Source organism: Pagrus major, chromosome 10, assembly GCF_040436345.1.
Source record: "Pagrus major chromosome 10, Pma_NU_1.0".
NCBI classification, from domain to species: Eukaryota; Metazoa; Chordata; class Actinopteri; order Spariformes; family Sparidae; genus Pagrus; species Pagrus major.
Window position 1 is genome coordinate 9,630,955 of NC_133224.1, and position 144,179 is coordinate 9,775,133.

The window sequence follows — 144,179 nt, forward strand, 5'->3', positions numbered from 1 at the left end:
TTTTGAGAGCCAATAAACGACACAAATACATGTCTTTTTAAAAAAAAATGTCAAGATTGATTAATGCCGTTAATGTTTTAAAAACAAAAATTGATTTAAAAGACGGAAAACACCTGTTAAAAATGCCTATTATATTTGATGCATGCAAGAATATGTATAATACAGATGTTTTATATAACCTTCAACATATTCCTCTTGCTACCACTGAGGTCTGGATGTAGTCTGAGGGCTCATCCACTGCCATCCCATTATGTTTGCTCTGTGCCAGCATAACCCCCCCCCCCCCCCCCCCCATCATGCTTTCATAACTCTGTGGGAGTTGATTAATGAAGCAGATTTCCAGCTATCAAGCTGGGTGCAAACTGTTCAATTATGCATCTTGGAATCTCCTTATATCATGTTTTAGTAGCTTCGCGAGCTCTGTGGGACCGATGTGTGTGGGAGGCCGAGCCAGAGACGAGCCGCGGTGGCACGGGCTATATTCGTCTGAGTGATGACCTTTGCCACGGCGACAAATTAAAGCGGAGTGATTGGTGCGGCACTGTCAATTTGCTCTTTCATGAGGGTCTTTGCCGGGGTTGTCACAGCGAGCGTGGCAGGACTCAATCCACATTCCGAGGTAATCAAAATGCACAACCGGGGCCGCCGAGGAGGCAGCAGGCTCACGCTGTAAACAGTAAAGAAGCCGTTTACAACCTGACGCAGACATCTGTCCTCATCAGGCACAGCTGCTCTGAGACTGCCTTATGATTGTTTGGTTGCTTTTGCAGACACTCGTGCCACTTTCATATTTTATAGTGGAGCCCACAATTTGTTATACAGCAGTCTCTTTAGCGGATATAATTCTTGGTGGATAAAAAGCCTCTGTTGATGTACTGGCAGGATTTGGCAAACAAAACATTCACATCTGAGCAGGTGAAAGTTAAGATTATTATACTTTTTTGTCAGCGCTGAGATTTCAGAGTCTTTTTCGACACGGCTCAAAAAATGTGCTCAATTCAAACTTCAAACAAAACGGCCTGTTACTGTTTAGTCAGTCGAACTATTTTGCTTCATATAGTTCGAATGGTTCGAGATTCAACGAAATGCGTCTTCTTACCAAATGGTGTTAAATCTGAGTTGCGGTTGGAAAGTGTTGGAAACGCTGGCTGGTCCACTGCTAAAACGTCTCGACAGATACAGAGTAGCTTACCATTTAATTGTTGCAGGTATTCGTGATCCTCAGAGGATTCATTCTCATATTTTTGTTGATCCTCAAGGCAACGTTTAGAACCATCACTTGAAAATGACATCTTTGAATCTGTTGTTGGATTATTATTTTATACAGACCATCTCTGTTGCACTCTTTATTATTTATGTATCTGCAGTATCCATTTTGTTATAATTGTAGGCACATAAACGTGCTCGTAGCCATACTGAACAATTAAGAAAATATTGCCCTTTGACAGGAATTGACTCTTGTGATTTGTTGTTTAAACAACAATTAGAAGTTTCTAACCCTTAATGACAATTAATTAACATTACTTTACAAAGGGTAAAAGGGGAAGTCTACAATGAGAACGATCTATTTGGTAGTAAACACTCAATGAATAAAATGGCTAATTGTTGAATTAAGGAAGAAGGAATAATGATAATAATTTCCCACTCATGCAGCGTCTGCATGTCTGAACAATAACAGCATTTTAAACATACAACAGCATAATTAAAACTTATGTAAAATATGCAGCTACATTGCACAACTAGCTAAAATGAATGTAATCTGATACAATACCAATACATTATTTCCTATCTTCATGAAGGTTATAATTTTAATGTATGGTTCAAAATGTTGATTGAACTTAATAGATGTTTTGCAGGATGTAGTTTGCGGTGCTGTTTCATTGCACTGCAACTACAGTGTTGCAGTCGAGACCACCTAAACCGAGACCAAGTTATGACCAATACCAGACTGTATCAACACCACAGCAAGACCAAGACATTGAGGGGTTGAGAAAGAGTCGAGACCAAGACCAGCGCGAGTCCAATCCTGCATGACACACAATAAAATGTACACAATAAAATATGCCATCAACTAACACAGTACAATTGTTTGTGCAAGCATTAGATTTTCTTGGTGACTCGTCACATAGAAACCATCATTAAGTACAGAAGGCGTCAAAAAATTCTATAATACAGTGCAGTCATGGTCTTGACTGGTCTTGAAATAAAATCCAGAGTCCTCTCTTGAGATCGAGACAAGACCAATAAGAACGCCGCGGTCGAGTCCAAGTCGAGACAGATCGTGACTACTACACCACTACGGTTGGGGTTAGGGTTGGGTAAGGGCAACGTCTTAGGCCTTAGTTGACACTGGTTGACCCTTCTCAACGTATTTGCAGACGACTAAACATGTTGCAAATTGCAAAAGAAGAGAACCTGAAAAAGAAAACTCAAGCCCCATAAAGGCCTGCTGCTGCAGCATCGCTTCTTCCGTTCTTCTTCCGCAACTCGTTCACCAAGGGCTTACAATGCCAGTGCCATTTGCAACTTTTAATCGGACATACTCTCAAGAGAGTGGTGTGAAAATGGTCATGTTAGGGTTACTGCTTTTTGGCAGTTCTGAGTTTCCCTTTTTGAGATTTATTTCTTCTTCCTCAGGCACTAGTTGGCCATCAGCTAAAGTCTTTGTGATGTGTCCAAGTGCAACTTTCTGGCCAAGACACCGGCCATGTAAGGCGATGCAACAGTTGGCCTTCATCACTGCTAGTTCTTTGATGTCAGCTCGATCTTTCTGGGCTCTAACACTCAGTCCATCCTCGCAATATAAGTGACGTGGACAAAATAGTAGGGTGCCCACTTAATAAACTGGCAACTGACAGCAGATTACATGAAAAGTTAAAAAAAAGAGATAAGAAATAGATCTTTTTGAAGTGCACCACCCCCACTTTTCTCTCTGGGCGTCTGTGTTTGTGGTTGGTGATGATTCCCGTGCGAGCAATGTAACAGGTGGGTGGATGGACAAAACAAAAGATCAAATCAATAGTTTCAGCCGCCGCTTAATTGCACAGTGGGAGCCAAAGGTTTTTTTATTACGGGCTCTGGTCAAACTTTTAATATACCTTGAGCCTCTGGAGTATGGTGTTCCTTTGTCTAAGAAACAAAGGCTGTTCCTCCAGTTTTTATACACTCTGTCTTCCAGTCAACCTTAGCAACTTGCAGTTTTCAGGAGAATAGTTTACAAACAGCAGAGAATGTAATGAAGTCACAGTAGCTGAATTAAGCCGCTTATGAGATTAGAGTATTCAACCCACCTTCTCTGGTGTGGAAATTATTAGAAAACAAAAGGTTTACCAAGCGGAGAGATTTAAACTGAACTGGAGATTTTCCTCCTCACTTCAAACGTAATGCCATTGAAATGTGTGTGCTGCAAATTAGTAATGCAGCCTCACTTTTAATCAAATGTGGGACTCGGGGAAAAGGAATGCACCTCCGAAATAACTTGACGCCGAGTCTTCCCCCTGTAAGCCTGACATTTTGGTGTTATGGTTATATGCGATTTTGAGCCTTGGATAATTTCACAATAACAATATATAATGAGAATATCATTGTAAGGTGCTGAGGATGCTCAGTGAGGCAATTTCCAATTTCTAAGTGAGGCACAACAATGTAATGTGTTCCAAATATGACACCAGTGATCCAAGATCTATGATCAAAGATTACACCCGGTGAATGCACCACCATAACTCTCACACAGCTATCATGATGAGGGATTTGAAGCGTGACCCATCAATTCTATTAATCAGGCGTCTACTGACATATTAATATACTCCCATTAACTAAACAAACCAGTCAAAGGCAAAGCTTTGGAGATGCACCTGTACATCTGTTTGTGTAAACAGCTTGTTCCCTCCGACAGACACATGTATTCAGATTGTTACATGTCTGAAGAGTTCAATGTAAATAATGCATGAGTGTAAAGCATGAGCGGTGGCACGTGTGGTGAACCACGCAGCGTCTCAACAAAAACCCTTGTCCTGGGATTTTTGCCCTGCAGAACATTCAGAGTGTAACAAGAATGGTGCCAAAAATAAAACTCATCCCAGCAGTTTCAGTCGTGACGACAACACCTCTAAGAGTCTGCAGCTGTGCTGGCATTGGGATTGTCATTAAATGTGGTAGAAATGTCAACCTCCTGCTGATGCTAGATCGGAGCTAAAAAAAAAGGTTAAAGGTTGTAGGGCGTTCGTTGTACGGTTTAGGCAGCAAAACTACTTGGTTTAGGAAAGATTGCAGTTTGGGTTAACTACTATTTCCCTTTTCTAGCTATTCACACATTAGAAAAACCAATAGACGCTCTATTAAGAACCAATTGAATCACTTAAAGTGAAATTCTGCTCTTGCCAGCTTGGTGTGTGGCCTCTAGCCTGACAGCTAGCTAATTAGCCTCTGAAAAACAACAGTTTGAAACTGCTATACAAAAAGGAGTACAATACAAAATTACCCTTGGGACACAAACAGTCAAAATATAATGAAAAATATCAACATATCAACTAGGCCCACATTTTAGCCACCAATTAATGATAAACGTCGGCGCTCAGCTAGTATAAAGCTAGCGATTAGTGACTTATGTTTGTTGCAGGTTCTAGAAGAGTTTAACAGTTTTAAAGTAAGTAAACTAACTAACTTTACTTTGAATTCACAGATGCATGTTCTTTGAGGACTGAGGGAAAGCTAAAACAGCAGGGAAAAAAGAAACGGCTAGCTTCAGTAATTTCTGGCGCCGAGCAAAACTGCAAAAAGTCAGAAAGGACAAAAAAGGTGGAAACAGTCTTTCACTCAAACGGGCAGCACAGTGATCAGCAGTGTACGCTACAGTACACAGTATTAATATGTATGGGCATTTTGTGCAAAGGCAAAGTAAAAATACTACTTTCCCCTTTAGCTTTTCAAGCTGAAACAAGCTCACTTGTAGCTGCTCTTATCTAGCCCACACACTCTCTACCAAGAGAAAGATCTTTTGAAGTTTAAAAAAAAGGACAAAAAGCCATTGTTCCACATCAACTTGCTTTACATAACTTCAGTTTGGTGTTTGATTTGGATTTGTTTCATGCCAGCCGCTTGCTGGGTAATGTTAGATTCAGAGGTCCTCACTGTCCAGCCTCTTTCCCCTTCAGCAAACAGATGTGTGGGCAAGGCACAAACAAGCTCCCGAAGCTTTGCTGGGTCCATAAATAACCTGTTTGTCTTAATCCATCAAGTTTGTGGATGTAGAAACCACTACCTCTGTAGCATGTGGGGGCTGGGTATTAGCTGGATGTCTGCAGTATCATGATGTATAAGCTTGTTCTTTGAACAGGGGTCTGGTCCACTACAGGGCTATTATGCCAGGCTAGTGCCACCAATCCATCACGCTTAAGCACTGTACAGCCTATTTCACTTGGCAGCAAGCCACCGTCACCCTCTGTTCAGATATTTCCATACTCAAATCTATGGATGTGACTTATTCATGAGGTCGAGGTGATCGGAGAAATGGTCAGAAGCTTACAGGGATACATGGGATTTTTCGACAGTGGGAGACGCTCTTCTCATATTCATTCATGCATTCATATCGGCCTACATGGATATCTACTGTGGTTGTAGAAATACTCAGATCTTTAGCAAAGGAAGAGTACCAGAAGAGCAATGTGAAAACTCGAGTCCTGCACTGAAAATCATCCTTAAGATACATCAGCAAAAAGTTTTTAAAGCTTTTAAATAAACTGTACTGCAAATAATGGCTCCTGTGACTGATATATTATCATATCATTGTTAACACTGAGGCATTAATATGTTAAAGGTGCAATATGTAAGAATCATAGCTGAAAACCTTCAAAAATTATCATCATCAATTATCAAATAACAGTTTTGACATTGTGACGTCTATGTATTGTGTTACGGAGGTATCTACAGAAGTTAGCATGCTAACCAAGTAGCCCCGTCCAGTCCCGGTCCAAAGCTCCCTTGCTAGCGGTGTAAACACCAACATCCCCCTGGTGCTCTCTGCTCACAGTCTGGACCGCTAGCTGCACTGCTAACTGAGCTAAATAGCTAATGGCTGCTACAGTTAGCGGTGATATGCTGCCCTCTATTTGTTTTGAGAATGAATGCGATTAGTGGCCAACTCTTACATATTAATCCTTTTACTGTTGTATCTGGTTGAGCTGGAGCTAGTTTTAACTCAACACATCCTCATACCTAAGCGAAGGAATAGTTCAACGAATCCCAAAAGGACTTAACATAACATTGCATTTATAGTTATGTCAAATCTTATTCTGAAAAGTAAACTGTATCCGTACTGGCAAATAAATGTGGAGGACTCACCCCCTCACTGGGGGGTGAGAGGCTTGCAGGTGCCCCTTTAATTTTTTTTGCCCCCACCCCTCAAACATCCAAAGTCCGCCACTGCTCTGCCATGCAGTGGAGTTGAATTATATAGTATCATGAAATTAAAATAATCAAGTAAAGAACCTCAATATTGTACCTGAGTACAGAGGAATGATGTTGTGGTGTTCATATCCTATTAAAAGCACTACAAACTAGACACATTTTTCAACTAATTGTGTCACCACAAAGGGCACATCTGGCTCCACACAGCACCACTTTTGCTCGAAGGTGTGTTTTGTGGCCCACTTTCGGTTACACAGAATAGACAAAAACAGGCGACATGCTGCCCTCGCCCCCCAGAAAGTCCCCTCAGCAGTCATTTTACACTCGGAGCAGGAGTGTTATTTTTCCACTTTCTAATTATATCCTTTTATCAGGCCACCCTGTGATTGGTTTTGGGTGATAAGCAGGGAGTCAGAATGAAAAAAACAAGCAATCGTAATGTTGAGAATTAGAGGGAGAAAACTGCTTTTTTCTTATCTCACCGGGGAGTAAAATGGGAAGCAGAAGTCGATTTTGAAATGTTACGTGAGCGTTACTGCGAGGTGACAAGGTGTGGCACGGCAATCAGCGACTCACTTTGTCTTCCAGGAACTTGTATTTTTTTATTAATCTTTGCAAATATTTTTTCAGTGCAAAGATTTCTTTTTTTTCCTTCTTCCCGTGGAACTTAGTTGAAACAGAGGTCGTCTACTTTTAAAAAAAACTAAGCTCTGAAGTTTGCTCACTTTTCACGGCAATCGCCTCGCTGATTATCCCGCTGAAAGATCAAGACGAGCAGGATCCAGAGGGGTGTCTTTGTGTTAGCACTCCCACGGGAGCACGTTTATGTATTACAGCTCTTTTAGTTGAAATTTGGTGGGACTAGGTGGGAGGATGTGAGCACAGGTGCATTATTCAAGAGAATCTCTTTCACTCAGACATCACTGGAGGTCACATTAGCATTGCTAATAAGCGAGGGTTTAAAGGGTCCTATGTCTTAATGATTCAAAGGAAAAAAGTTTTAAAAAACAGGTAGAAAGGAGACATTTTCTTTCTCTATTTCTACCCAGGATAAGAGACGTTTACACACATTATTTCCTGCATAATATATGTGGCAACACTTTAAATAAAATATGAGAAGAAAGCAGGAAAAATCTAATTAAAATGCATATTGTATGCAGTGTAATCTTCATAAACAGCATGGTATTGTGGGGAGAGAGTGATAGAGGAAGAATAAGAAAGCGATGGCTCTCTCAGAGACCTGCTGAAACTCTGGAGCCCTTACAGTCTATTTGTTTTTGAATCTTCTCAAAAAGAAACTCCAGATGCTCAGTCTGAGAACAGAATGGAACTAAAAACAGCAGACGCTTGTTTTTTTTTTTTTCCCCCCCTTGCTCTGAAATAGTTGCAAATGGCTTTTCGGTGCCAAGTCACATTGTTAGAATGTTGATGGATGCCAACTGCTTTGGAAATTGGCGAGGAAATGGCTAAGACAAACATCTGAAGCAGTGTCTGTAACTGGGCTGTTTGTATATCAGAGATGCACCATCTAAGTGTAATGAGAACGAAATAGATATTAAAATCTAATCCCTCAACGTGTGTTCGCGCACGTTTGTTGTTGCACTGCTGCTATCCACTTTGTACTGTTTTACCTTGTTATCCAGACTCAGAAACTAGCAGAGTGTGGAGAGAGACACACACTGCCTGCAGGTTTCCTGTATAAAAATCCAATAAATTCTCTTTTTCAGACATTATATACAGTGTGGTCTCACAGGGTGTTCTTCTGTATTCTCATATAACCCTATTAAAAATAATATCTCCCAAATCCAACAATAGCAGCTGATACAGAAACGAGCAGTGTTCTATTAATCAGCTTTGGTTCCTGTTTTGTATTGTAATGAATTCTTCACAGTCAGGAGAGGTTAGCAGCCTTTTTTGACCTGGGCCACACTTCCTCCTATTTTCCACTCTGACGCGCTTTAGTGTCTTCTGTCTTGCTGCAGCTTTCCAAAACATTATATTGGAGTCAACAGACACTTTCTGACATGTTTCTTCTTCAACCGTGGCACTCAAATTAAGTTTCAGTTTTGGCACCCCTGGTAAAGACAAACACCAATTGTACTGTATTGTTAAGATGCAAAATGGTACTCGGATCTAAGGTTCCTTTAATGGTCTGACTTCCTCAGATTATGAAGATAGTTGATAATTAGGGATTCTACATATTTAAAGAGCATTACTACCTCAGTTTCTGTCCAGTGTGAAACCAGAAACAACGGTGAGTTTTTTAAACTCATGAACGTACGTGTACATAACGTAACTGTAACTTAATAATCTATAGCCTAAACCTAAACAAACAGCAAGCGTACGATGAGGGCCCGGTACAGTCATATTGTCATATTTTTTGGTTTTGTGGTAATTTTCCTTTAATAAATAACATTTCCCTCTTTCTGGCTTGCATCATCGGGTAAAGTGCCTTCAGAATGATCATACTTATTATTCATATTCCACAAAAATATGACAGATTCCTGCCCTGAAGCTTACATCTCAATTATTGTTACAGAAATTGTGTGCTTGTACACAGACGTTGAAGACTTTGTCGAAGAAACATAACAGTGACAGAAAACATGCAATTATATTTAAAAATGATGGAAGACGAGGCTTCATTAGGGCAATTAAAAGAATACCACAGGCCTAAATTAGCTAAAATGAAATGCATGACATGTGTATTTACTCCACTGTGAAAGCTGACATTGACTCTTGTAATCCTTGTTTGTCTATACCGTTTAATGCCATTTCATCATTATTTTATATTTTATCAATTATTAGTTTTGATACACTTCCTATCATCACTTTGTATGCTTACCCTGTACAATATTTTTGCTGTATTCAGATGACAAAACCTCAAGTATGTGATTTTCCTCAGAATCTGCATCAACATGATGTAAAACAGAAACCAGTCTGATCCTCATTTCTCCTTCTGCAATTATTATAATCTTCAAAATCTTTCTACGATGCTGTTTCTTAACCCTGTATGTTTGGGTGACTCATCTACATGATCGTTGTTCACAAGGAGAATTACACCTTTTTTTTTTATATAAAGGTTGCGAAAACAGATTACATTCTGATCTGCAAACAGCTGGACCTGCCCATTATCCAACCGCCCTGGCACATTACTTTTATGTGAAATGTGAATGTGAAAATTGACACCCCCCTTCACCTCCATAAAATGGTTATTTCACTCAGTGTGCATTATGCACAATATGTAACAAAATAGCTGTAGAAGACGTAATAGGCTGCTTTCAAACCATCAGGGCTATGCCACTTTTAACAGAAAGGACGGAGCGTTTTTTTTTTTTTTGTATTTTCATGAGCTGTTGCTTGGCTTTTAACTGGTTATGAAAAAGTCTAAATTTATACTGATGCCCCTATATGACCTACAAAAGCAAACAAGACCATCAGCGAGGAAACTGGCTATTTCTATTCAGTTATTCTAAACGCCTGTCACCAGGTCAGATTCCCTGTAAAATCAAAACATTACAGCAGGAATGTTGTTGACTTTAGCTTTCTCACCAGCTACTACTGATGAAGCACCTAATCGGTATGCTTTAGGCTTACATGTAGGCTCACCAATGTGTGTGAAAGGCACTAAAACAAGCTTACTTTGCTTGACCATCTCAATGTAACAGTTATTGATCTTACATAGCAACAAATAGATTCAAGATTCAAGATTCAATACTTTTTGCCATATCAACATTACTGAATGGAATCAATTGTTGAACACAGACAAGGTCACCACTCACTCATTTAATACATAAAACACATTGAACAGATAAGATAAAATCAGATGAATAAAATGAACGAAGCAAAAAATATTAATAGTAAAGCAAAGACATTTGCTACCTGCTCAATAAGTAAAACCTACAGAGTAACCTCCACAGGTAAGTTAAGAGTGTTTGGGAGGCAAAGGAGCCTCAGGATATCTGCTTTTCTGAGATCTGATTGGTAGATACATGACCTCATTGCCATGCATCCTGCGAACAGCTGTGTTTAAAAAGAAGCATAGTTTTAAAGGTCTGTGTGCTAGCCTGATCGAGATCTTCATTAGAGGAGGCGGGTGGTGTCCGTACCACTTTTGTCCACAGAGGACGCCAGAATAAAAAAAAAAAATCGTAGTTGCTTTAACAGTTCAATATGTAAGAATTGGCCACCTTGAATTTATACTGCCAACAAATAGGAGCAGCACATCACCAGAGTAACTGCTGCTAACTGTATTTCTTTTTATACATCCATGACTGTAGCTACTGTCAGCTTGCTAGCTCAGTTAGCCATGCAGCTACCAGGGGAGTGTTGATGTTTATACCCAACACAGGCAAGTAAATAAAGCGGTCAAGTAAATATAGTGGAGTAAAAAGTACAATATTTTGGACTGAGTTGTTGTAGAATATAAAGTAAATTAGCATAAAATGTAAATATTCCTGTGAAATATGAGTACCTCATGTAAATGTTTGGTACTTTTTGGATCTTCCCCACACAAGTGACTAATATCCTTATCCAGAATGTGCAAGTAGTAAAATATGGCAAAATCTGTCTCTTTTTTATCCACTTTTGTAAATAAATTGAAATATGCGATTACATTTGGAGAGAATGATTTACACCATACTACTACTTTTTCAGGGCGTAATCACTCAAATTAAAGAAAAAATAAAAGTTACCTCAAAGCCCCATGAGTCAAACATGCTTCATCAGTTTGTGACTCTCGGTGAGATCTACTGTAAATACAGGATACTACTGTATATTATGTATTTGCCAACAGGATTATCTGCCAAATGATCTTTAAATATTGTACAACTTGTGTGAATACTCATGTTCAGTTCCTGCTCCAGTAAGACATGAAAGCTACCGTTCAACCCAATGTATCATCACATCAAACAGAACATGAGTCCCTAAAGAAAAAGATGCCTGCCTTGCACTCACCACTGGGCTATTGTAAACTATATATGCAGCTCTCTCCTGACATAATGGTAGGCGTTAGTGAAGCAGCAATGGAAATACTCGAAAGAACCAGTCTGTTCAACAGATAATTGTCGGAGAAATGCACAGTGAATGTTTGGATTTACTCTGAAAATAACTGACGGAAAATGAGGGTTATTGCAGCCCCATGTGAGGAAAAAAAAAACTAGTATGAATGCCCAAGGACAGGTTATGGTGTCCCTGCTATCTGGTAGATTGATAGCTGTAAAATCCTGGATCTGTTTACTGTGCAATCATCGTGGGACCTCGTTTACACAAACAAATCTGAAAACAGCATCTGAGAATATACTAATGGCTCATGCTTGCAGGGCCCACACAGGTCAAATCGATGGGATGCTTTGGCTTTGAACACTCTTCTAATGTATTGCCAAGGGTTTTCCCATGTCACCCAATTTACAAGTTGGGAGATTTGTATACGCCGATAAGCCAGAGCTCAAACTTTGGATTTTTCTTTCTCTTTCCTCATCCAACAATATCCCTTAGTGAACATTAAAAGCAAATAATAAAGCATTGAAATGTATGTTTACATTGGGAGCAAGTGCCAGCTGATTTGTCTTGGATGTATTGTTGACATATTGACATACATGTACATGTATTTACTGTAAAAAAAAATGCTGCATACCCTGAGAAATCAAACAGATTTGATAAATGTGTCTGGAGGCTTAAACTGTATTTGCATGTATTTGGCACCAACACAGCTTCCCTTTTTCATGTTGAATTCCACACTGATTATCAAGGGCATAAAAAATAGGTCAGTCATACAGTAATAGGACTGCTCACCTACTACTTTGCTGATAATGCGCTACTGGAAAACATGACGAAGTGCCCCCTAGGGTGCCTTTCCAGTGGAGAAAACATGATGAAGTGCCCCCTAGGGTGCATTACCAGTGGAGAAAACGTGATGAAGTACCCCCTAGGATGCCTTTCCAGTGGAGAAAACGTGATTAAGTACCCCCTAGGGTGCCTTTCCAGTGGAGAAAACATGATGAAGTCCCTCCTAGGGTGCCTTTCCAGTGGAGAAAACATGATGAAGTGCCCCCTAGGGTGCCTTTCCAGTGGAGAAAACATAATAAAGTGCCCTCTCCGCCCAATAAATATGTCATGTCTTTCTGTGGCTGGTGCCCCACCGCATACAGCTGGTGCCTTTATCTTTTTTGCCCCTGCCCCTCAGACATCCCGAGTCTGCCACTCTAGGAGAGGTAATTAGAATTATAGAAACTGCATGGTGGAAATGCATTGAACCGCAGTCACATTTGCTTCCAATACCTTCAGTAGTATTCACGTGACCATCGTAAAAACACGTGTTTTCACCGCAGTCAGTAATCTCTGTGATTTCTCAGACATCTGCATGAACCTTATCTAAGCCTGACTAAACAAACATCACTCGCTGAGCTGTCATTTGTCTTTGCTTTTGAATTTCAGACTGTGAAAAACATTGGGTGTTTTTCTTTTAAGCTATTTGTCAACATCCCTTAATGAAGAAGTCTGAGGTGAAGCGTAGGCCACACAGTTGCAGGAACCTGTGTCATTTTTTACACCTACAGCGGTTTAAATTATTGATACCAAGGTTTTTCCGGTGGTTATTTTAAAATATATGACTTCATTAAAAATATATCCAAGCTGCTTTAGGTGATGTTCGACCACGAGGGAGCAGGAAGCGTCCCAAACAAACTCACAGAAGCACGTCTTTATATATCATTTATCAAGTTTATGGCTCACTTGTGGACATACACATACAGATTCAGCAATAGCCAAGCAACACAACAGAGGCATTACACTGGACCTTATTTTTTTAACCTGCTGTACTGTCAACCCAATAATTGCTTGGTGTATCCCTTGTTTGGCGTGTCAACTCCTGAGAAAAATACCTGGACCTCTGGCTTGCTAAATATTTGATAATGTTCACAAGCTACATATTTTATTTAATGTTGGGCAGGTAGCACACAGTTAGCCTCATTTGTTATTGTATCAGTTATATTTGGGCTCTGTGAGTGCCATTATAAACCCACTATATGTCTGGAATTAACCGAAAGCTGCATAAAGCTGTGGACGAGACTGTTGATTCACAGTGGGATCAGCAGTACAATTATGGGTTTCATTATAGGGAGTCATTCTGAAAAGGGCTCTTGGGCTCCTTTCAAACTTGGATTATCTGACCATGTTACGATTAAAGCAGTAAGTGGTAGGCCAAAATCAAACTTCATCAAAAAACCCATCGCAATCAACAGAATGACTGGTCTGGTAGCAACAACAGCTGCCGTGACTGAACAAAGACGAGAGCACCATCTACAGCAGTCCAACTTCATCAGCAGTAATTCTCAGGGAAAGAAATGAAACTGATAAACCCCTCAGAGGAAGGTGTGTTAAAAAGTAGAGCACTGCTTTTCAGAGATAAAAGATGGTTCAAGATTAGAAGTGAAGGAAGACTCAGGTGCTGCTCGTTTTTCCTCAACTCGAAACCAACAATCCGCAAATGAAACTCATGAAATCGTTTGGGTGTGCCTTTCAAAACCATTACAAAACAGTTTTGTGATGTGATGACAATATGGGTAAGGTTGATCACATTTGGGTTAAAACAACTACTTTATAACATTGACTGGAAGAACCAGAAAGGAGAAACAAAGGGCCTCAACCATCAACTTTGACCGTCTCCCCATGGACTTTATTGCTTCATCAAAACGCCAGTAGACTTCTTCCTTTGTTCCAGTCAAAATTACTCAACTGCTAGAAGGCTCAAATATTAGGAGGACAGTATTTAATGTATGTGGCACCTTCTTTCAGTGTTTCTGTTTCTGGCTAAACATATGGTAATTATTTTCCAGCTGATTCAGTTAATGTGCTTGCCTCCCTATTCAGCTTTCCTTAGTCATTTCTTTTGGTTACTAGCTAAAAGGTGCAACATATAAGAATTTTAGTTTCAATGAACTAAAATTACGAACAGAAACAGTCTATGTATCGTGTTGCAGAGATATCTATTGACGTTAGCATGCTAACTAGCTTGCGACTTAGTACCTCAAGAGGTGATAGTCCAATAGTAAACAAAACTAACACTCCCCTGGTGCTCAGAGCACCTATTTCGGGCAGGGACAGCTTATAGGAGCGCCAGCTGCACGGCCAGCTGAGCTAACTAGCTAGTGGCAGCTACAGTTAGCAGCAGTTAGCGGTTACTCTGGTGACATGCTGCCCCCTATTTGTTTGGAGTGTGAATTCGACACGTGGCCAGTTCTTAGGCATCGCACCTTTAATATATGTCTTTCAACTGAATGTACTATACCAATTTAAAAAATCTGTGTAGATACACATTTTTTTCTCAGAATTCTGACTTCTTTTTTTTTTCAAATCTTTTTTTAATACATTTTTTTCTTTAATTCTGAAATTAAAGTCAGAATTGGGTTTAAAGTCTGGCATTCAATTTAAAATTAAGTATATAAATGTTGCTCCAGGTGACACGCTGTGTGGCCTGAAATATAACAACGCAATCAGCGAAACTGGATACAACCTCAACTATCTCTCCCTCTATCTCTCACCTTACGCTTCACGTCCAACCCATCTTTTCACCTGCAGCTCTCGAGAAAACGTGTGGCCTGAAGTATGTGTGAGGTCGCATATTCTCACTGCATTCCTCATTTATTAATATCAGGTTACGTGTGGGGGGAAAGGCGTATGCACATGGTTTATACATCTGGCCCGAGGCTTGCTTGTTTGTATGAATGCTGTCAATTCGGTGAAAAACATACTTTACATACACAAACTTAACACTGTTATATAGCATTTAATTATAATAAAAAGCATGACTGTGGCACATTACCAGTCAGATAATTAATATAGTTAAACTGTAACGCTTGTTGGAGTGCTTCGCTCTTGAAAGTCAATTAATTTGAAGATACTCCTTATGTGAAAACACAGGCTTCAAATGTTATGTACATGTCTCACATAGAGAAATGTATCAATAGTAAGTAAGTGGTTTTGACTGTCGCTGCCATCAGTCGGGCCCACCCCCAGACCTCCCTGCAAGAGGAAAATTTGCTCAGTGATGAAATATTCATAGAAATGCTAAGGATTCAACTTGTGAAGTAATTTTCTATACTTCATTTCAAGTGTGTCTTGAATTTCTAGATGCTTTGAAGTGAGTGCTTTTTCTATTTGTATGTGTTGAGAGAGTGACAGAGCGCACGCATGCACACATGGCACTTGAGGGTCTCTCAGCAGCCCCCGTTCGCTCCTCTGTGTCACTCATTTCCCTTTGCTCGGCGAGTTTTCTCTTCCCTCGCGGGCCCTCGAGGATCCGAAAACCCTGTGGTTTATGTACACTTCATATCTCAGCTGCAATCGTCTGAGGGGGACCTGGACTGTTATCCCAGCAGAGAACAACACATCATTTTCTCCTGTCAAGCCTTCTGTTAGGCCTCATCACAGAGAGCAAGCACTCAGGATCCATGATATTATTAGTCTCCCAGGGAAGGTGGTTCATTCAATTCTCCCTCACAACATCGCACTGTAGCAAGGTCCTTCAGCAGAAGAAAGTGAGAAATAGGAGCTAGTGCTGAGGTACGGTTTGTGTTAAACTGGCCTCCGTGTTGAGGGGTGTATCTTGGAAAGAAGATGATCCAATATCAGGCAAAATGTAAGGAATGTTTTCCCCCGATGCCCACTCTTCGTAAAGAATCTCATACCTGCCGATTTCTCAGGGATACTTATACTTTGAGGCCCTCGAGGCGTCCACACAATGCTGTGACACTGTCAGGGAAGATTCTCCGGCTTGATACAAATATTTGCACCTCAATGGAAGCAAGAAATGTTCACAAACAACTTCAATGAAAAGCGACTGGATTTTTTCATACACCGGGTCCAATCTGAGGCATCTGGAACATTCAGGGGGGGAAAAAAAAAAAAAGGTGCTTCTGCTGTATTTTCAACAGGCCTGCACAGTTCAATCCCACTCTCACTTTCAAAGCCCAAGGCTTAATCCCCTCACCGGTGAAGGCGTTTGTTTGAGGATCGCCCTCACCGCTGGCGCCTGCCTCTCCGTCCTTGCTATGCCCTCCAAAGGCGTACTGGCAGATCTTCACTCAGGATTCCTCTTAAAAAAAAAGCCGCCTCTCCCAAGCCTACATCACCCCTCACCTCATCGTCTAATTTATTCCTCTGGAACACTTGGAATGCAGTTTTCTTTTGTTGACGGCGACTGCTAAATGTTGAATATGCCCAGAATTGCACTGTGGTAACTAAGGCCTAAATGTCAGCAGTCAGCACAAAGAATTATACCAAATTAGTTTCCCCACTTTACTGGTAATACAGCTTACAGTATTTCCAAAGATGCAGAACCGTGCTCATTATACTGCTGCTTCATATTTTGAGGGCCAGTAAATAGGTTTGCTTTGACGAACTTGTGGCCTTTACAATAAACTCCAAGCTATTATTAAAGGCCACTGTCCAATAAGGAGTGATGGTACACTTCTAAACAGCAAGAGGTTATTTATTAAGGAGTAAATTATGTTGACCTTTTAGATTTTTAACGTACCACAAAGGAGACGAGGAGAATGCCAAAAAAAATATACATTTATCATTTCTCTTCCATTCAACCCCAATGGAGTGATAGTGTGAGAAGTCAATCACAGTCCGTTAAAGGTTCAAAACTAAAGTAAATTCACAGCCTATGAAAGGGTTCAAAAGATGTCTTTTAAAAGCGTGAAAATGCCAAGCTGTTTATATCTTGTTCATCTCTTTTTTATTTCCTGTCCTGCTAATATCTAGAATAATAAGTGGTGTGGTCTTGTTAGAATGATTCAGTTCTGTTTCCTTGATCACAAGGCCCCCTTTTTTGTTTCATGGGCATCATCAGTGACCTCATTACCAGAGCTTGGACAAGTGTGGGCAGTTATAAATCTCATCTGAGCTGTCTGCCAATCCCAACTGGCGGATATGATTGTTATCCTCTGAGAAATTTCCCTGATGCCTAACGAGGCATTTAAGCTGCTGCGGTCGTCTCGGAAAAAGAAAGTAGGGCTCAGAGAGAGGAATAATGTCCTCATTCAAATTTGACACACTTGAAGTAAAATGCTGACCATTTTGAAGTCATCAAAGTGGGAAGTGGGTGAGGGGAGACATAGTCTTACAAATGATTTTCAGTCCTATTCAGCAGTTTCGGACCAAACGGGTATTAGACAGGAGACTTTTCTATTAGATTTAAGCCTAGCTTCTCACCAGCCTGCCGAGAGAAATCCTCCCAATGGTCTGTGGAATCAAGGAAAATAATCTCAATCCTTGCATCATTTTTCATCACTCTGTACTGCTAAGAGCAGGCATCCCATAATATATTTATATAAAGCCATGCATATGAAATAAGAAACAATCCGAATGTAAATTAAACTATCAGCGTGTAGATCTCTCCTCATGACTTATTATGATTCAAAAGACACACATTTCAAACTGCGAACGCAGCTATTTCGTAATGCATTCGCTTTTTTCTGTATTTAGTTGACCACTTTCTCAAGGTTTTTAAAAAATAAGGCAAAGTAAACATTTTTTGTGTCGACAGCCCAGATAATATGAGTTTCTAATTCTTGAAAATCTGGGCTGACTCACACACACCATAGGGGATAGAGCAGGAGGGGAAGGAGGAGAGCTGCCAGTGATTGATCGCTGAGCTGTCGAGCGGAGCTGCGGAAGGGGGATTGGAAAAGCTCGGATTTGCGAATATGCCAATAACTCATTTCCAAAGAAATAAACATCAGTTGCATTTACAGCAAATCAGAGATGCAACGGAAAGGAAAACATGCTCATTTTTATCTACAAATGCCTGACAAGCCCTACATTACGCAGGGCAATCAAGTCATTAAATCAGTATTTCCGGCCTGTCAAAGGCAGCAGTGCTTAAGTGCATCACGGCTATAAAATGTAGGTGGCAATTTGATTGTTCTTTCATTGTTGTTTGGTTAAAATATGACAATTATGCAAATGTGATTCAGGTGAGGCATACATGAATCCCTTATAGCATGTTATACATTAAAAATTAATAGCAGGTTGCACTTATAAGAGTGAGAGACCTGACAGATTCAGAATTATGACAACAAGGGAGGCCTCTGGGGTTGTAATATTTATTCATACTGGAACAGGAAGCACTCTTCTGCTGGAGGTACGCATTATTTTTTATATACCTGAGGGCTTTCTGCAAGAACATGTGAATACCTGGACTACTCCCCCCCCGGGACAGATAGCTGCACTCCGTCTGTATTCAAACAGATAAGCCCAACATGGTACTGGTAAGTACACTGACAAAAAATTTAAGAGATGGTAATTCAAAAGTCATGAAATCCTGTTTTTTGGGCTATAGATTAGCTACAGTTGGCATTTCATAATTTTAGTGAAATATCTGACTACTTATGGCAAAGTTTTTTGTTTGACATCTTGGGAAATATGTTTATTTCCTAGCTTACCAAGAAAAAGCTACACCACTCTCGTGTCTGTATGGTAACTAGCAGCACCCAGCTAGCATAGCTCAAACACTGGGAAAACAGGAGGAAATAGCTAGCCTAGCTCTGTCCAAAGGTAACAAAATTGTGTTATATTTTGGGAAATGTGTTTATTTGCTAGGTTTCCAAGAAAAAGCGTACGGTAAATATGAAGCTACAGCCAGTACCCAGTTAGCATGGCTTAAAATTTTAAAACTGGGGGAAAGAGCTAGTCTAGCTTTATCCAAAGATACAAATGCTAATCGTTTGAGGAATAGTTTGGGAAATATTCTTATTTACTAGCTTGCCAAAAGTAAGAAGAGAAGATTGATAGCCTTCCACTCGTGTGTGCGTCAATGAAGCTATAGATAGCAGCTGGTTAGCTTAGCTCAAATACTGTAAACAAGGAGGAAGCCAACATGGCAACAGCAACAGCACTCGAAGCTCAAAGAGTGGTTTCATGTTGGAACTATTTTCTTTCTACCAATCTACACCCGCTAGTAGTGGTTCAATAGTAGTAATACTACTCACAACAAGGTCTGTGGGTTATTTTGAGTAACAAGTTCATAATTTCTGGAAAGAGACAATGCTTTTGATTTTTTTTTTAATGTATTCCTCTTTCTTGGCGCTTTGATCAACTTTGCCATCTAGTTCCATTATATTCAAGAGAAGGCAGATATAGCCGAGAGATCTCTAAGACTCTAACAGTCTAGATGGATATATACTGTATTATTAGAGGTAAGAGGAAAAAAATATTTTTTTGATAAACAGACCGAGTGAAGTATCCCTTTAACTTGCCCCAATACTCAGAAAAACATTAACTGTAACAGTATGAGATACAAGCTTCAGAAGTCGGTCCCTGGATTTTCTTATTCCTTATTTTATGTATCAGCGTAGCTCCCTCGTTTTCTTTCTGGTGATCCCACTGACTTTTGGGTTGTTTATCTTGCAGCAATCTGAGAATCAGACCTAATGCTCAGTGAAGCAGCTCAGTGTCGGCCCAGTATCAGAGGCAACCGTGTGGCTCTGAGAAACCTTTTCTCACACAACAACAGTTTTGTTTACACTCGGGTGGAGCCTTGACACTGTACTGTAAAATATGATTATGCAATCATACAGGTGGCGAGGGATGTTTTGGCGTCTGCTAACCTCGACAGCTGCATCAAACTCTTTTGGACAGTAAATATGAAAAGTTTTAATTGGCGTGTGAATGAACTGAATTACTTTTTTTATATGTTGGAATTCCTGGAAGGATTAGGTTTATCTTTTAAAGTACATGAGAATGTCTTTGAGGCTGTTTTTTGACAACCCCAGGTCAGAGCCATTGTAACTTTTTTAGGTGCCTATGTCTAGTATGTCAGTTAATTTGTGGTCATTTGAAGACACATCTCTTTATTTATGTAAAAACACCATGTGAACACAGTTAAAACTAAAATGATGATGATGTTTTAGACGACGTAGGGCCCCTGTGAAATGCCTAATGCAGGAGTTTTTAAACGTGTGTCATAAACGTCTACATACTGTGCTGCAGAGGTATCAGAGCTGTTGTAAATCGCCTCCATACCCCCTGTCTTCAAACTGACCTCCCTCGGTCTTGGTAGCTGTGTTCAGTCAGTGAGTAAAGACACACATTCTTCAAAAACAATCAAACCTAAGGACCTTAAGGTCATAAATGTGCAAAAATGCCCATTTTTGTACTGAGCTATTTGTATTTAAGCCAATATCAGCCAATATTTACTATCACAGGGATTGTATGTGACAGAGGTATTACAAAGCTGAAACCTGGCAACAAGAAAGAGACAAACAAATTCTGTTTATCGCTTTGCAAGAGGTCATATTACAGCAAGCAAATAACACTGATAATATTTATTACTGCGTGCCATATTTACAATAACTGTAGATGAAACATCTGCTGTGGCACAGAGACGTGTTTGCCTCTCACAGTCAACGACTCCCATAGAGCAGGAAGTCTGCTCCTGGCACAGATGGAGTACACTATAGTGGAAAACAGAGATATATGTATTACAGTATGATAATTCTCTTTCACAGTATCTTATATTGAGAGAGACACAGGCTGAATAACAAAATAATACTGACACATGGGTCAGTTTGCATTCTGAGTTTCTTCAACTGGAGTGAATTATATGAAAGTGGAAATAGATTGCGTTTGACTTGAAAGAGGAAACTTCTGAGCCTTAATTCCTCAGAGGAAATAAATATCAGTATTTTGATCCGTTTCATTTCTCTTTTAAGGCCCTTTCCATTTCCCTCTGGAGGAAGAACAAAACTTGTCAAATTTGATTTGTTGATGTGTTCCTTCATTTTCATCCTCTAAATCTTCACAGCTTATATATCTCCGAGCCTTCAGACTGGGTTATCTGAATTGACAACATGGTGCGAGGGTTTCCAAATATAAAGACCATTCATAGTCTTTAAATGCACGCAACAAGGCAACTTGTTGAGCGTTGGCATTTGTGTCTTTGCCGGATGATTACTCAAGCAATTTCCTGGCTTTGATAATGCCTGGAGTTCAGCAGAGCACATACAGAGAGCGTTGGGTAATGGAAATGTCAGGATCTCCAAGCAACACGGGGCACATATACAGTATTATTTGATTCAGACCGGTTTGCTCAGACGGCTTTGTTACTGTATCTCCTTCACTCCCACACAACGTCGCTGCATAAACCCGATAGTCCTCTGAGTCAGACTCGGTGTAAACAACAAGAGAGCTTCGTGTCCAGCCAGAGCCTAGCAGGAGAATGGATATCAACCCGGCGACATGTGATTTGCATAGACAGCAAACAGGGATTAGGGTATGATCTGTAGCGTCTGAGGAAAAAAGGCAAAAAAAATGTGTTGCTGTAATTCATGAGCACCTCAAGCCCTCAGATTTGTTTTCATGTGATTCCAACCAGCAAATCCCGATCAGACAGTTATCCTGATAGGAGAGAAAAACATCCCGGCTTCACATTTGAATATCTGCGCTCCCAACTTTTATCAATGACAGACAGACAACGGCACGTCAGGCGAGCATCATTTGGTATTATGTTCTCCTCCGCTCCATATATCTGTGAAGGCTCTGTGGAAAAACAAACAACAGGTCTCTCGATTTGTCTCTCTCTTTTTTGGACTGCTTTTTTATTTATTTTTTTTTAATTTGCTGCCCTCCTGACAGGCCTGCATGGAAGTCATTTTTTTGAGGAGAGAGATGTAGTGTCTATCTGCTGCCTGAGTGTGTTTTTAAAGGCACAGGCGATGGCTGACATTATACCTGCTCCTGCTGCGCTAGCTGAAGGGGAATCCCCAGTGGCGCCTTGTCGAGCAGCCGTGTCAATTGTTTGTTTGCATACTGAATAGCTCCGGGCGCAATGTTTTTCTAGCTGGGAGAATAAGCGGCTGATCACTACCTGTGGACTGTCAGGAAATCTGTATGCCAACCGAGTACGACTCACCAGGATCAGCAATCATGTAACTGTCATTAGAGGTAAAGGAATGCATCTGCTGGAAATTAGGTGGCAGAGAAAGACTGAAATCCACTGGTGGATGCAAGGGAGGCTATTGCCCGATCAGTGGTCAAAGTGTGGTAAATTTGCCCTTTAGGGTGCCCTTCCAGTGTAGAAAACCTGATAAATGATCCTTTAATGTGACCTTCCAGTGAAGACACCATGATAAAAATGCCCAGAGGGTGATCTTCCAGTGGAGAAAATGTGATGAAGTGCCCTCTAGGGTGCCCTTCCAGTGGAGAAAACATGATAAATACCCCTCTAGGGTGCCCTTCCAGTGGAGAAAACATGATAAATTGCCCTCTAGGGTGCCCTTCCAGTGGAGAAAACATGATGAATTGCAATCTAGGGTGCCCTTCCAGTGGAGAAAACATGATAAATTGCCCCCCAGGGTGCCCTTCCAGTGTAGAAAATGTGATAAATTCCCCTCTAGGATGCCCTTCCAGTGGAGAAAACATGGTCTTCACTCTCAAAAACGTCGACTTTCTGCACGCAGGTGCCCTTTTCATTTTTTTCCCCCCTGCCCCTCAATCATCCTGCGTCCGCCACTGCTGTAATCAAAGGGGATTGAAACATTTGGAGGTGAATTAGAGTACAGAATGGACACATCATCTCACAAAGAGTTTTTTTTGTAAGCTCTTGTTCCACAATCCACCGGAGAAAAGTTGTTGCCTCGCTTACTTTGCAATATCACCGTCCTTGATCTCGACTGAAAAAGGTGGTTTGGAAGATGAAAAGGGACTCGTCATAGAGCTTTTACTTTATTGTTGCCACAGATAAGGTCAAAGATTGTGAAACCTCAACATGAAAGAAATTCCTGTCCTTTAATATGATAATAAACTATTTTCAATTAGTGTTTACCCTCAAGCTCAAAAGCTCAAATTTTATAAAAAAAAAAAAAGTGGGGGGCGTGTGTGTGAGTTGCAAAGTGGATATTAGCTTGGAAAGTTAGCGGCGAGGACTAGGTGGTAAATACGAGTCACCAAAATCAATCGCGCTTTTCTCTTTCTGGTTGGAAATGAAAGGGCTTTTGAAAATCAGAGATAGCAGCGGACAAACGCAATAACACACTTTTCCGCTTTAGCCTCTTCTTGTGCTTTAGAGGAGTCTGAATTGAGCTCTTTGTGAATTTAATCAAAACTTTGATATGACCCTTTTCTATTTCATGCAGAGCCAAGGAAGAAAGATATTAATATCTGTCCAGCTGCTTCACATTGATGTTGTTCTGTCTTCTCGGTTCATACCACGCAATAAAACACATAGTAACGGTGCCTCTAACACTGCCTCCATTTTCTTCGGGTTACAAATAGTGATCCCTATTTTCCTATTTGCATTTGAAGTAAATTGAATCTCATGGGTTTGCCTGACTGCATCTAGGCCACTCGTAGTGACTTTGAGGAACAGCAGAGTGCATTTGATTGATTCCCTCATGACAAGAAATATTATTCTGCCATGACATTGGTTGCAAAACTAGGCCTCAGCATGTTAACTAAATATACTTACAAATAAACAAGCTGTATACCGGCGCTTTTTGAGTATCTCATAAAATTCTGTTGCATTAAAGCGCATGCTAAGACCCAGATAAAAATATAAGCTGCCATAAATTGTGCCACGTGTGTATGATACATGACAACCTGTCTTTCCCTTTGTAGCAGCATATTGTAAATATACCCCGTGCATGCTGTAAGTAGTAAACCAATTTGCATCTCTTGCACAGCTCTTGCATTATTTTCGCACTGCTCCAGGGAGAGCGGTGTATGTTGGTCCACTGGGCTGCCAGCTACCTTTTCCCTCGGGATAAATCCAAGTGCATCTCGTCTCAAAACGCTACTTAGATAGGCCCTGTGGGACGTGAGCCTCCGAGGGGCCCTGTCTACAGGAGGAAACACCCGCTTCTCTTCGTGCTTGGCTGCATTTGAGTCAAAAAAGAAAAATGACAACCTGGATCCAGTGTTGTTCATACTGGATATCTTTTTTATAAACAAATTCAAAACATTTTCAAGTATAATGTGAGTTAACCAGTGTTTGGCACACAAGCACACAACCCTTAACATCAATATTTTCTTTTTTCTGATGGTGTAAAGTTTTTTGTGAAAGCAGCTTCCAGGGAGTGCAGATTTTGGCCAATGTTTATAATGTTTGAGTAAGTGTTAAAAGTAAATGCTTCCCTACTTTTGCCAAGAGTAAGGGAACAAGACTGATACCATCATGTTTGTATGTTCAGGTGTTAGCATGTTTGCTTAGATTGTAAACAGGAAAAAAGCTAAATCTGCCTGCTAGCACCCTTAAAGCTCACTAATTAACACGGCATATGTCTATAATATGTTTTTGTTTGTTTATAGAAACTGTTCAAATGGCTATTGCCATTTTACGAGGTAAGGGTTAGCCACCTTAACTATAACCCCCATTTGAAAGTGTGTAATTGGCCACACTATGTGTTGCATCTTGCCAGACTTCAAGCTGTGGGCTTTTGGCTGAACCAGTCAGCATCCTATAAGGAACTACTGGAAGCTACGGGGCGTGGTTTAAGTGTGACGACCAACGAGAGAACTGGTTGTTTGAAAACAACAATGGTGGATCCTCAAAAGTTTAGCATAGCTGCTTTAGCATCACTCATACCAGAACTGGAGAGTTTAAAGAGAGCAAAGAACGACACCGAAGACTTTTCCCAATGGAAAACATGTTTTGCTCTTCGCTCGACCGGTATGAGTTTGGTGGTAGCGCTCTCCTTCTGTTCATCTGATTAGTTGAAGTTAACCCATGATAGACGGTGATAGACAGATGGTCCATCCGAACACTTTCTAGCGGCTCCTTTCAAAACCATCTGGCGTGTCAAGTTACCTTGATTGTCCAATGCGCAATTAACTCTACTTTTAGCTCTGGCTTTGGTCCCCACCAACTGCTAAACTACAAAACCACAATTTCTGTAGCTGCTAAATGCTAGGCCTACATTATGTGAACCAGAGTGGTGGCCAGGGAGCGCACTGTGGGATTTTAGAGTCTGGTCATAATATTACAAGCTGAAAAACTTTTGATAAAAAATACAAAAAGAAGGTAGGATGACACATAAACTACTAACAATAACGAAAGTAAAATGTGGCTTTCAAAGTTGCCCCGCTCCTCTTTTTTCATGTATATTCTCTTTTGAATTCTGACAACGTAGTCGCAATTATTCAAAGCATCAACTTTTTCCCCCTGCCTACTGATGCTCAGCACTCCTCTCTGCAGTTCACTTGCTTGATACCTCCCAAGATAATTTGATGGGAAATGTATTTCATTTACACATCATACCACACTGGCTGTAATTAATTGTTCTGCTGTTTGCCGTACGATAGTTCACTGACTCCTTTGTGTGACTACAGGCTTGTTGCTGTTCCGTGATATGTGGTGCCATGCTGAAACTGGTAACAGATGCTGCTGTCACCTAAAATGTCCACCTACATGACTCCAAAACAAAGACTGCCTGGAATTAATAAACAACAGCTCATATTAACACGTTCCGTTCTGCTTGACAGGAAGCCCTTTAGATGAAATATTTTAGACTCCTCTCATTATATGAGTGCTGTCGATGCATAATAGATATATTTCATGGTCCTAGTGTTCGGCATCTCTTGGGGTATTGGCCTGCATATATCAAGTTATAATGTCGTGAATCTGATCTCAAATGGGCGTATGATTCTTTCTCATCAGTTAAAACCACATTTCTGGGACAAAGTCTGCTGCTACTCTAAGTTTTTTCTGTTTTGTTTTACAGCATCTTATGAAGGTAATTCTGGGATTATTTATTCATAAATCACACTGAAGTGTTTCACTCTACTGTTTGTTTGTCTTATTGTATTTCAGGTGATTTCTGTGTTGTATTCATTTTTTTCAAAATCCTATTTATATGTATTTATGTCTTTTTATATTGCCTTGTTTTCCCTTTAAATCTTCTCTTAATGCATTTCTGTCTTATGTAAAGCACTTTGAATTGCCTTGTCATTGAAAAGTGCTGTACAAATAATTGCCTTGCCTTAAGATTAATCTCATTCACTAGGAAAACAATAGGGATTACAGCACAGTAGTATAGTCATTTCACAGACTGTAAAGACTAATGTTCGCTAACAAAAAGCACATTCTTTTTTTTTTTCCTCCTCATATTGAGGTTTTAGGTTTAGTTAAGAAGTGTGATGTTTAATACATTTTGTGAAAAGGAAGAAAACTGCATGATTGGACACTGCAAGCATCATGCAGGTCAATTCTGGCGCAGAAGCTGCAGATGTTGCTATGTTCAATGTTGCATATAGGCTATGAAATGGTTCCTCTTTTAACAGGGAAATAGTTGCCACATGTGCATCATTCAATGTGTGATTATTTAAAGATGACATCTTTTGCTCATTTTCAGGTTCATAATTTATTTTGGGTTACTACTAGAATAGGTTTACATGCTTTAATGTTTAAAAAACACAGCAGTTTTCTCACACTGTCCACAACAGCAGCACTCTATCTAAAAACAGTGTTTTAGCTCCCGTCTCTTTAAGCCCCTCCCGTCCTGAATACCTCCTCTGATTGGTCAGCTCACACACGTCTGACCCAGCGCCACTGACAATAACAGAACAGTTACGCTAAATCAATTCTTACGTGCCGAACTAGCTGCTGGGCAGAAATTACACAAATGTGTGACTCTGTGATGTCACTAAGTCACAGAATTAAAGGTGGGACTACTGATGAGGCGTTTCAGGAGCAGTGTTTTCTGTGGGAGAGAGGAGCTTCTCTTGGTGCAAACTTTGACCTTTTTAACTTTTAAGACTTTTTACGTGCACAACCTATATAAAACACTGAAGGAAAGGAAAAAAACGAAAAAGCATAATAGGTCTTTAAAAAAAAGCCAGGCATACCATACCAGAGGAAAACATGCGTATACTGGGGACGTGTATCATGTGATCAGCAGCTTGTGATGCACTGCCATGAGGTTGGTGTACTCATGGTCAAAATGAAAGCATCAGAAGCAGAGATATTCTGACATTTTTATCTCTAGTACAAAACAAGCTCCAAAAATGCTGGCTCCCACATTTCCCACAATGCACCCAGATAGCATTTTTTCAACATTCAGCAGGCTGAGGTTGATTCTTTGTGATGAGTTATCTGAACTTCACGTTGACAGGAGTTATTCTCAGAGTTGGATGTTGTTTACTACGCCAAGACTCGGCAGGGTCTTCACCTTGACTGCAGTGATTAAGAGGTGGTAACACATCACAATTTGCAGCCGTAATGAATCTAATTCCATCGCCCTTCATACTCCACGGCTCCCTTTAGGTGAGTCTCTTCGTTTGAATACTTTGCTAGTTTACAGACTGATGCAGCTTCGCCGGAGAAACACACTTCCTCCTGTGGCAGTTATTCTTCTTCTTTATCGAATCGTCTGAAGGATGCCCAATACAGAGCCCTAAATTTTCCCGTCAGTGTTGTAAAGGTCCTACAGTCAGTGTAAAAATCCATACAATAACACAGTTTCTTAGTAGTATTCTGTAGGAAAAGTAACTGTTTCAATTACTTCCTGTGGTAAATTTGTGTTGCACATTAACTTTTTGTGCTACACTTGAGAGTGCACCCGACTTGTACCTAATGATGTGACAAAACTTTAAGTCGGGACAACACTGGGGGCATAGATTTAAGGCAGTATACCACTGACTGCATTAGGGAGACTCAACATAAGAAAGTAAAGTACTGTAACATCGTGTGGGAGGTCACTACATTTAACCTTTACTAAATTTGGAACAGTAACTCACATGGAACAAAGGGATAAAATTGTTATGATTGTTGGGCAACTGCACCAACACTGCTGAACTGCCTCTCCTGGGTTTCAATTATACACTACACCTCGTTAGGCCTTCTTATAGGTATAGTTCACAATCACGTCCTATAGAGAACGCGGAGCAGGAGGTAATCACAAGCTGTAGAGAAAATGGATATGTTATTTTCAACCCTTCGCTAAACTGCTTCTATTCAAGACAGTGCTGTGCATTTACACCATACTGCTTTGTGCTATATAAGTTGGACAACACATGGCTGCAATGATACTGCATAGACGACAAAAATATGCACCATATGGACAAAGTTATATAAATAAAGAAATAAACAAAGAAACAAAACTGGCAAGATAAGCGCGATGATTCAGAGGTGATGAAAAAGCAAACAAACAGCACAATAAGCCCAACAAACAGCCTTTGAAACAGTCAAAAAGACAGCTGAAGATGGCTCAGTGGGAAGACATGAAAAGATGAAATCATAGTTATTTAGCATCATGTGTTCAGAAGTTTCATCAAAGGAATTCAGTGCGTGAAGGAACGATTAAGCTATGAATAAAAATACACAACTATTACCTTTTAAAAACACTGTTGTTAGTGAGTCAGTCTGTGGAAGAATCACATTTTCTGAGTTGTGCGAATCCTTCCAGGTTAGAAAACTCGATTCCGTCTACTCCCTGCTCTCGCATTGCACTTCATAACTCATCACTGTATTGTGTGGTTTGTCTGAACTTGAGAACAAAAGTTGCGGCGCCCTTGGGCAGACACGTAAAGGGACTCTGTCACTGCCAGCGCTGAGCTGCGGATTCATTGTTCATTGAAGCAAATCTGACAAAAAGGAGCGGAGGTCACGAGAAAGACAAGCTGACATGGGAATGGAGCATTATATAATGTCTGTTAAAAACCTAATATGACTGAAGTGACACAAATTATTAAAAGGGGCATCTCATCTGCGCGTTTCCAACGTAGGCAAAGTTCAAAACAGGCTTTTGGTCCCCTGCCATTAAGGACTGTCATCGGAGCAGGGATGACGAGAAGGGACGTCTCTAATTAGCCCTTGTCAGCCAAATGACATTCTAATCACGTGTTTCTGGTAATTACTTCACTTTTTACAATCTCTCTGCTGGTCTTAGTTTGACACGATAGTGCCTGCCACTAGAATGAGCCTCTTTAAATGTATCCAGAGCTTACTGGCTAAAGTGGGAGAAGGAGGGGATGTAAAGAGAAGCAGCCTCGATCCTCCACTTTCAAGCCCCGAGGCGCCCTAATGTGAAAAAAAATCTTCTCATTTTATCATCTTCGGTGCATAAAATTGAGAGGTGTTTGGTGTATTTACGTGGACTAACAGAGTCTTGACACTGGCAAGTCTGTACTTATCTGTTTGCACACCTTTTAGGTGGCTTTGCTTGATAGCCCTGCCTTCCTGAACTTCTACCAACTGAGCTGGTTATATGTGAAATTAAAAAAGGGAAATTATTAAACAGCCGGCTGAAGCTAAACACGGTTCCTGGACACAGGGCCTGGAGAGTGATTCATTTTCGTCCCCATCTTAGGCTGCGAAATTGATTCAAGCATTTACGTGTGTTCACATTTCAGAGAGAGCACCTATATATTTAGCAGGTAGGGTGAAGAGGAGCGTTTATAGAGAGAAAAAGACTGGAGGCTGGCTGAACAAAGTGTACATGATGAGTGCCTTCCCAAAGTTATTAAAATTTAAAAGGAAATTACTTGTTTTCTCAACTAATTATTCATAACTTTTCCTCATTTATGAGAGAGTTTATGTGGCTGCTCTGGAGGCTACTTTTTGAGAGATGCAACCCAATCACCACTTAAATGTTGGCAATGGAAAGTTTTAATTGTGCGTTTCATGCTGGTACAAGGCTGTGCTTTTGGTCTTGTTAGGCACAAAAAACACTTTGTTAGGCTAAGTGAAAGACAGAATAGAATACAGCACAATAGAAAATACCTTTTTTTGTGAAAAAAGAAAGGTCAAAATTTGACTTTGCTTGCAAGGGACTGAATTGGAAAAAGAAAGATATAAAAGGTCTGAGGTAGCAGGCTCACTTCAAAAGCAGCTGTCCTAGCTGCAGCTTGCACAAAAGATACTTTATGGCAACAGCAACAAAAGATCTTCTACAGACGGTTTATTTAGATCTTAAAGGACATTTTTCTGACTTAAAATACCTTGTTTTGTTGCCACAAGCAGGCTGGAGATGTCCTGACATCTCGTCATAAATATTCTGGTTTTGTTGCCAAAGACAGGGCTGGAAAATGTCCTGGAGTCTGGTCAGAAGTATCTTGTTTTGTTGCCACAAACACAACTTGAAAATGTCCCGACTTCTTGTCAAAAATACCACGTTGTGCTGCCACAAACAAGGCTGGAAAATGCCCTGACATCTAATCAAAAATATCAAGGGATTTTCCCCTTATATATGTTGAAACGTAGTCTGGAACAGTGGTCATTGGCTTGGCAGCCTTCTCCCCTGGCTGTAACACCTCCACCTCCCACATGAAAGTCAGCTCATATGCAGGTGATTCAGACGTATTGTAGGAATGTCAATATGGTACAAATAACACACAAATTTGAACATATCTGTGCATAGCAGAAACGAAAGCTGGCAACATTTTATTGTGGCGACTGGGCTGAGAGATGACTTGCACTCGAGAACATTCTCTACGCCTGTCTTCATATGAAAAAGCCCTTGAATTTTCAGCCTGGTTCTGTGCAGACATGCTGTGCCCTGTGCCGGAAAACAACTCCCCAACACTTTCTAAAACCTCTCCCTGCGGGGAATCATTAGTTGGGACACATGTGACATCATTTGAATCTGTGACCTTGCAAAGCCTTACGGGACCACTGGATCGGTAGACACATCATTGAATAATACACAGCTCTTTTGCTGTGTGGAGCACAGGGGACGGCGGAGGGTGGGGGGTGTGCAGGAGGGGGGGGACGGCAGAGCATTATGCTAAAATATGTACCGTTTCCACTGTGGTCCGCTGGGCCTCGGCGACTAGTTGTTTGTGGCTGTCTTGGCTTCTTGGCTCGCTCCGTCTCCGACTCGGGCCTCATTATGTGTGACAGCGCTCGGAGAAAGCAGGTAGAGGCTGGAATGAAAGGAAGAGAGGGAGGAGGAGGCTCGCTGTACAGAGATAGGCCTTCTCCTCCTCCTGATATCATGGATGAATCAATGGATGCTGTTTTGTGCACTTTTTCTGCTGACCCAGCTAGACGGGATGGGGGTAGTGGGGAGGTATTCGTCCAGTTGCCTATGGCATGGCAGCTAGAGTTTGAGTTTAGCTCACTCTGTCACTATTATACCCCCCCATCACCATACTTCTTGCTGCTGAAAGCACACTCACACACTCGCGTGCACCATCCCCTTCCTGTAAAATGCATTTGTCGCCTGTGGTGTTATGGCATTGGACTGTCTCCTAGATATTAGGGTTGTGGGGCTAAATCTAGATGATGGATGATTTCTGTTGGGCTGTCAAAACCAGCGCTTGATAAAAGAACAACACGGGAAAGACGCACAAGACAAACGGATGGCAGAGGGAAAAGCAAAACTCACATCAATATCTGCCCCTGCCAAACTCATACCACCGGAGCAATTTGAATCGGCGCCTACATCATGAGGCTTCCGCTCATGACACTGTGTCAGATGCTTTAAAACCAGCCGATGCATTAAGCACGCCGCTTGCAGCTGCACTTGCAAGGTAAACATTATTATGGGCCCTCAATCAAATGTTTTTCGCCTGCATGTTGTGTCGACTCACCGGGCGTCTTCAGCTGACTGTGGGCAGAACAAACGCACTGCTGTCTTGTCTGTAAGAGGAATAAATATTGATATGCTCCAGTGGCCTGGTATGTTAATTAAATACATGCTTATTGAAATTCAATGACAGCTGGAATTTCACAGTGAGCAGGGGATCTTGCTTCTCCCCCAAGAGTGTAAAACATAATTGGTTGACAGCAAAAAGTAACACACAATTAGTTAGGGAGGTTTAATTAATATTATTCAGGCGAGGTCCTCAGTTTAGATGCGTCCTACAGCGAGCTGCCTGTCTGTTGTACAGATGCAGCAGATGTGGAGCTGGGAGCTTAAGGCGATGGGTTGACGCGTACAACGGGGGTCCATGGTTGGAGCTGTAACCCTCAGTGGAAACATGGAAAAAAGGAATGAAAAAAAAGTTACCCTATGGCATACTCTAAAATATCCATGCTTAAAAAATGTCATGTAGACATGCATGGTAATGCTGTGCCATGTTCATCACTTTTGTTTAGTGTGTTAGCATGCTAACTAGTGCTGTGCAATTTGGGCAAAAAAAAAAAAAAAGTAAACTTAATTGTAATCTTTTTTCTCAAATTTGAAATGTGCTGTAGATTCTAGCTAGACTTGAAATAGCCACTGAATTTCTTCACTGGCACCTTTAAAACACGATATTGCATTAACAATAGTTCTTGCACGATAGTTATGTTGCATTGTTTACAATGTGTCAACCAAGAAAGAGCCCTGTGAGGTCATTTGTCCAATAAGCATGGCCTAGTTGGCTACATCACTCTATTGGTATGTTCATTTGGTGCCGATCTGCTAGTTAATGAGGTTATGTGAAATTTGAAAACGGAAGGGCACATAAATACTGCAATCCGAAATCAGCGGATTGCCGAACACTAATCACACCATTTCCCACTTAGCAGGAAGCACAAAGTACAGCTGAGGCATAGTTTTGGTAGATATGTTGTCATTAACCGAACTATTGGACAAATTACAGTTTTGATTTGGCACTGCAGGAAAAGTCAGGGGATCACCAATGTGATTACGATTTATGCCAAGGGGAACATATTGTAAATGCCTGTACCAAATGTCATGGCAATCTTCACAATGGTCAACCAACAGGCTGTCCAACTGACATTTCCACAAATCCAGCAATGGCTAAAAATCAACGATAAGCTTGGCAAAACCTGTGATTGAGTAGAGTAACACACACACGTCAATCCTTTATTACCAGCAGTGGACTCCTATACCTACTACCTGTGGGCATCTGTTTCTGGTCATTTTGAAAAAAAGAAAAATACAAAAGTCTCATGATGGTGAGTGTGTAATGTCACCAAGGTCCACTGTAGATATCTGCACAGATTCTTACTGGAGAGCTTTGGCTACACTGATGAGACTGATTCTAATTTGATTCTGAATATTTTTGCACTAGTACACGAACATTTTTTATCAGTGCAACTCCCCCCTCAGCATTTATCCTACAGTCAGCCAACTGAACACGAGGATCCCGAAACCCAAACACTTAATTCATGCTCACCTCCCCCTATCACCACGGCTGTCTTCTCTTTCTCTCCACATTGGCGTTGACACCTGGAGTCCTTTGTGAGTCGTGTATCATACTCACTTAAATGGCCTCGCACAGCTTACGGACAACAATCCGCTTTGTTTTGGGCTATTGTGCGAAACATTAAAAAGCAATTTGCTGGCAGACCTATTGAGCAGACCTGCTATCGGTCCCCCAACATCACTCCCCTGGTGGATTGTTATTGTCATTGAGTGGTTGGGAGGGAGACCTCTGACAGTAGGCGGCTGGGAAATTTCTGACTTTATTGAGCTGGGCTTCACAAAAGGCAAATGAAAGTGAGAATTACTGTGATAATCTAGATGGGAACGCACACAGTGTGTAAACACCACAGAACTGTATATATTCACATCTACATCCCGTATAAGCACAAAATCAATATCACAGCGCACACCAGGATACGACTGACACTATTTTATGAACAGTTACATTAAAAATAAGAAGGAGTGAACTTATTAGAAATTAGAGATAACTATAAGTTACGTGGTGATGTTCACATCTCCATGACTGTGGTCACACACCCAACACTTTAAGATTCTGCACCAAACACCATCATATTCTCAGTTGCCAGAAAATGAATCCAAGACAGTAAACAAGCAGAAAATAAATAAATAAATAAATAAAAATCACACCTGCTGTATAGGGGAATTTACACCTCGTTTTGCTGTTTCAGTACATAGTAATTATCATGTTCATTTTTACAGACTATTTATGCTTCAACACTACAAATTACCTGATAAATAACTTGCTTTGCTGAGCAAGACAGAAACCAATATTCAGGAGTTCCAGACAAAAAACAGAGGACACAAAATATGCCTCAAAATTTAACAGAAATGCAATTTAAAAATCATAAACAATATTTCTTATACAACTATCTGGAAGTCTGTCATCTTGACAATCACACCACAACTAAGACCAGGGATTACCTGTTGTTGCCGTCACCTGATTAGTTTCCGTTTGGCAAACAATCATGCAGTTTATTACGACTCTGTGCTACCATAGCTGCAAGATAATAATATAAACGGTCAATAAATTCCTCCAGATATCCACTCACTTCACAGTCCTGTTTCCCAAGGACACACTCTAACAGCATCCCAATCCAAAGGGAATTCAGTGCATCCTGTGTGTTGACATGGGATCCCCAATCCAACATCAGCCTCTACTTTTGGCATCCTCAGCCGCTATCAACACACACATCACACTCATCGTTTATTTTCCCCAACAGAGGGGATCAAACAAAACTGACCTCCACGCTGTCATGCCTTCATGTCACAGCTCCCCACATATTAAATCAAACAGTTGCTGGACTGTAAACCACACGTCTACAGCAAGCAGAAGATATCCAAGTTACAATAACAGGTTAGTGGAGTTCTCGATGACTGCTCTGTGTGAAGGCCTATTTGCGTTTGAATGTGGGTAAAGAAGTGCTGAAGAGGGGTTGTTTCGAATCAAGCTTTCTCTTCATTAGTCGGGCCTTGTCTCAGATGAATGTTCACACCAGGCAGGCGCATCATTCTTCCAAAGACGCTGCTCATTCTTCTGTACAGGCACTGATTAACAAGTGTCTCCAACATGGATAAGCTGAAGTGCATGAAACAATAACTGCAAAACTTTTAAGAAAGCGCTCGTTACAACATGTTTTGCAGTGGTTAGAATAAAACCGTCCCTGAACAGCAGTTGTCCAATATTGCTTTGCAACTGTAACAGCAAGTGGTTGTCAAGCTTTGATTTCTTCAATTGTTGAAGCTACAGTATCAGGCTGTATAGGAAGGGATGCTCTGTTAATAAAGGGTTCTGACAGTGGTCTTTTTTCTTTGCCTTTGAAAACCAAAAAAACAAGCAAAAATTGGTAAGGAATGGATTCATGCTAAACTGTGCTTGGATGCCGCAGTGATGAAACGGCCTTACTGATTAAAAACAAACATACAAGAAAAGATAGTAACTATCCATATAGACTGCTTTTATAAGAAGTGAATATTTTCGACAGTTTCACATTAAATGCATTTAACTGGCAAAACACGCGTTGACTTTTATTATAAAGTAGGCTTGTCAAAGGAAATGCAATGTGTTTAGAGAATCTTGCACTGACCACTATCGCTCATCAGAAATGTGTCTGCAAAACAAGATAACAGACATTTTCAGCATTTGTTGACAGCAGATCAGTTTGAAATATTTCATGAAGTAGTTCTACACATCCTATTGGGAGTCAACAAGGCGCAGCCACAGTAAGCTGAAAGATGAAGAGGCGCAGGTGAAAGGCTGCACACCTTCAACTTCTCAGTGAGGTAACCAACTCCTTTTCCCCTACTAACGTTATCAGGTTCCCTATTAGCATTGGGTTTAAATACTGCCAAATAGATCCTTTTGCTTTTCACTTTGACAACAGTTCCTCTGCCATCACATTATTTGTCAACTGTTCTTACTTTTATCATGTTGAAAGAAAAATGTGACTCCTGCCACTATATGCTGCAGCTCTGCTCCTGGTGCTGCTGTACAGAGCGGACAAGCCTTCTTTTGTTTACCTCAGTCTGAAGTCATGGAGCATTCAAGCCAATATGACCTTTGAGCACTGCATTTTCCCGCCATTATTTTTGTAAACTTCATAGTTAAGATAGCACTTGGCATCGTTGAAGTCTCTCTGTTAAAGGGGCTCTTCGCAACTTTGTGTTGTGCCGGAAAGCCGGTCATTAGCTCATGTAAGCGGATCCCAATCCCAAACTAACGTTAACTACTGTTACTCTACGTTAGCGCTGGGAGCAAGATACTGAGATGAGTCAGATTAAACAGCAGCATTAAACAACTTTAACAATTTGTCCACAGGCCTGAAGGCAACAGAGAGAGGCAGGGAAGGTCTCATTTTTCATGACACATTAGAATCTGCTCACATATGGCCAATAAAAAAGTGATTAATTCACGTAAATTGCTACAGATTGTAACGTAGAGCCAATTTAAGCAAGAGACCTATCACAAATTCAATTAAAATGTTGATGCCTCAGCCGCATATAAACATTATAGTAAAAATTGTCTAAATGAAGAGGCCTTGCTGTTATCATCATGTCACAAGCATAATTCCTCCTCTAATAAAATACAACCATGTGAGAGCCATGACCAATGATTTGATGTCTTCATATTATGATTAATTTCACATCTGGTCACAGGAGTGATTATCTTATTGATGTAGTCACTGTCAATTTGTCATGGATATAATAGTAACAGTGGTTCTTGGCAAATCATTATGTTATTAGCCATAGAAGGAACAATGAAAGATCAGTGGTTGCCAAGGCTTCCTTATCCTGTTTTGTGTGCGATTTCCTCTGGTAAAGTTTTTCTCTTCATTTAGCTGCATTATACATTAATTACTGCAGTCTTTTCTTGTACTATCCTTAAACCTATCGGGGGACATTTTAGTTTGAGGGACTAAATTGATGTAATAACTAACTGGCTTAGAAGTCTCAAATCTATCGAACCATCATACCTCAGAAAAATAGCTTTAACAGATTTGTTAAAATAAAAAGATGTTATATAAGTTTGCCAACAGTTTTAAGTAACCAGAGGACAAACAAGATGAAGAGAAGCGCTCACTACACCAATTAACACACATTTCCTCTAGCTTGGCACTTTATGCCTTGGACAGAGTCATCATAGAGCCAGGACAGAATAAATTAAGACAAACTTTGAGCCTTGCTTTTCCCAGCACAGATGATAATTTTCCAGGCAATTAAGATGAGCTGCGCTTTAGAAGGTGGGGTCAGTGCATGCTCATGGGAAACTAGTGTGATAAAACCAGAGCAGCGCTGTTGTGGGCGATGTAAAATGCTGGCTGTCAGCTGTCCTACAAGCTTGGGTAATTGACCCAGCTTTGAGACAGATCACTGATATCAAAGAGTCATCATGTTCGTTAAAATTAGATTCCCTAATGCAATGTTTCCTAAATGCTGCATTTTTAAAACAGTGTCTGTAACAGTTCTGATGTTATCTATCTCAAAGCCAGTGACACTATGCACAATATCCTATCTGATCAAGTGGTTAATTTAACACAAACATGTTGATCAAATAGCTACATTAACTTGAAAAGCATATACATACAATCACACTTCCAATTATGGTTACAGTATAGGGACACGTGCTATTCCAGTAGAGATGTCTAACATAGAATACTATTACTTGGAAATACTTTAAACCTGACTATGGTAAGAGAAATAACACATTCATTGTATTACAATGAAAAGTTAAAGATACAATATGTAAAATATCTTCCATAAAATATATATGTATATAACGACAATTTGTTGTGTGCTTTCTTGAGGTGCGTACTTACTAAATTATCCCAAATGTTTCCAAGAATGTTCAAATTTTGTTCAAGTTAGCATAGCATAGTTAGCATAGAGGATGTCGAATTTGACCAAACATAATGTGAATAAACTTTAAAACATTACATATTGTGCTTTTAAATGCATGACACAATAAATGCACCAAACCTCAATTCAGTACACACATGAGTTTTGTTGCAGCACCTCTTCTTGTTACCTAGCTAGCTAATGGTGGCTAATGTTCACAAACTTTTAATTGCTGTAACTGACATTACTGAGTCAGTTTTTCTGACTTTGTGAGCCTTCTATACTTGTACTTCTTTACTTCTATATTAGCTAAAGTGGATATTAAACCTGCCTACTCAAGAAAATGGGTGAAATACAGGAGGATTTAGTGTTCACTGCCACTTGGACATGGTGGCCACCGTTCACGCAGTCTCACTTTAAATACTGTTGCTTTACAATTTTTGCTCACATAATAAATGCACCTGCTCTTCTAATTGAAGAAACCTCACAGCATGTTATGCAAATCAGTTTCGAGTAACATAAGGCTCTGTGGAGGTACAAGAGGCACCACCACTGCAGCTTGAGAGCTGTGCTGTCTGCTTTAGTTGGTTAATTGGTAGCACACAAGCTGTACGTCAAGAGTTAAGGATTTTGATCTAGGTGGCTAACAGTGCCTGCCATTAATTAGGTTCAGAGTTTTTCAAACCAGATTTCCCATCATTTATGATCAGATCAGGCTTTAGTTTAACCACAAAGCTGCAGCTTCTCACTAGGACATGGAACATTTTTAGGCCCTCAAACAACCTAATATAAACCATCATAACCACCACTTAATTAATGAATCACTGAGTTTTCTGTGAGTTTAGTCTTTCTTAAAGAAAATGTATCCTGGTTTATGAGGGCCCGAACAACTATTTCCCATATATATATACACGTATACGTCCAGCAGCCTCCAGCATTGACACAAAGTGGCCATTTCCTCTAAACTAAAGCTTCTGTAATTGAAGAAACAACATTTTATTCTGGTCTGAGCTGAAAAAACACTGAACCTATCCATTTTTCTACACATCTGTCTCCAAACTGTTGGACCATGCTCTGTTAAAATTGAACATGGATGACTCAAAAAATTAAACAGTCTCTATTGTCAGGCTCATTTGTGCATTTTAGCAGTTGAAAGATGCTTCCTTTGGAACAGAAACGGATCAGAAATAAAGGGGAACATTCATTTCATGTGTGGATGTGATGCACTAAACAAAGAACCAGCCAACATGTATCAAAGGAAACATAAAAGTGTAACAACCTTCACTGGGGCTGGCTCCTGCAAACATTCACCATCTGTGTGATGGAATCCTGTATTGGCAAACTCGTGAGCCTCAACCGAGCCAGCATTGCTGTGTCTTACCCAGAATGCAACAGTAACACTTTGTACGTTTACCGTCTTGTGTTTAATAAAACTTGTGCAGTCCTCCCTCCTGTGTTGGTGTGTGTGAAGACTCCTGCTGAGCTGAGGGAGAGTTTTGAAAAAACAAAACAACAGGGCATTACATTTTGGCATCTGTTACTATAACAATAAGCAATGCTTTACAGCTTTTATTGTAGGATTTTGGATGATTTTTTGATGGACATGTAGTATCAATCACTTTTATACATTATATCCAGCCATTTCTAAATTTGAAGTTGCAGTGGTCAACTCAAACTCAAAGGTTGGTCTGTTGGTTGACTGATCAACCACTTTTTGTCCTGAGTAAAACATCTCAACAACTATCAGATGAATAAGCCTTGCCTTCTTTATGGAACTAATGGTCCTTAAAGGATAAGGCCTACTGATTCTGGTGATCCCCTGACATTTCCTCCAGTGCCACCAAAGTACACAGTTTTTATTTTATTGATAATGTCACAAAAACTATTGGATTGATTGCAGTGAATGTCTTTACAGACGTCCATGTCCTTACAAGCCAAACTGCCACTACTTAAGTGACCCCCTGATTGAAATTGCGACTTTTTCAAGTTGAAAAATATATACTATACTATACTTAGCAATAGCACGTTAGCATTGCCATTGCCAGCTCTGCTGCACACATTCAGTGGGCGGCAAATACCAGGAAGTAAGCTAGAAACTTTTTTGGGGCACCAGGCGAGCGATTCTAGCAGTTCAATTGCAAATCTGAGTGTGCCTTACAGAGCTGCTAGCATGGCTGTGGTCTTATTTCTGTTTGGCCTTCAAATACATTTTCTCACTGGAATACAACTATGACTACATTTGAGTGAAGACAAATGCATAACTTCACAGCTTTGAGGTGTTATAAATGTTTAAATAAAGCTAAAGCAACCAAATTATTTAGTTTGTGAGATTTTAATAATGCTTACAAAAGATTTAATTAAAATAATGAAACAGAATATAATACATAGTTAACATAAAATCACCTAAAATAGAGTTCCTCATGACAACAGCTATAACCTGTATAGCTTAATCAAAAGGATCCAGTGAGCCTTAACATGAATCCAACCAGGGCACCTTGGTTTTACTTTATCAAAGGGGCTCTACACCAAAACACAAAGCCCATGCTTTAAACTCACATTTATGCACATATTTTAAAAACTCTAAACAATGTTTGAATTTGTCCTCTGAGTGATGTTATCTGGAGGACACTGATCACAGGTGGTGTTAAATACAGCCGAGCAAAGAGAGAGGAGGACAGAAACTGATCAGCGTAAATGAGCTTTGATGGTATGAAAATATCATTTCCAAAATTGTCAGCACTTTGCATATTCAACAGTGCTTTTCAGTAAAATCAAGAATAAAACCCATATCATGGCAATGTTGAGAAATCGTCCTTTGTGGCTCAGATGAATTTTCGAGTTCTCCCAGAACTGTCAACACTCTTTTCAATATTCCTGAAGGTTATCAAGAGTTCAGAAGCGCACAGATTCAAAAACTCAGACACATTCTTTCATTGTTCACAGGAGCACACTGAGATGTTCCAATTTGGTGGTGTCACTTTTGAACGAGACACAAAGGACGGGCTCATGCATATATAGAGTATACGGAACAGAGTTTTCTAAACATAGCTTCATTAAAGTGAATAAAAAAAGCTGTAAAATACTTCTTTCTCCAAGGGGGCTTCCTGATATAATAGACTATTGCTTTCTACTGTAGAGTTGATCCCAGATGAGAAGAGGAAGCTGCGCTACCATTATCTAAGGTTTAGTCTGGGCTTCCCTTTGCTTGTAGTTATAACCCAACACATTTCACTCATCTTCCATGTTAAATAATTTAGCAGCACAAACCACATTAATGGGGGCGATCCATCTCTGGTAGATGAGAGGTGGAGAGTGGTTATTTATGTACAATACCAACTGGGGAATTAAGCATTGTGTTTCAAATGAAGACGAGCTGAAAGGAGAAAAATGTGGGGATCTGAACTCGAATTAGTTCACAGTGAAAGAACATATTATATATAAGTACGGGAACATATATGAACAGATTGTAATATTTAAGTTTGTCTCAGGTCTTTTGGGAAATTGTACAGTACAATCAGCCAACTCACATGGAAAGTGATTCTTTGTGTGAGTACATATATAGACGTTATTTTGGCTCCGACTTCATCTCTTCATCACGCGCATCCACCGAGTTTCAAACAGAGAAGAATAGGAGTGATGATAATAAGCCGCCGTCAAAACAACAATGGATGCACAGCCCAATCCCAGCTATTATATAGAATCTGCTAGTGTTTGTGGCCATTTCCCAACAAAACATCTCTGCCATTGAAGTCCACACCGATACGCCACAACATTAAAACCACTCACAGGATGTCAAGTGAATGACATTAATCATCTCATTACAATGTGCTGCTGGGAAACTCTGGGTCCGACCTCTGGGGTTGTCCTGTGGTGTCTGGCGCCAGGGCGTTGGTGGCGGATTCTTCAAGACCTGTGGGTTGTGAGGTGGGGTAGTATAGCAGGGCGCATTTCCTCCTGGGGCTGTTGCCACTGGGGAGTGCAATTGCCACGATGGGGTGTGCTTGGTCTGCAGCAGTGTTTAGGTGGGTGATTCAACGTGTCATCCACATGAATGCAAGGACCCAAGGTCTTCCAGCAGCAAATTTGCATTGTAATGAAATGATCAATGTTATTCACATTGCCTGTCAGTGGTTTTAATGATGTGGGTGATCAGCGTATATACCATCTCTTGAAGTGGAATGGATAAATCCTGCTATACACCTGATATGCAGCAGCAGGCTCAGACAAGTCATCTTTACAGTAGATACTTAATAACTTAAACACATTACACTCTCCAAAATTCATGACTTGGAGCAGGCTATTCTTGTGAAATGTTCTGTAGCACTGAAAAGCAGGGATTCACAATTAACACCGATACAAATGCTGCATAAAGATGGATGACAGCAGCATAACGGCAGAAATTAGTATCCAGCAAATGCCATGATGTTGCCCCCATGCAGAGCAATAAAACAGCCAGCATCCTCAGCAACCTCATAGCTTTTTGATATTGCCTAAGCACACAAACCAGCAAGAGTTTGCAGCTGTCTTACATTTATTTACTGCAGGGTTTGCAATCAGCAGAAGAGTGTGCAAGGCATTGGAATCTAAATAGGCCCTGTTATTGCAAAGCTGAGGATGTCATATGTGAGTGTACAAGAAGCAGCGAGTCAAGCTGTCCACCTGAGCCAACTCACAAGCACATGCTAATTTGTTTTAATATTACATTAACATGAATTATTTGGTTTAAAAGTCAGCCAAGTTCAGAGAAAAGAGACTGAGACATAAATCTAGCAAGAAAGAGTCATGCACAAAATGACAGGGCTACACTCAGTATGCAGCTTTCCAAAGGATTAAGATATAGAAAGTGGGATGCAGCAAGCTTTAACCACAAAGTTTACATGTACTTTTACATATAACAAGTAAAACAAAAGTGTGGTCTGCATTCTTTGATTTAGTGGACCTGGAGTTAATATTTGTCATTGGACTGCAAGTTGTCGTCAGTCTACTCCCAACACCACTCCCAAGTACACTCAAAAATGCCCTGCCAATGCAGACGAGGCACCCTTATTAGACTCTTCATTGGTAATTAACCTAAGATCCATCCTCTCCCCATCATCATGCTAATGAGCAATCTAATACTCTTGAGTGATGTGTAATGTGCACAGGCCATCAATCATAGAGCATGGGCAGTGTCTGGTTCCAATCAGAGATTTATCCATTGGAGTACTGTTGGTTCTCTGTTGGACCTCTCTCTGTTGGCCATCTTACACTGTAGTGTTTCTAAGTTTATTATGAGTATTAAAAGGGCTGAAAATGTGTTAAAGCTCGACAGACACTGTATGGAATAAGCGATGTTAGATCTGAATTAGTCTCTGAATCATTTTAGAACTGGACCTTATTTCTGCCAGGTCGTTTGACATGCAGTTTGATTGGGGTCACAACGCCAGACTAATTGACTGGTTCTTGGATGATTGACTGGATTTTCCGGCACGCTATAAAATTGCGGTTGGCTTGCAGTTTGAGGCCCATAGTCCAATTTATGACATGGCTGGTGTCGAATGATCCATGGTCACCGTGGCAATTGTCAATGGACAAAATTGACCCGGGGTTCTGTGTTTACATTCTGGCGACCAGTTGAATACAGTACAGCGCTAGCATAAAGTAACAAGCCCTAGCAATGCAGAAAAGCGAATAAACATTTTTTAAATAGCAAACATTTGCTTTGATAATATAATCTTTGTTGTTTTCTGCATTCTCACCTTAATTTCGACGTAACTTTTAAATAGTAGTTGTCCTTACCACCAGCGCAGACCTGCTACTACAAAATGTAAACCCAACGTGACTTCAGCCACTGGTTTGTGGACTTCCGTTTTGAAGTCTTGAGTTTATTGCCATTGCCATCTTGGTTTTTTGGAGCCAGAATTGAATATATATTTGGACGAGAGGATTGAGCTGGGGAAGACATCCTGATTGGATCTGACTGAGAACCTGAGCACACGCCATGGTAGCAACTTGTCAACCACAAGGTAACCACACCGTAAAGCATTTCCTGCGTTATCACCAGTTTTATTTCTAGACTGGAACATCAATTTACTGAATAACAACGTGATGTATTGAAGAAGCGATTGAGGCCATAAACTCATTAGGAAACTGTTTACTGAGGTTATAAATCAAGTGAGAAGTAAGGTCATTTTCCCAGAAGCTTACATACAATTGGACTTCTTTTTGAAACCTACAGGGTCACCCCTTGCTGGCCATTAGAAAGAACTTTGTGCACATTTCACACAGTCAATGGTGGCAACATGATATCTGTGTGAAAATAAGTGTCAATCAATATGCTTTTATTAAAAAAAAAGTCTGGATATTTTTCAGTGAGGTTTTGTACACATTACAAAAAATCTATTTATTATGCATTTTACGCCGCAGGATAGCGAAGCTCCTCTATCATTCAGCAGCCGCACACACTTCAAGCAGGAGCTACATTACAGTAATTGATATTTGTATCCTGAGACAGTTAAGTAAAACAACCTCTCTGGCTCAAGGCAGGAGGATTTCCCTGAAATGTAAATTGGAGCTCGAAGGAAGGTTGCGAGTGATTTAAGAGTCGGTGACATCCACACTGTTGTGCTAAGTCAGTGAAAGTGCTGAGTGGAGGGCGCCAGGTCTGTCTCCCTCGCTCACGCTCTCTGTCGCTCCCTCCATCACTGTCTCTCTTTTCCTATCCCGCCCTCTCCATTTCCCTCTTAAGGCAGCTGCCATAACTCAGACTCTATCTTAATCCTTTCTGAGTACACGAACACACATGCACGCAGCCCCAGAAACACGCGTGCACACATATAAGCACATACACACAGGAAGTCACAAAGGGCACTTGCTGGAAGTATGATCTTGTTAATCACCTCTTAGTTTTTGAGGTGGGAGTTCAGACTGGGAGGAAAGAAAACTCCAAGTGGGATCATACGTAGGCAGACAGAGTTATTAGAGGGCGCTTGGTTTCATTAATGTATTAATCACTACAGCACAATGGGATCAAATAACTTAGTGTTTCGACAGTTTTAGCTGCAGGCTCCAAACAATAAACAGGATAGGAAATGATCACACATCATCTATTTTACATGGCGTTTCAATAAACTCGAGAAATAGCATTATTTCTATACATTAGGTGTATTAAAAGTAAGTTTATTTGCTGTGCTTCGGTGATGAGATAGGGTACGATTAGGCCTGGTTAGGAATAATTTCTTTCAGAGATAATGGTCCTCACTGCTAACAGACTGAATGTCATTAATACTAACTCTATCGACACAAGGCCACACTTTCTGTGACTTGAGATAATTAAAATTTTATCCAGTTTTACCCAAGTTATAGCCAAGGAACCCAACAACTTTATTAGATTTCCCTGGAAACTTCTTACTTTATGTGCGAGAAACCTGCTTGACATGTCTACTGCACATTGTACTAATACAGATTGATATCAGAACCTCCTTTCCAGTACATTTTATGTTTGCTGACAGCTGTATCTATAGACATAAAACAGTGAAAATGCAGGAACACACCAACATTGGAGTATGGCCAATGTCTGGGTGTTGATGTACACGAAATTGAGCTATATGTTGTGTAGGTGCATCAAGCTGCACGGTCGGTGTTGACTCTTACAGATGCTACAAGTGTGAGTCTGCAGTTTATAGGAACTGAATCTTTCCTTTTTAAAAAAACTCTTTCATGTTTGTTTCTTATTTTCAGGGGTTTCTCTCAGGGCTGGCACGCCAATGAGAGATAAATGAGGTGATTTAGCGTGGCAGTCAGACATAATAATGATGTGGTTGGAGAGCCATAGCTTTCATACCCATGTATGGTAAGGATGTGAACATAGTAATAAAAATGGATAAAAATAGATTTTGTCTCATATGTGATGAGGGGAGGGGTGGGGTTGGGAAGATGACACTAGCCAACTGCTGTAGAGGGAAGCTCAGCTCTTGTTAACCTAAAATATGCTGAATGCTTCGTTCTTCAAACAAACTCGCTCCTTTGATCATTTCGAGGTCCTTGGAAGTACAGAGAAACAATAGCAAACATGCTAATTTATTCCAAAGAAAGGTTGTAGCATGTATTTACAATTAAATGTGAATTTACCACAGGGAATTCCACCCAATCCCTCTCTCCGATAAAATTATAATGTCCTCTGTGGCGGTTCAACAGAACGCAGCCAAATCTGAAATAAGCTTGCCTTCCTGTAATGGAACAAACAGACAAAGAGCCCCATTGGTTTTGCCTTTGTGGCCTTATCTGGCCTTGGCCAGCTCAAGGCACATCATGGGGGGACTGTGTGTGCGAGAGATCCAGTGTATCACATCTCGGTGACTGTGGGGAGTCAGTATCGCACCAGATCTCCAGGTCATTTACCAGGGTGGGTGGTTTCATTAGTCTTCTTTGCAACAATACTTGCTGATTGCCATCTTGTTTCACAGTGATTTATAATTCTAGCCCCTTGGAGTTTGCAGAAATACCTAAAGCAACTGCTCAAATAAGATAAGAAGGGTTCTTTATGTATGGTGTTGTCTGTGGTGTACATCAGAAAGAGGCAGCGAGAGAGAGGGAGAGAAGCCTCGGGGTGACACGGTACTTTATTTTTTGCAAGCATTTACAGTTTTCGCCGGAGATGCAGGAATGCAAGAGGCTGTTGTTTCTAACTTCTGGAACAAACATTGGCTGCAAATGAATGAGACAGTTGTCAGGTTCGATTTGGTTAACACATGACGTGATGCCACCTTTAGAGGATTGCAGAGCATCTATGAGAATAAAGCAAATCCACAGACAAAAGGGTGGATTCATGGCAGTTTTGTCATTTCAGAGGGAAAGATTCTGTCTTTTTATCACCGTGCCATTTACATAAAACTGTACAACCCCTCAAATAAGAAGAAATGCGGATGGGAAGAGAGGAGAAGACGAGGACAGAGTCATACAGCGAACATAAATAGACTGGAGAACAGAACAATCAGAAGGACAGAAATAGGAACATCCTCACAAAGGTGCGATGGTGTTAATTGGATACAGCAAAAATGATGTTTAATCACTGCGTAGCCTTTTTTTTCTTAAGAGAAAATAAGTATCAATAACTAATTTTCACCTTTGATGCTGCAGCTCAGTTAGCATGCAACAATACGACACAAGTTCAAAAGGCAAGGCGAGTCAATCTTTACTGTAAGGTTGTTTTAATAGCTTATCTTAAATTTGATGTGCAGTTAACTTCAAGCTGCTCTACCTTTACACCGTGACAGTCGCTGAAAGCACAGAGCCATGAATTATGCACAGGAATTTTATTACTGCCGCAAAACAGCTAATGGGCCGTGCATTTGTTGAGATTAACACCGGCACCGCTCGGTGCTCGTGTGCATACGTGCGAGTGCATGTACTAGCAGCCCCATTCAATTGAGTTCGACTTCAAATAAAGGTACACAGAATAAAAAATAAAAAAGCCGGCACATTAATGATACATCACATACAGTACAGTGCAATGGAAAGGTAATTAACTTAAACTAAACACAAATTATGCAGACGTGCATAACTTATTACGAGTACTTATTCTGCACCAGTACACTGATTTCTCTGGTTTCCAGATGCAACTAATTTATTGATAAGCCACAAAAACAACATTTTAGACAAGATTAAAAGATATAATATGTATAAAAAATGAATGATATACTAAATGTGAAAAAACCTATTTGACCATTACTATATGTTTGGTTGAGTTCTGTACTTATATTATTCCCAAATGATTTCAACAATGTTCAGACAGAGGAAATCCGTAATTTTAGTACACCTGATTTTTTTTTTTCCCATCAAGATCCATGCATTAATCCTGGAGACATTAACAAAAATGTTGAAAAACGCAATATTACTTGCAAGTTTTAAGAAAGAGAGAAATAATTCCTGGATGTGCACCAAAAGTTAAATCGGGTCTAGTCCTGGGGATCAATCCTACATCCAAGTTTCGTGGAAATCGCCTCTGTAGTTTTTTTTGTAATCCTGCTGACAAACCAACAAACACGGGTGAAAACATAACCTTGGCGGAGGGAATAAAACTTTGAAACACTACCTCGTCCATCAACATTTCTACCTGAGTCACGTAGATAGATTTTCATCAGCAATGTTTGTTGTTCAACAATAAAAAGATCAACTCCATTACTGTGTTTTTGTCAAATTAATTAAATTTAACTGTAATTAAATCGACATTTTTTTTTAAGTCTTTGTCTATTGAAGAAGATGAAACAACCTGCACATACACAAAACATTGCAAACAGAATCACAGGAATCATATTCACTAAAAAAATACACAACTAAAAGGAAAACTCACAATTTTGCTTGCACTTTAATGAGAACGTCAACAAAGGTCCCAGATGCAACAAATTAAACCCATAACTTTTTAAAAACACATGCACAAACATCAATATATAGTGTATTTTACTTGATTCAGTCCGTCATTACTGTTAATTCATGTATTCTGATGATGGTGTTCTACATGTTCAGACCATGACGGGCAGGAAAGTCGTGAGGTAATCACGACAGCACGTGGGGCCTCATTATTGCTCATGGATGTGCCTCGAGGGCACTAAATCTCTTCCCATTCATTCACTGTCAGACCTCTCAAAGGAGATTAGCACAAGGCTCATCAATACCCTATCACATGCCACTCCCACATCCATAGGTATGCGGCTGGGTTACACTGCCTCCCCCATTAACTCGGCCACACGTCTCGCCGTGTTAGCTCACTACCTACGAGAACGGCTCAGCTCATTATGATTATGTAGGCCAGTGCATCTCTCTCAGTCCCTCTCGCTCCCCCCCGATCAGAAGGGACAGGGCAGGAATTATTCTGGCCCTCAGCTGTGTGCAGAGTCAGTCTGGATGAACAGTATAGCCTCGGGCACCTCTTTGGAGAGGGCTTCACGTCTGCCTCGGCCTTTGCTGATGACTGAAGAATGGACTGAGTATAATGTGTGCCGTGACTGAAGTGGACGCTTTACTTGTATGTTACTCAGAATGGGGTATGGTCAGACTTTGCCCCCAAGATATGAACTTATCCTTTGATGGAAAACAATAGGGCTCACCCCAACAACCTCACCCCCCAATCTCAGCCCTCAGAGACGGCACATTAGCAGTAATTTGTGTTTTTCCTATCATGTCGCACATGCTTGAATGCATGAATGAACACAGTAATAACAAAGTTTGAAGCTCAGATAGAAGTATACAAACAGAATATTCTTGTTTCATTTGTAGCAACCTTAAAGGGGAAATAAGCAAGATTACCAGACCCCTGTACCCTGCTTTTGATTTCTGTTTGAAGCTAGCTGTTTGAGGCCACATTTGCTGCTAATAGTTAGCATAACACACCTGAATTGTCATCAGAGCTGTCAGTGGTCGAGTTGCATTGTGGGTAATGTAGGTGCCAGGTAATGACAAGGAAGAGAAATGTGTGGAATAAAATATATGTCTCTGGTTCTGCCAACAGTGTCATAGGAGTCCAATGGTAAAGCTAAAGTAATCTTCCAAATTGAATTGAATTTTCTTTTTTTAAATCATTAATGAAATGATTAAATTAGATGGCACTGGCACTGTCAACTAGATAGCCGTACCAACCAACAAATGGACGTAACTAACAAGACAAAAAGTCTAAAGCCATGCTAGCAGCTTTGCAAGGCTGTACATAGGCACAGTGGTGCTTTGAGCTAATTGCTAACATTAGCAAAGGCCTGCTCACAATGACAATTATAACATACTGCTGTTTGGCAGGTATAACGTTCACCACAATTTTTATTTTTCGCATGTTAGCATGCTAATATTTACTAAGTAGCACTAATAAGATAAGATCAGGTGTGCCTTATCTTATCTAACAGTGCTCACATGCTAAAAATGATAGCATGCTAATATTTGCCAAGTAGCACTAATAAGATGAAATAAGATACAAGATCTTATTAGTGCTACTTAGCAAATATTAGCATGCTAACATAAGCATGAATCAGAAAGCAGACAGTAGGCTTACAGTTGAGTTTGAAAGGAATGTCACAAGTTTTGCAGGTATTAAATCAGAAAAACAAATGTCTGGGGTGAATTGAAATTTTGACCTGATGATGGCGCTAGATGACCGTCAGGGGATCATGAATGTGTTTTCCAAATTTCATGGCAATCCAGCTAATATCTGTTGAGTTCATTCTGGCTAAAAAGCTGGGCAAATTTCTGCTTTAAAGAGGCTATGCGGAGCACTTTTAAAACATAGATATACTGCTGTCAAAATACTTGCTCTAATTGCTGTAAACAAGTCAGACCAAAAGACCATTAAAATTAATGTGGTTTAAACTCAACACTTAAAAAAGTTAATATTTTAGCTCTCTGGGTCTCTTTGCGTTTTGCCTCATCCTGGTGGTAATAGTGCGGATAGCCTTGATATGTTGTGTACAACACTCCTGCATAATAGGGGACTCAGGTACCTCATGTTCCCACACTGTCTGTGCTCTTCATTGATGCAGACCGTGCTTCATTAATTAGATTCTCTAACTGCGAGGAGGTGCAAGGTCAACTTTATTTCCTGGCTTCCCCAAGAATATGAACCCTCTGACACAAGAAGCAGCTACATACAACTGGAATGTGGTTTTGTTTTAATAATGTTTGCCTGAGGAAGCCTCTCAATGTAAACTGAACGTTATATGTGAGACTAATACTGCAAGAAAAGTACATTGTCCTTGCTTTAACCTCTGCCACTGACTTATGCCACGTTGGAGTTCATGCATCATTTAGTTATTAAAGAATACTTTGCCACCAGCCTGCTTCAGATTGGATTTTCAGCTTAACGGATCCTTTTTGTTCAATCTACCTAAGCTTCTAACTGAACCTGACAGCCATTCGGCGAGAGCGGCAGGATCTGTCCACAGTTTAACTTTAAAAAGAAAACAGCCGACCCTATTTCACTGTACATTAAACCAATTAGAGGGTGAGGCGGGAGGAGAGAGGGGGTGCGATTCGAGTGTGAGGAAGATTTAGCCGAATGCTTGTCAGCAGCACGTTTTCGGATGGTTCACAGATACTTAATTTTTTATTTTTTTTTTTGGAGTGAAAACCAAAAGAATCTGAGTGTTACATGCTGATACTAGAGGCCGCCTACAGTTTGGCGCCGGGAAAAAAAAATTCATTGAAAGAACGCAGACAGTTGCAAAATAATGATGTTCATGAATAATGATGGAGGAGGTCTCAGAGGCTTCACACACATTTTAGTGCCAGGCAGCTAGAAACTGGCAGGATGAAGCTTATCGGGCGAATGCCACAAGATTCATGGGGGAAAATACTACAAATCCTGCTTGGCGGGAAAACAGTGGTGCGTGCGTGGCTGTGTTCACGCGGCTGAGTGTGAACGCGGGCCTCCCCAACAGCGTGTCCTGAGGGTTTATGGGTAGGACGTGCATGTGCGCGCTTTGGCACAGCAACAGTATACTGTACAGTTGTGTGTGAATGAACAAGAGAGACGGAGGGAGGGGAAGAGGAAAGTACAAACTAATCCTCTGGATGAAGGTAGGGGACAATCACAGCCGCAGGGTTTTCCGACCCTAGACGGGGGCGACGCAAGTCCCAGCCCAGCGCCAGCACCCAGGGTGATGCATGGGAAAGGGCATCTCCGTAAAGCATACCAGAGGCCAAGCAAATCAAAAACAAGCATAGATGGAGGGCACGGAGGAAGGAGGAGAGAAACAATAAACAAGTTGACTCAGTAATATTCCACAAGGAGATAGCTAAGGTCACCCCACCTTTGCTCAATCACTTAGGAGACGTCTATTGCAGGAGATTGGGTTATTAACCCCTGTGGACACACTGACAAGCACCACTTCAATGGGATCATCAAAGCAATGCAAATCCAAACAGCATGTTGTGTTTTGTTGAATACACACCGGACGACTGAAGAGCAATTTCCAGCTGACCCCGGCTTGAACTCCATTTATTTCATGTAGCAATTTCATCTGATAATGGGCCATATTGAAGGTTGTCTCTATCTGAATAGTGAAGATGAATCTCAGCGTTCAAGTTTCACCCGCACTGACTTTCGCTGGAAGAGAAGGTGTTTTGCAAAAGTACACATGCAGGAATTCTAAACATATATATCTCAGTGTCCCAGTTTTCACCAAACCTGTAAGGGAGGGGAAAGAAAAAGAGAAAAGAGAAAAGGGAACTGAGCAGACACCAGGGATCATATTTCTTATTCCTCTGTTTTCTCCCCCTCTGTCTCAGGAAAGATTCTGCGGGTCTGAATTATTAATTCTCTCTGCATTCGATTTGTACGGCTTGTCACTTTTATCAAATTATATGCTGGATCCCTCATTCTTCTGGGCACATTCTTTTAATTCAACATCTGCATTTCATCATGCTCGGAATTCAACGACTTCGGCAACTGGCAACATACTCCAAGTTTGATTTATGCTTGTGATTAAAATACAAATTCTGATATATTTGAAGGTTATGTCCACAATGGCATTCACTTTTCAAACGATGTTAAAACTGTTAGAGCTCACTGATGACAACCTCCTCCTCGATTTTTATTTAAAGGTGCAATATGTAAGAATTTTAGCTTAAAACATTCCAAAATTATCAACAGAATGTGAATAAATAACACTGTTACCACTATGTGGACGATATCTACTTAAGTTAGCATGCTAACCAGCTAGCCCTGGGCCTGAAAACCTCTTTCTCCTGACGGTCCAAAGCTCCTGTGGTAATGGTGTAAACATCAAGACTCCCTCAGTACTGAGACTACATGTAGCTGCACGGCTAACTGAGCTAACAAGCTAATGGCAGCTCAAGATACTCAGTAAATAATAAACAGGTGCAATATGTAAGAATTGACCATCTGTTGAATTTATACTCCAAACAAATACGGGGTAACATATCACTAGAGTAACTACTAACTAACTACTATCAGCCTATTAAATGTTTGTGACAACAGGTGGACATTCTTTTTTGCCCACCTCGCGGATGTAAGTCCAATATTTATTTTTCTTGTAGCTCTGAGTTCAGCTCCACCGAATCCTGGCTACTTGCTTAGTTAGCTGGTTGCTAGCTTTGTCTGTCTTGCCATGTTGCGATGGGCAGGTAGCTTACAGTGGGTTTATTAAAATATTTGCTGCTGCTGGAAACAAGAAAGACTGGAGCAATGAGGGTGAATCAAATTTTAAAAGTAGCAGGCTGTAAAACCAAAACAATGAGCTAAAAGCTCTGTAGAACTGATCAGAACTGCAGTTGGTCGAAAATTTTCAGTGGGTTTTTTCACTACACAGTTAATTTATCAATTTTTAAATAGAAATTTTAATAAGTGCAGCTTTAGGTTCTAAATTTAGCAGAAATTTAGCATCTAGTAGTTGTTTTTTTACAATAGAGACACTTTTATGATTAGACAGTCAATTGATCCATTTTTTTCATATAAACATTTTGATCAGTGTAGCTCTAAGTCTTTAATTTAGCAAAGAATGAATGTTGTAACTTACAGAATGAGATGCATTTAAAAATATCAAATGCTTTCGCTTAAGTTTCTTTAAAAGTGTATATCCTTTGCAACTGCGTTACATAAGAACCTCGAGATTCTCACCTGTCACTGCTGTATATTTCAAGGGCTATAACTCTGGGGAGGCCTGACCTCTGATGCATGACTTGTCACAGGCGAGACCACTTATTTTGCACTAATGTCAAGTGGTAAAATGACTCACCGTCTATCTGTCTTCTCTATCAGATTGTCTCGGCTGAGGGCAGGGTGACGGCACTTGACCCCTGTCACCTAGCAGTTATTACATGTTTTGAAAGTGATGGCAGTCAAGTCCATCTCTTATTTTCTCACTTTATCTTCGGTCGGCACCTCTTAACGGCAGACGGCTGGTTTTGCCGCGAGGGGAGTCAAGCACTTCACACATAAAGCGGCCCTGAGGTGGTTTACTACCGCTGCCACCACGTCCACCAGCAGGAGATCTACAATAGTTTTGTCCAGCGCTGTTTACTTAATCACATCTCATTGCTTTAATGAGCAGAATTGTTAATAATCACGCTGTAAATCGCTCATTAATCTCCTCTGCAACAGCATTCTGCTGTGTTGGCATCCCGTAAGTGCTTCCTTTGATCGAGTGAGGGATGGTCACGTTTTCGATTCAGATCCTCCTTGCTGACTGTAGATATTCGGATAGAAAGAAGAAAATCCATTCAGCACTCCCGCTAATGCATCTTCCGGGTTGAGGCAGGATTGAGACATTCCCTGCTTGTCTGTTTCACAATGTGTGCTCTCAGTTTATCCGCCTATTACAAATATTGAAGCGCATTTTCGAATTGCCTCCCCCTTCCCCCCCTCTCGAATAGGCTCAAGAGAGGAAGGCATACTTTGAGACCTGATATACTTTTAGCACTAATGTGCTGTTCAGTGAACGGTCACAGTGCCAAGACTGACACCATTTTCTACGCAGCCCCCCATTAGTGTCACTCAGCCTCCATCGTGGCACATTAAAAAAAAACTAATGATGTTTCTTCACCAAATGTCTAACAGAGGATTAGCCCGGAGAGTGGCTGCTCTGTACTTACTGCACTTTCACCTAAATAGAAAATGCCTTACCGTGTCAGAAATGTATGCAAATGCTGGCGGGGAAATGATTTCATCAAAATCATCGAGATGACACAAAGTGAAAACCTCCACTTTCTCCAACCTCTGTTCCCCGTGTTGACCGTGGTTGCTTTATTTAGGCTGTGTAGCGATGCAAGGGAGGCGGATCAGTGTCAGTGAGGCAGGCATGAGGCTTAGTTCCAGCCTAGGGCCATCCCTGCTGCTCTCGTGGCCTGCATAGAAAGCTACTGAAGACCCTTTTGCATGGGCAGCCGTCTCCCCAACCCTCAGCGGACACCGCTCTGGAACTACTGAAGGGGAAACTGAAATATGCTGCCTTTCCGCAAGGTCAGGCTTAGGCAGGACTGACACCTGCTGCTGGCCATGTTCAACATGGCATCCAGAGGCTTTGGAAGGCGCGTCTCACTTCTCTATTGTGTAGAGAGCATTTTACTCTATGTTGGATCGGTTGAGCCGCAGCTCTGGAACCGGGCGAAGAAGCATGAGAAAGAGAGTATTGATTGGTATCTATTTTTCTGCTGGAGCTGATTGACTTAAGCTCATTACATCCATGAGCCTCCAGGGAATATTTCTTTAAAAGGCACACAGAGAAGATAAGCCGGGGATGATGTAAATGACAATGAGAAGAACTCAATCCAGAGCAAACAGAAGACCAGAATGACTCCTTAATGCTTTTGTGCAGCTGGAACACTGTCATTTCTGTAGCATCACTTTTTTCTAATCACTGTCCAACCCTATTTTTTTCCATTTTGTTTTCATTCTCTCTATTCTTCTCTCAAGACAATGGCGGACTCAGGATGTTTGGGAATTTTTTTTTTTAAATGGTCACCAGCTGTTTGCAATGGGGAACCCTAGAGGGCACTTCACCAAGCAATTGCCCCCCGCTGAGTCCACCAGTGTCTCAAGAGGTGCTTAACACAGCAAAGGACGATTTAGGATTGAACTCAAGGACAGTTATTCGTGATAATTTAGATATTTGGTTGGTCCGACATTTCTCAAATGGATGTCACAAATGAGATTTTTTATTTTTTACAGACACAGAGGCAAGAGTTGTTCTCGTTAATCTCCTAGAATTGCAAACAGATCTGCTAATTTTTCAGTCCAGAAAGTAATTACAATACACATTACTTTTACAATATCATTGTTAACGTTATCATTATCCATTGATCCAAGTTCAGACAGAAAACCAGCTCCAAGAAACAAGATAAAGTGTCGACAACCATGTTAGCTTTGAGGTCAAGCATAGAGCGAGCACGGCTAATCTTTATAAACCACTTTCTCTCCAGGTTCCTTGATGCACCCAATTCTAAAATTGTTCTGAGCCTATTGAACAGGGATGAACAGTGATTGTGACTTGGGCCCAACTTAAAGTCCCCATGTAGTCAAAAACGTGTTTTACTTCATATTCTTACAGTTGAATGTCTGAGCTTCACTGTGCTGCATGTAGGTGCAGAGGTGAAGAGTAAAAGATATGATTTTTATGAGGTGGGGCTTTATGAATGATTTGTGACATCACAATATTCCGGAGACAAAAATGTAATGTGGAAACTTGAAGCCTCAAGTGAGAATGGACTCAGGAGCTGTGAAGTAGGAGCCATCCTGCGTCCAGATGTTTAACAAATAAAAAATAATAAATAAAAAAATATCTGCATATTCATCTACCATCAATGCCATCGTTCTCTCGGACAAGTTAAAAGAAAAATAGTAAAAGAAGCCTGTAAATTGCTAAGATGGGTCACCAAATATACTTGTGGCTATTAATACACCCAGGTGGACCACCCAAGTAAACCATACGTGTGGGAAACACTGCAGGGAGAAGAAAAAGGTGCCATTTTAGGGACCTTAATGTCGAAATTATACTGTTTTTTTATTATTTAATTATACGGTTCTTTTATATTTTATAGTGAGATTCTTATTGTTATGTAAATTAGTATCCCTACTGTACTTACAAACCCATTCATCCTCCTGTGCCATGTTGTACCTTCTCATGTACTTTCCTCCTGCGTGCACACATGACATTTCCGGGGGAAAAAAAGTACATTCAATTTGTGGATATAATGATGGATTTTCGATGTAATATAACCCTCGCCTTATCACTCAGTCATGTGCCTGCATGACAGGCTTCCATGCCACTTATCAAATGAAATGGTTGCTCAACGCGGTAAGCCTTTACCATCAGAACCAAGGAGGTTTTTAAGGAGGGGCCGGTGTATTTAATGGAAGTATGAAAGAACGTTACATGTGGCTTGATGAAAGTTCACGCGGTGCATTTTTGACCAGGAAAGGCTCTTTTAATGAGAAAACAAGCTTGAGCCGTGGTACTCGCCAGGGCCTTCCGTGTTATGAATAGCTTGGTCGCCTATACATTACAGCAAGAAATTCAACATGTCTGCCAGGGGTACTTGGGGAAATCACATTCCTTGGTGTGTGGGAGTGTTGCTTTTTATTACCTGCCTCAGAGCTTCAAATCCAATTCCATCTCCTCACTTCTCCCTGGGCCTTCCTCTGTCAGTGCGGAGAGAACATTGGATAGGCGATGATGCAGCCTCCTGGATGGAACGACTATAGCCTGCAGGTGACTTTAAATTAACACCCTTCATTAAGAGCATCCATCACATGGGATCCATAGGGAATCACCGCAGAACACCCATGACACGTAAGTAAAGAGCCCACGGAAACTGGCACTAATGCTGAATACATGCACATCAGTCCTCGCTGAAATAATCCACCTGTCTGACAAAAGTGTCCTCGATAGATTATTCTGGGGAGGTATAGGTGGAAGATGTCATAAGTTCTTGTTTCTCTGCAGTCCTGGCTGGTGGTAAAACAAGGCAGATCCTCCAACCGCCGGGTTCGGAGAAAGTCTGAACCTTGCTGTGACAATTCTGTGCTGGATCGGGGGGGAGGGAGGCCCGGGCATAAATTCAGAAGAGCCGTCTTTGTTTTTTTCATACAGCACAGCTGCATCCTTTATGAGGTAGAGAATGCCTAACCAGCCATCCAAGACAGAAGACAGGCCAGGCATCCAGGGTGACAGCGAAGGGTGCTTCGTTTACATTCAGGGGGACTTAGACAATATTCCCCTGGCCAACTTATCCTGCTGAAACAGCGGCCACACTTGGCCGACAGAGCTGTGATTTTTCAGCGGCCTGGAAGCTGCGGGGCTAGCCGAGGCTTTAGCGAAAGGGGGAAAGAGGCGAGAAATCTGGGCTGCCGAGCACACCACTGTGCCGGGATCCCTGAGTTGAATTTCTGAAAGGCTCATTATTCTGGATCGGGGAGAAAGTGGCATTGAGGGGTGGAAAGGGGTGAACAGGGGCTCAAGGCAAAGTGTCCATCAGAGCTGCTGTGGTGCGTTTAGACACATCACCGCTGGGACAAATGGAGATCAGGGGTTGGAGTCAGATCATATGACTCACAAGAGTCGGTATCGTCCTGTTTCAGTGTACAGATGGCATCGCTGTCACACTGAGGTAAAATTGAGGCCCTGTGGACCTGTTTTTGTTTTCTCTTTTTGTCTGTCCATCCCCATCACCCAGTAGGAGAGTATTAAAGGGGCACTATGTCGTTTTGGAGAAGAAATTCAAACATTTAAAATATTAATGAGGTGATAATACAAACTCAGAAATATTTATTATTTCCATAAGTGAATAAACAAGCTGTTCTCAGAGGAAAATAAAGTCCCCAGAACACGGTTTGAAGCTGGAAAGGTGGCAGGGTCCGCCACATGTAAACAAAAGTAAAACAGTATGAAATTGTGTTGTCCTTTAAGGTCAATTTGTTTATTCAGTTTATTCAGTCATGAAAACAAAGAGAGTTTGTTGATTTAGTTTGTTTAAGCATAAAAAAAAAAAAAAATCAGTCGAAGATCTTTCCTTCCTGATTAAACCGTCTTCCCCAAAACTACATAGTGCACCTTTAATTACAAAAACATGCACCAAACGCTAAGACTGAATGAAATAAAGACTATCATTGATGATGCACCTGCGACATGATGATGTTAGACTCAAATTAAAACATGAAAGAATGCACTTTTATTCCCTTTAATTTGACAAAGGGTCCGGTCTTAGTGCACCGGAATACATTACAATCCCAGCTTACCGCACTTCTAACTGACATCTCACCAATCTACATTCAAGTGCTTCAAAAGGGAATAAAATTATGAGGAAATTACAAGGCAAGTGAGTTTTGGTCCCACACGGGGAATTAAAACTTATTATCTGTGACAACCTGTCAGCCAGTGAGAACTCAAACATGAGCACAAAGCTCCGTGAGCCGCAGAGGGGAGCAGGAGAAAAAAAAAGAGTGATAAAAGAAAAGGCGAAGGAAAAGAGAAAGGGGCAGTTAGAGACATCATTTTTGCACAGGGGAGAAAAAAAAGTGCCTCCCGGTAGGCTGAACGGTAAATGTTTTCGAAGACTGTGATTTGACAAGTTTGATCTCAATGTACAGTACGGTTGTATAATTTTTCTAGATCCTAACGTTTGTTTTGTATTCTGAGAGAGCTGATCCTGCTTAAATGATACACTGAGAGCTTAGAGGCGCTTCTTTCGCGAGGCGGCTCTAACTAACGAGGATACACAGCCGATAAGCCCCGGGGAGCACGATGCTGAATTACAATTATTCAATACCACTGCTGTTAAAAGCTAATGATAAAGAATGATCCAAACAAATCATATATCACCTGCCATTAAACAAGTTCAAGCATAGCCCATCACAGTCACTTTAACCAGTTCAAGGGAATTACAATACTCTCTCCGGAGTCGACAGTCAGATGCAATTAGCGGGGCTGATGGCAAATTAGACTAAATGATCATGCTATCTGATTTAATGGGCCTGGAGTGGCGCACGCTTGCACTTCCATAGTCATGATGTCATCAACGTGAATCCCAAGGGGGCGAGTCAAACATTTTACTTTAATGTCCCCCGAAGGAAATCCACTCCGATTCGGTCCACCCACCCCTAAAATCCCACCTGGGAATGCCCAGAGTGCTGCATGAAAGCGCTGCAAAGCTTAGAGGAAAACTTCAGAAAGAAGCCTGCTTTCTTAGAAGTTGGTCCGAAAACATCCAAGCATTACCAAGTTTAGGCAACTTCAGAAAAGCCTTAAAGCTTGGCTACTTCTCAGAGATTTTTTTTTTTTTTTTATTCATCTCTCCCCTCCCTTAAAGAAAACAAAAAAAAAAACTGTTGGTGCGTGCCGTAGTTTTGACCAGCTGTGTGCTTTGCCGCGCCTACCCGGCCGAATATGTGCGCGGAATTAGTACGATGAGATCCAGCGAACCACGAGCCATCCATGTAAAATAATACAGAGACTTGGAGGAGAAGGAGGAGGAGGAGGAGGAGGAGGAGGTGGTGGTGGTGGTGGGGAGGATGAGGAGAATTTTGGTTGCTCATTCCTCGGCTTTGTGTCATCCTGCTGACATCTGCTACATTTGCATGGCAGCTGGAGATCCTTGGATTAAGCGCTTACAAGAGTATTGCCATATCTCATTTAACAACATAATCATCTTATGAGGAAAGCGATGTTTCATCCCTGGTGCTTTACAAAGCTTGGCATGCAGTTCCCCCCGACTCTCTCTCCCTTTCTGCCTCTCATCTCCGTCCCTTCTCTCCTTCCTCGTCTCCATCTTCCTCCCTGCCTCTTCCCTTCAGGCCGTCCCTCTATTTGCTGTGTCGCCTTGTTACTCGCAGTTATGGGTAATCTTGTTGAACAGGATGTACTGTGTGTGTGGACCAGTGTAGATCACAATATTTACCAGACAGCTCTTTCAATTCCCCCCCCCCCCTTTGTCCAAGGCTATATATGGTCCTCGAAAGCTCAATCAACGCTTCACTGAGGTCAAAAAAAGAATGAGCCACATCAAAACTAAAGCTCCAAGGATGCCTGCGCTTCAATGCTGCCTCTCTTGGCCAAACAAAAAGGACAGTTAGATACACTTGAACAGGACAATGTCTTTTGGCTGCTATTTAGCTTCTATTGACCCTCTTCAGCATTGGCAAAAGAATTTGCATTTCAATAGCAAATACATCATTCATACACTGATGTACATCATACGGCAGAAGCTGCAAGGCTGAAAGGCTATGGTTACAGAAAATATGTAATACCACAATATTCATGGTACATTTATTAGAAATTCCTTTTTACGTCACAAGCAAAAGTTAAGTGTAGGACTTCTGCCACGCACTTCCATAATCATAACAGTATATCTTCTGGACATGATTATCCATGATCGATAAAGCAAAGCAATCAGTGTTGTACTCAAGACAACGAAAACTAAGACCGAGTCATGACCGAGACCAGACCAGTGCAAGTCCCACACTCACATAATACACCCATGATAAAATGTGGAGCATCAAAACTATTGGGTCTCCTAACACTGATCTGAAAGGTCCTCATTCCCATAAAAACACCTGCAGAACACGAATTAGGAGTCATTTAACCTCTTTTATTGCCGCATGTGCAGTATATGTGTTTCAGTGCAAGTGTGTTCATCAAAAAGGTGGTTGAGGTGAATTTTAAGTGTAGGAATTTTATTTTGTTTTCTATGAACAAACAAATACTAAAAGGAGCTGAAACCTACCTAACCATTTTTAATCAAAATTCCTTGTCACAATTTTACTATCCACCTAAGGCAATGCAATTTATAAGGATTAATAAAGATTATCTTTTTTTTTTTAGTGACTCTTGTCTTCCAATACAAAGTGCTTCAATACATCCCCTGCAGTTGCAAATAAATAATGTGAACGTGTTACCGTATTGCACAATGTCCATATGCAATGAATACAAGTTTGAATGTGTCTGTGGTTGGCGGAAACTTACACTGCCAACCTTTTTTTTTCCAGCTTGCAAAATGAATGGCATTCCCTTCCCCATTAGCTGCAAGCATTAGCACGCTAACATGCTCAACTAAAACGGTATGCATGGTAAATATTACCAGAAACATTATAGAGAAGAGACAAACCACTTGAGGCCTTTTGGATAGAAAAGTCTGCAAGATGGCGATTGTATGACACCGAAAAAACACTTTGATATTAACTGCTAAACACTCAACATGTCAGCCCGAACATTGTGAGTATGCTAGCATGCTGCTAGCATTTAGATCAAAGTACCACTGTGCCTCACATAGCTGCTAGCATGGTTGTTGACTCCCTTCCTTGATGTTGCTTTATCATTCCTTTTAATCTTTCTTTTTTCCTTTTCTTTCCCCCTGGAAGCATGTTGCTTCTGTTGTAAAAGCGCTTCAAATAAAGTTTTGCTAACTTGCTTCAAAAATGTCACTCCTTAGTTTTTGCGGCAGCATGAATAAAGAGAAAAGCTTATAATGGAAAGTCCTGACAAGTGTTTGTTCTCACATCAGTAATGGTTTGCATGGTTCCACAATCAGGATTCTTTACTGTGACCTTTCTGGGCTTGAGATTTTACTCCCTTGCTTCAGACAGGGAGATAAATGGGTCTCTGTCCACTCAGGTTACCAACACAAGTGCAATTATATTGTCCTGGCCCTCCAATCTGGTTTGCCTTTTTGTTGCTTTTCCTTGAGCGTGTGATCAAATCTGTGCCCGCTGCTGGAATCGTTCGGCTCGGGCCAGCTCTCCTTTCCACAGCATGTTTATTTCAGGGAGAAATCTACAATATCAAAATCATCAGATGCGTGCGTGATATGAGATAGCAGCACGGCGCAAGAATGTGCTGATGCTGTCAAGCCCTTTTTATTCTCTCTAGTTGCACTGGTAAGCTATTCATATTTTGCTTTTATGATGAGTCACAGTCATGATTGTCTCTACAAGGAGGAAAAATTGGCTTGACAGGGAAGACCTCTTTATTTCTCTACAGATGGACTAAGAGTTTGAAGATACTGCACACTGTGCATGCAACCACTGTTAAAATCTTGTCGAGCAATATCTAATGGTAACGGTGTATTTTAGTGATGGTTTACACTGAATGTGTGAATGTTTGTACAGTAGTCGTTTTATAATTCATAACTGTGTGATGCGATAGTGTTTAACTGAAGAGGATTCAATGAGGTTTAGTTGTTTCCTGTCCTGATGAGGACCAGCTGCTCCTGGCTGTACCGTCATACCAGACAGGTATGAGAGTGCCTTTTGGCAATAAGAGCGAATAAGCATATTTTCTAAAATGTCAAACTCTTGTTTATTCAATCCTGATCTGCTTATTGTTGTGCTGCTCACATTCAAATGAACTGAAATAATTTTTGCCCTTGTTCCATTTGAACCAAGGTTATGTTATAGCATTTAATCCTTTGTCAGACATGTTGTATCTGAAAAAAAAAACTGCTAATGCTACTAATCTAGATTCATCTTTCTGTCACTTTGTCAACTTTTTTTGTAAGATATTCAGCAACACTCTTCCTAAAGTGTGAGCAATCCAGCTGTCTTCAAATCATCAGAAAAAAATGCTAACGCGCTGACTTCTGAAGCATTTTGCATACACATTTGTGCAACATCTTCAAAAGTAAATGAATACAGATTAAAAAAAAAATGGTTATTAAAAACACTTGGATGACAATGACAACTCCCTGAATAATTTCCCTATTTAAAAAGACCCAATTTAGCAGGAATGACCCTTTACCCCTCTCATGCTTTAAACATCATTTTTGCAACTTGCTGGAGCAAAACTACCCCTGACACCACAAAGCAATAACTGCAAGGACAAAGTAATATTAGCCTTAATATGAACTGTATACAAAGAAGACCATTTGCCTCTGGGCAAATTTCTTCTACTCTACGAGACCTATTTTATGTCCGGATTCATTTGGGAAAGTAGCAAGTCACAATGTCTACTTGTTCAGCACAGTTTTTAGTTTTTCGTCTCACAATTTTAGTGGATGTGACTCAGCTGAGGTATCTCAGCAAGCCATCAAAGCAATCTAAGCCTCCTCATAAAAGGTGGGAGGATTTGGTTTACACTGCACTCCTTCTTAAGCACCTCAAGCTTTGTTTGTGCCTTAATATTATCCTTCTTTTCTGTCCCTGTGGTGCACCAGGCTGACCAAACTCAGCCCCAACTAACTTTATACTCAGCTTTTTAGAGGTTTTCTATTGTCTTATATTGTATGGATTGATGTTTTTGATCTACCACTGACATTAGCTCTTTTATTGGCTTATGCGGAGGAGAATATTATGTAAGTAAATTATTTAAGCTGCAAGGCCCACCTACTAGTTCTGGAGACCCCAACTGATACCAGTGGTTTTCACCCAACACGTGGGCTCATCATCATGAGGTAAATGTTGGACTTTATCCACAAGGCAACTGAAGTGGGACGCAGCTGGTGTGCAAAAACCTGCTCATCCGAATGAATAATCGAAATTAAGGCACAAAAATGACGTGGTTAAGTTTAGGAAAAGATCATGATTTTGCTCAGAATAACTTCTTCCTTCAAACAGAAACCATTGCCTCACATGGGACTTGAATCCTGGACTCCTGGGGGGAAATTCTAAGACCAACCCCTCAATCTTCTCTCGATGTGGACTTTCTGGCTCTCTGAATTGCATTCCATCGTTGTTCCCATCGTTACGGCACCATTACCAAACTAACACTCTCACACGCTGATGTCGAACGGATTGGTGCGTCTATGAGATGCTTTGGTTTGAGAGTGGCTGGTATCAGAGGAAGCACACCGAGCTCTACACCAAAACACCACCGGATCCCAACATTTTCAGCTTGTGATCCGTGAAAAGGGGCAAAGCTTAAAAGACATATTAGAATAATTTAGAAAGAGAGTGTAAAAGAGGTCATATTGTTCATCACAGGGAAGTGTTCTGTTTCTGTTAATAATCTTGAAACCTCCTGGATTTATCTTGTGGCCCACCTCGCCTAAAGAAGACGTCTGCAGTGATATGTGAATTGGTTTGGACCAATTTGGGAGAAAAAAGGAAGAAAAAAAGTAGAAGAAATGAAGGAAAACAGATCAAAGTCAGGCAATGTTAGATGAAAACCCTCTTTTCCATGTTCCAAGTCAATCCTGCCCATTTTGTGCACTCCTAAGGTGATTTGTTATATGTCAGCAGGGGGGGAAAGACCCGGTTCGTTTCATTCTCCGATGGCTAATGAAACGGACTCTTTTGGTTCTTTGGGTTTTAGAGCCATGGTCGGGGGTATTGATTCTAACTCGCAAAAAACCTCAGTCAGATACTGGATCAATGAGTCAGGCAAAGTAGACAAACATATTCAACTAAACAACCCCTCTGCCCCCTGTACTCTCTCTGCTACATGGGAAAAGAGACTGGCAGGTTAACAAGGTGAATGTATTTCGGTCATTTTGCTGACAAAGGCAACGGCATCCCCTAAAATTGCTTACCGCCTAAGGCGATGCAGAATTAAAGAAATCTTCCTGTAAACACTGCATTTTTCAACTAATTTGAGAGAGATATATTCAGGTAGCAGTTCTCCAGGTACTATAGGGGCTAAGCATGTTTCTTTCTATTGCGGTGCAGTACTCCTCTAAAGCAGCAGAACCAAGAGACCTATTCGATCGCTAAACCCGTGTCTCCTATTAGATAAATAAAAAAAGTGTTTGGGGTTTAAAAAGAGAGAATTAACTCACTGGCTATATGCTGTTCGATAGCTGCAGATAAGCATGTGGTGGAATAAATTGAAATAGGTTGAGAGGAACAGGTGGTCAGTTTTCCAGGAAGATGAGGTGACGGTCTCTGGGGGAGAGAGAGGAATACTGTTAAAGGGCTTCACAGCCTTTTTTATTTTTTCAAACCAGCAGATTGAGATGGAAACAGGATTAACTGATGAAATACTGATTTTATACATTATGTCTTTAAAGCAGCCTCATACATTTTGATGGTAAACAGACTTGTATTAGGGAGAATGATGCTCTGACATTTCCATTCTGTGCCTCAAACACCTTTTCTTGCACTATGGTTGAGTGGGTGCAATCTCTTGCGAGAAGTGGATAACACACACCAATAGCTATTTTTTTCTGATTTCTGCTGTCTTGCTCTGCACGGAACGATGGCTTTACGTCTTGCAAAAGTAGCCGCTAAACGCAGCTAACTGTAGCTGCCGTTAGCTTAGTTAGCCATGCAGTCAGCTGACTCTGCCCGGATGAGACCTGGAGCTCTGAGCACCAAGGATTGTTGCCATGCGAACTTTGGACCGGAAGGAGGAGGATGTTTTCAGGCCCGCAGGGGATTCTGGTGGGGAGTGGCACCATAATGGGCACCAGAGCGGACAATGGAACCATGCTTAGCAGCCTCAATGGTCATATTGACAGAGGCAAAGAGACCAAAGAGGACGTTGACAGAGGAAGCTAAGAAAAGCAAGAGAGAACAGTAAATCTCGGACTGGCTTTAGTTGTTGGACACCATCAGAGTATAGATTGGTTCCCTATAAACCTTGCTTTCATTATGCTATTGACTGAACGTTGAATTACAGCACAAAAGGAAGCACGTCTGCCTTTGTGCAACCAAAACATGAAGAGGCATTGTTTTCCACGGTCGCTATCCCCGGGTAAAGATGGAACAACTGAAATAGCTCTGGAAACTGATGGAGGAGGCAAAGAAGGCCAAGAGGAAGAGTGATGGAAACTGAGGAAAACACATTTCATCAGGGCAACAACGCACTTTGACACAACACCGGAGCTCTCCATTGAGTGAACGGATGGGCATTCACTCAATGGAGAGCTCTGGTGTTGTGTCAGATGTTGCTTCAATTAGGGCCAGCTTTGATATATGAATCCAACCATCGTAATTTCTGTGAATCTTTTAATAATTGTTTACATGTGATTTATTTAAGGATAACTGAAGAAATGAATAAATACATTGTGTATCTCCCTGTTAAAGCATCAAACTATTCTTGGCACTGCTTAATTGACACACCTGAATGACTCAAGCATTTCTTGATTCTCAGTCTAAATCACTGAGTGGGTTGATGGATTTCGTGGCACGGTTTCTTGCATTGTGGAGAGCGTGGTCGTGATTTGCTAATAAGTAAACTCATTACCACACATGTACAAGATTTTCCATTAAATGGAGACTCATCTCAAGTATTAGCTGCTTCATTCTTCTTCTCTTTTCACACTCCCCCCCCCCCCCCTCCAATCCTCAACCCTCCCCACCCTGCTTACATGCAGACATCCTCTTCTTCTTTCTTCCAATATCTCCCTGTGAGCAGCCATGGGGATGGGATATAGCCCGGGGGCACCGATTTCCCTGAGCAAGCAGCCTGCGATTGCACACTAGCCTAATAAACCTTAAAGTGTATATTTTATCCCTCCCCATCTGCTTCCCTCCTACCTCAAAAATCTGAATATACACAATATATATTGCAAGTGTAGCTAAGGCTAACATATTTCTCTGGCCTGGCATTACAAGTAGAATCTGTGAAAGGTAGGAGCAACCTTCAAACGTGTGTGTGTTGTTTTTCTTCCTTTTTAATTATTACTGATGCATTTTTTTAGGTTTTTTTTTAGTATAATTGCTTCTTTAATTCTTTACTTAATGCCCGAATCACAAGATTAATCTTTTGTTTATACAAAGCAACTGAATGACAAGGCAGAGAACGCTGATGAAAACAAGGTTACTGTTGGCATCTTTGCTTTTCTCTTCATTTACAAAAACTGCATGTTTCATTACCTCTGACTGTAGATTTTACACAAAGCAACAGTTGGGCAGGACATATGGCAGGCAAAACGTGGGCACTGTTGTGTGGCACTGCTTCATTGTACACAGATGTTTGACTAGAGTGGGGAAAACATTACAGAAAAGGAATGTATTATTAATTGAAATTTTCAACTTCCCAGACATTAACATGAAATATTACGGAATAGTCATTTCAGCATTTGAATATGGTGTTTATACTTTAAAAAATGCAAATTATCTTTATCGGTGTGTTGGCTGCAATCATTCATGCTCATTGGTGCTGTCCGAATTGCCTTGTTCCTAATGCAAGCTATCAATAACATGGACACGCATGGTAAAACCGTGAAGTATTGATGAATCTATAATTGAACCTGCTATCAATAAACTGTATGCTGCGAAGCAGGTTCGACACAGCCAGGCTTTCTTTGCATGATCTGGCTCGACAAAACCTAAAACTTAAATTGCTTTGTTGACCCAGGCTTTCTGCTAAACTGCATATATATAGTATTCCCTCAGCATTGAACACAACCGGGTCAGGACCAGTATTTTTCTGCAGCACAAGTTACCGTGGTGATCTAGCCAGGTTAAAAGACGGCTTTAGACTCAACATATCACGCTCACCCACTAATCCCGCCTAGTAGTACACCACTCAAGGCTGCAGTCAAGTTAGGTTTAAAAGACTAAACAAAAGAAAATAAAAAATTCAATCTTCAACATCAAATTTAATTTCAACTGAAATTCTGTCATCCATTTATACAATTATTTTCATTAGCTGCCTGCTAATGCCACGGTAATCACTTCAGGTAGACTGACGAATTGTCGTCAGCATTTGAAACCACTGCGTTCTTTCGTTCTGCCTCAGAAGGAAGAATCTCAGGCGGTCATCTGCTTTAAAAGTTAAAACTTTAATTTGCGTGTTTTTTTTCCGTGGGAAAGTTCAAACACCGAGACACAGAAGACATAGGAGGACAGAGATGGAAAGACAAAAGAAAACTGGAGGAGACAAGAGACTTCATCCCCAAGACCAAGACAAGTCTGAGTCAAAACACCCTCAAGTCTGCAGGATCATAAAGGAAACATCCTGAGACTGGATTGGAATAAGCCCTGGCACAGCCCAGTAGTTCAACTGTCATGTTGCGTGTGCAACAGAGTTAAAATATTTTTGTTTTGTTGCCAATTTTTGTTTTCAATTTTAGTTTAGTTTTAGTCAGTTTCGACAGTGGCTTTGCTCGTTTCAACTGCGCACACCTGACATTTCACAAAGTGACTACAAACAGGTGGACTGCATTTTACTTCCAGTACAGCTCTCATTCCCCGTTTGTGTAGCACATTTAATCGACAAGGATAATTCAGTACCTTTCCAAGTGGCAGCAGTCACAGCAACCCCCCTGAGCGGGCGTCTTAAATAAAACGTGAGGAATTATGTGCTGGGGTGTCGTGCATCAATCATATTGATTCTCCAGGCCTCATCATCCTATATAAAGTCCTTAGTATAATAATGTTGTCAGTGGATTTGGTGCGAGGTGTCTTCACACCGCCAGTGTCAGTTCATTTAGATGCTCCCTCGGAGCCCTGGCAGCTATCATTGCTCATAACCACCGTGTCAGTCAAAGTCGGGGGCAGAAACACTGCATCCTGCCCTTCGGAGGCGCTAACGTAATGAAAGAAAGATGCCGCAGCTCGGCGAGAGGGTGTGTTAAATGTTGTTTCCACGAATACCAGATGTGTGACTTGGGCAAGGGGAGTCTGTAATGGAGGCAAACTACTTTTGACAGTCTTGACTGTCAGTTTGCTTTCATGGTAAAGTACATTCGCAGAGACACGAGCACTCCCCGACAGCAAGTGACTGCTCGCCCCTGGATCCCTCACTTGTCAAATGTTATTTTGAGATAAGCATGTGGGATCTGTGTTTTGATAGCAGAGCCTCAAATGTCACCCTGTGTTGATCGTCAAGAGAGAACTTAAATTCTTGCAGAATAACAATAGCAAGAAATGTTGTATCACGGACTAAAAAAAAAAAAAAATCAATAAAATTTGCTGTCAAATTTGAACTTATGACTCTGTGTTGCTGCAACTGCTGAATCTCCAGCTCGCTGTGTCAGTTTGACTTAAAAATGCTAAAAGAAAATGTCCGGCATTGCCCAAATTCTCCACTCTACACCTGGATTTTATTTCATTGCCAGGTGCACACTGTGCGAGACAGCATTCGCTCTTCCCTCATCATGCATTCATGAGATGTATTTATGGACTGACAGTCAGGAAATGGGACACAGGAAAACATGTGCAGCCAGTACATTGTGGTGTCTAGAAAGGATGCAGACAATTTCAGGAAGTGTTCATCACCACAGTTACCATGGAAAAGCCCCGTCGACCTCTGTATCGCTAGGGAAACACATCTATGCTTGGAGAGAGACGGTTGGGGATTTAAGCTTAAAATCTGCATATTTAAACCGATTAATTAATGAATGCGTTGTTTCGGTGGTCGTAAAATCAGAGATGTGAATGAAAGGAGCTGCGACGCTCAGACGTTTATTCATGAGCTTTACATGTCTTTTTCAACTTCAAGGTGATTCCTCATTTCTTTTTTTCCTGACGCTTTCAGAAAAGAAAGGTTCATTATAATGATGTGAGCGGTACATCAAAAGCAAGCCTGCGTGATACATTCACAGATATTCATATGAGATCAAATAAAAGACATATGTAAAGTGTATGATGTGATTGTCACTGCTGATCCCGCTTTCTCTGAATATCTGAACTATCTGTGCCCTCGAGGGATTTTAACATTTAATGGGCATAAAAAGACAAACAAAATACAGTTTTCCACATTTTGTAGTTTTAATAATAATGTCCTTTTCATTCCTTAAATAAAAACCAGGCACAAAATCCTATCCATGATCATTTTCTCTCTCCCCCGCTCTTCTCCCCCCACCCCCCATGTTTCACAACCCAATTAGGCTTGCGCAGTACTGTGCAATGTTGCTGAAAAGCCCTGAGCAGTACGGTGGCTCCGAATGCCCAAGGTGTGTTATTATCTCGTATTAGTGCGCCACCTGCCTTGCCATAATGATTAGCTAATTGGCTCAGTGCGTGTCTGGAAATAATAAAGAAAGGAGACATTTCACTCTGATTAAGGAAGCACATCAAGTGAGTGAGAGCAAGACCACATACATCCACACAAGGTACTTCATTCAGTTTTAAGTAGCGTCGGTGTGTGGTATTAACGCTGTGTTCACTTTTATCTGGCATATTTTACCAACTTTATTTCCAGCACAATGGATGGAATAGTGAAGTAACATATGAAGGAAATAACACATCCAAATGTTTCTAAATCTCAAAGAGCTTTACAACACAAGTCCACATTCACCCATTCACAAACCCATTCACACACTAGTGTTAAAGGCTACCAGGTAAGCATCCTGGAGCAACAACCATTCAAACATATACTCCAGATATACACCAGGAGCAGTATGAGGTTTGAAATCTTGCCCGAGGACACATGTAAGAGGCAGGGACTGGACCTCCGACCCTCCAACCGGTGCAATATACCTCCTCCCATACCATACAGAATGGCAGGGTGGTGCATTTTACAGCTTAAGAGTGAAATATTCTGTTTATTTAATATTCAGAAAGGAATCAGGTAAAGTTGCCTTGAAACGCAAAAAAAAGGAGGAAAAAAAAAGATGCTTTAGTCTAGGGGGATAAAACGTAATAATGTTGAAACTGGGAAGGATAGCTGCTTACTCGCCCAGCTGCCATATTTGACTGATATAGAGGATGATAGTGCACCTTGTAAATAAAATTCACTGTACACAGGAGAGAGTGTCTGTGTGAATGCCAATAAAAGCAGTAAGGATGATTAAATTATCTGACAGGAGCTCATTCCTGTGACTCAATAAAACAAAACAATGCAAAATTGTCAAATGTAAATAAGAAATCGTGTCCCCTGTCCCCGAGTGTTTTGTTGAAGGGGGTACAACAGAATAATCCGATTGAAGTTGGTTGTTCCCTCAGCAAATCCTCTCATTAAATCAATATTTGCATTTGTATGATTTCTAAATGTCGCAACTCGGGCCAAACTGAGAATGAATCAAGTATCAAAAAGCGTGTTGAATTATGCGCGGACCACATTCCGACTCTGAATGATGTCGCTCTAATGTGTCTAGACGAGATCCTTGAATGTATTTTTCACAGTTATGGGTCTTATTTACATACATATAAATCTTTTTTTCCATGAACTCTATATTGCAGACCAAACTTTCAGAGACAGTTAATGACACTAGTTGCTGCTGTTTGTCTTTATGTGTACCAGTGAAATATACAGAAGTCTATGGAGCGAATAGCTTTAGTCTAGGTCAGTCCGTTCACTGTCTGGATCAAGTGTTCCCACTTTTAAAGCATATACTTTACACTGCAGGAAGGAAGCAAATACCCGAGGACTGTGTTGAAATAGTCACACTACCACCCTGTCTTGTGCTCACACACAGATTTCAAACACAAGCTCTTCCTCCTCAGAAGGAAGGAAATGTTTCGAGATTACCCCGCCGGTATTGCTGCAATTTCCGCATGGCAGGGATGAGCTCTGTCCTACTGGGCCCGCTGATACCAGTGAAGCTCGGCAATTCAAACAACTTGTGGAGTTACACGCTCTCCTTTTACGCCGACAAAGAAAGCTGTTACTGAAAAGTGTCTGTTCAGAGCTTGTGTTTACTGCAGATGATACAAAAATACATATCATTTGTTCAAAAGTTACACACTGTTCTAACACGATCTAACACGGCTGGAGCAACCCAATGAAATCTGCTCTTTCTCAACCAATCAGAAGAGATTTTCTCCTCTTTAGTACATTTTGTCCAGAGGGTTAGAGGGACAGCTCCAACCCCAAATCAAGAATATGTATTTTTACTCTTACCGGTCGTGCTAGCCACCCATGGAGACACCTGCCTTCTCGAGAATTTAATGGGATTTGATGGGTCTCGGCCTGCTGTGCTGTAAAACTACAGCAAAAAAAACACATTCGAAAAACTCTTCCCAGAACTCATGACCCAGTTACTCAAGATGATCCACAGACCTCGTCCTGAGCATTTTCATATTGGAACAATATTCTTTCATTCTGAACTTTACCGCATCGCCGCACAAAGCATGCATCTACTCATGGACGAGAGGCTTGAGCTTGTTTCAGTGCGGATGTAAACAATGGCATCCTCCTCGGCTGAGCTCCATTGTAGCTCGGTTGAAGGTATGTGGAAGATCCGGGTAATTTGCTCCCAGGAAGTCAAACTTTTTTGGCTTCATGTGCTGCTGAGCAGCTATTATAGGAACATGGGGCTCTGCCTCCGATTCTGTATCCAGATTTCCCTTAGTAGATCCATACCTGTAATGCTAGTTAGCTTGATTACCTAAGTTAGCCAGCCACTTGTCCATTGGTGGGCGTAGTTCTGCCGAAAGAAAGTTTTTCAAATGTATTTTTTGGGCACCGCAAGACGAGTGTCATCTAGTTGCATTACATTTGAGAGAAAACGCAGACCGATATCTCTAAACCTCGGCAACTCACACTGAAACAATTGATGATAAATGGCATTTTTGATTTGGGGTGAACTATCCCTTGCTGAACATGAAATGTGTATTGTAGTTCACTTCCTCACTCATAGATAGAATCTTACTGCCTGCAGCCATTGTGCTAAAGATAAATCTGTTGCAAATCTCCTGTGAATTACATAATTCATCCCATGTGTTTCACACTTCTAGAAATCAGTCACTATTAATATTGTTTTATCAGGATATAAAAACCTGTATCATTCATTTCTATTGCGCTTTGTTGTACCTAACAACTACTGTAAAGCTGTAGTGGGATGCATCGTTTTTCAGTTTGAATCCAGGCTGATCAGGGACCCATGATATGTCCAAGGATTTCATAAGCACCCATCTTAAACGTTGCTGAGGGGCTGCCTGGCCGTCTGCTCGGTCCCAGATCGCCTCGGCTACGGTACTTGGGTCGGGGTGGTTGTCACAGGGATAAACAGTAAGGCGAAGATGGCTAATTGTAGAGGTTGCTCTGGGGACTCCCCAGGCAGAGGAGATAACGCGAGCGCTCCACAGGGGCCTTATCAATGAGTAATGACCTTGGCTGTCTTCCTTCAGACACCGACACACACGACGACACGTGGCCGTGCACAAGCTCCCCCGACTGCAGTGTGACATCATCCCAAGGTAACCAAACGGTTAAGTGGGTGAAGGTTTGGTGGTGCGGGGGGCTGGTTCCATTTTAAAAGGTGCACTGGGAGGCCAGGGAGAGTGGTGGTTAAATTGTCCATTAGCGCAGTTTTAAGATGGACTCCTGGGCTTTGGGAAGCTTGCTTCACTGTAGAGAGTCAGATTGCTTGCTATCTGTTGGGGGAAAACATTTCTCCTAAAAGCCTTTTGGATTTTTTTTTGTCCCTCCAATAGGTCGTGGGTGGTTGAGTTGGTTGGGTCACAACTGGGGGAACGGCAAGTTTAAAATAAATTATTAATCAGGGAATAAAGACAAGCATTATATCAACACAAAAACCCAATGAATGCAACACTAAGTGCAATCTTGTGTCTGTGTGATAATAACTTGCAGGGGAGACAGTTTACATGAGCAGTGCCTTTTGTTCCACTTTCTCTGTGATTAACAGAAACTGCGTGAGCAAACTTAAGAAATGGGTGACGTTGCCAGGAGAAACGCGGCGTGCAGCTGCCTGTTAATTTGCTTTAATTTCTGCCGCCACTAATGTGTAACATTTAACAAGAACGCTGTGTGTGTTTTGGGCAATTAAAAACATGCATGTTGGAACATTAACGCAACAAAGTGAGCATTACCTTATCTGTTGCAGTTGTTCCAACACTTAGTTGAATTAATAAGTAACAAACGCAGCAGCGCTTTATCATTAATTGACTACAAGCAGCATCTTTGTCGTGGTATAATATAATGTGTAATACAAATAAATGGAAAAGTCCAACAGAGTACAAACTAACTCCAACAGGAAAAGAAAAGTGCACATACAAAGAACTGTACAGAGCTGCTGTTAGACAATGAGAGTATAGTCTATTACAGACTGATGGAAAATGTATTGTTCAAAACATCCACTGGGAAATCACAAAATAGATCGATGAAATTTGAGGTTTTATTTCGTTAGTAAGTATGTACTGCTTTTTACTTGAAATTGTACCTCAGCAGTTTGCTCACTCACTATTTTAAATCTAATCACTAATTTGAATTGTAAAGTCTCATCGATCTGATATCATTATCATACTAACAAGAGTTTATTTTCAATAATAAGGCTAATTAACTTTTTTTTCCTAAGTGTTCATTTCACAGTGAATCTTAATGTTAATGTTTTTGGGCTTTTTTTTAGTGCCAGCGTTTTTTTCTCCATTGTTCCCAATGAGGAGCAAGGGCCTGCTGTATCAGCTCCCCTTGAAAAGGTGTAGCGCCAAGCGTCTTGGCATTGTTGTTGCTCTAGCCACTGGAGCTATGGCCTAATATGGTTGCACGTTTTTTTTAATATAAGTGATATTTCCTCCCATTAGCTTGCTGAAACTAGTTGTGTTCCGACGGAAAGCAAAGCTAATTTTTGTCCGTGTGTTATTCCCGCCACCTCTAAAAGCCACCTCACATCCTGAAACGTGACCTATCCTCCCGTGCTTACCGTCATCATACCAACACCTCCATCACATTATCATTTTTATTCCGAAGTCGGTATGTAAATCCGATCTTACCGGCTGAATGTGTCAAAGTTGAGCAGATGTAGGGGAGCTGGAAGGTAGAAGCTGGAAACATTTAAGCGCTGGCCTGTTGTTCGGTGGAAGCAAAACCAATATCTTTTTTTTTTTCATTAAAATGTTTAATGCAATCGCTGTCGAGGCTGCTGGGCACTGATTCACCCATAAAAGGTTGCAAATCCCACACAGGAACACTAACTGACCACAACACGGCCCAAATCAATGAGCTAAGATAACTTACAACAGCTAAATAAAGAGGGTGGGGGTTGGGGAAGGTGCTCTGCATGTTTATACCTCTAGGATTGTTGCAAGGCTGCCTCGGCAATTCCTTTTTTTTTTTTTTTTTTTCTAACCCAGTTTCCAACAGAGTGTGTTTCACCTTGGAGCAAGCAAAGAGACACTATTCAAATGGGGATAAAGTAGGCTGACAGTCGCTTTCCCCCCGCAGATATGTCCTGCTTCAAAACCTAAACATCTCTCCTTGCTCCCGGAGAATAAATAAAGAAATAAATTGACGACAAGCAGAAGAAGGAGAAATACTAGCGCTGCTGCATCCTCCCGAGGATAACAAGAATAATGCCTTCATTTGCTGCAGGGCCTCCACTCTGCACCAAGTATAGACATGGCTTTTATGGCTGTAGTATTTCTGATTGGCATCCTAGGACAGCCATTTGAATTATTTAATAGAGCTCCCATTCCCTTAGTGGAGGGAGAAAAAGAAATATGTTTGTGTTTGTGTGTTTGTGTTATTGGGAGTTTCTACCACGCCTCGCTCTTTTATTGTCTTTGCTTTGGCGTTCTCTCAGGCTTAACTTAAGTCAAGCGAGGCGATTGTTTTAGCAAACAACTCAAATGTCATTTTTATTTTCTTCTTTTTTTTGCAGAACAGTAACAGAGGAGGCGCTTGAAAATCTGAGGCGATGACAAGAGAGACTGCCTTTTGATATATTTGTGATGATAAAAACGTGAAATCAATCAAACGTTGAACACACTTCATCTCTTGTTTCTCGCATCCCCCCACCCACCCACAGGTGCCCCGGGGTGAATCAGTCAATCCGAGATCGCAATGTAGAACACAGAGAGGATATTGGAGGGATCTGGGCCTTGGGCTTTCGCAAACCTGATCCATTTCCTGCTGCGGAAGAGACGGAAAGAGAGAAAGAGGGAGATGAGTTAGTCTCTGCGGTGTAGCTATCTCTCCCCAGAGCCTCGTGTGGGAATGTGCAGGTGTTACAAGATCTCCGGCTCCCCCTCCTATCAACATTCTTCAACTCGCTCGCTTCTTACTTTCTGTGTCTCCCTCTGACAGCGTGTATCGGAGATTCTGAAAGACTTTAAATGAAATTAGATAAACCGCAGCCAGTCAGCAAATCATATCCAATCCTGATAAATGGAAAGCATTGTGACCCGGCAAGACAACATGATAATCTCTTTTAGGGATAGTCGGTGCATCTGGGAGGTAGCCTGGATGTGACTCAAATATAAAAAGCGCCTCGCTATCTGAGCGACTGTTTAGATATGACCATCAACAGCTGGACACGACCCGTTTGACCAGGCCCCGTCTCAACCCCGCCACCGCCGCCTCTCCTCCCCCCTCCCTCCATCCCCGCATCCTGTCTTTATCAGGACTGATCGCCTCAAGCCTGTCTGACCTTGGCAAGCAGATAAAACAGCAGACAGATAAGGAAGAAGGGGCCGGGGAACGAACAGGGAGGGAAGGGAGAGCAAAGACGAGTAGCTTGCCACGAGATGCATTTTTCCTAAACTCTGCATGTTTGAGAACCCCAATTTACATTGCCAGGGAAATCCTCTGGGAGGCTTTATGATAGATGAATAAGACTACTCCACCAACGGGAGGAGATGAAGTCTGGGATGACCCGCTTTTGCAAATTTGGCCCCAGGGAGAAGGAAGCGGAAGCCGGGAAACTTAAGCTTTTGCAGAGTGGATATCGGTGTTGAGCCCCTGAAACGACATTAGAGTGCTAAATTTATCATTGTGTCATATTTGGGATTATGAATTAGGCTTAATAGATGCAATATGCCCTGTCAGCAGGTTAGCCTACTCATAAAACAGTTTGTGTCAGGTTTCACCACACTGCATTGTGAATTTTGTCATGACCAAATATAAAAATAAAAATGTTGCCCTACCCTCCTGATTTATGCCCCACGCGGTGCAAGAAAGTTTATTTAGCTGCTTGATGCACTATCAAGCAGTAGGCTAATGCTAGTCAGTCATGCTAGCTAACGTTACGTATGTTAAAAAAGATGTATGGTACGGAAATTCATCCTCAATCCCACAGAAAATTAGACAAGCAGCTACAACAAAACAGCTGGAATGAACTACAAAAACATGCAGGCTAGCATGCAGACATTTATAAGAAGGTCAGTTTATGCTAACATAAAAAAAAGTTGTAGCAGCGTGCACATCCAAAAACAATTAAACACAAGGTGGTGGACAGAACCTTACCTCCACGTGACATTTCTGGCTCATGCCTTTCTTTAGACAAAAGAAGACAAGCTAAAGCTAATGTTAAATAATCAACAGCTATGGATATGTATGTAATCTGAAGCTAACGTTGCTTTCAGTGGGCTTATCCCATCTTATCCTATCCTCTCTGTAGGAATGAGGGCTACATTTTCTCATCGTTCACTGAAGGGATATTACTGTGTTTTAGCTGCTAGCCCCAAGCTAAACCCACGTAGCAAACAAATTGTGTAACAGCTGTAGGTTTAAGTTGCACCGATACATTTCATGTTTAAGTCAATGAGTAAAAACAAATTGTAGGCTGCTGTCCCTTGGTCAGCAAGACTGCTTGTTCATTAAAAAAAAAAACTAAAAAAACACTACCACATGTATGGCTGAAATGTATCCACAATCCTACTGGGATGAACTACAAAATCATGCAAGCCAGCATGCAGACATTTATATAAAAAAAAAGGTAAGCTAATGCTAACGCAACATAATCAATGCCTATGAATATGGATGTAATATTAGCTAATGTTACTTTCAGCCATCTTCTCCTATCTGTAGGAATGAGGGCAGCATGTAAGTTGTCAAACATTAAAATTTTCTTGTTGTTTTCTGAAGGCATATTACTGTTTTAATGTCTTAGCTGCTAGCCTGAAGCTAAACCCAAGCAGTGAATAGTAATTCAGCAAACATATTTTGCAACAGACTGTAGGTTAAGAATGCTAAGATTGCTTTGCTAAAATTAAAAATGAGACTTTCACTGGCAAACGTGACTAAAACTAACAAAACTTTCAAAGTAAAGCTAAATGAAAATGTGTCAAAATTTACATTGCTGATTTGATTTCAAGTGTGATTTGCAAAGCCTGCTCACATAGGCTAAGTTTAAGCCAATCCAAACGATGCTTTCCATATTAACAAGGCGTCTTTCAAGTAAGCAGTATGGGAATTATTAAAAAGTTAAATGTTAAACAGCAGCTTTATCTCTCTCCTAACTTGTGTATCAATAACTTTATGTGTGTTATACAAGGCTACAATTAAACACAATTGATGTTAGTCCTATCTAGATCAGTGTGATGTCAAAGACACTTGTTATTGTGACACCGGGAGACAAACTAAAAAGCAATTGTGACACAAAGAATCAAAACCTCTGATTATGACAATGGATTATTAGTGACAGCACAGGGACAGGTTTGTTCTGGGCAGACGCTAATAACCAAACTGTGTGTGTCTCCATGTCCCCTCTTGGACACAGACTAATGAGAAGTGACCCTTAATTGTGTTGTTCTGTTAAGGTGGCACGCCGTCAGCGGAGACAGACAGAGTGAAGGGGGGGGCTTCTCATATTATTCACAAAACCAATCAAAACTGAATGATTGGGAGAAAGAATCTGTTATTAGAGTGCATGTGAACTCAGCTTTTGGGATTGTATACTGTGACTATCATGTACCACCAACGTGCACAGCAGAATGTCACAAGTCTACCATATATATGAAACAAACACATTGAGACCAACGCTCAAAGTTCACTTGTCACGGACGAGAATTCTTCTTTGTGTACAACAACAAAAGGTTAGCAGGTTTGCCCCGTTGTTGTCCAGGGGGCTGAATTAGCTTTAAACAGTCTCACTGTGTTGGTGCTGTAATTGCAGCACTCTAGGAAGTGTTGCCCCATGGCGATACCATTCGACGCCTCCATTTCATCCAATCGCGACAGCTGTATCTCAGCTCCGATTGGGCGATTGCTGTGAGGGGTTCCTGACCTTTCAGATGGAGCCCATGTGGCCCGATTCGGTTGGCTGGTTTACATTCTGTCAAACACGAGTCTGTGAGGCACAGAAAACTGCATCCCTTCCAGAAAATGTCAAACAGTAGTGGCAGGTCTTTGCTGGCACTGTACTGTGATATTATTTTTTGAAGAATCTTGGCAGAGGTTGACACATGTCTCGCGGTTGACCGGAAGAGCTCTGATTTGCATTCAAAGTGCTTGTTCAAATAAACAACATTTGATGTGGTTCACAAAGATCAGACATTTTGAAGAAGTTAGGAGAACAAAGTGCACGGGTAGTCGCAGCGAAAAGAAAGTAAGAACCATCAGGGCCAGGAAGAGCATGTTTCTTTTGAAGCTACGCTAACTCTCGACAGAGGGAGGGGATGTTGCACAGGACACTCCAATGCCAGCAAAAGCTCTAATTAGTAAGTTAATTACTCTTGTATTAATACTTTATTTGTGATTCATGGAACTGACTACAGGCTTGACACTTGCATTTCATTACTTTTGATTTGTGGAGATGAGAGTCTTGCCTCAGACTGCCACTGATGTGTCAGAAGCCAGCCTGGTAGAAAAAGCTGTGAGGGCGTGCATCTATTAGCAACTTATAAAATAAACTTCAGGTTGTGCTTTACTAAAGAGGGACGCAATTTGCTGACGTCCATGTTTGTTAGTGTGCAGAAGATGTTATATTACTAGAGCTCCTTTAAGGTATGATGTTGCTGTGCTGCTTTATCTCTGTATCTTGTTGACAATAAGGTGCTTTTTGCCCCCACTAGCAGCAGGGCTAATGCTCAGTCTGTCAGTCCATCACTTTGACTGAAATATCTCAACTATTTGGAAGAGGCTTTCATAGTGCCCAGAGGACAGAGCTGACTGAGTTTGATGATCTCTCCATTTTTCTCATAACCACCATGAGGTTGACACTTGTGGTTTTTAAAGGGGCTCTGTGCTCATTCTGTGTTGTGCTGGAAGCCTGTTGTTGGTTTATGGAAGCGGAATCCATTTCTAAACTAGCGTGAGCTGCCGTGGCTCTCGGTTAGTGGAGCAGAGAGAGGCACTTAGACTGCAGAACGTGCATAGTCACATCCACAGTCCAGCAGCATCAAACAACTTAGCCAAATCATCCACAGGCTCGCTACAAATTGTTACATAGAGCTGCTTTAATGGAACCGTTTTAAGGATTGCTAATTATATTTGTTACACCAGTTTGTTTTCTCGTCTTCAGTGCAATATTTTGTCTCAGCCATGCTTCGTGTTTAATGGTACTCAGCAGAGATTAGCATGCTAACGTGCGAAAATGAAATAGTAAACAAAGTGGTAACGACAGCACGTTAGTATTGCCAATGTGAGCATTTTGGCATGCTCACGTTAGCAGTAAGTTAGCAGTACAACCCTACAGAGCTGCATATGTAGCTTCAGACTTAATTTTTTCTCAGTGTTAACTCAAATGTCCCTTTTAATTCAGTCAAGCCTAATCTACTAATATCAAACTATAATAATATAATTATGTACCATCGTAATTTTTAAACCACCCATAACTGCTCAACCATCATTTAAGCTCACCATATTTAGGATCCATATCAAAATGTATTCACTCATAGATAGATACCAGCCACCTAAATACTTTTTTTTTTTGCATTATTCCCTGAGAAATTAATGAAATGTCAAAAATTTGACCCTGAGAGTTAAGGTGAAAAAATAAATCCTGGAACTGTCCCTTTATCCAGATCCCCTCCAAAAGTTAATGGGGTCTATTCTGGGCTGAGACCCATCCTCCATCCAAGTTTCATAGAAATCCATTCAGTAGTTTTTGTGTAATCCTGGTGACAAACCAACACACTCACACGAAACCTCCTTTTGCCAAGGTAATAAAGCGAATTAATATGTGTAATATGGTTGTAGCTTTACTTTACTTTTTCTGGGGGTTAATTCAAAAAGATTTGCATCGTACTTTAAAAACACAGTAACCATACTTTAATAAAAACCTTTACTATTGCACGCTGGCATAAAATGTATAGAGCAGTGACTATATGTACATAAATCTGCAAGTATTTGCACTACAGCTCTCCACATGACCCATGTACCTGCATCTAAAACATCATGTTGTGAGTGTGTGTAAGTGTGTGTGTGTGGGTGTCACAGCTCCAGTCTGTCAGCTGTTAACCACCGATGCCCACCTGTGCAGGTATTACAGCCCGCCAACACGCAGTCACACAAACACGCACACACACACACGCACAGACATACCCAGGGGCATTGAGCAATGGATTAAAGCACTGGGGATGGCGTTCCAAAACCCTGCATGAGGATCCTTGTTACACGTCCCGTTGGCGGGCATCCAAGAAATGTTAAGTAACGAAAACCATTAATTAACATAATTAGCATACTCTGTGCTAAAGTGACATTTTCAATCCCTACCTGCAGAGCAAGGGTCTGGGCTCTATCCTCCACCAGAGGTGTCATGTTGATCCCTCTCCTGCCTCCACTAATGTCAGCATTAATAACCCGACATGATGTCATCTTCTTAGCTTATGTCCAGCAGGAGGTGCTGGGAGCCGCCTGTGCCTGTTGATATGACGATTAATCTGCCCTGGGTTGTAATGCGGGCCCAGGCTGAATGAGTGGGGTCGCGTCTGATGAGAGACAAGGTGATAATTGCCTTTGTGTTGCAGAGGAGAAAGGGCAGGGGCAGTCAAGGGCACCGCCGCGGCCAACTATGGTAAATCTGTCACCGCGTGCCTTGCGAGGTAAAGCCGCGAGCGCTGCAAACACAGGCTGTGTTTGGCTTCTCTGTTTGGTAGGCGGGTGGTTAATGGGATGGACTATGTGGTTTTAGTCTGTGTGTGTCTGTGGAGGCGCTCCCGTGTCTGCATGCAGCTTCGCTTGTTTGTGTTTACATTTGCCTTGGCCACGTTATCTTGTCTGCGGGATAAACTAAATGTGTTTTTCTTGTAAACACCATTTCGGCTTTTCTTATTACAGATGTGCATCAGTTGACTCAGGGCTGTTAGATTGTCATCAATTGTCTGGTGGCCATAACACGTTGTAAGACAGGGATTTTCATAAGTGGCTTTTGATGACTCTAATAGTTTAGAAATAGTTCAAACTATTACATCAAGTGGAAACGTGTTTTTATGGGCCTGTAGTATGATCTATCGGTAATATTATTCATAATGTAGGATGAAAAATAACACTTTAAAATAAAAGTCAGAATTCTTAAGCTTGACTTTTTGCTGAAAAAACAACCATTTGAAAATGAAATACGTTTTCATCAGCAATAGCAGCTGAAGATCACACCTCTTGTTCCACCTTGCATACTTACATGTATGACTGTATGTTTCTCCGTGTGGGATAAATGCATTTTCGAGGTAAATGATGAAATTGTGTGCCGCTTTTGTTGTTTTTGTGATTTGGACTCTTCTTCACTGCGGGTGCATTTGACACCGAGGGCTATTATACTGCAATTCAACTCGAATCATAATGTGAAAGCCCACTTTGTATAATACCTGCGTAGTGAATGACTTGTGGGAGATGTCCTCACTTGATGCTGATATTTTCAGAGCTTGTCCTCGCTCACCAGGCACAGTCGCTGTTATTTCCTGGAAGAACCCATGTCACAAGAAACCTCAAGGACACTTCCCCCTCGTATAATTCAGCCCTGGCATTTCTCAAGAGCACTTGAGACACCCGTTCAGAGTGCTTTCTAAAAAGGCTGCCACACATTGTTCACATATTCTCTTACTCTTGCTCAGCTGCACGTTGTTATGTCTTGTATTTACAGCAACAGCTATCATTAGCAGCTATGCTAGTAATTTATAGCAAATATATCCACATGAACGTGTAGTTTGAAATCTTGGTCTAATGCAATATGTGAGAATTGGCGTCTTGTCGAGTTCATACTAAAAACAAATAGGGGACAACATATCTGCTGCTAACTATAGCTACCATTAGCTAGATAGCTCAGTTAGCTCCGCAGCTAGTGTTTCAGTCTGAGAGCTTGGATGACCAGGGTAGTGTTAGATTTTTATACGGTGTATATGATGGCTTATGGCTAGCACAGGAGCTTTGAACCAAGATGGGCAGGGGCTCACTGGTTAGCATGTTAACTTCAGATAGATGTAATGAAGTCAAATCTATTATTTTTTCACATTCTGTTGATAATTTTAGTTAATTTTTTGACGTTTTTGACTAAATTTCTTGCATTTTGCACCTTTAAGGCGTAGAGGTGATGGTAGGTAGATTTTGTTACCTTTGACAAACTGTCACTGTTTTCAGTTTTTATGCTAAGATATCAATCAGCTGCTGGCTATAGCTTCCTATTTAGCGGGCATATATGAATGGTATACACTTAGCGCATTAGCGTCATTAGCATCTTTCCCAAAAATGTCGACCTTCTTCCTTCACCAAAAGTTTTGTGAGTGCTTTGAAGCTTTCAATCATATGGCACGATCTTTCCTCAGCAAATGTAGTTTGCCTGGTTTTCATGGATAATAGTTGCTTCGATTTCAGTTTTTCTGAGCACTTCGAGCAACAAATCCGCCCACCGGCACCTCTCTGACTCTCTAATTAACACGTTATGTCTTGTTTGTTTAATCTGTGCAAAAACGAAAGTGTGAAACCACACAGGTGATCATGTGCCAGACTATTTTTTGACCAGGCCTGGCAACAGCACTCAAGAAATGGCCTAGAAATTGGTTTATATTTAGCATACACACACAAGAATGGACACATTGTATTTTTTGAAATTTATAATTCAGTTTTAATGTAGTTTTTCCACAAGCTAATGTAAGAAAACTAGGCTGCTACAGGTGGATCCAATACCGCCATAAAGAACATTAACATATTTTGTAAATGTTATCGACATCCTTGTGACTAATCATGGTAATAGGGCTGAAAATAAGAAGAATAATGATATACAGTGAAGGGAAATGATTTGATAGAAAATGGCGAAAGACCATTTGCAATCTGACAAGGCTGTGTCCTCACTTATGTTTGTTGATTGACTGATTAAACCACTGCCCTGACCCCCATTGTACCTGCTTGAACCTGTCTAAATGAAGCTGAATTATAATGAGCATTTCCCTGGAAGGGCATCGAAGTACCATACAGGCAACCATTGACAGCTTTTCTGCTTTGGGAGTTTTATTAGGTCCAAACACAAGAGGCGAATCTGAATATGTCATGTATTAACCTGTCAAGGGATCGAGCTTTTGTGTCAGCCAATAGAAAAGAAAAAAAAAAGTCATGTTAATCTGTTGCTGACTGTCCCCCAGTCAAACCAGCCACTTCTGACATTTTGCCTTTTTGTCCAATTATTTGCATCTGTGTCAGTGAGTCCTTAAAGCAAGATATAGAAGCAGAGGAATGATGGCCTTTGATTTCTTTTTATGTCCTTGTTTCCCAGAGCGTCAGGCATCACTGGCTGCGAAAATATATTTCCTACAGCTGCATATTTTGTCTGTGATTTGAATAAAAGGAAAAAAAAAAAAAACAACAGCAATGACTTTGGGACACATTAAGCTCTTCTAGTCTCCTGAACCACAGTTATTCTGTTACAGCAGTACTTTCATTAGCCGCTGGGGATCTTGACTGTATCTTTACTGGTTTGGTATAAATACTAATCAAATCATAATGGCACAACAGGGCCCTTTTCCTGCATCTTTCCTTAAGCCCCCTTTTCCCATGTAGGCACGTAAAGTGACACCATATTGGTTCTTATCAAACTACTGATCCCTAAATGGGATGTGTGTTTGCACAAAGGGTATGAATGTGCTTGTTTGTATATTAGAGCGAGCCGGTGTGTGTGTGTGTGTGAGAGAGAGAGAAAGAGATGAGTTGCTTTGTATGTTGGCTGTGCTAGTCAGGAATTGATCGGCGGCATGCATTAGCAGATTGCCTATTGATGAGGGGGAAGATTTATAACGCTCTGATTGATGGTAGCAATCTAGGAGTATAAATAAATGAATATGTGCCCGCCCTGGTTGGTGATGGCAGTAAAGCCTTGATTTGCAAGCTCATCTGCAATCGCAAATGTCACATTTAGTATGCCCTCATCACCAGGCACCACTGACGGATAATGTGTACAGTGAAGTCAGATGTCAGGCACACTCAAAGGACAACGAGTCTCTGTGCTCTTCACTCATAGCAAGGCTGCAATATGAGACCTTTACCAGTAAAGCTGAGGGGAAAACATTTAAAATGTAATCCACAATTGACCTATGTTGTGGTTTATGGTTTGACCTGAACTTAAGTAAATTCAGCTATCAATTTAAAGGTGTCATCTGCCCCCTCAAGTGGTTGCCAGTTTTTGCACTAACTAACGTCGCCTAACGCGCACATGCAGGAGAACTCAACCGTTCTTAAGTTTTTCCCACAAACTGGCAACAACCAAGACTCTTGATCGCTGACAAAACACGGATGCCACCGGATACCAACAGTGTTACATGATTGTCTGTTAGAAGCTGGAACCAACCGTCATGATTTTTATACAGAGATAAACAAAAGAAATCGTTTTGGACCCGACAAACACTTTAAAATGATTGATTCACAATCATAATAATGGAGAAAAAGATGTTTTTATTCATTCTGCACCTTTCAACAAGCACTTGTCTACATAAAAGTGTTGTCAATATGACATTTAGCTTTCAAAAAGCAATGAGAAAAGTCCCTTTCTGTCGAATCCATTAATTGCACAAATTAAAATATATTCTAATTATGTGGTATGTGCTGTGTTTTGTCATTAAATCTCTTTCACTCAATCACAATACGCTAAAATATCATGAACAACTGAGCCAACCACAGCGCCGCGGAGAGAAGCATCGAGACCAGCTTCTCAAGTATAAAAATAAAACTGCTCTCTGGGAGACACAGAGAGGGAAAGTGACACGATTATGATGATGTTCCTTTTTAACATGTATTCATGGTTGTGAAGTTATTGAAGGTCAAGTCCTCGTGATTTTCAAGCATAACTTAGGTCCATCTGTTTTGAAGCTAATGGTCCAACAATAATCCTAACAACACGTGTACGGGAGACAAATAACGTTTTATGATTGTTAATCAAATGTAGTTGTTCATTTATTTATTAGTTTAGTTATAAGGTAAATTAGTTATTTACTGATTGGAGATAATATAAATATAAATAATTTAAAAAAATATATTAGTATGTATGGTCAAGGTGCAATTATTGGCACTGATTGACCTGTACAGTATATATCATGTGATATATTGCTGCACATAATGCATTAAAACATTAAATAGAAGATGGAGAAAATGGAAGACAAGATTAGAAAATAAAATAAAATACAAATATAATTGTGAAAATGCAAATTAATCCTTAGTTTCAACTAATCTGAACTGCTAAAGTTAATACACTTTAGGTAAACCTCTAGTTAGTTTTCAATCCTGTATGCTAACGGCATTATCTGGACTGTCCTTCAGTGCCGTCTGATGGAAGGTCATTTGGTTTGACCTCAGCACCAATCACAGGATGGCTACAGTACATCAGGAGTCTGACTGACTGCTCTATCAGAGTCATGGAGACACTCCACAGATGCCCTAGAGTTTAACCTCAACAGTTAAATCATTTACCGAGGGGGGGAATCCTGTGATAGCGTGGCTTGTCCGACCTCCACTCTCCCCGCTCCCAAACCAACCCCCCACCCCCCCGCTGCCATCTGCCCCCACCGGCTCCACGCGACCTCTGACCTCCACCCCTCCCAGCCTCGCTAAGGGAATCTAATCACACGTATTTGAGATTGCAGAACCTGATATGAACTTCCTCCTGCAACCAGAATAAAAGTGATACGATTTTATCCATCGGCTGCGTGCCGTGAATCCAAACCCGGCGCCCGAGTACATTATTTATCTGCTTAGAAGAACCCTTTTTGCCCTTGGTGATTTTCATCCATCTCCAATTTTCCTTTTTGGTTTTGATGGGAAGATAGTTACCTGAGGTTAAGTGATGGTTAAGTAGCCTCTCCTCTATCTGAAGGAGAGAGAATCTTCTTTTCTTCTGGAATTGCAGTGTTATCAAGGTAACAGATGAACTCGAGGTGGTGCAAACTTCTTTTTTAACAAATTTAGATATCCTTCATTAAAAATAGTAGCAATCAACACGTTCCTCACGCGCCCGCAAAACGAGCGTGCTGCCCGCTGGGATACCGGCAATGATAATATTAATTCCAACAAATTACACACCTGATGTCCTCCTGTGCCGCTTTTTATTCTATTTTTGCTCATTTGTAACATTTCACTTCACAAGTGTTAAGAGTATTTTGACCGTTTTTTATTTTACTTTTTAGACCTTGAACTTCAGAAGAAAGGGTAAAGAATCCCTCTATTCATGACTGGAAATAGTTACTTGGGTTCTATTATACGTTCAAAGTAAAAACAGGATGTAACTCTCAAATGATACGGCATGCATGAGAGATCTGAAAGACCAATTTCTCTTCATGTGATGCCTTTCCTAATGACACCCTGGAGAGAGTCACGGGCGAAAAAAAAAAAATAATCAAGGTAAGAGAGGAAGAAAGAGTAGTTTAACTATCTACAGAGTGATTCTGCATGCATATCTGTTTAACTATGCCGGCGCAAACACTACTCTTGGAGGGACTTGCCTCCTCCTGGGATTGGGCCTCCTCCTGGACAGAATAAATAAATGTTTCTCCACAGCCTGTGGTCTGCATGCTGAGCAGTCCGTCAAGCTCTCCTTCCTTCCTGCTTCTGTGAAGTAAACAAATGCTCGCGCTGATTCACCTGCCACTGTTGCATATTCCCAGTGCACCCCGGGCTTAGTAAAGTATAGAGGAGAAACATAAGGCCTTTTGATCAAAACCATGTCAGCCATGTCTGGACAAGCACCGACCTGGCCTGTATTTTTTTTTTTTCTTCTTTTTTTTTCCATAAAGCAGGCTCTGGGTTTACTATGCTTCATCCCTCTGGCGAACTTGAGAGCCAGCAAGGTAATTACAATGCTCATAAATTATTTGAGACAGACAGTACTGCTCCTCTATGAGATCACTTGTTTGTCGCACTTTTAATTGGGTTGGTGATAATTATCTGTGTCCACTTATATGAATCAATTACGGACACTCTGCATTGTAATCAATTCCATTTCTGTGTTTTGCGCTAAGCTATGCATGATTAATTATATAATTAAGCACTTAACATGATTTATGTGGTATCTCCATTTTTTCTTTGCATTATTTATTTATAGGGGGAATTTCCCAGATGTTCTGTGGAAACATCTTGGTTAAATACGTTCTCAATCCTTATCTTCATCTACGGATAATTGATTTAGCTTTTAACCCTAACCCGGCACCACCAAAGAATCGCTGACTAGCACTACACAACACATTATTCATCATGCATTACTCATTATCCTACTTATTACTTGTGTTAGTTGTCAAGACATTGTGTTTTAACAAGCTGCCAGAATAGGGTTAGCATACATTTCTGACCACCAACGGCCAACGTTAGCTTAGACCAGGCTAACTCTCTCTCCCCGTTCCTCCCGCGCCGAGCTAACGCAACAAGACATTGATATCAACTCTTCTGGTAAGACTATAAATAAGTTAAAGTAACAGCAATACTAAGATTAGCATCTGTAATGTAGCCTAACATCTTACAGTTACTCATCAAAAACAAGATATTGTGCGTTAACAAGCTGCCAGAACATGGTTAGCAGGCATTTCTGACCATCAGCAGCTAACGTTAGCTTAGCCCTGGTGACTGTGCAGCGCAGTGCTACAAAGAAATCCCGTCCTCAACTTAAAGCTCATCGAGCGGACACAGCTCAATCTATCGCTGGCTAGCTAGCTAGCGGCTAAGAAACGTCAACTTGTAAATAAAATAACCTTTGAGCCACTCGGTGGAGCATTTCTCTTCTTTTAGAGGTGGCTAACTGTGTTCCTGTGCCCCCCTGCGCTAAGCTAACGCTACAGGACATTGATATTAACTCTCACTGTTGACTATTTGTTCAGTGAATTATTACGGCGTATTTATCCAACTTGACTGCAATAAAATTGTGGTAAACAGACACTGAAACACATCATGTTGTAGTTTATCTTAATTATGTTTGCCTACAAACAGACACGGTTAAATGTAGAACACAAATCCCCACATTTTCAGAAACAACACTGACGACATGATCTGTGTGAACACCATAGGAACGCTTGACTTTCACGAGAGGACAGCATTTGGTTTAAAGAATAGAAAGCATTAAAATAAAGGCCGACGCTACATCTGGTAAATTAAAAGGAATCTATTTAGAAATTGCGAGTACTAATTATTCACACGTAATTAACATGCAGCAGCGGACATCAATAAACATTCCAATGAGCGAGCGACTTCCTGTTGCAGCGGCTCCGGCTTTCTAATTGCACATCGATTAAAGCGAGTTACCAATCACACTTAATATGACACGTTTTACTGTTCTCACGCAGTTTGGTGAGGAGGAACAGATGGTTTTAAATTGCCTTTTAATCTCAAAATAGACCTCTGAATCTCAAAGAGGAACTTACATTGTCTTAGTGTTGTTGACAGCGTCAGAGTGTGTGTTGTGTGCATCAGTGGGAAGATGAAGCAGGATGTAATTTTTGAAACTCTGTGGAGTAGTCGTGCAGACACTCACGCCAGGCACATAAAGTGCAGCTTAAAAGAAAAAGAAATATCCATCAAGAGGAGGGGGCGGCAAGAGGGCAAGATAGAAATCGGAGGAAAAGGTGAAAAAAAAAAAGAAGAGAAAGAAAGAATCAATGCACGACTGTAATTTGGCTGCAGGGCATAATTCACAAGTTGCAAATTGCTGCTGCCTGTGTTTCAGAGCTTTTTGCTTCACTTAGCTTTCAGGCGTCTTCTCCCTTGGCTGCTTTTCTCAGGTAGTGCGGCCCTCATTTGAGCTCCAATCCTCTTTAGATATTGACCCATGCATCCATCCATGCTGAAGCCCAGATGATCCCTCACACCAATCAAATGTACAAGGAGTGACTGAGGGAAGAAAAAGGGAGGGGGGTGAAGAGGAGGAAGGAGAAAATGAAGGAAGCAGAGCAACAAAAGGGAAAATGAAGCATTGGAACCGAGAGCGAAGTACAGGACGCAAATGAATCAATAATGCCTGTAAACCGTACAGTTAGTTTGTTTTCAGGATTCATCGCATACTTCCAATTCCAGGAAGCGTAAAAATGGCCACGTCACCCTCTTAGTATATTTTTGGCGCTGCAGGAACCGAGGCCATACCCAAACTATTGATCACGTTACACTTAAAGGCATTGATCGGGGTTCAAAGTTAGGGGGCGAGATGGACGGAGTGGGAAAGAGGTTGAGGCGCCGTGTTGAGGGTGGCTCGCTCGCTCGGCTTTGTGGTCGCCGCGCCATTTAAGAGAGAGGATCGGTTTCACAGAGACAGAGCACAGACGACTCCACTTCCGATACGGTGAGGTGAGGAAATTGATTGGCTAACAGATGCAGAGCACGGTGAAGGTTCACACCGTCTCCACTGTTTCCTGTGAGTGTAGAGGCTTATTTGGCACTTAGCTTTCATCACAGCTTCTATGAGAAGAGGCTATTTTTTATTTATTCAATCATTTTTTAGTTGGGCGGAAGAAAATGTTTCCTATTCTCACACACGTTCTGTAGATTCTGGTTTCATTGTGCGTGTGTTTTATGTGTGTTTTCTGGTTTTGTGTTGTCTTTCGCCCCAGTGTTCTGTCTTCCCTCCTGTTTTCTTGTAAAACAATAATTAATGCATTTATATTTTTATTTATATATATTGTTTTGGCCCTTAAAAACCTCCCTAGAATTGCTGTAAGAGACGTTGTTGAGTTTTTCAAATGTGTTTCGAAGCTGAGTGCCGTTTGGTTCCATTATATTTGAGAGAAGGCAGCAGACATTTCTACGACCAGTATCTTCAAAACACAGCATCTCACACTAAAACTATCTAGATTGATTGATAAAAAGCACTACAGGTAAGAGAAAAATATGTATTTTTCAGCTGTCCTTTTAACTTAATTCGTAGCCAGAATTGACTACCCCAACAATCCGTTGTATTGTGTCTCCCCATCCTCTCTTCTCGTCTTTCTGCAAATGTCCTCCATCTCTACAAGCAACTGTTAGTGTTTAAACTATGATCTTCTTCCTAATAACATCTGCTTGGCTTGTTTTTAGAGATATATTTAGAGGATCTTTCTAAAGGGGGAAGTCAGTCTCACGCGTTTGCAGCCTCCTGATGATGCATGTCAGATGCAGCAAGTAGCTTATAGCTATTGAACCGGCTCATTAGCCATTAACAAGCAAGCAGCGGTAGAATATCTTTGGATGATCCTCTCAATAAAACACTTACCAGACCCCTAGCATAATAATTGGTACCACATGTTTTATAGTGAACGAGCTCTTGCAAGATGTTTCATAAAAAAAAGAGCAGCTAATGTTGACACGACTTACTACGCATGTCTTAAATTCCACCGACATGATTTTTAAGATTAGCAGTGTAATTACACAGTAAGACGAGCATCAGTGTCAGTTTTTACATTTTTTAATTGCAGTCGTTCCATTTGTGTGTTATTTTCCAGCCAATTAAGAAACATCCACCCACACTCGTGCACGTTATAGCATTGGAGAAACAGAACTGCCTGGAGAATAATTTATGTATTTACACCAACACCAAACAAAGAAAACCTGATTAATAGCCAATTCTTGCCCCTCACCAAACCCTGCAGGCGCAGCATCTGAAGGCTGTGAGGTGAGTTCATCTGTCTCCAGCAACGTGTCGGAAAAAATTACTGATCATTTGCATTCAGCAAGGTGAAAAAGTATGTCCAGCATTCAGTACGACTGCCAGACCGAGTTTGAGTTTATCAGGTTGAAAACAGCAGTGGGGGGAAAATGACACTCCCCCAAAAAGTGCTATATGTAAGCTGCATTTTGTCAGTTATTCAAACAGTGTAGATACATGGAGTGAGTTTAGATGCCATAAACTTAAGTCGCAACCCTTCCACCACCATTATCGGCAGTGTTCGTCGTTAAAGCACCCCAGGAACGATATAGGGGAGAGAAACTAGCTAAAGAACATTGCCTTCACTGGAAAGCTGACAGTGCCAGCATTGGAGCTTTGGACTGGGAAGGACCGAGGCTAGCATGTTAGCTTCAGTAGATATCTTTTAGCATAATACATAGACACTGTTATTTCTTCACATTCGGTTGATCATTTTAGTAATTTTTTGGGTGTTTTCAACTAAAATCCTTACATGTTGCACTTTTAACTGGCAGACTAATGCTTGCTTGTTATAAAGAAGGATAATTTAATAATGATTACCATTGTTCCGAGGTAAAAAATATAGATAACTAATAACTGCTAACTGCTGCAGTTACTAGAGCAGCCTGCAACTAGTAAACTTGGTTAGCCCTGCATCTAGGGGGCCTTTGGACAGGGATGGGACATGGCTAGCTGGTTAGCATGCTAAGTAGATATCTGTGCACAGTACACAGACGTCATAGCGTCAAAAGTGTTATTTCTTCACATTCTGTTGATACTTATTTTAATCTCCATTTAAGTGTTCCTGTTTGAACTCTGAAAGAAATTTCAAATACAATTCCAATTTTAAGTGGTCAAAATGTGTCCCTTAACCTTAACGCCATGAAATTTCATTCAAAGTTTGAAATTCTGTCATTAAGCTGTGACAACTGGCAACCTGCAGGGCTTTGATTTGATGAAATGTAATTGTCCAAGCATGACTTATTCTGATTTGAACCTGTGTAATGACTGTAATTACTGCCAGTGGTTCACTAGCCTCATGTGGTGTTAAAATCTTATTTTCTATCATTCACAGAAATTGTTAAAGGCTTTTGTGTGTTCCAGGTCCTCACCCTCAACGTATTGCCTCTGCAGTGAAGTCTGAGCCAGCACATCTGACCTTGAACATGGCTGGACCATTGTTTAATTAAATTAAATCTCTCTGATACCTCTCCCAGCTCTGGAAAATTAGAGATAACTGCAGAAAAATGTGGATTTCCCCCCCTCCTCGTGCAGTGTCTGTCAGATCGTTTCTTTTCTCTTTCGTCTCTGTTGGTTGCGTTCGGCCTCTGTATCTGTTATCTCTTATTACCCTCTGTGACTGAACATCCATGAAAGGTTGAAAAGAAATCTGTCAACAGTAAATGTTACATAAGTCTGCTGCTGATTTATTGACTAAATCTAAGGAACCAGAGCAAATTCATGAACTATTCATGTAATAGCAACAATTGATAGAGGTCTGGCTGATATGGGGTGATAGGCTCTTGTAAATTGTACAATACAGTATGTGTGCTCTGGAGATGCTGAAAAGTGTTTACCACTAAGATGAACGAGTGCTATCTAAATGTATGATATGTCATTTTAGCCACTAGGGATCATAATACAAGTAATGTATTAAAAGTCCACCGACCCAAAGCGTTGGTGTACAGCCAAACCTACCAACCTAGAATTATGGATTTGTCTGCATTCGAATGAGGCATGAGCGAGTACTCCATCATCAGTATGTAACTGTTCAACAAACTAAATTATCTGTATTGTAAATGGCCGTGGTTTTAAACAGAAGTGGGTGGTGCTTAAACTGGAGGTGGCCAGGACTAATTCAAAGTTAAGAAGTTCAAACTATAGCAACACTTTATTGTGAGACTAACGTATCTGACCTAAATTGCAAAGGCTTTTTACAAACTCAGAGGGGAGGCTCAAGAATTTGTTTGTAAAAAATATCTGGCCCTACATTTTCACCAGGAATTGAGGTGAACAAATGAAACGCACCGTTACCTTGAGCATCTGTACTCAGAAGGGGCATGGCTTTTAAGAGAGGTGGGTGGTACTTAAACTGGTGGTGGGCGGGACTAGTAGGAAGTTATGTATTTAAGCCTGAAATTGATATTAGTTGATGGGACGTGGCTATTTTCATTTTTTATTTGAGAACTATTTACAGATCAACGTGAATGAATAAACTCAAATCAGTTACCCAGTGAGGATTTTGCTTAAAGGGGCATTGTTAAGAAATGTTAAATCAAGTAAAATTATCAACAGCAGTTTTGATATTATGATGCTACTGAAGTTAGCATGCCAACCAGCTAGCCTGTTCCAGTCGCCAAGCGCCTGTGCTAGTGGTGGAAACACTAACACCTCTTGGTCCCCGAGCTCCCAGTCCGGACTGCTGGCTGCACGGCTAACTGAGCTAACTAGCTCAAGAAACTACTGTTAATGACATTTAACAGTTAGTCTGGTGATAGGCTATTTTTTTGAGTATGTATTTGACAGGTGGCCAATTCTCACATATTACACCTTTAATCACGAGCATGGGTATTGACACCTTTTACCTGGATAGTTACAAAAAAGGTGGCGTGGTAGGTTCAGTAATATACCGGAGGAGGCCAAAACAAAACGATATCTTAGTTAACATTGGAAGCAACCTTGTCCTCATGCACACGGGTTCAAAACACTCCTCACATTTTGAGTGTGTTACTGGCAATGATGCGAGCCTGTGGCAAGGCTGCTGAAGCTGTTAATTATTGATGAACTCACATGTAAGTCAATAATGCAGACGACCACAGAGGCTCGCAGGAAACAAACACATGAACAAACAATGACAGAAATGAACACGGAGACACACAGCAGTCTGTTTTACGAGTCTCCAGTGTGCGGAAACATGTTTATTTGTGATTTATTGTAATGCTTTCCTCGGTGGTTTATGGCTGTTTATGTCTCTGCAGCCCAAGAATGAAGTCATCAATTGTACATCAGTGACATTACAATTAAAATTAGAGGCACGTGCACGGACGGATCATCATCGCAGTGGTTGAAGAGCGAGGTTCTTCAGAGCAGTCGTGAGGGGCAGCTCGTTCACGTCACACAAACAACAAGGAGGGGTGAGCAGGTACATCTACAGCCAAGCCACATGCAACTTGACAAAACCATTTCCACCAGCGTGCACAGACACACGCGAGCACAAGCGCACTCCACATTTAATGACCCCATCCTTTCAGCGAAATGGCGCTATTCTCAATTGCATGCTCTGAACTGGCATCTGTAAATTAAGTAAATTACAAATGATTGCGTGCTCTTCCCTGGCATACCACTGCGGAGAGTGCAATCAAGTCAACAATTTCCCAATCTTGTCTGTACGCCAAAAGCCAGGACGGTAAAACAAGCCCGGGATTCACTCTTCTTGCTTGTCGCTGCGGTTTGTGTTGAACAAAAGTGCAGAGGGATAATCTCACTTGCCAGGGAGTGATGTAGAAAGACGAGGCTATGGGTGCAGGGATGAGTCTTTGACTGTTTATTTACCGCTGTTTACCGTATGTATTCCTCCCTGTGGCTTTGGATTTATGCTGCCAGTAAAGCCCACAATGTCAATCAAAGTCAGTTTCACCAGACAGCAGGCATTACTGTCAAAGTAGCTTTCCTCTTTCCTCTGCTCGCCGTCTCTTTAGGTCAGGAAAGCTTTGCAACCTGGACATTAGCATGCGCAGAGAAAACACCAAACCGAGTGCTTCTTCGCGCCGTCATTAGAAACAACGACGTCGCAGCAATTCCCCCCTATCGCTTCGTGTCACTTCCCCCGCAAAAACATTTGCGAGGGGGGGGATCCTGCATGACCATAAAACGCAAACACATTTTTCCCGTCTTATCGCCGCCTGTTTAACTTGTGCACTGTGCTGTTATTTACAGACTTCCACATTTATCCCCACACAGCCCGACACATCCCAAGTCCCTCCCCTCCCACCCCCTGCTGATTTCGCTCCTGTCCCTTCTTATCTGGCTTCTATCCGAAGGCATCGGTTGGGGACAGGATTATATTGAGAGTTGTTATTAATTGCATCTCCTACTTCCTCCTCTTCCACCTCCACTGTGCCTCGCGCGCTGTCGGCTGGGCGCCTTTCTTGTGAGATCCAGGAGGTTTATGAGAAGCAACAGCGAGTGAGAGAGAAATACAGGCTCTAGTAATCATCACAAACCAAAACATCAGAAATCTGTGCTTTCGCAGTGCCTGAATGTGATTCAATCTTACATCAAATAAGGCCCGTGTCACTGCTTTAGGTCATTAAAAAAAAGTGCATCAATTTTAGTTTCCAGGGGGTTAGTCAATAACAGTGACGTAGGACAGAAATACTTTCAGGAGGGGTCAGAAAGGAATGTGCATTAAGAAAATAAAAAAACTAAGCAGGTCATTCTCATTTTTATAATTTGGTTTACCAGCCAAACAGTGCAGTATGTATGTATGTATATGTATATGTATATGTATGTATGTATATGTATATATATATATATATATATATAAAAAAAACTGCATACCTCATGACGTCTAGCTTTCCCTGTTTTGTTTAACTTGCCTTCTTTTTCTAAAATAGTTCGCGCAAATCTGCTTCCTTGCAGGTAGAAGATCTGTACCACTCATGTCTGTCTGAAGATAAAGAAAAAACAGTTAGCTAGCTTAGCACAAAGACTGGAAATGAGGAAAACGGGGAGCCTGGCTCAGTCCAAACGACAAAAATCGGCCTACCAGCACCTCTAAAACTCACATTTAACACTTCATATTATACATATGATACTTCATATCATATTTAAGTCAGACCTAAAACTGAAGTTAGTCTTAGCCAACTCTTGGCAAGTGCTCAACAGAGCATATTTCCTCAAAATGCTAAGAGAAGGCCAATAAAATTTAGTAGATTTTTTTTAAGAATTTATTTCTACTTAAGAGTCTCGCTTTAATGATACTGTAATTCAATCTTAACATTACAGCCAACCAACTACAACAACACACGAAACACCGCTGCTCAGTATTGCATGCACGTCAATGATACCCATCGCACTGAATGTAATATACACTATGAGGATAGACAGAACTGAGCTTTCCTTCCCCCTTTACGGTTACAGCATTTCATCACAACAAAGCAATAAACTACCTCTTATATATTTATTTAAAGATCAATCAGTCAAATTTTTTGACAACAGCGGAGGGGAAGTGTATTTCTAGGTAATATTTCTCAGAGCAGATAGCGGAAATGAAAGGCAGGAGGGAATAAATATAATCAAAACGCAATAACCTGACCCTCTAATGGAGCCTGAGAGGCCACCGAAATAAATACAGACATATGTGTGTTTCGACTGACAGCCAGACAAATTAATAACACATGATAGAGGGTTAACCCTCCTCGCCGCGGATCGCGTTGCACAGGGTGAGCGAAACTTTACAGAATATATGAAAGTCAGATTTGTATATTTTCCCATCAGGCCTGCTCCATATGATTTCGTTACCTCACGGCACACATACTGTATTAAGCCTCTACGGCTTCCTGATATTCCTCGGAGACAAAATATGATATAAACTCTGGAAAATTGATTCAAAATGTGTTTATTAGATTTGAATCTGATGTTTACCCTCTTTTAATGACTCTTTCTCCCGTGTATGTTATCTCATTTAGATGTTATTGAAGGAAAAACTGAGAAAAGAACAAACCAAGAGTTCCTTTTTGCACCTGTGCTCGAACCTATCCTCATTGTTGAACCACCACCACTGTGTGCATGTCACAGTCTGGAAGCTTTGTCCGAACAGATGGAGGGAGCGAGAGTGAAAGAGAGAGACAGACAGAAAAGAGAAGGAGGGAGAGGAGAGGCCTGCTGGGTTAATTCTCCTCAAACCGATCCTGTTCCTGTTCTGTCAGGGAGCGCTTCGTCTATCCAAACCCCTCTCCCTGGACCCCTTGCACCTGCTCCGAGGCATGGCAATGAGCCTCCACACATAACACACACACACACACACACACACACACACACACACACACACACACACACACACACACACACACAGGATGACAGAGACGAGTCCATGAAAAGAAAAGAGAGGAGAGAGGTGTGATGGATATAGAACAAGAGAAGGGAGGCGGGGCGGGCAGAGACGCAGAGAGGGAGCATGAGGGAAGAGAAGAACCTGCGAGCTGGGGAATGTGGGACGGAATAGTTGTGAGAGACCGCGAGTGAGTGAGTCGATCGCAGACAGGAGGGAACATTGGGAGAAAGGCAGACGAAGGTGATCTGAGGTGAAGGAGTGAAGTCTGGTTGGGGAATGAAGCGAGAAACCCAAAGCAACAAGATGATGTGTTCAACAGTAATACACCTTTAACACTAGACAAAAAACACACGCTGGATTTCGTCTTCGATGGGTAAAGGTACAATTGGAATTCATTGGCAGATCAGCTGTGATGGAAACATGACAACCCGGTGGACACATTGATATAACAATTAAAATCTGGATACAGCAGCAGAGCCCCGTTCATTCCTCTCAAAGCTTATGAGTGGCACATGAACCCAAGAAAGCTCCCGGTATAAGATTACCCAGATCATCCGATCAACTGAAAAAAGTCTTTCCTTCATTTTAACGTCTCTTCTTCCACAATGTAGTCCCATGGGTAAAAGTCTTTTTGGGCCCCAGTGCATCACATGACTATGTAATTACACGTTTTGGCTGCTACAGAAGTTGCCTTCACAGCCTGGCACTCTTCCTGGGGTCTTGGGTGGACACCCCTTTCCGCAAAGATTCAGGATAACGTTTTCCCATCCATCTCTGTTCAAGCGACACTTAAGTTAAAGACATAAAAGATCGACAACCGCAACACTGTCACGTGACACAAAAATACAGAAAGGAAAAAACAGGAAGGAACAGTCACCCACTGGCAAACCACACATACACGTGCAAATTTTGGTCTGAAAGTGTGAGTGTTGAAGTGGGAAAGATATAGAGAGAAAAACGGCAAAGAGATTATGACAGAGTATTCAACTGAACAATACTTCACATTTCAATAAAGCCATTTATGTCGAGACAGAAGCTATTAGAGTCTCCACATGGCTTACTCACTGTGTGTAATGGGTTAACAAGATATACAGTTCTTTAATTGGCCACTCCAGAATCCATCTACTTAACACCAGGAGGTTAAACTTGTAGCCTGAAGAGCAGGCCCACGTGTCAGCCGAAAGGGATGAAGGCTGCCTGCCCTTCATCACTCTGCACTTTATGTAACGCGAGGCCATTTCTGTTGTCGCTCTGATTTGAACAAACACCCCTCGCTTTGGCATTCAGAAAGGTCACAAGCTGTTGATATAAAGATGTGTGGGCTGTCTAAGCGATACCCGATGGTTCATCTGAAGCACAGGTGTCAATCCCCAAAACGGACTCTAACGTTCCTGCTGAGCACATTGTTTCAAGTCTTATCTCCAAACTTGTTGCCGCCTGTCAAAGGTGTTGCCTCAAAGGAACAAAGAAATCACATCTTCAGACAGCACTGACACCACACCTCTCTTATTGATGGATCGCATAGCCATGGGTTGAAAATGACAACAACGTCTGGCAACGCTACAGCTGATGGAGCTGAAAACTAAATGGAATCCGATGAACAGAAAGCCCAAAACTACAAGTTTACTGTAAATGAAATGTGAGGAAGACTCAGCGCCGAGGAGAGAGACGGGGAAAATTAAGAGCAGATGTGATAATGGTGCCAGTATTTTCATTATATTAATATTCTGTCTCCTCTGACATTTATATAACAATCAATAGGCAAAATCTTAGACAATGCAGGCTGTTCTATTGTAGTTAAAGAAAATGAAGTAAAAATATGCGGAGTGATAAAAAACCTTATACCTTTTACCTTATGTGCAACAAAGGTGAACAAACATAAAAATATTATGTACACATGTATTTGATGAAAATAGGTGTAAATTTGATATATATAATTAGCAACAGTGACCAACAACATACAATGTCTACATGTCTATAAGTAAAAAATGCTGTAATATAGCCCAATATCAAATGAAATGCAAAGGGCCTGGTCATACTTTTAGGTGATAGTCAAAAAAATTGTGTTGATATTGATGTTTTATAATTATTTATATGAACATTTGGGGATTTGTATTCCATTATCAAAACTAATGCAGCTCGGGACACATTTTTCTGTCCGAATCTAAGAGAGTAAACACTTATATGATTTTTTTTAATCAATAGTGGGACTTAATATACGAGTTATTAAACAGTTTGAGAGTTGTTTTTCTCTTTCGCCATTGATTGATTCGATATTGACTGTGTGATCACTCAGCAAATGAATGAGCCTTTTATCATCAGCCCAGATGCAGGCTGTGACTTTAAACCCAACTGTTTCCTGTTGGACTTTGCCCTGGTACGTCTCTTTGAAAAACAAAATAAAAAACAAAAGTCAGCTGTCTTTCTAATTAATTAACCTGCTACACTGTTATTCATCTCAGTCCATTAACTTTTCGCAGACTTGAATTTGTTCAATAATGGCTCTATTTAAAGACGTGACTGTTGAAAAAGCAGCCGGCTGCAAACACAACGGCAGCGAGGCTTCAAACAGAATAATCACATCAAAGTGATTTCAAAATCCAACTTGTGTCATCTTAGTGAACACGCAAATACTGACTGTAAAGCAGGAGGAATTACTAAGAATAGTAAACTAATGCAAAAATACCCTGGATTTCACACCTGCTGTGTAATGACTACAAGAAGTTACTGTTTCAATCACATGCATTTCCACATCATTTTTCTTCCGAAAAGCAAGTTTTAAGAAAATACAGCTTGACATTTTCCCCCACTTATGTTGCCAGCATGCTGCACTGTAATTCCCGCAGCCCATTAGCTGTAGCCTATGCATGCCGCTGCTTTCCAGCTGTGACAAGAGACATTGAATTCACACAGAAAATTGGGGAGGTATGCACAAACAATAATGAGTGTAAGGGACACCCCAGAGAGCCGGGCTGTGACACATACCAGGGCTCTGAAAAACTCAGGCATTATATTATCCTGATACACACTCCACAGTGCAAACCACCTGTTCGTCATCCCCAGTGTACCTCTGCACACTTGGCACACAGCGCCGACTGTCCCGAGGGTGTTTAGTAAGAAAGTTTGTTGAGTTAAAGTTGCAATATGTAACGATTTCAGTTGAAAATGTTCAAGATTCAACTAGAATTAAAATAAAATAACAGTTTTGACATTATGACGTCTATGTACCGTGTTGCTGAGATATGTACTGTAGTTAGCATGCTAATCAGCAAGTGAGCTGGTCCACAGCACCTGTGCTAGTGGTGTAAACATCAACACCCCCGTGGTGCTCCGAGCTCCCAGCCCACTAGATGCACGGCTAACCGAGCTAATTAGCTAACGGCAGCTACACTTAGCCGTTTGTTTTGAGCATGAATTCAACAGGTGGCCAATTTTTACTTCCAACAATACTTCCCCACAGTTCCTGTAGTTTTTCCATGTTGGGAAACTGCATTCTTTCATGTAAGTTGAATATCTGATAAGTTTGCAGGATGACTTGAAAAAGTACTAAAAGGTCATATTGATAATATTTGTACACACATCTACAGGGCTTTAAGAAACATTATTATAATTGTGAATCAATGATTTCAAACATTTTATCAGGTCCAGAGCGATCAAGAGTCTTGGTAGTTTTCTGGAAAACAAGGCATACTGTACTGGCCTAATGTTAGCTAGCCAGCGTTAGGATTGTTCATGTTTGCTAGCTAGCATTAGCAACGTGTGAATACGTAAACAACTTGGCAACCACTTGAGGGGGCAGATGATTTGAACAACAGCTGTGTTGACGTGAAGTGTTGTGATGTGGATACTTGACCGCAATCTGCACATCACTACAGGGTTCTTGAAAATATGGCCCTAAGTGTATGTAGTCCAAAAAGGGTAAGCCATCTGTCAACCAAGAAAAATAATCTGAATGGCATCATGGTTTCTACATTCTCCCCATCTGTACTTCAGATTTATGAACTTGTCAAGGGTTCGTGATATTCATTTCTCTTCCTAACCCCCTTTCTTTAGCTGATTAATCTCTCTCTTTGTACCCGTGCTGGGCTAGTTTAGGAAAGTTATTTTTCCTCCTCCTTGATGGCTGCCGTGAGGAATACGGTTTGATATTGCCATGCTTGTCAATCAGATAGTCAGAAAGGTGTGTGTGTGCTCAGAACTGTGACAGATCAAATAAGCGTGAGTTTGCCATTTAGACAACCATTGTGTGTGTGTGTGTGTGTGTGTGTGTGTGTGTGTGTGTGTGTGTGTGTGTGTGAGATACGTGTGTGTGCATCAGGTGGCGGCACGCAGCAGAGGGGAGGCGGGTGAAGCTTACGGTATCTGTGACAGATGAAGTTGAAGAGTGGAAAGAAGGGGACGCGTTTGCCTGGGGAGACGCTACACTTGCTTGGGTGGGTGGGACCGAGGGGAGCATGCAGGTAGTCATGACAGATGATATTAATTCACTTAGGTACCCGTGCATGGTGGCAGTGTCACACACTATGGAGAAATTCGACATATATGCAGCAAGGATGCTACAGATTGAGTACATTCAGCTGTTTTAAATCTTGTGTGTGTGTCAAGACGGAACAATAGCAGAATAATAGCATTTTTAAATCGCACTTTTGCATATAAAATACTCATTTTCTCTACATTGACCTTATTAAAACCCAATATGTACAAAGTTATTGAATGGAAACTCTTCCCATTGCTGCAAACAGAGCGTGCATATTTGATGAAGGTGACAAAATTAAAAATTTAGCATCGAGCATTGTTATCACCAATACAAACAAGGGTATATTTTCCATTTATATGTTAAATGGGCTGTGCATGACAAATATATATTCCTTTTGTTTGCCAAAATGCAAATTCACAGATAAATAAATTGTGACATTATTTGTATTTGGGGTCAATTAGACGTCAGAGAGGTCCGACTTTCAATTAGACCTCTTGTGAACAAAGCTTTAATAAAAGAAGTCCAAAAAGACTCACTGAACACCAATTACCTAGACAGAGAATGGAGAATAATTCACCTTTTTTCCGTACAGTTGGTGTCTCAGAGATCCCAAACAAAAGCCGTATATAATTTTCTGCAGTGGAGTTGAAACATTCAGAATTCTGTAACTCTCAGAAAATCAGGAAAAGTAAGAAATATCATCATATGTTAGAATGATTTCGAGTTACTGTCTTGCTTAAACTCAACAGTGTTGTAAAAAGTACCCAAAAGATACTGTTGAAATATCACTGGTAAAAGTCAAAGTCACCTATACGAATAGTAGTATCAAAACAAATTTTCTGGCAATAACTGTATTTAATTATCAAAAGTACAAGTATGTATATTATATATAACATGTATGTATATACTGCATACTGTGGGTCCATTATTCTGATTATCAAATAGGTATTTTTAGATCCAATTGCCGATAATTTAATTGATTTAAAAACATGCTAGCATTCATTTTGGTACAAATCCTCAAGCTTTCTTTGGCAGTGCTGTGTTGTACTTGGGGGGGGGGGGGGGGGGGAGACGAGATCAGACGAGAAAAATCTTCATTTACTTATTTTCATGCTTAAACAATCTAAATAAACAAACTCTCTTTGTTTTCGTGATTGAATAAACTGAATAAACAAACTGTCCTTAAAGGACAACACACTTTCATACTGTTTTACTTTGTTTATAGTGCCCCTTTAATATCTCCGTTGAAAGCAAACTTTAAAACTTTAAATCATGCGTATACGCACAAATACAATCCTATTTTTACTTGTAGCCCTTTGACAAAAAAAAAAAAAAACACTGTCTTTAATGTGAATGGTTGTGGAATGACTCTTCAACAGTCACGGGTGTTTATCGGCTGCAGACTCGATCCGCTGTGATGAGAACACAACTTCCTGGTGGATACGCTTGTTTCAGTCAGGGACCCTGTCTTGTTAATAATTTTCCATCTTTCTCTGTTCAAGCAGAGCTCGAAACGCCGCTCAGTCGGCACCGAGTTTGAAAGAAATACTTGACGTGAAAGATCTATTTTTAAAGAGTAGCCATAGTGTACCTATGTACGTGGTGCGCATGTGCATTTCCCAACGGAGACGGGAAAGAAGCAAGATGTCTCACTCCTTAGCAACTTCTATCATCACCTACAGTATAAAACAATGCGTCTGATTCATGTCATTAAGACTTTTTTAAAACAAGTATAATGTCTTGTGAATGTAGTCTGATGAAACATGATCTCCTGCTTCCTACTGTTCCCCCGCGTCAATCGCTCGGCAACATGTTATTAACCTGCATACGCAGTACGTGCTAATTTTGGTGTCAGAATGCTACAGGTTGACTTAATTATTTAAACCTGCTGACCGGCTGACATAAAGCACCTATACATTTTATGCTCTTGTGTTCAGCTGACAGAGGCTGCAAACTTATTTGCTCCCAGCAAAAAGTCTCGCTGTCAAACACGAATAAATTGCTGCAAACTCAAAATGACTGAGCCTCAGCTTGAGAATGTACGTCCCGTCCTGCCTTTCAAGATGACAGTTAGAGCTGAATTGCGCACCTCTGAGTCTGAAAGCAGGTAATTTGCATTCGAAAAAATGACAGCAACAATGTCTACAAGTGCTCATTAGGAACAAGGCGAATATTGGACTGTGACACGGCGGAGATCTGTTCCGTGTAATTTGACACTTCACAGGTGTGAACAAAGTGGCTGTGTATTTGTGTTTGCAATGTATATAACCAGTCTTCTCACCACAAAAGAGTACCAGTGCGTCTGTGATTTCTAAAAATGAAAGCGATCGCCTCGACATCAACAACGATACAAACTGAGACCATTTTCTGCGATTATTCAGTATTATCTGGCTCATATCTCATCTTCCGGGCTTTGTCTCGGATGCCGTGCACACGGCGCTGTATCATCTGTGCTCCGGTTGACGCCCACCGCCTCAGCAGCACCTCGATCTCAATCACTAACGAGAGGCCTTTCACCTACAGTGCAACTGCACATTGCTCACTCATCCTAATGAACCTACAGGATACGAACACGCTCTCGCTTAAAAACGAAGCAAAAACCTACTCACTGGTCCATTTCGAATCATCCATCCCCGCATTAGCCAGACTCTGATCGGCAAACACAGAGGCACTATTTTCATTTTACAGATGATTTTTGTGGATGGAGACTGGGAGCAGGGGGCCAAATCTATTTTTATTTATGGATGTAATCACATGCATTTGTTCAAAAGTGTGTCTTATGCTGGCGCTGTGGAAAGCAACACATTTCCCATTTCATTTTCTGTACTGTATCACTGATATTGAATAATTGATTTTTGGGTTGTCTGCTGGACAGGACGGTGGAGAAAAACAGAACAGATAGTAGCAAGGGAGGGTTTAAAAAAACAGAGAAATCCATGATGCTGCAAGCTGAAGGCACACGCAGGCTTTGTGGCATTTTGAAGACATTGGACAGTAACAGTGCAACAAATTTGACTCGAATCGGCGAAAAGATCAAGAAATGCCTTCTGTCCGACTGGCTCAACCGCTCACGTCTGCGATGACTCCAGCTCCTGTGATATCTTTGACAAAGAGACTAAGTTTTTGGTTTTTTTTGCATCCTTCCATCGCCTGAGCCTGACCCGTTTCTCTCTGACAAGCTAGTAGTCACAACGCCAGATCTCGTAGCCAGCCTCGCACCCTGATCACTGACCCGCTGCCGAACATGTCTCTCTTAAAGCCCCTCAAGACGCCGGAGACGCAATCAAATACGATCCTCAGGTTGAAAAGTGAGACGTTCCGTGGCAGTCGTCAGATGACTCACGCCTTTCCCCTTTGTGCATTTCCATTCACTCCGTCGCCGCCTTTGTGATCCTTGCAGACAAGGTCCCTGCATGCATATCTCTGCATATCTTTACGTTTGCGGCTGGGGGCGACGTGTCACAAGCGTTTAGCGTGAGGAATGAGCCGGGTGGCACAACAGATTGGCAAAATATGAAAATTGGATGACAATTAATGGCTATGTGCTTTTAAGTGCAGAGGATAACGATTGTGTGCGCATCCAGGCCTCGCTCTGTCCGCCATTAATATTCAGTGTTTGAATAGGCACCTGCCACCACATCCTCGCCAGTCTGCCGGCTTCCTTTTTTTTTTTATGTCCTCTGTGCACAAAATTGTTAAATAGAGAAGCTGATGAGGTGGAATGTCGAAGTAGATTGCATACGACAGGCCCCGACTTGAGGAGAGAGAAATCATCATTTTCATTGCTTTTCGTCACTCTTTTTTTCCCTTGACCGGCAGAAACTGATGTGACAATCGGATTTGGAATTGCTGCACATTTCCAAGGATGGAGGGAGGCGGGGGGGGAGATGTGGCGGAGGGCTGTGCAGCAGCAGAAGAAGAAGAAGAAGAAAAGAAAGCGGGGAGGGGGGGATCTATGTTGGAGTGTCAGTTTTGTGTTTGGGTGTCGTTTGAGCACATGTGGAATGATCGCTGCTGTGATTCATCTCCTGAGTAGCGGATAAAAGGAGCGAAGAGACGCAGCGCCTCGCATCCCGCGTGGAGAACGGGAGAGGGAGATGGCGGAGCGTGACGGATGGCGCGGAGCACGTCGGGGGCAACATCTCGCAAACCTCGTCTTCAAGGTTGCGCGCCGCCTTCAGACGGAGCTCGCTCATGGGTTTGAGCGCGGCTGCGTACAGTCGTGTAAATTCCTCGTGACAGTGTTGCTGCGAGTCGTCGGCAAAGCGTCACATTTCAGCTTCCCATTCCCATGTGTTGCAGAGCCACGGAGGAGGACATAGATAAGGGGTTTCTATTTAGTTTCCCCTCCTCTCTGCATATTTGTTGCAACTGTTGCTGTCTTCATCCCCCATTTGATTCACTGAACATATACAGTCCCCTCTTTTGACATACTGAACACATACAGTCCCCCCTTTCATTCGTTGAACAGATACAATCATCTACTTTTCCCTCCTCCTGGTTTGCCCTGCTCTTTTAATACACCCTTGGAGAACTGAAACATATCTTTTCCCTCGGTGACAGCGGCTCTGCGATGTGAGACTGCGTCCGTATAGCTGAGCTAAGCCCCTGTCCCATTTGCTCCGCTTCCCTTTTCACCTCTCCTTCTTAAATAACAGGTCCCCGGCCTTTATTGCCGGTCACGGACATTGTGAGGCCATAAGACAAGACGGTAACCAAAATTAATGGGGCCCCCGGCCCGGACTTTCTCCTGGCTGACCGCTTAACGGTCCAGAGAGCATGGACAAAAGAGTAAAGGACTGCTAATGGGAATTGGACGAGCTAAAGCACACACCTAACCATTCAATTATGGACAGTACAATGGTATTGACAGATCATTGCGGGTAGATAGCAGGAAGATATTTCCTCGTAACGCTGCCGGATGATGTATTGCCGCTTTAGTCGTTTCGAACGTGCGTTTGTGTCAGTTGGATTCCTTTAATAAAACTCCACATTTGCCTGATAGTTATAAACGACAAAGCCGACGCGAGATGATTTCATTTCTTACTTTCGGTGGCTTTCCTACCTCCCTCAACCTTCGGGGGTGAAAAGCGGTGAACTACTTTTCCCTTCGTCTTATCAGCAGCTAGCAATAAAGCTTTCTAGGGGGCACCTATATCAGATCCTTCACGCTTGTCATCATCAAGCCTCTCATCAAGCTTTGCACTCTAGTCTGCTGTCTTTTCCCTCCCGACAGCATTTTGTTTCCCTGACAAGAAACACAAAGAGGAACATATTGAATAAGGAGGGAATGGGATTGGGGGGGGGGGGGGGGGGGGGGGGCAAAGGCGTCAGAGACGTCGGTGTACACACATCTCCTGGCTAATAATCCAGCAGAGGAGACAACAGTCATTCATCTGTGTGCCGGTACCAGCAGGTTGACTTTTCTGACTGAAGAGGGGGAATAATTGCGAGGCTCTAGCAACTGATGAATGCAGCTGTAGTGCGACCCTACTCTTTTTTTTTTTTTTTTTTTAAAGAGCGCAAGGAGATGAAAAGAGGAAATGCACACAAAGGAGCATTTATGTAACAACACAAGGAGCATGCATCAAATGCGCTGTGTTCCACTTAGCATAGCTCCAAAGCCAGACGAGAGGAATCAATAGGCACCGGCAATTTTGCCCTCTTGAGGAGAGGAAGCGATGAGCAAACAAATACGCCAAGGTTTTCAGTCGCGTGTCACTACAAATTCAAACATCATCTAGAATATTCGGCATTCATTGCAGACAGAATGGTTATTTATTTCCTTTTTCTTCCTCACGTGCATATATACAGCTGAAGCTCGAGGATTAGCGGAACTAATCAAAAGCTTGTACAGTACAAAGCCTTGAAAAAATAAAGAGCGGCATCAATATTCACTGTCTGCGTGATTCTTGGGTTTGATCGTTCGGCTCCGACAGAAGTTAGAAAGTAGAAAAGCAACTTTCTTTCTTTCGTCTACAATGTTATCTCCCACTCTCCTGTCCTCTTCTTTCCCCGACCTCCCTTCCTCCCTCCTCTCCCTCCCGTCATTCTCATTCACTCTCTCCCCTCTCAAACTTGTGCCGGCGCTTCATTTGCAACACTATCCCCAGGTCAGCGGGGCTGGGTGTGGTACAGAATGTGAAGTAATCTCGCTTGCTTGATTCTATCAATCCTCTTTTTCACCCGGGTTTTGAACACCTCAATCAAACCTCCCCTCAAGGTCGCCTTTGTAGCATGCTCGGCAGATTAAGTCCCCCGTCCGTGTGCAGTGTGCGCTTTGAACTGGAGACATCACCCAGAGAAAGATAAAGAAGAGGAGGGAGAGAGGGGTGGAAAAAAGGGGAAGAGAGAGGCAGGGAGAAAGGCATGGCGACTGCTGAGATGAGAGTTTTTTTTGCTTTATCCTTTGTGGGGATATTCGGCTTTTAGTTTGGCGTGAGAAAGCGCAGCGAGAATAAACACTCCAGCCATCAAGGTCACTGTACACGTCGACTTGGTTCACTCATTTATTTAGATTTTAATGCTTCACGTGCCGAAATCTACTGTAAACGTCAACATCTGTGCGATTTTGGCATGTTATTCCCGCCGTCCGCCCGTTCTGCAACACCATGTTCGTCAGTGGTTTAACCCCCCATCCGGTGCGCTATTGTCAACACTTGAGCGTTTCAAACTATTCCATTAAAGCCCAGCCTGTCAGCGGCGGACTACGCCGTGTGATGTCGGTGATAGCGGCGGGGAAGGGACAGCGTTATGAATGGTCTGCTGGACGCAATGTTCAATTTACAGCAGTCTGAGATTTCCATCTATCATCGGCACAATGACGGAGAGCCGGAGAGGGAGAAAAAAGGGGAGCAGGAAGAGAGAGGAGAGAGGAGCGAGGCTTCCTTTTCCCCCCCTGTTCTACCTCATGAACTGAATACCAACTGGAAAACGCTGCATGGGGACGAGTGTGTGCGTCGCTCGCGCTCTTATCAGAGCCTGTGAATGTTCCACATCTTTCTTTCACCGCTGAATCCTATATGTTCTCCCCACTCTCCCTGCTTCTCATCAATAGGGAGGTACAGTATCTCCGTCTCGTCCTCGCTTTCCTCGCCCCCCCTCCCCTCCCCTTCCTCCCCGCTCTATCCGGATGCACCTTGCAAACATACATCATTGGGCATCATTGTTATGCTTGAGGCTTCGACGGCATTCATCCTAATATCTGCATGCCATCCAATTTGCAAGAAGAATGAAATAATCTCACCAAGACAAACCAATCATTTATCAAACTGAACCCCCCCCCACACACACACACACCCTCCCCGAGCTTCCTGTTGTCGTCCACGCCGAGGTAAAACGTATAGGCACGACACTTCCTGCAGCCAGCAGAGCTAACGTCCGATGTCTATCATCATAAAAGATGAAGTTACGCTCACACACCAAGGCATTAATACATTCCACGTTTCTCAGGTCCCATGGTGCCACATCAGTCCATCCTTTGAATTTTATTCCACGCTTAAATAAATCTTAATTTAGCAATGCTAGCCCCCCCCCCCCTTACATACATCAGTGAGACATATAAGCAATACATTAAATGAAAAATGCTGCCAAGACCCCCCAACTCCACCCTGTCTAATTACATGCACTGAAGAGCTGTTGCCTAGAAAAAGAGGTTGCCTTAAGCCACAATCCCCACGAGGCTGTTCCCCACCTCTCATCTCCTCCTCCATCCATGTTCGTGCGATTCTCCATTCTTCTCCACGAGGCCCTAATTCGCTCCATCTGTAGCCTCTGGCTCCAGCCATGTATCGCTATGATTCAATTAATTAGTATGTGGCTCGTCCGGAGAGTTAACGCCTAATGATATGTTACCTCGCCGCCGTGAGTATCTTAAATTGGCCTAATCCCAATGGGAACGCGCAGGGCAGCCTCTTGTTCCTCGCAAAAGGGTCACATTATTAGAGAGCACTAAGGTGTGTGAAGGGGAATAAGGTGATGTGGAATACACGCTGGACTTGCGGGACGGGCGAGAATGTGAGAATCAATGAAAGCAATCACCATGTACAATTGAATTGGGAACCGCACAAAGGATGAAGAAACGGATCTATGGATTATACAGTGGTCAGGTAATAATATACTCGCTGTGAGTAATGAAAAGAAAAATCATAACAGGAATGGAGAGGTACAGTAAACCAGGGGTCAAACACTATACATTTTATTATGTCGTTAAAATCTGCTCTGACTGTAAACAGAGACGTCGATGTGGAGTCTGATTTTTTTTCTCACTTCAGCATGTTTTAAAAAGGTGTGACGCATTGCCATCGTTAGGATTACAACGTGTGATGACATGGGGAGTTGTTCGGGAAAGGCATGTTCACGACTACTCATCTTAGGAGACTGTATCCGACTCAGTAGCTAGCACGAATGGCAGCCAGTAGCTAGCTAACACTCGTCATAAGCTAGTGACAGCAAAAAGAATACAACTAAGTACAAAAAACACACTAAATACATTCCTGTTTAAAGCACTGGACAACTTGATTCAAATTTGTATGCATACCGTTAAATTTTAGTTACTAAATTAGAGAGAGAGACAAAGTTTTGGCCCCTTGACTAGCTGCTAGTGCTAGCTTCTCTAACTCAACACGCCAGTCGCTGACTATTTATTTTGAATTTCTTCCAGCTCCCTGCCTGAGGAAATGAATGAGGTTTTCTTTTCATACTCGCTGGGTAAATTGGGTAAAAAAATGTTATATTGTTAGCATAGCCTCTAGAAAGCTACAGCTCCCTTTGGCCGGCGTGGCAGCACGGGTACTTACGCTATCGCGACGTGTTTCATCCGCAGCATACCTGTTATAAACTTGCTATTTTAGCTGTATAAGACTCTTATCTAGTGTTGCGCTGATGACGTTTTACCTTTCATTTTGTATGGCTTATGGGAGATGGTGTTTTTGTTAAAGAATTATCAACTCAGAAAACTTTTCCCCCAAAGCATTGACTTTGCGTATGTGTATGGATGTAAAAGTAACGCATTACATGTGGATTACTTTTATGTATAATACTAGAAAAAAATGCATCAACCTAATTTAAGCAAAGTTATTTAATTTATTCGCATAAATCCAACATAATAGGAATACTTCGCATTAAATTAAATATATAACTAATGTAATTAAATTAGATGTTTTATATTTAATTCAAATACATACAGTCGATGTTTTGGGGATTTAAAACATACTGTATGGAGTAAACAACAGAAGATACTGTTGTGCAAGGCTGGATTTTTCATTTGTTTGCTTTAAAACGAATGTCAGTGTATTTGCTTTCTTCCGGAGCAGAACATAAAGTTCTGGTTTTCACAAAAGTGACAGTCAAAGTTTGGAGGGATGTTATCAATTATTTTGACTAATCTGTTGATCAGGACCGTTTGCTTGTGGTTTGATCAGATTAGACTGACAGCGGCCAGGCAAAGAAGCCCACAGTTGTCATCAGATTTTGATTTGAAGCGTTGCAAACTTCTGATTGGTGCACTGAAGTACATGATGCACAAAATGTCTCATCTGAAAACAAAACTTTTCTCGCTTTGGCAGAACATTTTGTGTTCACTGAAAAATCCCACTGTTTTTTTTTTTTGAGAAATGCAGCTTCCAGAGTCTTTTAAATTCTTGCTCAGTGTGAAATTTGAAAATGAGAGCAGGGTTGTAATTTTGCAACGTCAAAGGCCACTTAGCAACCCGACAATATTCCCAGCAGCACATGATTAGCATTACTTTTATTTACTTATTTATTTTATCACTCTCTTAGGAGCAACCATTGATCAGATTGTCCCATTTTTAAGTCGCATGCCATTCACAGCACCACGAGCCTTGGTCTCATGACATTAAAGTATCAGCTAACTGCCTGACCTGTCATGTTTTGTTCTTACGTCCCACGCACCTCTGACACATCCCTCCCGCCATCCATCATTTAGTGAAAAGAAATGATCTGACTAATGAATGACCGGGCTAATCAATCGATCACTCATATCCATCTCAATGGGAGCTCAAGGTTAATTCTGCATGTCCATTAACATTTTAAGAAAATGATTGAGCGCTTTGACACGGCCACATAGACTACATTAAAAGCTGCGTATTGCCTTACGAGGGTATTCACAGAGGAAAATGTGTGATGATGATGCTGCTGTGTCGGTACTGTATGCAGTGTTGCATGAGCATGTGATGCATGACATTTCCACCAAAATGCTCCAGATTGTGCAAATAATTATATGCAACACCAGCTGCTAAATCCAAGCATAACAAAAGACATTCCTGTAATGAATGCAATCATTTGTGTATCCAGACGAATTGGACAAAAATACTGGTAAATTGTACCATAAACAGCAATTTGTCGCCTCTCTTTGTAGGCTCCCCCACCTCTCAGAAGCACAGCTATAAGCAGCCCATCTCCGGGCTGGTTGATGGCTTCTGCCAACAGAAGGTAGGGATCGCTTTTCCTGCGATTAGTTTCATTTACGCCGTTTTTCTTTGCGTGGTAAATTGTTGCCGGTGAATGGGGGCGGAAAGACGCCCGGTTGGCGGAAGCTAATTTTCCACTTGAGGAAACTGTCTGCAAAATAATAATCTACGGTTTGTTATGTGAAAATGATGATCTCCCTCAACCCTGCCGGGAGCTGGGTAATGGCACAGCACTGGGGAGGCCTTCACGCCATCGCTGCACTTTTCCACAACTGGCTTGTTAGCCGGAGAGCCCGAGCCTGTCAACATGCAGGCAGGCAGGCAGGCAGGCAGGCAGGATGAGACTGCAGCATCTGCCACAGGCTGGCATGGGGATGTTTGGAGGGTGGCACTGCATGCTGAGCAACATATTTTATCAGTGAAACAATGTGGGTTTCCTTTTGTGTGCGTGTCTTCATTTGCAGTCGGACATCAGTTTCTTGGACATCTGAAATCAGACATTCTGCACATGTACTGCTGTCGTCTGTGCAGGCTACAGTCATCACATGTATTTGGATCTTTATTTAGCTTTTCCTCTTTTCTTATTGTGCCATTATTACATTCCTCTGCGTCAACTGGTGGAATGTAAATAACCACATTCACTTTAGATTTGAGGTGCTTTAAATCTGTACCTCCTAATCCGCTACAATTCACAGGGCATCTTAACTTGCTATAGTTGCTTGTTACCAAATGTTGTAACATTTCACATGGACATGGAGTGTATGAATTAAACCACCCAACAGTGTGTCAAGTAGTTAGCATTAGCTGTACCATGACCAACTACAATATCGCCACCTCCACATGAATGCGTCAGTAATGATAATCACATGCTATTATATATAATAGTTTTCTAAGTGCTGTATCGTAGGCAACTAGATGTGTTTCAGTTTCTTGACCTCTCATCCAAGATTTTTCCTCACTTCTAACTAACTGGAGGGGAGTTTGCAGGCTTTTAAACTCTGTGTGGGAGTGTCCTTACACAGTTGTTAAGGACAGTGTGAGCTCCGAGTTTCAGAGTCCTTAGGGCCACTTGTGGGTTGTTGACCCAACCGGCCTTCATGTGGGTTGCTAGGGCTAGGTGAGCCCAGGTGTGAATGGTTGTTAAGCTGTCTGGGGAGGGCACTCAGTACTGCATTGTAGGTGGGTGATGAGTAATGTCGTAGGCCACCTCCTCTGTTCGAAGACGGCCGTTCCAGCTTGACATAGATGGTTTCTTTTACTCCTCTTTCAAACCATCTGTCTTCTCTGGCCAAGATGTTTACATTGTTGTCCTCAAAGGAATGATTGTTCTCCTTCAGATGTAAGTGGACAGCAGAGTCTTGACCTGAGGAGTTGGCCCTCCCGTGTTGTGCCATTCGTTCATGAAGAGGTTGTTTTGTCTCCCCAGTGTACAAATCTGTGCAGTCCTGACTCCATTGAACAGCATAAACTACATTAGAGGTGTTTTCTAGATGAGGCTGACCCCAACAGCTGTAACGACTCACCAGAGCGAGACTTAACCTTGAATGAGACTTGTGTTTTTTGGTATAAAAGCAGATGTTATTATTTGACAAAAAGCTCCATCTCCCCTTTGGAAACACTTCCATAATGTTGTCAGGCGCTTAGAATAACAACCTCAGCCTGTCGGTGGCAAAAACAAGCACTTTGCACGGACGTGTCTTTGACGTCGCAGTTTGCCCCAGAGGATTTGATGGTGATCGACTGGGCCGATTCCAAAACTTTTGGTAAATATGAATCATTTACACACCAGAACATGTAAATACAGGGGTCAGAGTGAATACGTCTTCCGCCACTGTATTGTCCAAGCAAAGATACATTTGTAAAAAAACAGACACCCAAAAAGTCTAACATTGATCTTGCTAAATAGTCACAAATGTTAAACTCCTTTTTGACTGCTATACAGCGGGGGAAGAAACTATTATACGGTACGTATATCAAAATTTGAACATTTTCAGAAATAATATTAGTTTACTATAAATAACTTGCATTTTCAGACGAGCTCTGTGAGCCGTGAAACTAATTACACTATTCAGTCTTTGGCGGTGACTTGGTGTTGATCCAGTAAAAAAAAAAAAATAAAAGGTCATTCTTCACTGAAGAGTTATGCAAGTGGCCTTTAGAGAGGCGCTTCATTTGGTATGGGGTGTGTGTTCCTATAGGGGAGGTCTAGTAAAAACAGCACATGGAGCTGCCCGGTGTAAGCAGGGCTTCTTGTATTCAGCTCAAGTGTGGCGAGGGCAACAATCGACTAATCCTCTTTCTTCCCCTGAAGTTTGTCTGTTGATTCAAATCCGCTGAGCTGAACTTTAAGCATCCGAGAGGAGATAAGATGTTGAGATACGGCGGTGTGAGACTCAAAGTCAAGGAAACAAGTTATAGGATCTTGCTCTGTTTATTTCTTTATTTCGTGGTGTATTTCAACTTTTCTCCTTTGGTGTAAAAGGCACTTTGTTTAGCTTTGAGATCTTGATGTTGAGCGGAATTTATGATCTAATAATATTTAAATATAACCTGCCTATATATGTATCAACCTCAATTCCCTTCTCCTACTTATTGATTGTAGTCAATAAATCCACCAGACTGCAGTATATGTTACTGTGCTGCCACAGATGTATACAAATGCCCTTAACTGACACACATGCCACCAAAACGAGGAACTAAGTAACCACATCACAAACGCTTTGATATGAGAGATATATACGTTTTCATCTTGACCAAGATCAATTTCTCCCCAGAAAAAACGCACCTTATTAGCCGGGGCATCTAACTATTCATAAGGCCACGCGTTATCCGGCATATAATTTTTCCTCATTTAGTATTGAGTCCATGAGTGCCTCCCTTCTGCAGGAAATTAATTACTTGAGCTGACTTAATGTGGAGCTTTTGAATGAGACAAAGAGCAGAGGTTTTCCACTCGCTCTGTTTTTGACACTTGATACGGAGTCTGTAAGTGAATTACAACAAAAAAACCGAGGGAAGAAAGAAACAGAAAAACATCGTAATTTAACGTGATTATCCAATTGAGGATTTAATTACATCACATCAGTGCAATTTTAATTTCTCAGAGTATTGATGACCCACTTAAGAATCCCATTGATTTCCCTCTGTATCGGGCTTTTACCAGGCGTTTGCTTTGCTCGCCTGCTTAGCTATTTAAACGCGGGTTAAAGGGTCGTGGCTTTTAAACCTCAGGCTATTAGGTTTGCCCCTATAAACACCCTCGTGCACTTTGGCACTCGGGCACGTATACACATGCTGATCGACTCCGAGTGCTCTGCCTGGTTTTTACGGGAGCACGGGCCAACTTTATCATTTCCCTGTTCAATAATCCATCAACATTTACATTCCATTAATCATCCCGCTGTCTGAGTTGGAGTAGCGCTCCAGGAAGGGCCCCCTGGGCAGTGCACCGGCCCTCCCTCATTAGCCATAACCATCTCCCACACACACACACACACACACACACACACACACACACACACACGTGACTTACAGCTCAGGACGATATTGACTGCAACAACTCGATCAATGTGCTAAAATGCGCCAGATGATGTGCAATAGTGTATTTGTCAGCAACTGCGGTATGCACGCCCGCGCCATTCGATGTTTTAACACAGAGTCACTCACTCGGAGAAAGAAGAAAGATGACGGGATTCAAAATGAGTTGGGGGAGAGAGGTGGCGCTTGAAGGCTTGAATTGAAAACTGTTTGAATGGTACAACAAGCTCAGCAGCCATGTCTGCATCACTGCAGGGTCCCGGGCTCCCATCTATCCACCTGGACCGCACGTACACACATTAAACATACATCCACATAGGCCTGAAGAGCTGTGAAATTGGACTGTCACTAGGCTGCAGTGGTTTACCAGTAGGGGGTGTTAGTGAGCTGGTGAGGCATAATACAACCCCTACTGGGCTCTGTGTGAGGCTGTGGGAGGTTTGACTGCAGCACACACACACACACACACACAAACACACAAAAAACACTCTCACACACGGACTTTCAGACATCCCCACCACACTCCCTCCCTCACATCGCAGCAGAGAAACACGCACACAAATCTCGCTTTTGCTAATCTCCTATGTGTAAGATATCTGAGATTAATTCCCTGCTGTCGCACACATTAAACATATGTTGATGGGCTGCATGTACAGAATGTACCAGAACTGTATTGTAGGTAGATGACAGATCAGAAATGCATGACTTCAACTGTCCCCCCCCTCCCCCCCCCCAGTGATGACTGTGTACGGTGAGTCATTTTCATGAAAGCTGTTCAGTCGCCTTGTGATGTTCTCACTCGCTTTAAAAGTCCATAAATCCACCGGCAGATATCTGTTCTTCTCTGAAGCTGTGATCTATTCTATTGTGAGTTTCCTCTTCTTGACATTTTTTTTTTTTATATGAAAAAAAGAAGAAAGTAGCATCCTTGTTCCTTCCATGTGCTTACTTTATAATGAATAGTGGCGAATTCCATACGGGTAACTTAAAGTCACGACGATCTGGTTTCTGCCGGAGCCGATTGTTCTGTGCTCTTATTTGACAAATATTGCATCAATTGAAGACACTGCGCCCGTGTGTCATCTTGACTTTGCTTTCTCTCAAAACAGAGTGTCTTTTATAAAACCCTTGCTTTCTTTAATCTCATCAGCAAACCCATTTTTGGAGGCTATTTTACGTGGAAGTAAATAAAGAACACTGAACCCTGCTGACCGGGGGTTTTCAAAGGGAAGGACATTTTTAAAATGGATGCATTAAAAGAAATCTAGCAGAGTAAAAGCCACATAATGGTAAATGGCTATGCAAAGCATGCGCGATGGAAATTTGGAAGTAGAGTAAAAACATGTTTTGTTGTCCCTTCACTGTACTGCATGAGGCAGGCTTATTACTGCATTACTAGAATACATCAAACATGTATCCAAAAGCCATTATAGTCATCATTATAAATTGTCAAGCACTTTTACTTTATCCATGCCCTGCAGTTAGAGGCTAAAGTTTCTATCAATAGTGGCTGAATAAAAATCAGTTTCAGCAGGGTCACACTGGCCACAATGCCTGCACAGCCATTCAGTGAGGCAGCGGTCTACATATCAAATACCCTTTCTACTAGATGACTAATGACAGACCTCCCAGTTGGCATATCTACGCTTTGCACATTAAGGTAAAATATGCTAATGTGTGCATGTGAATATCACATTGTGGAGATTAAATTCATTACGGTTACACAGTCACTGTGCCCTGGAAAGCTTTGAATATGGAGTTTAACGCTGCTGAGGACCCGTGATTCTTGGACATACAGTATATAATAAGATAGCAATAGAAATAGTATAGAAGCAAAAGTATAGTTACGAGCTAGTTGAGAGGCTGTGGCCTAGTGCTTTAAGGACTTATAGGAAAGGCTGTTTCTCTTCTAATGCTCAGGGTCGCCTATCTAGTAACAGATAAGTAAAGAAGCCTGGTAATGAAATGTAATGGATAAACGTTTCAATTCCAAGTAATGGATACATTTTTCAACAGTCAGCTAAAGGCATTGGATAAACAGTGAAAAGCATTGGATAGATGAAAAAGCTAAAAGGCAGTATATGTTAGTTTAAAGTAATGGATAAAAGTTGACACATGGACAAAAGTAATGAATATATGGTTGAAATAGGAAAAAGTGTTGTTGTCGGGATTTCTTTGATATCAAGAATATGTGTGATTGGTAAAGTGTCAATTACATCATCATATTCCAGTGAACATAGGCTGTCTGATACTACAGTGCAAAAAAGCACCTTAACAACTGTAAAAAGTATGTATAAGGTTCTCACAGTTCTTGTTTGCGCGTTGGCTTTTTATCACCGACACCATCATTAACAACGGAACACAGTCGAACATCACAGAGCTGCATCGGAAACACAGTGCAATGAAGGTGAACCATCAGAAGTGCAGAATCTCAGATGATAATAAGATGGATGGTATGCATGGGAGCAATTTGAACACGGCGCTATATCTCTGCTAGGTCAAATGCAAAATATACAAATTCCCATCCTCCTCACCTCTGCTATTATCAAGGCACCGCTTGAAATAGCTGCTTAAAGCAGTGAAATTGGCTGGTAGGAGATACGAGGACTGTGGGGAAGACAAAACGGTTAATCTCTAGAGGTCATGACTAACAAATGCGGGTTGTTAACCAGTTGCATGCAGCCCTTAGAATATATAGTCCTGTGTGATAATTGCTTTACCGCTAAAATTTGACAATAGCTGCTTTAATAAACTAAATACACGTGTGGAGGAAACATCAAGGATAATAATCATTCACTGGAGGAAAAAAAGGCACGTTCCCGATGTTATATATATAGCCTATTTATTTTAATATGTTTGACATTGCTCAGAAAATGCACCATTCTTCCAGCGTATGAACAAAATATATCCTTTGTTGGCTAAATTTGCATTACTTAAAGAACACGACCCAAACCTGCAGTCTTGTGCAACAAAAGGCTTGGCAACAGGTCCCAAGACCTAATTAAATTATTTCCGTATTTGCACACCACAATAGCGAAGAGTAATTAATTTTTTGCTCAAGTGCAATTCATTACCAAAGGCAATATCAAGTGTATTAAATGTGTCACAAATTAGTTTGATTAATTATATTTGCTGGAAGTTGGGGAAATTGAAACTTCACCCACTTATAATTATACCTAATGGAGATATTTCCATTTTACAAAGATTAAAAAAAAAAAAAAAAAAAAAAAAAAAAGTGTTGGTCATTAACACGTAGCGAATCACTTTGCAAGACACTTTTTGTTCATGCTGGGAATAAAGTGGCGGAAAGAAAGTTTGCGGAGGAGAATGAAGTTGCTCCACACGCACAAGAACTTCGACACAACACATCCGCACACTCTCAGCGTGAGACGAGAGGAAAACAGGGCTTCTTCTGTCACTCTAAGATTTTGCTGTTTTCAATTAGAATTAGAATTATTTATACTACGTTCACACTCGGCTCTCACACCACCTTAAACTCCAGAAATTAAACAACACCTTCTTATTCTCGTCAGGGAATCTAATGACTGCTCATGACCCCCTATGGAGAAATGCTTTTTTTCCCCTTGTGTTGCTACTTTTTGCAAAATCTACAGGTAGTACTTAAAACTATGTCTTTGTGATCTGTGAGCACTTAAAAGTAGTGTGCTCTGAAGATGAACTTCAGGCCTCGTCACAATTTTCACAGCCAAATCAGTTGCCGACATTGCTACTGCACAAAAAGATAATTGAATACAGTTACAAAAGTTGACAGTCGACTATGTGAACTCATTGTTCCAAAATAACAAGCTACCCAACTGACAGCAAATTCCCGACACAAGCTCCTGTCTGCTAGGCTAACTGTCTTGCTAACTGACAATTAGCAAGCAGTGGGGGTGTCTGCTCGGTTGTTTTCAGAGCTGTTCACTTCTTCATTTAAACTCTTTATTGAATGAAATAATGAGAAATCTAGAGAGCAAAACGCTACGAGAGAGCAAACGGCACAGTATAGAGAAAACAGAGAGAAAGCCAGCTCTGATTAGCACTAGCATGTTCTGGCTGGCTTCTGCTAAAACGCCTACTCAAACTCCGAAGGTTGGACACACATCGCCACCCCCAACCTCAAATCCAAGATGGCTGCTCAGCTTATCAGCGTCGATGTGCGACATCATGTGTACCATGTAATGCATCGTTATCAACTGGTATTGCTAACAATGATAAGAACAGGCATTTCTAACTGTTGTACTGGAACCAAGGACTTTGGGCTACGTTAAAATCTGGATACAATATTGAAGGTGGAGCCCTGTTCATTCCTATGAAGGCTGCTAAATGGCGCATGAAACTAATAAAAGCTTGACTTCCTGGCTTTAAAATGACCTGGATCTGCTGTGTTGTGGGGCCCATAGAGTGTGTGCACTGAAGACTTCTGGTGTAACTTGAATGGAGTTAAAAGGATTCAATCTTGAGGCTCCTCTAGACAATTTACTGCTGCTTCTTTCACAATGCAAGCTTACGGGAAAATGACTTTATGTTTACATTATGAAAGTTGGCCCTCTTCCTGGGGACTCGACTGGAACCAAGTCTGGTATGATGGCTTCAAACTTCTGAGGTAAACGTAAGGCACCATTAGATCCCAAAACCAAAAACTTCCCAAAGGTTTGGGTATTAATTTCATTGTGCGCCTCTCTGGTATGATCAGGCCTGAATACACTCACAACTCAAGGTAAAAATGCGTTGTGACATATGCAGAATAAGACGTTTATTGTGTGTTCGGTTTGTGGTGTGTTATTTTACCAGGTTGGAATTTACAACTGAGGTAATGTATTCATCATTAATTTATTCGAATCATCGTCTACATCAACATCGGCGCATTACCAGGTATGGAAGCCATCGCTATCATCAGCCTCCTCTATCACTTTCCCCCCTTCACTATTAAAAGGTGAATCAAAGAAGGGATCATGAAGGGAAGGGGAAAAAAAAAAAAAATCCCATGTATCCATCTTAACTATTTTCTATCTCTCAGAAGCTTTTTACTCTCTCCGGTAATCACGCTGCACACCTCTCATTTCAATACAGGGCTGAGTGCGCTGAGTGAACGCCGCAATCTGCTCCTTGTAATGAAAACGTATATTCCAGCACCCCTTCCTGAAAGGAGGCCCCATTAGACGACTCGGTCTCATTGATTGAAATGCTTTTAAACGTGCACGTGTCCATTAATGCAGGAGGGGAGGCTTTTGAGAGGCACAAGACAATGGTACCATACGTAAGCCATTCAATATGAGAGTAGGAGCAGTTCCCGGTTAAAATGCGAGCTTCTTTTTTTTTTCCCCAACCACAGACCCAATGAATATAAGCCAGCGCCGACCGAATTAACTCCACAATCTGATACTCAAAGGCCTGCAGATAGCAATCAGTAATGCAAACATTTTATTTTCTAATGGAGGGATGTTTAATTAGAAAGCCTGATTGCTCGCACACCTAGAAACAAACTCCATTTGATAAACATCGAGTTACTCACTGATGCATCCTGGAACAAGGACACCAGAGGTACGGCACTGACTTGAATTGGTAATGGGCGTTGCAGAACACAGCAAAATCCAATTCAAGCGCACGGCTACGAGACCTCTGCCCGCCGTGTGGCCAAGCTGATCTGTAATAATATATATCCCGGTGCCCCCCTGAACCCGTTGGTGATGCTGGTCACCGAGTGAACAGTGAGGTCACATTCTTTAAAGGGATGAGTACATAGGCATGTCTGGTAATAGGCTCAGGCGGCGTCTGCTTTAATGAAGGAAGATAAATTGATTTGACATGCTTCGCCCCTGCAACACCATTAAGAATCCCGCTCTACCATCTAGTCAGAAGCTACATGAAGTTAAGATCCCGACATTTTCGCTCCATTATGCACACTATCAATTGCATCTAACGTAATCTTCTAATCTTCTCCCCCGCAAGAGCAAAATACAACCCAAACACGTACAGTAAATGGCCCCCACTCCAAGCCTGCTAGATCTAATCTTTCCTGCTCCCGTCGGAGTTCGCCTTCGCATCCCTTCCTGCTCCTTTCTAGTGAGGGGGGGTTATCGTAGCCGTCAAGTGGAAGAGCCGTGCGTTTGATCTGACCCCTCAAATTCAATTACTGCCCAATCAGATCCCCCTGAGATTGACCCCCTGAGCCAGTGGAAGAAGCGGTCTTGTCTCATTTGGAAAATAGAGGCGCGGATCCAGTTATGTGTTCAGAAAGAGAAGTCCAGGAGGTCTTGAAGGGGGGTGTTCGAGATGATTATCTTATCTGAGGGTAAGGAGGGGAGATAAACGGAAGGAAAGAGAGAAAGAAAGAATCGCAAACGACAACAGTGACAAATCTCTCGATTCCGCAAACCAACACACATTTACTCCAGCTGCGCTGTTGTTTTTGCAACACATGCCGTCTCTGTCTCAATCCGGATTCATGAGCTGCTTATGTAGCCAGCAGGTTGCCTCAGATCAGAGCTTCTCTCCTTTTTTGCTTGCTTTTTTTTTATATTAAGATGTGTGGGAGCGAGTATCTAGCACAGCCTCTTTGGTTTAATTTCCCTGAGTGGAAAGAAAGAATAAAGTGTGCATCTACTCTTGAAGTGCTGCAGGATGCAGACAGATCAATTCTGTTATTGGTGCGGAGAAGAAAAAAAAAAAAAGGCCGCCTCACCCCCAGCTTGCCCTGACATGACATGATAAAAAAGAGGGCCTTGAGATGGTTTTATTCTTGGCTGTTCTATAAGCAAAGAAATGTAAACTCTCTGTTTTCCAAACGGTTGTTTTGCTTGAGGAATTTAACATTTTGACAGCGAGCCGTTACGTGCACCATCCACTTGACTGTCACCGGTCGTCCATGAATTATTCAAAAAAACATTCCAAATATCACGCAATATCATTCTAGCAAACAGAGGAGAGAGATATTCATATTTTTCATTTGACTCCTGACCTTTTCACAGGCCTGTTTCTCATTCATTCCCATCGCATCAGTATAAACCAATAAAATCTTGACGGACAAAGCCTTGATCAAATAGCAGCACCGGGGAGGCGTCGGGAGAAGGAAAACTGGAGATGAGACTGTCTCGCAGTGGCAAGCACTTGGCAAGTAAAAATAGCTGTAATAGCCTCAGGTAAGTAAACTGCCTGAAACTCCCCAAACTGATTTTAGGTACAGCAGCGAGTGTGGGTGTGAAAATGGCCCCCAGAGTCGTTAAGCCGCTTTAAGAGAGGCAGCTGAGAGGAAGCGGCGAGGAAAAAAATATCACACAGCATGATAGCTTAACTAAACATTCTCACCTATTAACACTGGATTTTGTGTGCTTTTATTGTGATATCCAACAAGATTACAAATTAGCTTTAATGGACTCTTAAGTTGAATACTTTGACAGCAAATGAAAATAAATGGCACTTAAAATTGCTATGATTACATGAATTATAGATGAACAAGTGATGTATTATTAAAAAAAAAAAAGTGAGACTATAGAGTCAGTTTTACTGTTTTGTTTTTCACTTTATTCCGCAAATATTCAGACCCAACCTGCTTTGGAAGTTTCCATTATCATAATGAGTAAAACATGCCCCCTGAGGGCAGAATGGAACGGATGACACCTTTCTACTAATTAATTTGTCCTGTTATGTTGACCATCTTGAACCCCTTGCATCATGTTTCAAGTATTTGTTTTCCAAAGCACTCCATGATTTTCAAAACTGAAGTAGAAATGATATTCAATTACAACGACGAGCGAGTCCGATGCTAATGGATTATCCCCTTGAACAAAAAACATAAAAGTGTCAAAGTGCCTGTGTGAAAATTGTGTTTTTCCCCCTCATATACATGCAATCTTATATTTTCTAATTTGTTATTTCCCTGCAAACGCCGTTCGCCCTTCTGCAAACTCCACCGTGTTCGTGCTGTCATCTGGAAACTTCTGCCCACCCAGGGAGTGGTCAGCCTCGCTCAGTATTGTCTGGCTGGAAGCACGGGGCACTGCCAGGCCTGAGCTCCTCACGGGGGGTCTCTGTGTGTGAGGGCTTGCATGGTGAGAGCAGCGGGAACCCGCAATTTTTCCTCAACCCATCATAATCATTTCACACTTTTCCACCCCGCGTGGTTGTGCGTGGGTGGAAGTCAGTGGCCGAGTGAGTGGATGAATGCGTCAAAAGGCCGTTTTGATGGCTGCCTCTGCTGTGTTGGAATGCTACAAAGTTGACCGTGAACCGATTTTCTAGCAGCCGCATAGCCCGGGCGATACAGCCAAATGCCATGGAACGAGATGCAAAATACTCATCAGACAGGATTGAGCCATATCCCCATTTCCTATGATTAGAAACGAGGATAATTCCTGTCAATTCTCGCGCTGATGTCACCACACAAAGAGAGAGACGGGAACCGAGAGAGACACGAGGACGTAAATACTCGAGTCTGGACTGTATTCCTCTCCGTTTATTGCTTCCCCCACTCCTTTATGGGAGCCAGGGGACGCAGGATGAGAATAATTAGTCCAAAAATTATTGGGGAACTTAAATGCAATTAGGTGGAGAAAATACACGAACAGCCTCTGCTAAATCCCCTCGTACTCGAGCGCTACTGCTACTGTGTACCAGAATATGAATGTGAGATTGTCTGTAGGAGAATAGATTGTAATTAAAATAAAAAAAAACAGTAGGACATCCTTCGAAAAGCACAAGGGGCATTACTGACGTTTGCTATGACATCCATGCATTTTTTTAACCATTGGTGTTAGTGGGAAATGAACTCCTAACCCTGGCAGTGTTGTGGCACATTTCACTTTTAGCAGACTACTTATACAGTAAGTAGACAGTCCAGTCATGCACTCGAAAAAAACACATGTTACTTTCTGTCTGGGAACATGATGCTTTTGATCCTCAGTCCTACCACATTTGGTACGAGCTTGATCTATAATTCAAATCTGTTCATGGGGGTGGAACATTGAGCGAGAGGCTAATTCTCATTAAAAAAGATCTCATGTAATTTAGTGAAACAAGACTCTGAATTACTAATGAAACAGATATCTGCATATGAATGCAGAATCTGTCGGCAAAGGGTCAAAACTTTGGAGTCCAAAGCGCTCTCTTTTCGCTGCTATCCGTCTTCTAGTCTAGTCTGTTTGTAGTCCGAGTGGTATTGACCAATCGTGATTGAGCGGGCTTTGGGTGCATTGCAGGTAAAGGGTTCATGTGGAGAGCAACGCATCGGCTCTCATCTGATGAGGATTTAGATTTTTATGATCTTTTCTTTTGAGTTTTTCTGCATTCATACGGCGATAACTGTAGACGGCCCATTCACCAGGATGAAATGTTAGTGACTAATGTTCAAAACACGTCGTATCACATCCGCATAACATGTTTATGACTGTACCAGACTGCCAGATCAGTGACCGCACTTAGAGTCTGCGTTTTTTAATGCGACACCAAGAGTCCGGGAAGTCAAATGCATCACCTAACCCCTATAAAACGGCAATATTCTGTTCTTACACTTTGGTCTAAGCTGTATTGTGTTACAGTGAGCTTTACAGGTGCTAGTAGCCAGATTTTATTACCCTTGGACAGAGCCAGACTAGCTTTTCCTGTTTCCAGTCTTTGTGCTAAGCTAAGCTAACTGGCTGGTGGCTTTTTACACATATTTACCACAAAGATATGAGAACGAGATCGATCTTCACATTGAACTTTCCGAAGGAAAACTAAAAAAGCACATTCCCCGAAACGTCAATCTAGCTTTCATATCGTCAAGACTAGCAATAGCATTAGGTAGCTTCAATCATAGCAACAGTTAAATGTTGTGGTAAGCACCCGTCCTCTTTGTAAGGCCATCGAATTTTAGGTCTTTTATCAGCTTGTAACTGTGCTGTAGGTTGAGCCACAGGCCACGTTGGGATAATTATGTGTTGTCTGATAACATTAGAGCTGTGTTGTAAGGCGTCATCTGTGAAATGTAACTAAGAATCATATCACTTGCATGTAAAATTCCCATTGCTCTCCCCGTCTCATAACAGGATTCATTACCAACCTCGGGCCATTCCAGAACCAGTGGGTCAGCACGGAGCTGCTTTATACCCCTCGGAGAAAAGGGCCCTACCTCGTAAAAGCTTTATGCCGCGGCGCTGGCCGACATTTGGCATTTACATTTATCGCCGACTTGGGTTAATTAAACTCAACCCATCCACCATCTTGATTAAACAATGGTAAATAAAAGACACAATATTTCTCTGCAGAGGAAAGTGGTGTCAGGGTGGAGGGCGTGTGAAAGAACACTGAACTCGGAGCGGCGACGTACACACAATCTCACGTATCACCCTCGCTGCCAACTGTGCAAACAGATGATAGAGACATGCACGCGAGGCAGGGAGACTAAGGATGACAAACTATAAGCAAAGTCATTAGTTTAGCAATTAGATTGCTTGCTGCATGCCCTTTGAGCCGTGTATTCAATACTCAGCTCCCAGCCAAGTCATGCATGGGCAGATGACGACAAAATGAAATATTTGTTTGCCTAACTGGACTTTGTCTCCTTTGCATGAAACAGCACTTTTGAAATGATCCTAATTTCCTGGTTAATCCTGGTAACAGCATTCGAGTGAGTGACGTGCAGGTAAACACACGCTCTCCTAACCCCTCATCCCTCACCCATCACCTCTGTGCTCAGCGCTTAGCCTTTGAAATTGATCCTAATGACTCGTGGCTCGCGCTGGGGCCGTTTGGATGAATGTGGGAGTTACAGTAATTGCCCGGCCATTAGAATGCTTATGATTGTTTGATTTGATTTTTCTGTGCGCCCTCACTTCCAAATGCGGCTTTGAACGAGCTCATCACCTGCGCTGGGTGTTTTGGGGCTCAGCGGTCAATTAAAGCTGCGTTAAGTTAGTTTTGTCCACTAGGGGGCAAAACGCCTCCAGAACAACCTCATCAGCGGGCTTGATAGCTAACAATTGCTTACCCAAACATCCAGCAGACATAGAGATGGTTTTTGGTTTGTTTGTTTGTTTTTTTACTTTAGCTTTAGCTTGTATCATTCAAGTTGAACAGATAACACATACTTTTGTTAGCTTGTTTGTTGGAAATACAGTAAATTGGACCTGTACAGTTCAGATAATCATCCACTGAACTGAAAGCTTCTAAAAAACGAGCCAGATAACCAGACTGAATCGCCAATTTCGGTTCACTCTATTTAATTAGCCTGATATTGTTTTCATGCTAGCACCCTATAGCCAATCAGTAGCAAGTGACATGTCCATCCAATGTCATGTTCAGTCAAAACAAAAGCTGCCAGAGCCGTTGAGCACTAACCAGCTGCATCAATCTCATCCATACTCATTGATTTAGCTGATATTCATGGATGTAGCTAGGTAGCTAACGGGCTAAGTAGCTAGCCATGAAGTTGATATTCCTGATTCCACTTACAAACATTTAATAGAGCAATTGTTTTTTGAGTGGAGAGTGGAGATCTAGAGGTCTGAAACTAGGCTAGCTAAAACTGCCAACGGCTAATGAGTTGGGTGTGGAGATTTGGTTAGTTTATGTCATTTTGATTTATGAGTTCTGTTACTGTGACATCTTCACACAAATCAGTATATTATAGGAAAATTAGTTAATATAGACCTCTCTAAACAAGTAGTTAACAGCAGCTACAGTTAGTCGTAGTTAGCAGTCACTCTGGTGAGATGCTGCCCTCTTTTTGTTTTGTATTCCACAGATGATTAACTCTTACATATGGTGCCTTAAGGTCACTGAGTGGAAAGTAAAGAGATCCACTTGCTATAAGACAAAGAAATATTGCTCCAGTCAGTCAGTCAGCCTCATAAGGCAGCCTGAAAACATATTATATGTAAAATGTAATATCCTTGATGCACTCATATTAAATAAGGTAAAAAATTAGATTAAATCAGATGTTGCACAAATATACGGCTGTATAAATGTAGCTTTGTAATTACTGAGATCAAAGGGGTACCTTCCTTTATGGGGTTTTAAAAGAAATATGAGAGCAATAAATCTGCAATCATCTTGTATAAATGATCAGAGAATTTTTCCAGATGGTGTTTGAACTTTTGAGCGTACCGTTCAACCGCATGCAAAAATAGAACAAGAAATGAAATCCCCACTGTGACGGGCGCGCAGTGTATGCCACGGTGCATGACATAACATTCTACCAAGTCTTGGCTCACCATGGCAGTAAAGTCAACTCAGTGTTATTTGTGTTGCCTGCCACTTGTCGTTCTTTCACTCTCATTTACTCGCCTCGCTGTTTTTTTTTTTCTTCCCCTAACAACGAGCACGAAACATTGCCACTGGACCATCACTGACTCGGCTCAAATGACTTCTGAAATTGCTTTGTTTCCCCTTCCTCGCGCACACATGTCACAGATGTTGTTTGGCTGAGAGTGGCTGCATGCCAAAATCAAGCGTGACGTGCCATTAGCAATTGAGCTGACTGCGCGCGGTTCATTCTTTCTTCCATTATTCATTTTTGTCGGAGGCTGCAGAGTAATGCAGACGGAGAAGTAAGTGTTTTGTTGTAGCGGGGCGCATTCGCCCCGTTATGAAGAGAGCATGATCTGCTTCAGTGATGAGTCATCTTCAGCCAGTGTTGCCGGATTTGATGCACAGAGCCTTTAGGTCTATGACAGTTACATCGGGGTGTATCTATTTGTATTTTGTGTGACTCTCGCACAAATCTGGGAAATGTAATTACGTAAAGCAGCTGATAGGCGACCGTTTGGATCTCAGTAACCAATCTAAACTGTCACATTAATTCTGCCCTTGGAATAGTTTGGACAAATGTCTCCGAGTTGAGATTCATTTTCTAGAATTAAATGAATGTCTGTCTGTGTTTGGAGGAGGTTCGGCTCAGTCAAGAGTCTGTTGTCTCCCTTTTCACCAAGTTGCTCTGAGGTCAACTTCAGATTAACTAACGTGATGTATCCCCGCTGCCACGATGCATTACCGCTCACATTGTTCTCCGGGTCGACTCACACGGCAGGCATTGCTTTCAATTACACCCTCAGCTTTTCTTTTTAATTAAATGTACAGGCAGATTAATTACAGGACAACTTAAATGATGAAAAAATTAGAGGTGTCCTGAAACATTGTGTTTGGTGTGGATCTGCCTGCCTCCTCTATGCCCCCTCCAGCCCTTAAGCTGTCACGCCCGCTGTTCAATAAGCAATCTGGTGGGGAGGCGTACAAACGAGTGGAGTCGTGCAGGGCAGTTTGTTTCTGTTTGCCAGACAGGTTCGATTCTTTGAGAGACACGGCCCACAAAACCAGACACCCAGGGCCGGAGGCTGGGTAAAAACTAATTATGGTGGTGTTAAAAGGCAAGCTCAATGAGGCACAGAAAAGACAGTCAGATTCTCAGCACCTCTTGACTTAAGCTCTGCAGGCCAACAGTGGGAGTTGGTGGGACTAAACAATCCTGTTTATGCTTTGGTTTGAGGAACTTTACTCTGACATGAATGGAAAGGTGGGAATTTGGAGCGAGGGCACGCCTTATTTTAAATGCTACAGCGCCGCATCAGGTGGGAAAATGTACATTCAATGAAAATTTCTGCGTGTGAACTTTAAATTTGCACATGTGAATCACGTACATTCATGTGTGATTGGCTTTTTTCACATGTAGATGTGAACTTTCACATGTTAACTACATATTGACCATGTGAAGAGGGAATAATGTCATATGTGAAGAGGACATTTTCACAAGTTTTCATATGTGGAGTAAAAATTCCACCTGTGGAAACAAAAAAAGGTTCATGAAATCACGTGAAATTCGCTTCTTCACATGTGAATTCCAGATTTCAACAGATTTAAACATGTGAACTTGAAATTTGCTTCATCACACATTTTTTTTTACATTCAATTAGCTAGTTTCACATTAAAACCACAATTTTAACATGTTAAAATGAAATATTGTCACCTGTGGATTAGAATTTCCACGTGTCAGATAAATGTTGCTCTTGAAAATCGACTTTTCGCATGTGAACTGCACATTATCACAGGTGACTGGCTTTTTTTGCCTTATGATTAAAACATTTTCACTTAAGAAATGTACATTCTCACATATGAATCACATGTATTCATACCCGATTGGCTTTTTTTTTTCTCACATGACGGCTATGATTTCCACATGTAATCGATTCCAAAGGATTTTCAGTCACAAAAAGATAAAGAGGGATGACGGTGCAGACCACCGTGGCTCTTTTCATTTTCGACTCTCGGATGTCTGTGGTGAGACCAAAAGTAGACAGATATCCATCACGACATCCAGATGATCATTGTGATAGAGCTGGTCTATATCTGGAAACACACCAGAGGGCCTTTAAAAATGGAGAACAACGGATATGTGCGTATCAAATGAAGGCATTAGGGAGTCTGAGTGACACAAACATGTTATGAGAGATGAGCAACATCTGGTGCAATGGATCTTATCCTCAATCGCCAGTCATTACTTTGAGTTCTGATGCAGACCCACTGCTCTACTTGCGATACTAATCTTGGCCCTAATTCCCATGTATCCCCTGGCTTAATGGGCTCTTTAGAGTATTAACATTTTTTACTTTCCCTACTTGTTTCTGGTATTCTTTTATGTTGGTGTTCCTCCTTTGCACAGTTGCCGTGCCTGTACAATTTGCTAATGCCTATTTAGTGCAGAGCGTGAGCTTTACGATTGTTTGCTCTGTTTAAGTAGCATTACGGGGGATTTCCAGGAACATCTTGTTTGAATTTAGGTATTAATTCCAAATGATCAAAACAAGAAAAACAAAGGCATTAAGTGAGATTTTTAACATTATTGCACTTTGACAGTTTCACTTTAATGCAAATAACAAACGTGTTCCTACTGAGGACTGTTCGGGGTGTTTGTTATGCTGCAGGATGTCTCGGGGGATTGATAAAGTGTATTATTTTGCTCCCTTTCAAAACTGGTGGAATGTGAGGGAGAAAGCTAGAGAGCAATACAAGAGGTTAGAGAGGTGGTTGAAGCTGCCTCCGACAAAATGAGCGCGGCCCCCTGAACTAAACCCAGGGGATTGAAAGTGGATTGAATGCATCTCACCATATATAGACAGCCGCTGGCACCGCGGGGACAGCGATAGGGAGAGAGTTGGAGTGAGTCAACGAGTGGGACGAGGATGAAGAAAAGGAGCACCGGGGAGGCAGCAATAAGAGCAGTGGTGTGTTACCAGCTGACCACTGGAGCCTTTCAAACCCCCCTCCTCTCCCATTATACCATTACTGGGACTGAGGGTCCTGTTTTTCACCCAGCTGTACAGCATTCTGGTGGAGCGCCAATCCCGCTGGCTGCCCCGCTGAGCATCCCCACCACCTCGCTGCGCCATCAACACCAGGAAATGGACACAATTGGAAGAGCCAGACTAATTCCTGGATGACAAGAGCAAGAGGGCATTGGGTTCCCAGGGGTTAAAATGCCTTAATCTTTTTATCCTGTGCTAGAGAGGACTATTCACAGATTTGATACACTCACTCTAAATCCTTAAGTGGCATGCGAGGGCAAGGCTGAGGGGAATTCCACACAAACAGATGACTCCTGGCAGCCAGCCAAGGACGCTGGAGTTATAAAACATCAAATATATGGTGTTCGCTTCGTAAAGTACATTACAGCATATTCCTTACGCCATGAGGTCTACGTGTTGGTGTTGAAATTGTGTCATGTTTTGTGATGAATTAAAGGGGCGATGTGTAGTTTTGGAGAAGAAATTCAAACTCATGATTTGAATATTGACATTATTAATGAGGTAATAATGCAAACTCAGAGTTCCTTTTGCTCTCAGAGGAAAATAAGGTCCCCAGAATACTGTTTGAAGCTAGAAAGGTGGCAGGGTCCGCCACATATAAACAAAGTTAAATAGTATGAAAGTGTGTTGTCCTTTAAGCTCAGTTTGTTTATTCAGCCATGAAAACAAAGAGTTTGTTTGGGCATAAAAGATCAGTCAACAAAGATATTTCTCGTCTGATTAAAATATCTCCTCCAAAACTACATACTGCACCTTTAATTTGCTATTATTACATGGAGAGCATCACATAGACTCCTCTCCCCTTCAAGCATCTATATTCCTTCCTCCTCTCTTCTCTTTCTCGGTACTCTCCAGCATACTCACGCACATCCCCAGCTCCCTAATGAGGCGTGATCACTGTGTTAAACTGCTAATTAAAATCAGATATTAAAGCCCACTACCCATAATCCCTCTTGGCTTGCGCTACAAACACCAGGCTGGCTGTCGCCCGGTATTATGCGCCGACGGATCCCGAGCAGCGGGGGCAACAAGTAGCTCGCCTCACCTTCACAGAGCAGCCGGTGCATCAATCAGCGGCTAATCTTTAAACTGTGTAATATGGGCCATCACGAGGCGACATAAACTTTGATTTCCCCCAGTCTCCTTTCTTCAATTCGCACGCAAGGTGTGAATGAGCATGTATGCAAACAGATTACAGGAAACATGTTTGGGGACATATGGCGCGTGTCAGCATTGTACATATTTGAACAGAGAGGCTCTAATTTGAACAAAATGAGGGCGACATGTCAGCAAATTTCTCTGATTCTGTCTGTGAGAGATCTGGCTTTCACAGAACAGCTGGCGGGCCATTATGGAGTGTACACTAATGATCACCCATGCAACATTGATGAGTCATTGATCTCTGACATTCATTGGATCTTTTAGGTTATGAAATGTGCTCTTAATGCTCAGAAGGGTGAGGACGTCTTACCTCATTTGGTTGGAGAGAGAGAGAGCAAATATTCAGGGGATTTTAAAAAGGTGCAATATGTAAAAAATTGCAAATTGCAAGCCAATCCTGCTGCTAACTGCAGCTGCCCTTAGCTAGTTAGCTCATTAGTCCATTAGCCCTGCAGCTAGCGGTTCAGAACTGGGTGCTCAGGGACCGGGGGAGTGTTAGTTTTCACACTAGCACTAGCACAGGGTGTTGGAACAGGGCTAGCTGGTTAGCATGCTAACTTCTGTAGCTATCACTACAACACAACACATAAGCATCATATTATCAAAATGTATTCACCTCCTGTTGATATTTTTAGTTAATTTGTTATCATTACGTGTTGCCCCTTTAATGTGTGATCTATGTGTTGTATGTAAACGTCTGTCTGGTATTTTCAGACCATTAGCTACCCCGTCTCACCTCTCAAAGCCTTCACAGCTCCAGAAAAAAAAAAATAATGTTTTTGCCGCACCAATTTCCAATTAATATTCTCTGCTGTAGAATGGTCAAGACCTTAGTGATCTTCTGTCTCCTCTGCGCAGGGCGATGTGGAGCTGAGGGCACGGCTCCAAACAAACTCAGGTCTCCACGGTGGAGAGTAGGGCTGAACTCTGAACCCTACTCAGCTACCTCATTAGCCTGCATACACACCGGCATCTGTTCCATCATGAACCCTAATATGACCGCACGAAACCGGAAAATAACTACTCTCATCGGGCCGCGCGGGATTAGATCGGCGATGACCGGAGTTCACTGACTGCGTGGCACCATTCAGCTTCCGTTCATTTGCAAGAGGAATGCCTATTTGACGGCAAAGAATAAGCAAGTGAACCCCATCAGATGCGGTTGTAGCTGGTTGTTTTTTGTTTTTTTCCTGATGAAGTAAGAGGAAGGGGAAGCGGCCGAGGAAGGGAGGGAGAGGGAATCGACAGTCGGAATGAGTGGGGTCATTGAGCACAACAGGAACACGGGGCCCCGCTCAGCTGGAGGGACTCTGGCGAGGACGAAGCCACCTATCTTATGGTGACAAGCGGCAAATGGGGGCCCATTACCGCGCAGAATGCTAATGCCAAACTTCAGGCCCCGGGGACTGGCCCCGTTCCCCAAACACAAGGAGAGGAGACCTGCCAGGGTGCATGCATGACAGCCTCCATTCACACCCACAAGTGCAAGAGATAATAACCGTATAAATCACAAGAGACTCTTCCACTCTTCCTTCCTCACTCCTTTGCTACTCTCAATCTGCGTCTCGACTTCTTCTACTTGCTGTTCCTAATTGTCCCCTCGTCTATTTTTTACTCCTTCCCCTCCCACTCCCATTCTTTATTGTCTCTTAACAAATCCCTCCACACGCACACGCACACACAAATCCCTTCGATGTGCTCCTCTTTCATTGTCAGATTCCTCGAAAAAAAAAAAAGGAGAAGGAGCTAAGGACAGCTGGTGAAACCCAATCATATTGATTAAACAATCTCCGTTCATTATATCTAAAAATAGCCGTGTCAACGTAGACTGAAATGCACATCACAGTGTACGCACACTGCGGTTACAATTAAACGAGCGACAAGTGCCAACGATGGCGAACGTGGACCGCGCTGTAGAAATGTATAGCAAAAAGTCATTTGTGTCAACATATGGGAGACAACATTTAATTAAAAGTGAAGATTTGATCGATATGTTTGCTTTATTGTGAAAAAAGCAGCAAAATTCTTAAGATTGCTATCTAAACTGTGGATTTTTTGTGCCATTGTATTCGTAAAAAAAAGGCAAAAAGGCTAAAAAAAAAAAAAAAAAGTCAAGGGGAAAGATGAAGAGAAGAGACTGCAGAAAGGCAGACTTGTCTCTCCGTTCCCTCAGGCCTGTGGTGTGGGCACTGACTCTATTTGACATCAAGTTGCAGCGCTGAGAAAGACAGCGTGAGGCAGAGACAGAAACACAGAGAGGGAGACATCAGAGCTCTTATGCCTTCAGGGGTTGTGTAAATGTAAGTCATGCCATGATGGGGCGACTTGTTCAGGGTAGCATCGCCCTCATAACTTTCATTTCGTTTGGGGAGTTCAGACAGCGTTCGACTTCCTTGCTCCCACTCTTTTCTGAGTGGCAAAAGAACTGAGATAAAAATACGAAAGTGGCAAACTGAGATGATGCATTAAAGGGGGACAAGGTGACGCGTCGCTGTGTCTGACCATGAAGTTCATATGCCTTGGAAAAACATCAGAGAAGTGAGTTGAGAGAAAAATGGTATAGCACAGAAAATAGTGTGAATGCTGCAAACAGCACCTATTATGTGCTGTAATCACCCGACCATAGCAGTAGAGCTGAAACAGTCAATTAATCTATTAGATGTTGACAGAGAATTAACTGACAACACTTTGAAGCAATAAATCAATTTGATCATTAAAAGTTAGTAAGAGGCATGTTTTGTTTTATATTTGAGAAAATCTGAACATTTTGACAGCAGTCGATAAATCAAAATGCTCGGACAAATAAAAGAAGAAAAAATCCAGTATCTGTGGCTGTTGCAGGCCTCTTATAAGCTCGTCCAATCATCTGATTCGGCCTGTGGGAAAATATTGGATAGTCTACCTGTCTTGTGTTTGTCCCCCGCTAGGCTAGGCGGATATATGTAAGGCTATTAGCGTGCTAGTCCCACAAAAATGTAAGAAAAAGTGCAGCTACAGATTCCAAATACTACTGTAACCTGCTAGCATGACAGCGTCGAGTACTAACATGTTGATTGTGATAATGCTTGTTTGTTTCTTACATGTGAATGAGACGTGATGTTCGATATGGTTAGCGATAACAATAATGTGCTGCTCTCACAGGGCACAGCCACTGAGGCCGTTGCTCAGCAGCTAGCTAACTCAGTAGCACAAAGCACACAGCCCCTGAGCCAACGAACAACAGCCTCGTTCAGTGGCTTACCCAGTTAGCACAAAGCACAAAAGTAAGCTAGTAAGGAGTAACTGAGTCATGCTGAGTAGCCTTTTAGGAGCTATTTATTTGACTAAAAAAGCTAAAAAGGGCTTGTGGGTCTTAGCGAAGTAGTTGCTAACATATCTCCCTGCTGGCCAATTAGAGTTATGAGGGAGTCAGTGTAGTCAGGAAGTGCGTGTCATGTGTTTTGGAGGAGCTTTGCACGGAGTCCTGAAAGGAGGGAGAGATTTTTTTGATTGGATACTTTCAAAATTTAGCTTTTTCACGCTGGTTTCTTCAATCTTACTGACCCCTGTTTTAATCGTGGAAGATTTTTGCTTTTTTTTTTTTAATTCAGCTTTTTAAATGTCAGGATTTCCTACTTGTCTTTGCCATATTAGAAATTATTTAGAAAAATTAGAATGTTTGTGTTTTTGGAGTGTTGGCTGTCACCCTGGGCTCTGAGCATTATAATTCAAAACTAAACTAAATTAAACTATTTAAAGCGCCCGTAGTCACCATATTTACACCTGACTAATTAGGTCCCCTCGGTTCTATGTGTAGCCAATTTTTTTGGTTTTCCCAACCTGCAGCTTTACTGTTTTGGTTCGCTCTCAGTGCTCTATTGACATTCCTTTTGGCTGCAGCAGGCAGCTGTTTAGAGTGAAAAATCTCTTACCAGCCACTGGTACACAGGTACACAATGGAACAGCAGCCAAACAAAAACAGTGCCTTCCTAGTGAACATAGTGGATGAATTTTTCAGATAAAGATCCAGATATGACCCTCAGGAGGACAGTGAATATTGGACTTAAAATCATGATTTGCCAGAAACACGGTGCCAAATAAATGTTCTTCTCCCTCTGTATTCTTCACCATATCATCTTAAATGTAATTATGAATCAGTGTTGTGTTTGCAGCTGCTCTCCGCTGTGCAAAAATCACTTACTGCAGGTTTAATTGATTGACGAAATAGACATATTGCTTTATCAAAAGTGTATCAAAATATAATTGTGTACTTATTTATGTTGAAATTTTATTTTTCTGTTCAAAAACACATTGCGTGCACCCTTGAGGCCTCACAAATACGTTAAATTAAATGAATCGATTCATCCTGTATTGTTGCCATCCACGTTTGCTAACTACGTCTGTCTTTTCTGCCTTTTATTGTCACATTGGTACATTTCTTGCCTCGTTGCTTTCGAACTGTTGATAAGTGGGATGGACAGAAACTGGCAGCAGAAAACACCGTCTCCACAAATCAGGGATCCCCTCACAAAAATGTTCCTCCACAGCGCTACTTGTGTTCAAAGATTCCACAGTGTACCTTTACATTTTCCCCCTTTAAATGTGTTCAAAGTGATCGAACAATATTGTTTTATAACAAGAAACATACGCATGTTCAGTATCTTTCACAGCAACTGGATTTTCCTTTGACTTTCTTGATCACTGTGATGCATTTGCAGCAGGTGGTTCTGTGCAATTGAATGCACAAAGAAAATGCCGTGATTGGAAGTCAGTCATGTAAGCTTACAATTACATGTGAAATGTTTCCATATAAAAGAAATTCTCTGCAGGGTGATTTTCCCCACTGTGCTGGAATAAATAGAAACCAGCACTTACCTGGTGGATATAAAATGTCTTTTTTCTTTCTTTTTTAAAATTCTGTTGTATGCAAAAACATGCAAAAGGCTTATTATGATCCCTTAATTATAATTTGTTTCCGTTTGAATCATTTTGCAAAAACTTGAAAAGAATAAAACATGACTCTCCCTCCTACAGTGTTCTGAAACACCCACTTCTAACACAGAAAAGCCTTTTCCCTACCCCTAACCCCATAATGCTTTTGACTGCGACGGTGAAAAGCGAGGCCAATATGAGACTAGCCACAAACCACTAGGGAGAGATGGGAGTAAAACCTTTGGGTAATGCACTCCACACAATGGCCCTATTTACTGAGGCACCTGAAAGAGAGCTCCACGGTGCAAAACAGCGCATTACTGTGTAGGAGGACTGTGTAGGATTTCAGGCCAATCACACGGTATCCTTCATGCGGCTGACAATAAACGTGCAGAATGGGGAAGTGGATAGTGGCAATTCTAGGGTGTGCATGTGTGTAGGTGTGTATGGATGAGAGAGAATCTGTTTTTTTTTTTATCGATCAAACATTGTGTGAGGATATACTGTATGTGTGTGTGACAGATGCTGCATCTTCCTGTACAGCATAAAGTGTGTACCTGCTGCATTGTTACATAACAAAACAGAGTTGTGTGTAAACCTAAAAATAATAAGTATGGAAAATTTAAAGGATGTTTTACTTTATGAGTAGAAAGCAAGAGAATCAGGAGTCTGGTTAAACCCGAGAGGGATTTTTCTGAAAAGCACTGGAAGAAAATTTGAATGCAAACCCCAAATACATTCCCTCAACTTTGTAATTGTTCACTTTTTCTTATCTGCGCTCTTCCTTTACGCCTCGAATTTGCCAAAGTAATCTAAAATGGAGTGAAATTGAATAGAACGACGGAATGCATTTCAAAGCGAGCTACCTTGCTGCCTCCGTGTGCGTGTATGTGTGTGTCCGTTTATTTGTCTGCATGCCCGTGTACCTGCCCGTCCCTTTGGCTTGCCTGTCATTGTGCACCATGGTCCATTTGGCCCCACACAGTAAGAAACAGAGTGGTTGGCGTTACAAATCCCATCTGAATTCCTCGGTGGAAGGGATTGCGTGCCCACCTTCTGACCGTGCATTCCAAAAAGCAGCGGGGTGCCCTCTTTGATATCTGCCCGAAGAACAAAACGCAGCTCCATTTCCTATAAGGTGGCATTTTCTATCAAAGCAAAAGGCCATAATCCAGACTTATACTCTAAATCCTATGTACACTGACATAATGCCCCCTAAGCTGCCTAATTCCTTCTAGAGCCCTCAATGTTTTCTCCACTGTCTCTCCTTTTTCTGTCCGTCTCGCTGTTTTGCTCTCTCTTACTCGCTCGGTGTATCTTTTCTTAATGTCTGTCTTCTCTCTAACCCTTTTCAAATGCTTGTCAGTTCACCCACTTCACGGTATTGTTCTTATAGGTTTTGCCTACTCTCTATTCATCTTTCTCTCCGGCCTTCTCTTTGTCTCCCGGCACATATGTATACTCTCCAAACCCTCCTCCTTTTCCCCCGTTTCTGTATGTTTTTCATCTGTACTCCCGTCACAATCACAACAGCATCAACAATATTTTTCACTGTGCCCAAACAGCCATCCGAGTGCTGCTGGTTGCTATGATACCCCGCGGCCATTGTGATTGGTTCTCATTATAGCTGGGATTTGCCGTTTAATCCAGGCTATGTAATTGGCCTGCTCTCCACTGTTCAGGCAGGCTTAACTCCTCAGACAGGCATGCATTTAGCAATGATGCAGTGCTATTATGTATCTACTAATGCAACAAGCCAGTATAGACAGAAATACACTAAATCTCAGCCGACTTCTTGCGCTCTCTCTCCGAGCAACATAAGTGATGACGAAACAACGAGTGCTTTGTTTGCCGTCCAGCTCGACAACAAGCCGTGGTCAGTTTATGTCATAGGGCACCGAAAAGTCAAGTTATTTGTGACAGGCGGGGGGAAATGCGCTCATGTGTCACTTTCTGTGCGTGGGTGTCATGAGTCGTCATGGTGTCATCATTTAATACGCACACACACATTTGTGTTTCTGTCACTTTTGGGGACATCACGAAGTGATAATTTCCTGCAGACTTACCCTAAACTTCACCATAACCTTAAAGTTAATCATTATGTTTATTATTTCTTGTTTTTTTTCCTCTCTTTTTTTGGTTATTTGCTCTTTTTTTTTTGGTTTTCTTTTTCCCCATTACTTGTTTTGTGTTCCAAGACATGGATGGATGTATTGATCTTAATCAACTATCTTATCTTCTTTGTCTCTAGTATCTGTTGTTGTTTTCTTGTACATCACCTAATTCTATGTAAAACTTTTAAGTATAAACTTTTCCCTGAGCATGAAAAAAAAAAAAAGTCTTCACCCTTAAATTTTGCAGGCAGGTCCCCACAATGTGACTGACTAAACAGATGCATGTCCCCACAACGTGAGTAAACCAAGTCTCACACACACACTCACACAGGACTCCACGTGTTGTCTCATTGGAACAAGTTGATGAAAGATGTGTCACATGTACACAGAAGCGCGGGTGTCACATGTGAGATGACTGTCACTGAGGCAAAGTGGTAATAAGGCATTAAAATTCAACATTTCCTATGTGTGTGTGTAATCTGTTTTACCAGTCACATTGTGGGGACATTCCTGTTGCAGGTCCCCGTAACGTAAATCATAACATTTTAGGGTAAAAACTTAAGTTTAGGTTAAAGTTAGGTTTAGAATACTCTCCAGGAAATGTGTGTAATGTCCTTTGAAGTGATGGAAACACGTGTTAGAGAGAGATACAGAGAGAAAACATGTTGACAGACATCTTTTTTTTGTGGTCCATAAAGCTAAGTAGCATGTATATGTAGCTTACATTGTTCCACCGCTCGAATCAATAATTCAGAGACGAGACAAGAGCCTAATGTACTCACACAGTTATGCATGAAGCGCCATGAAAGCTGCATTACATGACAAGCATTAAAGGGCTGTTTCACTCAAATCACAAACAGTTTTTTTTTGCCGAACAAGAGTTGCGTCTGGCCATGACAACACGTTTGGTTATATGTGCCGACATTTTCAGGGATCTGACGCTAAAGCATCTGTGCCCTCTTGACACAGTGGAGGTGAATGGAAAGAGTTAAAATACTCAACAGTCTCAGTTTTTCTTCGACTTTTACTCAAGGTAGCTCACATACCTTGCTGTTAACATTATTCAACGGACACATTTCTTTAGATAGAGGTTACAAAGAAGCCTGTCGATGTAAGGTCAGTGGATTGTCCTGACTTACCTTAAGACATTATTTTTGAACATGTCATTTTTTAATACATTGAGAAGCCTAACACAGGAAAATCAAAACGTTTTACAAAATCCAATCTGCGTCAATATATTGATTCATTCATGCTAGTCATGTTTACAATGTAAATGTTCAGTATTTTTGTATTCGTTTCTTTTCCAGTATTAATTTTCACCCCTATCCTCCTGTACATATGAGGGAGGTGTTGGTCAAGGTGAACAGTTGTCTATAGCTCTGCGTCATGCTGTATCTTAGACAGGCCACTCAAATATTGTTAATGATTTAAAGTCTGTCCATATATTCTGTTCATGTTTTTTTGCGATATGTGTACCTTCACTTTGCCTTTAAAAAACTAAAAACAGAATTCAGCCCACTGCCAATGTATTGAGAACAGTTCTAGCTGCATGGTCAAACACCACTAGATGAAAAATATGTCATTTTGTAATTTGGGTGAACTGACCCTTTAAAATAGTCTATTATTGTGTCTTTTTATAATGGCCACAGGTTGGATACTTTAATGAATTTAATCTCAGACCACGCTTTACCTGATGTAAACCTTTAACTCCCATTGTTAATGGGCTTCCATTTTATTAATGCACTTGCAGCTATTTCTGTGTGTGTGCATGTGCGCGCGCATGTGTGTGTGTCTAGATCTGCATCCAACCCAAGTAAGCCTAGCAGGCTGTTTATGTGCTAATGGAGTTACGGCTCCCATATGGCAGCCATCATGGTGTCGGCCAGCACAGATATACACACGCACGCACACACACATAGGGTGTTGAACACATGGATGCACACACACACGGACGCGGGCACACACATTGGCAGCTGCTGGTTTTGACAGGCCTGAGTGCAAGATTCTTTATATGACCCACCCTCAGCCCGAGATGCACAGAACTGTGACAAAAGATTAACATATATTTCAAAGAATGTGTTGGATGTGAATGAACAAATTAATGAATGAGTAACATCAGAGACTAGGCTACAAGTGATACTTTCACCCAATGCACTCATTAAAACAAAGTCCACAAAGAAACAAATCAACTTTTTAAAATGTGGGCTAATAATACTCAAACAAGTGCAGGATTTTGTACAGAAGCAGGAAAAGAAACAAAACACAGGAAAGGCTGTCATCTGCAAATTTACAGCAAACACATTATTTGGCACAAGATCCAGCATGCATCGAATATGAAATGGAAGAATATAAAGCATTTTTTCATCTGTATATATATTACACATTTACTCTATGAATTATAGAACGGTCTAATAAAATAACAAAAGATTCTTTGAATTTCAAATGTGAGAGAAAATATCTGCGTTTGCAAAATAAACAGTCATTTATGGAAACTCTTTAAGAACAATGTTTTTGTTAGTGAGCAAATTGCTCAGTATTAAAAGCCACTCCAAAAAAGACTGAGTTTATAAGAATGCATAAATAAATTTTTAACCAATTGTTATGCTGTTGGCATATTCGGTTGTGCAAGTGAAAATGCAAGTTATGTATGCTAATGCTTAGCACACAACGCCGTGTGTGTGATAAATGCTCCCCACACGATCGTGATTAATAGCTCTGAGATTGCGTGTGATGATGGTGGTGATGTCGATGATGAAGGTTCCTAAATAAGGATTAGCCCATTGCCATATTAAACCTGCTAGTCAGGCACAGGAGCAGTGGGTCATAGCGTTGACTGCGCCTGCCATTCATCTTCATTCGGCTGCTTTCACTCCATCATCGCTGAAGGTCAAGCTGAGAGATACATGTGAATGAAACGCTCCCCTTTTTGCAGTCAATTATATGTTCAAGTGTCAAGGACATGATGGAGAGGATGTGAGAATGTTGGATTCTGGAGGCCTATGGCATTTTTCAGTTTTAGGGTGGGAGTATCACGTTGCCTGATACGGGGCTATATCATGTGAGGTGAGCCAGTGGGGCTATAGGAAAATGTATAGGCCCATAAAATGGCCTTATCCTGCTTTCTACATGTCTTCTCAGGTTTTGTGGTCAAGATAATAAGACATAAGAGAAAACACTGTGTGTGTATGGCCTTCAGTGAGGAGCACACTCAAAATTCAATGATCCTATGTAGATAAATAAACTCAGTCATGAAGGATAAATAATATCTTCAAATATTAATTCAACAAAACTTAGTTCAATTTAATGTTACCTAGATTGGATGGAATGGTATTTGTGCTGATCAAGCCATTGAAAAAAATGACCTTAAGCCAAAATTAGACATGGTTCTAGTTAGTTTGACAATCCACAGAAAATGAGTGTACATAAGGACTATTCCATCGGTAGAAAGAAGTCCATTTAAAACGCTGTTTACAGTGAGGCTTGACTGTGGATTACTTCCTGAAAGATAATCACCACAGACCAAATAACATGGACTCCATTATATTTGAGTATTGCCTCAAGTATTTCTCATCCAATGCATTGTAGACAGTCCTAGATGCTTCACATCTAAAAGCCTAGGGAAGCAGCTGCGCACTGCTTTTTATCTGTTCATGGTCAGGGTTCAAGGTATCTTTGTTGTCCCTTACAGGGAAATTGGTTTGCAGATTGGATCATACACAACAAATCAACTGGTTACAGTGTAGTAGTGAAGTGAGCAATCTAAGCAATCTCTGCAAATGAGCAATCCATAGACTTTCAAAGCTCAGTGTTACCTACAATGTTTCATAGAAATATCAGCAGCGACGAAGGAAGCCTTGTATCTCTTGGTCCCCATAAAGGCACCTTAAAATCCAAAGGGGTGATCTTGGCACTCCAGAAGTGAAATAGTCTTGCTTAACACCTGTTAGCTAGGAAGGGTCCTTAAGCTGGTCTTGACTCCTTCCTGAAATCTTACTAGCCATTTCGATGAGGCTAACAAGCCAGTCTTTGTTAGCCACGGTCAAGTTTCCAAACAGAGCAACAATAAAAAGGTAATTTCTTCAGAAAATGAAGTTGCCACTCAAAGATTGCCATCAAGAACAGTAACCAAGTATTTATAGCTATGCACCGTCACCGCCATTGTCAAACCACTTGGTCCTCATCCTTGAAGTTCCCTTTTTTGTAAAAACAAAACTATGGTGATAAAAAAAATACAGTCAAGGATATCAACCTAACCTGATCTTAACCAGAGCATTGTTACTCTAAACTAGTTTGTATAATGTGCACAATAAGGAATCAGAGTGCACAAATCTTGTGAGAGCTTTGCAAATCTAGGGGTACCATCAAGCATTGACCCTCATCAACTCCTCTATTGGAAGTGCATACAAGCAGT